This window comes from Corvus moneduloides, chromosome 3 (genome assembly GCF_009650955.1).
Source record: "Corvus moneduloides isolate bCorMon1 chromosome 3, bCorMon1.pri, whole genome shotgun sequence".
Taxonomy (NCBI): Eukaryota; Metazoa; Chordata; class Aves; order Passeriformes; family Corvidae; genus Corvus; species Corvus moneduloides.
In genome coordinates this window covers 51,971,721-52,081,020 of record NC_045478.1, presented here as the reverse complement: position 1 = coordinate 52,081,020, position 109,300 = coordinate 51,971,721, and the positions used below count along the sequence as shown (strand labels likewise).

At 40.6% G+C, this 109,300-nt stretch overlaps 2 protein-coding genes across 4 annotated transcripts; one reads left to right on the top strand and one right to left on the bottom strand.

The window, feature by feature from the left end:
- Positions 1–8,818: 8,818 nt before the first annotated feature.
- On the top strand, positions 8,819–35,995 carry GOPC (golgi associated PDZ and coiled-coil motif containing). 2 transcript variants are annotated; one of them, XM_032101551.1, is made up of 9 exons: positions 8,819–9,236; positions 22,057–22,221; positions 24,494–24,517; positions 27,761–27,936; positions 28,209–28,374; positions 29,598–29,693; positions 30,451–30,615; positions 31,294–31,474; positions 32,001–35,995. In XM_032101551.1, exons 1-9 carry the CDS (start codon positions 8,961–8,963, stop codon positions 32,117–32,119), a joined length of 1,368 nt encoding a protein of 455 aa, XP_031957442.1. In that variant the 5' UTR covers positions 8,819–8,960; the 3' UTR covers positions 32,120–35,995. The 2 variants fall into 2 exon arrangements, with proteins under 2 accessions (XP_031957442.1, XP_031957444.1); XM_032101553.1 differs by lacking the exon at positions 24,494–24,517 and having other exon boundaries at positions 8,925–9,236.
- An 8,441-nt stretch (positions 35,996–44,436) lies between these two features.
- Positions 44,437–91,704, bottom strand: DCBLD1 (discoidin, CUB and LCCL domain containing 1). Of its 2 annotated transcripts, none has more exons than XM_032101549.1 (15): positions 91,269–91,704; positions 75,885–76,097; positions 65,498–65,635; positions 64,883–64,934; positions 64,078–64,150; positions 62,275–62,408; positions 58,196–58,236; positions 56,717–56,932; positions 55,536–55,660; positions 53,824–53,971; positions 53,627–53,743; positions 52,061–52,151; positions 50,984–51,033; positions 49,337–49,456; positions 44,437–46,845 (listed from the first exon to the last, which is right to left on the bottom strand). In XM_032101549.1, the coding sequence occupies exons 1-15, from the start codon at positions 91,687–91,689 to the stop codon at positions 46,328–46,330; spliced, it is 2,457 nt and encodes an 818-aa protein (XP_031957440.1). In that variant the 5' UTR covers positions 91,690–91,704; the 3' UTR covers positions 44,437–46,327. The 2 variants fall into 2 exon arrangements, with proteins under 2 accessions (XP_031957440.1, XP_031957441.1); XM_032101550.1 differs by having other exon boundaries at positions 64,078–64,147.
- Positions 91,705–109,300: the final 17,596 nt, after the last annotated feature.

The window sequence follows — 109,300 nt, the reverse complement described above, 5'->3', positions numbered from 1 at the left end:
ACTTATGCCATAGTGATCATTTGAGCAAAAATGAGTGGGTGGGCAGCTTTAGCAACTGTGCATTAAAATAAGTGTTTCAATGTATCTCAATCAAGGGTGTGCTATCTGGCTTGTGGCTTGGACTTCTTTTTTCCCCTACGAGAGTCAAAGTGTTCAGACAAAAGTGTAAATCCTTTCTGCATACTGTCAGCTACTTGTGGTGTATTTCTTTGATTCCATCTTCCCACTGACTCAGGTTTAAATTCTGATGTAACTAAGACAGTAATGCTCAGCATTTTGTGTAGGAACTTGTCTTCCTTAAAAATGTCATCAAAAACAACTGCTCTCTGCTCCTGGAGGGTCAAAAGAAATGAAGATCCAACCCTATAGTTGCAGTTTAGAGCTCTAGAGTACTGCAGAGCCAGTCTGCAAATCCCTGTAAGAACCATAGATTGCACCCTTCCCTATTTTGTAAATTTTAGGTCAGTCAGCTGATGTCAGAATTCCCAGCTGTGGTTACAAGGTAATTGCCCCACAGTAAGGTGCAATATTCTTGGCTCTTGGCAATTTTGTGTAATGTCTCTATTCTTGGTCTTTTCAAACTAATGAAAGGAAACGTTATAGTTCATTTCCATTATATTAACAGCAATGATTTAATCGAGAATGATGTTACGTATCCATTAATTTCTCATCTATGTGTGCTTTTGGCAGCTAGGTAATTTAAAGTGATAACTATAAAAGATGATGTCCTATTAAACCTATTCTGTACAAATTTTCACACCGGAGCTGATGTCTTTGCTTTTGCATAAAATTATGACCTATGGGGGTTTTATTGACTTTAGGAGACCTGATGGTAACAGAACAGACAGAGTCCCAGGATAAATGTGCATAAGCAGGAAATTGTGAGCTACGCAACAATAAAAAAAACCAAAAAAACAAAACCACCTCCCCCCTCCAAAAAAAAAAAAACCAAAAAATTTATAAACATTCCAGAATCTCTGTACTGGACATACATGCTGACCCATGAGATGCACAGCTTTGCAGTGCGATGTTAAGAAGGTGAATCACTGTGGCCATTTCCTGCCAGCAGTTTTTATGTAAACTCTCCCTAGCATTTGGTGGGGATTCCTGTGCAGGACTAAAGGCATGATATACCATTCCATCACTTCTGTGTCAGAAAGAATGAGTGATAGCACCCAAACCTGCCCATGTGAGAAGTCCCAGGGGCAGGCTGTATGGTGTGTGCTTTAACCTAAGGTAAACACTTCCAATCAAAACCTGCTAAATCCCAAGTCTGTGTCAGACATAGTCTTGCTGGCATCTGATAAGGAGAGTGATTAAATATATTGGACAAATTTGGATAAAGCATAAGCTTGATTGGAAGTTAGATCTTTCAGGATTGCTGTTTTTATTTCAAATCTGAAGTAGGGCTCATAAAGGACTGTAAACTTTGGTGGTTTTTTTCCAAATATATCAGTTAGCCTAACAAAAATACTGTATTTTTGTACAAACCTTGCTTCACACAATATTTCAGCATTACTAGTGTGTGAGCCTTTTCTTTCTTCACCAAAGTCACAGGTTTGACAAAAGCACACATATTTATGTCAAGACATAATTTTTTAACCTAAGATTTAGAAAATAACATAAAAGTAAGATGACATTAAAATGGGAAGAATGAACCTGCAAAACCCTTGTTATGGAGTGTTTAGAAATGTCTGAAGAAAGCTCATAAAACCTCCAGGTGGATCCCTTGTAATGTACATGATGGCACAGACCATGCAAGGGAAGATGCCATTTTATCACAAAAGACATGGAGAAGCTGAGCTCTTGCAATTGGGGTGTCCCTTCCCTATGGAAAGGAAAAATTGCAGCAGAAGCCAGATTAGGGCTTGCACAGGGCTCAGATAGGAGCTTGATCCCTGAGGGATGTCACAAGCAGGAGTTTGGCAAGTAGGAACTGCTAAGTGATGGCGTATGCTCTAAAGAATCCTTGGCATATTTAGGTGCCATATGCTATCAAGAGCCTGCCACTGAGTACATGTGAATTTATAATTATTTTTTGCTGGAGGTTTTCCATTTGGATTTGGACCAGTTTTTCATAGGGACAGCAAATGGCATTTGTCTGCTGCAAAAGTTACCTCCAATCAAGCACTTCCCTCCAGACTGGATCAGGCTGGAAAGGGAAACAGTCATAACGTTGTTTTTCAAAGTGTTATGTGTCCCTTAATCATCTATTGAAATATCCTAAAATGCTTTACAGAAATGTTTCCTAAACAAAGAGCCTCAGTGGGTTACACTGAATCAAGGATGTCAGCTAATGGATTCTAGGCCAATTAATAAAACCTAATTAATATACAGAATATAAATTTATGAAAAATTATTTTGTGTTTTAATCCCACAAAGTAGAGTTTCACAACAACAATCAGAAATCTGTCTGGAAAAAAAAAATCTCAATTTTCTTAAGCCAAGAATTTCATAGAACTATTTTAATCCATTTTCATACTATGTAGAGAAGGTATGTTCTAACTCCAGGCAAGGTCATCTTCATATACTGGAAACAGCTGCTGGATGAGTTAAAGCAGATTTTTCTTCCACACAAAAAGGTAGGTTTCCTTTTCTTCCTCCAAGCTGGCAACGTAGAAGAGATGCAAGTGATAACCTCTTAGGAATTTCTTGCATTTCATTTGTCCAGGACACATTTGCCTTCCAGAGGAACTAGCACAGTGAAGCAGATTGAAAGGAATGATATTTTGTTAAACAGAAATTCACATATTGAGGAGTTTTAGTCATTGCCAGTTCTGTGAGCGCTAAGGCATTCTAACCCAGATCAGATGCATCTGGGACAGGCACCCCACAAAAAACAACCCACCTGGAGGAGGTCAATTTAAATAATTTTTGTACACATATGTCACTAATGATGCCATAACTGGCCTTCAAAGTATTGTAGGCAATGGCATCATGGAGGAATGTTTTTCCATTAATGGAGCCACTGAGAGCTCTGCCCATGAAACCAGAGATTAGGGTATGGTATAATGACAGTTTCCTATTAATGACATTACAAGTAATTCCCAAAAAGGGAATGAAGAGGGGGGAAATAAAGAGGGTAGATCTGATGGCTGAGTCTGTTCTCAGCCTAGAATTAAACACACAGGTCTTTTGTATGTGAACAGTTACATAAGATCTGTAATTCATGTATGTGAGATCATGTCTTGTGCAGTACCTCCTAAAAGTAAAGTTGCAGGGAAGGATTATCCAGTCAATGAGGGAACCAAATCATCAATGGAGCTTTGCTAGTCCTGTAGGAAGTAAGTTAGTTCTGGCCCTTCCATTTCCTGTAAATACCTTAAGCTTTTAAAGAGCCTGCTCATAACTGAGCATCCAACAGAATCAGAATGGAGCCTAAACTGCAAAAAATGTCTGCTGTTCAAACTTCAAGGCACAAAACTCTGAAACAGCAGTTTTCTAAATTATACACACTGTGTGCATGGAAAGAGGGTTTCTTGCATGCTGTAAAGCTGAACATTTTTGGCATGTGTTTTATTCATTTGTTAAAACAAAACAAAAATTCAGAACAAAAATAGCTAAGCATAAGTGTATACATAGAAATAAGCATGAGACTAAGATCACAATAGCGCTGTAAAAAAGAAAAGCTGGTCTGAAAAGTGACTTGTGAGACTAATAGGGAGTGGATGTTCAGAATAGTTGTCAGTACACTGTTGCACCCATGGACTCACCCATGGACTGTAAAATGCAGCGAACTATGAATTATGTCAGCCTGCAAGGCAGGAGTCACCTAAAATGTAAAAACTAAAATCCCTGGGGTTTGTTAGCAGAAATTTTCTGTAAGGAAAACTGAAAATGTATGGCCCTTCAAGTATCAGTGCAGATGGACAATTCCCTCCTCTCTTTCGGAAAGGAGTGTGCTTCAGAAAGGCACATTCTAATCATCTTCTCTAACTCCTTCTCTTAGGACATGAAAACCTTGCTTTACCATCTCTTATTTTCTCCCATACTTTGATACTGCAAGATTTACCTGTTTCCTCTCCATTTCCCCTTTGGTGCCCCTGCTTGTGACTGCACAACCGCCCACACAATCAAACCATGCAAGATGCTTCAGCACAAACCACACAGGAGGTGGCCTTGACATGTGCAGGCGCCGCAGCCTGGCACGCACAGCTGGGCAGCTGAAATTACAGAGGGTGAACTGACCCTCATGTGCAAACACATGTGTTTATATTGTAAATTCTTTGTGCAGAGGCTGGGGCTAACCAAAGGTTTGCAGAGTATCTCACACAACACTTTCCCAGTCTGGGCATGGACCCTAGATACCAAATCTACAGCAGTGGAGATGTCAATCCAAGTTATTTATTTTTAACTCTTGATTCAGGTATTACTTTGGAATTTTTTTGGATGAAAAGGTGTCCTCCTTATGCTTAAGGTCATTTATTCTTTAAGCTTGAAGTAAGTTTTCAGATGATTAATTAGGCACTGCAGTAATCAGTTAAAGTATGCAGGTTTAAATTTATGAAGGACTGTTTGTACTCAAATGTACTTAATAGAAGTGTAATGAGGAGATCTCATGTTCACTATATCTTGTCTAAAATAATTGAAATTATGTACATAAATTACATGTGGAGGAATTATCTGGTGATTAGCTTCACCGGCTCTATCACTTCATAGATAAGGTCAAAGGAGCAGATCACAAAACTTTCAGTGAAATTTCGGACATTAAAGGAAGCAAATCCAAATTCTTCTTGACATATGACTTGCTTCAACTATTTGATTGTTAGAAACGTCCCTTGTAGAAAGGATTCTTACTGCTAGACCAGCTGACTCAGACTACTGCTGTTCTTTAAATGTTCAGTTATTTTGTTGATGTTATCAGGGCGTATGCTATAGTTTACTCTAAATTGATATAATCTAATTGAAGGCTGAAACTACTAATCTTTCTTGGGTTCAATTCCATAATTACTGCACAGCTTCCTTACAGAACAGATCTATGGTTGCTCTGGGGGATTTTGGGAGGCATTTCAAGGGTAACTGGAATTGATCAGAATTTTCTAGGGGACCCGCAAGCATTGTTTTGAGATAACTAAATTATTCATGTTTTTACCCTTAAAAGCAAGAGATACTTGCTTTTACTTTCAACCCTTCTTTTACACAGTATTTTTGGTGAGGAATATAAATAGTAGCTAATGCTAGCTGCATTTACTGATTTTCTTTAAAATAGAAAGCGTTTCTTCTCATTTATCCATAAGCCGGCATGTATTAGATAGATAATGCTGCAGGTAAGCTTCTAAAAGGATTGTATTTGAGAAGCTAATCTTTGAGTGGAATAAGCAGAGACAAAACCTTGTTTGAGTGGTGAAATGTAAGGACATGCAAAACAAGGTAGCACTGATAAGGGATGAAAGAATTAAAAGTAATGACCACAGAACTTTGATACCACTGTAGATAAAGACAATTATAGATAAAGTGGGACTAACTCCTAAACTAAAGGAAAAGGATACTAAAAACTTGAGAATAACTGATTCTTTAAAAAGAAGCAGTCATACATAAATTACAAAATGTCTAAGTTTTTTAAGGAAGTACTTGCTATTGATATGTTAGATAGTAACTATGGGAAACTTCTTTGTCAAGATAAGGAGATACAGTTTGAAGGAATGATAGAGATATATGAGCAGAAACTGACAGTGTTTGGCTAAGTGAAACATTACTGTTCCATTAAAAAAAATGCAAAAAATGTAACATAATTCTATAGGTACTTCTCCAGTGCAGTATCTTCAAGACTCAAAGCCAAAGCTAACATAAAAACTGATAGTCCTGAAATAATTAATTCTCTTGTGTGGCTGAACTAATTTAAACAATAAAAACAGTTTAGCTTTTGATCCAGCAAATACTTTGATTTTCTGTTGGATGCTGTTGTGCAAAAAAGGCAGTTGATACAGCTGTGAAGAATTAAAATCAGGATGAAGGTCAGGCAAATGCTCTGTTGCACCTGGGCTCACTCCAAAGCACTTACACCCTGTTCTCAGCTCCTATTCTGAATGCACTGATTTACAGAGCCAGAATGCTTTCTGTAGGTGTATGTAAAGGTGTCTGTAGCTTTTGTTTTCACCATGGAATGGCTTAACAGTAAGAGAATCCCCCATTAGTTACCTGTTTTGTTACTACTTGCCTCCAATTGCAGTGCAGATGCTTTGAGTGGTGCGCTGGTTTTGTCTGGGGTAGAGTTAATTTTCCTCACAGTGGTTAGTGTGGGGCTGTGTTTTGGAGTTGTGCTGAACACGGAGTTGATAATGTAGAAATGTTTTTGTTATTGCTGAGCGGGGCTTGCACAGAGCCAAGGCCTTTTCTGCTTTTTGTACAGCCACGCTGGCAAGGGAAGTTAGGAGTACATGGGAAGCTGGGAGGAGACACAACCAGGACAGCTGGCCCCAACTGATCAAAGCAATATTCCAGACCATATGACATCATGCTCAGTATATAAAGTGGGGGCAAGAAGGAGGAAGTGGGGGATGTTTGGAGTGATGGTGTTTGTCTTCCCAAGTAACCATTATCTGTGATGAGGCCCTGCTCTTCTGGAGATGGCTGAACACCTGCCTGCCCATGCAAAACAGTGAATTAATTTTTTGTTTGCTTACTCAGCTTTTGCTTTCCCTATTAAACTGTCTTTGTCTCAACCCACGAGCTCTCTACCTTTTACCCTCCTGATTCTGTCCCCAGTCCCACTGGAGGGGCAGCGAGCGAGCGGCTGTGTGGGGCTGGGGTGAAACCACAACAAACAGTAAAGGGCAAGTGAACAGGTTTGTAACAACACTCTGTAAGCTCCTTGTCAAGCCTACAATAGCAGGTGCCAGAGACAACGTGATATCTGCTGCTAGTGGCGAAGTTTGCTTTTATCAAGCTCTTCTGAAAGCACAGATTGATGGAAGTACAATTCCTTCCTGCTCTGACATATCTCTTCACATTCCAGGTACTACTCTAAGCGCTGAGCTGTAAAGTGGTATCTTTCTGTCAGTCTGTGTTCCAATCAATTATTTATGCAAAGTGGAGCAAGGAAAGAAGCTCACCCCGGGATGCCCTTCAGCCTCAGGTCTGTGTGTGAGGAGTGCTGGTGCCCTCACCATCATCTTGGTATCCCCTCTGCTGACTGGGGGGTCCCTGTGCTCCCCCCTCTCTGGTGCTGGCAGAATAACTTGTGTAGGCAGGATTAGGGTCCTGGGCTGGGCTGGAGTGATCTGCTTTCTCTTTTGAGGTGGAATTACTACTTCAGTGCAATAAAAACAAGCTGCATGTGTTCTCCACAAGAGAAATAAAGTTAATAAAGCTCCCACTGAAATCAACATCAGAGTGGCAGTATTTCAAAGGAGATGAGCTGTAGCCAAGGAGAGTGCCTTGGAGAAAGTACCCATGTGCTTATTCCCTGAAATTTGTTTTCATTTCCAGAACCAGCATGAGCTAAAAAAAACCAAATACATTTTATATGGTTACAACTGCATTTACTGGTGCTTCTAGAGATGCAAAAGTGCTGGGGGCAGTCCACATGGGACTAGGTCAGATATTAAGGAATTCATTACTCTGGTTGGTGAGACACTGGAACAGGTTGCCCAGAGAAGTTGTGGATGCCCCACCCCTGGCAATGTTCAAGGCCCGGCAGGATAAGGCCTCGAGCAACCTGTTTTAGTGGGAGCTGTCCCTGCACATGGAAGGGGCGGTTAGGGCTAGATGATCTTTAAGGTCCCTTCCAACCCTTAATGTTCTATGTTTCTATGATTTTATACAATACTTGCAAACTCGCATCTTTTCTGAGATGCAATGGGTCTCAGAACTCGACAAGCAATGGATGTGTCCCTGCAAATCCTGCTGTGTGGTTTGCACGTGCTCATCACATTGGTGAATACAGCAGTGCAGACTCCTCTTTCCTCTCTTCCTCCCTTATACATATAAATTTAAAAATGTCCCAGCTTTCCAATTCAGCCTGGCTCCACTTTGAATGCTCACAACTGGACAATGTGTAAGTCATAGACATCTTTTACACCGATTTGCTCAAATGAAACTCTAATCTATATTGCAGAAATTGCTGCAATGATAGCTCAGAAAATGACAAAGCTTTTCCCAAAGCTAAACCCATTGTCATTACTTTATGTAGCTCCACCATCTCTCAGTGTGGCCCTCACCCCCCTGCAACTGCTTTCCCTGTCAGTAGTGAGAGGTTGATTCCTGTCACCGTGGTATGTAAGTCACCATCATCCCACATGCTGAAGTTTTCTCAGTTTCTGTGTGTTCCCCCTGATGCTTTAGATCTTCAGAGGTTGTAATATTGCCATCTTCTAGTGCCTCATTCAAGCAGTGATGCTTATGAGCAAACTTGTGGTTTTAGCATGGCATCTGTCTGCTTCCTGTTGTGCACTTCTATACAGATACCTCTGTATTTGTACTTCTCTGTTACGTTTATTCATCCTTTCCTTGATGTATTTATGTTGTGAGTTATTCAGGGCAAGGTCCGCGTTCTTCTTCTTTCCTACGTACACGTTCTTATTCTTTGCTATATACCAACTGAGCATAGTTCTGTATGCACTTTATGTCAGTCTAAAAATGGCCATAATTACAATAATGTGCCCGGGACGGGGACGCAGGAAGGACACAGGGAGGACACGGGGACAGTCCCCACCCCCCGCCCAGGACGAGCCCCTCGTACCCTCACACCCACCTCGTGCCGGCCCGCAGCGCCCCCTGCCGGCGCGGGCGGGGCGCTCGGTGGCTCGGCGCTCGGCCGGCGCTGCCTGCCACACCACCAGGCGGCCCCGCGGCCGCCGCGCACGCGCGTCCCCGCGCTCCCTGCGTGGCTGCCCCGGGAGCGGGGCCGGGAGCGGGGCCGGGGCCGCGTCCTGCGGGGCGGGAGCGGGGCCGGGAGCGGGAGCGGCGGGGGCAGTGCCAGTGCCAGTGCCAGTGCCGTGTGAGGGGCAGGGGGCGGCAGCATGTCGGCGGCGGGTGGTGGTCCCTGCGGTCCGGGCGCGGCCGGCCCAGCCTCGGCGGCGGCGGGCGGTGGCGTGTCCATGTTCCGCTGGCTGGAGGTGCTGGAGAAGGAGTTCGACAAGGCGTTCGTGGACGTGGACCTGCTGCTGGGCGAGATCGACCCCGACCAGGCCGACATCACATACGAGGGGCGGCAGAAGATGACGAGCCTGAGCTCGTGCTTCGCCCAGCTCTGCCACAAGGCTCAGACCGTGTCCCAGATCAACCACAAGCTGGAGGTGAGGGGTGGCACCGGGCGCGGCCGGGCCGGGAGCGCATCCCCGGACGTGCCAGGGTGGCGGCGGCGTGGACCGTGCCCTGCCCCGGGGGCAGCGAGAGCTCCTCCGGGTTTCTTCCTGCTCGTTTCCTGCTCCGAAGCAGCTGAGGAGGGTTCACCAGGCCTCGTGTTTTAGGATTCGGGCTTGACCGCGGCCATCCTCCCTCTGGGTTTGGTAATTCCAGCTCTGGCATGGAGCGGTGCGTGCCAGAGGAGTTCTCTGTGATGTTGAAAGCAGGAGCCTTGGCCAACAGATGCTGCTGACTGGTTTTCTCTTTGCAGTGAGTCAGGACGAGAGGACACAGTCTTAAGCTGGGCTGAGGGAGGTTTAGGTTGGACATTAGGAAGAAGTTCTTCACAGAAAGGCTGCTTAGACATTGAAATGTGCTGTGCAGAGTGGTGGTGGAGTCACCGTCCCTGGAGCTGTTTAAGGAAAGACTGGATGTGGCACCGAGTGCCCTAGTGTGGTTGCCATGGTTCCTGTGTTCGGTCACAGGTTGGACTTGATGATCCCAAGAGTTCTTTTCCAGCCTAATTGATTCCGAGATTCTGTGAATTTGGAAAACCTTTTAAAAGAAGGGACAAAGACAAGATCGAGGTGCTTAAAGCTTAGAGTCAGTAGTCAAAATGAGGACATTGTTCCTCCTTACAAGTAAAAGAAACAGAAAAGTGGATTGAGGATGGACTTTGACAGGTCCTGTTGTTCCTTCACACTTCAAAGCAGATCAAATAGCTCTCTGCCAAGCTTAGTGACTGAAAATAATAGCAGAGGTCGCGCATTCTGTGAGGAGAATAATAACTGGCCTTCCTGTTGGAAAGTTTTCTTCATGACTGATACAGAGTTTCAGTCAGGGTGGGAAGCAAACGTGGCTCTGGCTTCTGTCCTCCTTCTGATGCTGCATAGAGGCAGGGCTGCAGGTCCTTTGGCCTGTGAAAGAATTGGAGAGCTCTGGAAAGAGATTCCAGAGAACTTCGTGGTCATTTTATATTTGTCCAAGCTGAGCATCTTTGGTTTAGTAGGTGTTTTTTGTGGTGTCCTGTACAGGTGTGCATGTGAGCTGCCCTCTTGTCTTTTAGTTACAATTAGAAGGCTTTTGATGTTTCTTCCTCAGTTACCTTTCCCTGGGCTAAAGCCCTCCAGTTTCTTCAGTAGCTCTCGTAGACCATACTTTTTAGACTTTTATTGCTTGTTCTTTTAACTTGTAAGTATATAGGAGTAAGAGGGGAAATTCTGAGACACCGTGAAAATATGGGCTTTGTAAGTGCTTCAATAGACAGAATTCCCTTCTTTCAGTCCTTTTTGTTACACTCATTATAATAAAAGAATTTTAGAGTCTTCAAGCAGTAACCTGCTCTTCTGAAGGTGTGCCTTTCAGTAGGAAGTAAAGTAAGTAGATTGTCTTTGGTTTTAATCAGGTTTCTTCCTGGTATGAAGACATTGTTATGCAAAAGAACCCGTGGAATGTAACAGAGGAGCAGGATTTTTCAGAGTAGAACAAAGATCTCATTAAACTAGGAGGTTTTTTCATCCCAGTCTTTATTTCACTGGAATGCTTACTGTAGTGATGTTCCTCTATGTGTTTATGTTGATATGCTGTCTTACATGTTTCAGTACTGGGAAGATATATATATATATAGATATATAGATATATATACACATATACACACACATACAGTACCAACCTATACAGTAGGCTTCATGAAGTGTAAGTATAGTAAAATGAGATTTATGAGTTTATGGTAGATAACTAGAATTTATTTTATGGTGGGTTGTTGTGTACAGACATGTAAAACAGCTGAGTTTTCAGGTTGTTTTAAGAGAATGGATTTCTTTGAAAGGTTGTTTCAAGCTTAAATATTTTGAAAGGAAATGATGTAACTCAGATCCTGAAAGGTTTTTTATGTCTAATTAAAATCTTCAGGAACACTTGAAGAACTGAAGATCTGTGCCTAAATCTCTTACGAGTTGAAAAGCAAAGGAGCACAGTTAGCAGTTGTTAATAATTAGCATAATTATTGTGTATATCTATGTGCTTGAGGTAATTGCTTGATAAAAATGATACTGATAATCTAGAGTGAGTGCTTTGGAATTGAATAAAAAGTCTTTGTAAAGTATTTTTATTACTGTGAGTAGTATTAGGCCTCATGCATATAAAGGAGTTTTTATCTTTCAAATAGACCTTTAGAAGACTTTAGTGTTGCCTTGAAGGTTGTTAATTTTAGGACCTCATGTTTATTGGAGTCATAAACTTGAAATGAAAGCTGCCATTTAAAATCTCCAAAAGATGGAGCTGCTCTGTTGGAAATGAGTGTCTTGTCTTCTTATGTGCACAGATTTCTAGTCAAAAGCCCCAGTGACCAATATGAAGACCACAATTTCATAGTTTGAAAGAAATCACTAACATCAATACTGGCGTTTAGGATGTGATTGGTGGTTTTACTCCTTTTTTTGTAATGCGAGTTACTGTACTTCATGTAATTTTTAAGATTGCAATCATTTCTTAATAACTCACCATTGTAATTTTATAGTGCTTGTACATTTTAATACAAAGTTTTTGTCACATTCACAAAAATGACTTCAGTAATAGTTTACTTAGGTACACTTACTCAAGCCAATAAATTAGATCCATCTTGAGAAATACACCTTTATTTGGATTAAAATAATACTTGGGCTGAATCTAAGGTGACTAAGCTTACTCCTGCAGCTGCATTTGACTGGACTTGTCTTACCGGATAAGTGATATTATTTCATAAAACAACAAAAAGTTATGAATATCATTCTGTTGTTTGTGGATACCATTTCCTTCACCAAATTTGTTGAGTCTTATAACAAAGCAGGCAAGAATAAAGAAGTGCAGTTCAGGCTTTGATTTATCTACTTTATTAGCTTCATACACATTCTCTGATTGGCACAATTGCTTTCAAGAGGCACAGCTTGAGGTTTGGTGAATGGAAGCTCCTGCTGTAGGACTTCTCAAAAAAATTTTTGCTGTCTCGCTGTATACCTACTGCTAGAGAGAGGAATCTAGGTAAAATATTGTATGGAGGATGTTCCTGAATAGTGAAAAAAGCATTCCAGGAAAACAGTAGTTTCCAAAGAGGCAGCTATATGTTGGCAATTCTGGGCCAGGTTATTTTTAGAAGGAGCCTGAAGGTATTTCAGATGCACAGGAGATGTATGCAAATAAATTTACTTGTGCTTAAGGTCGTGAAAGTTTATGAACCTACTACTGTGCTAATAACATTTGCAGTCTTAAATTAAACTAATGATATGTTGGGGGGGGGGGGATTTGTTTTCATAACTTTCCTGCTGGTCACAGTAGGACAGAGTTGAATTAAATAGCTTATCAAAGAAGAGGAAATAAAGGTGTTTGGCAATACAAGCCACTGTCATTCCTGAGATCAGCCTCATTTTATTGTGAAAAAATGGAGAAGTGTGTCTTGTTAGTAGGATAGCAAGGACCTCAGTCTTTTAGAATTGGTGACAGACATTTTAAAGGAGATTTTTTGTGGTTCTCTGTTGGAAAGCCATATAAATCAGCAGATGCAGGCTGGTGGTCAGTGTGTGAGATTTTAGAAAATGTTTAACTGAGAAGCAGTTCATAGGTTTTGTTTTTCCTGTTTGACTGTCACTTGACTATGACATTGTCTAGATGTCCATTTCAAAAAATACAAGTTCTGTCTATCTGCAGTTCTGTAGAAATAAAAGAAGTAGGTCAATGTGCCAGTGAAAACTGAGCTTGACTTTAACTCTGGCACTTTGACTGCCAATCTGATTCTGCAGTTTTAAGTGAACAAGCTAGAAAGGAATGTTTGGTGGAGCACACCCTGTATCTTGGCAGATGTGTTAAGCCTGTGTATATGCTAAAGCTAGGGAAAACATGTATGTCTAAGAAGGTAAATGTAGTTTTATGTCCATGATTAAGTTGGAATCAGCAGGTTTAAAGGAACATGTTTCTATAAGCTCAATTCTTCTGTAAGTAACTTGTAACCCATTCAGTTAAAGCACATATAGAATGTTGTGGGTAATATGAAGATGTAATTATGAAAAAACTGTACTGCAGACTGGAAAAGCTAAATTTAGGTGGCTTTATATGTGTGACTTTCCATAAGCATGCGAGTCCATCTTACAGAACACACTACAGAGGTACAGTCCTGCTCTGTTGTTTGGCAGTACTTTAATCAAGGTAGGACCATACACCTTCTTAGGAAGGTCTGTTTGGATTTTTTTGCCTTCTCTCCTTTATTTTGTAGTGAGAAATGCTCTTGTTGAAGACCAAGATACTTTTTTTCCCTGTGTGAGGTATGTCTATACATACATATAGAATAGCTGCAATAACTTACTTTTTTCAAATGTCATTATAATAAAATGTTATTTTATTAATCGGACTTTTAGTACTTTTTCTCTTTTGGAATAGAAATCTGTTGGTACTAGATAGAGTGTGTTTTTTTGAAAAATCAGGTGAGTGAGATTTGGTCCAGCTAATTTGATATCCTAAAATGTGAGCATTTTTTGCATATTCAGGAAATGCAGATTTACATGCATTTTCCAATCAGCTTATATACTAAATTATCATTAGTTTAGTACATATAACTTCTATCAGAATAATTATGCCCTTTTAAACTGTGATTATGCCTCTACTTAATTAATATTTTCCTGTATCAGAAGCCTATATACGTCTATGCAAATTTAACTATCCTATTTAATTTTCATATTTTTGTATGGGATAAAGTGTTTTCCTTTCCTGTCTCACTTGTTGGGAGTTGCCAAAGAGGAAGTGAGAGAGAACCAGTATATTAGTTTGTATTTCTTAGTTTTCTTTACTGAGTTATGTTGCATAGCTAGTATGGATTTCAAAATAATGGCAATAATGAAACTATTGATATGACTTCTAAGAACAGATTTGTGTCCTCCTAATAAACAACTAGAAGCGTGAGGAACCTGACAAAAATAGTCATTGTGAGGCAGTCAGAAATTTGTCCCTGTCAGCAAGGCAATTAAAAAAAAAGTAATTTGTTCTTCTGTAAGTAGGTGTAAACAGAATGAGAGAGTCAAGCAAAAAGTAAAATACTAACAAGAAACAGTAGCAGGTATTTTAATGACAGAGGTGAAAAAGATCAGTCACAGGCATAAAAATGTTGGTGGATGTATCCGTTTATGTAAATGGAAACCAAATTTTTAACATGCTTTATTTAAGATGTGGTATCATTATTATGTTATCTTTTAGTTTTTGGGAGGAAAAGTGTGCAGATAATTACATGTCCAGAATGGTCTTCAGCAGAGAAGATAAAAAAGTAGAATGTTGCTTTGCATCCTTTTAATTTGCTGACCACTCTTCTGAATGTTTTGTCAGGACTAGAATAGAGCCTGAGAAATGGAGTAACTCATTTGTCTTATGCTTATGTCCTTTGTATTCTGTGTGGAATATAATAAAAGTGGGTGAAATTATTTTACGATTCATTTTTGTCTTCGGTATCATACACTACATTTTTACCAAGACTACTTACATAGTTCCACTACTGTAGTGTTTATTTAGGGAGTCAGTAGTCATAAATTTTGTTGCTCATGCTATTATTAGCCACATGATAAAGACTGTTTTGTTAAATTTAATGTTAGCTAAAATTCGAAGTTACATATGTCCTTTTTGGGGTCACAATAATAATGAAATAAAGGCTTTTAATATAATTTAAAAATTTGTCACTGCAGTCTTTTCAAATAATTTCTTGAAACATTTTTGTCATTGACAAGTTGTAAGCATTGTGGTGAAATTGGGGGGCGTTATCATAAGAAATGTTGGTTTCCAAGTGTACTGTCTGTTCAGAAACTCATTTTGTACAGTGCTGTCACATTGTTTAGTTTTGCAAGGAGCACTGTGAGATTAATAGGGCTCTGCTCTGTTTCATGGTTTCTCATTCAAAGCAGTCCATTAAACTTAATAGGGTTGTGTGAGAAATTGCAGCAAATGCTGCTTAGTACGCTGGAAGAATCAAATAGTCAAGACTGAGGAAGGGTAGAGTGTTCTTGTCTTTTGGAGAGCTGTAGGCAAGGTGATACTGGTGAGATAATGGAGACAAACCTTTCTTCTAGCAATTAGAGAAACGTAATAATTGAGAGCTCCGGCTACTTCACATCAAGGGGCTGATGCAAAGTTAGGGGTCCCCATGAAAACTTGGCAGTATGTGGGTTGTGCAGGCCAGGCTCTGTTGTTGCATATCTGGTGTCTGACTGTGTTTAGACTTCAGGCTGTAGGAGCTGCAGCTGTCACATCCTGTAAATTTGTTTTCTGTCCTGCACTTGTGTAATGTTATGGGAACACTTAAGAATAATGATTTCATTGTTTGTAAAGCGTAATTAAAGATTTTTTTTTTTAACCTGTTTTGCCTTTAAGTGACGTTTCTGTCTTTAAAAAAATGCCCCCAGAATGAAATGGGAAGCAGATATGACATGCTAGTTAAGCAAATGTACAAGATATGCTGGTGTCATATCTTGATATTTATAGTGCTTTTTTGTGCATATGCCAGGACAGAAGCCGCAGAGTAATTGCAGCATTGTAGTGTGTTTCATGATCCTGGGTCTTGCAGCCTCTAAATCAGAAGGTTAATAGTCCTGATCAGGAGTGAATGTTGAAATACATAAGTGCATATATTGATGAAGTTTATGGAGTCTAGTGTAAATTACATGAGGGCATGCTGCTGAGGAAGTAAAAGCACCTCATAAACTTGATTTGTCTGTGAATTTTGGTTTCATCCAGTAGCAAGATACCTAAGGACCTGTCCTTGAAAATTAGCTATTAAATATATGTATATATGTACACCAGAGGTGTTTTATTAGTAACGGAATCAATGGAGCTTGGAAATCTCATGATTTGTGGGAAATGGAAGTGTTGAGCACTTTCTCAATTCACCAAGACGTTCTGATTCAGGCACTCCCTGAATGATCTGGGAGTTTCCACATCACAGCATCCTTTCCTTTGCCTTTTCATCTCTACAATTTTTGGTTAGTTGGCTGGACACAAGACAGCAGCTCAGTCTCTAGCTCAGAACTGCACGTGTGCTGCCTGTACACTGGGCTGTCGTCTTCTGCCTCTGGGTGGATTAAACAAATTAGCTAAAGATCTGGCTCTTCCCACTTTCCCCTCTGAAAGAGCTCTAATCTGTCGCTCTTTCTTACTAGCAGCTGTTTAGGGTAAAAGTTGTATGTTGTAGGAACTTTAATCATACACACTTTTACTCCTTTTGTTTGAATCTTGAAAATTAGTTCAGTTCAAATCAACAGGGGAGGAAGGCAAAATAGGGAGAAATGTAGTCATACAGATAAATGATGGCACTAGAAAGTCTTGTTTAGGTAACTGGGAAATTCCGAAATGAACTCCTAGCTGCTGGCATTCAGAGATTATATGGTGGGGAAAAATCTTTTACTTTAGAAAAACAGTTTTCAGACCTTTATGAGTTTAGAAGGCTTGTCATGAGAATGAATCAGGTGTACTCTAAAGGCCTGAAATTAAATGAAAACTAAAGGCATTTGATGAGTGCTTGGTTTATGACTTTTAGTCACTTGTGGCTGGTAATGGATACTTTTGTATGTATCTAGCTTCCCTTTGCTGAAAAATCTGTGAGTTTTCTACTATGTTTGAATTATGCTTAGACTCTCTTTGAGCTAGGTATTCATATACCAAGACGTGCATTCATTACACTTTGAGGGAATTCAGGTCTTCCTCTCATTTTTATTTGGTGTGGTGAACAGTGGCACTGTCTTGCCCTAGTATGCAAGCCTATGGCCCAGCTTTCCAATTCAGCCTGGCTCCACTTTGAATGCTCACAACTGGACAATGTGTAAGTCATAGACATCTTTTACACCGATTTGCTCAAATGAAACTCTAATCTATATTGCAGAAATTGCTGCAATGATAGCTCAGAAAATGACAAAGCTTTTCCCAAAGCTAAACCCATTGTCATTACTTTATGTAGCTCCACCATCTCTCAGTGTGGCCCTCACCCCCCTGCAACTGCTTTCCCTGTCAGTAGTGAGAGGTTGATTCCTGTCACCGTGGTATGTAAGTCACCATCATCCCACATGCTGAAGTTTTCTCAGTTTCTGTGTGTTCCCCCTGATGCTTTAGATCTTCAGAGGTTGTAATATTGCCATCTTCTAGTGCCTCATTCAAGCAGTGATGCTTATGAGCAAACTTGTGGTTTTAGCATGGCATCTGTCTGCTTCCTGTTGTGCACTTCTATACAGATACCTCTGTATTTGTACTTCTCTGTTACGTTTATTCATCCTTTCCTTGATGTATTTATGTTGTGAGTTATTCAGGGCAAGGTCCGCATTCTTTTTCTTCACAATATATGAACTTAGTATAAGATCTTTGAGTATGTCTGAGATCTAATAGAAATAAGTTATTTTTGGTTATTTATTCTAACTATTCTATTAGAATAACTAATGGTCACTTTTCTATGAAAAATGTACAGATGAGAGTTCAGACCATCATATGAAAAATATTATATAAATTAATTGGAAGAGGCTTAAATGATGTCATTTTGTTCTGAGACTCCTGATGAAAAACACTACTTAAGACTTTAAGTACTCCATGACTAAAAATGCAATTAACCCCAGCATTTAAGATAGCATTTATTATATTGCCAATTTAAAATACATATTCAGTATAAGACAATTCGTAACAAGCTCAATTTTTTGATAATTCATAACTACTGGAACAGGAAATAGGGACTGTTGATTAAAAATAGGACATTGTCTGGACTCTTTTGCCTAGAGGGGTTTTTTTGTATTTTTTTTTTTTTTTTAATTTTTGAATTTTCCATGGAAGAAATATTAACTGCTTAATGCCATTATTTCTTTTCTTTTATCTCCTATGGGAATAAAAAGAGTAGTTTATAAATTCTTGAGTTATTTCAGTTGAAATTGGTGTTTAATTTTCATAGCTGTAAGACCTCTGAGAAAAAAAAAAATACCTTGGTAAATGGCAAAATATGCCCCAAAATTGACCAAATATTTAGTAAGCCTTTCAAAACTATTTTTCTCGTATCGTCTCTGTGTTAGATTGTTTGGAAGATAAATGCTGGGCTTTGCTATTTGATGAATTTGACCAAGAACTCCAGTTTACTTGAATTGTAGACTTTTATTTAGAAGTTAGAAGTAGCCTGTGTTGATAATCTGAAGCAGTAGCTTCATGTCCTGCCTGCTTGATTCAGGTAGGTCTAGGTGTAGATTTTCATGATTAAATCCTACTTCTGTGACCACAGTTTGGTTGTGCTGTTTGCTGTGCATTGGCTGGGGCAGGGACATGAATGAGGGAGCAGAGAGAAACTGAGGTGTAACCTTGCAGTGTGGTGCTTGCTAATGAGCGGTAATTGCTGATCTGCACAGTTGTATTCTGCCCAGAAGAGTTCCTTTTTCAGCCCAATCAGCAAGTTACAGTTAAAAGGATGTTACAAAATTAAACACACTACCTTCTCTTCAGCCTCTGCCCCTTACTGTTCCCCGGTGAAAGTTTCTGTTCTCTATTTGGTGTTTGGTGGCTCTTCCTGAGCTCACCTTACCATGAAGCTCAGTGGTCTCCTGTGAGTGGATGTTTGTAACTTCTGCCCCCAGCTGACTTCTCTGCAAGTTGTAGGGCAGTTGCAGGTGACGACCAAAATAAATGACATCTTTTTTTGACAGTCTTGTTGGAGAGTACCTCCAAATTGAAGGATTACTACAGTTGCTTCTGTAGCACTAGTTGATCCTTATGTTTATCCTGTTATGTTTATACAAATTGAAATACTATATTATCTGATACCATCTCTTTCTGTAGAACACTTGCCTAATGCAGTGAATGGTGCTCTGGGGAGGAATGGCCTTACTGACAGTGCTTGTTTGTGCTCATCATTTCCTCTGCTGTCTCTGCCCTGTCCCTGGTTTTTACTGAGTAGCTTCCAAAATTGAAGGTAGAGATGTTGAATTTCCAACAGTCCTTCCATATGTTTCCTTTATAACAAATTGGGGGAATTTGGATAAAAAACCAGTGCTAGTAAGAGTAATATAAAGGAAAATTAGGTGAGCTGGCCAAGCTGAGAATGGCAGGACTTCTGTGAAGTAGTGTAAATATTTGTCAGCCTTCATAGAAGTAGATCACAGGATTTGAAAGCAGCTTGCTGTGTTTGCATTTTGGTGTGACTCTTGTGCCTGCATCTGTTCCTGGGCATAAATTTATGACTTTTCATAATGTGTAAACAGATTAATTCCATGATATATGCTTATACCATTTCTCATTTTGCTTTTTTTATTTTGTGCTCTTTATTTATCCAGACCTTACAGTACCTGGAGGGAGGCTACAAGAAAGATGGGAGAGGGACTTTTTACAAGAGTATGTAGTGACAGAGCAAGGGGGAGTGTTTTCAAACTGAAAGAGAATAGGTTTAGATTAGATAATAGGAAAATATGCTTTATTGTGAGGGTGGTGACTCACTGGAACAGGTTGTCCAGAGTGCCCCATTCCTGGAAGTGTTTAAGGCCAGGTTGGATGGAACTCCAAGCAACCTGGTCTAGTGCAAGGTGTCCCTGTCCATGGCAGGGGGGTTGGAACCAGGTCTTTTGAAGGTCCCTTTTAACCCAGGGCATTCTGTGATTCAATGATTCTATGACTAAAACAGCAGGATATGAATTTAAATGGTAGGTTACATGCAGAGTACTGTTTTTAATTTTTATTGCGCGTTTGACAGTTTTTTTGTGATACTTTTGGGGCATCATTCACCCTGCAAAGCTGGTGGCCATCATTCTTGCTGCTTTGTAATTTGCACAGGGAAATAAATTTGTTTTTTCTTCCCACCAGAACTCCCAACTGCCCTTCTTTACTAGATGAGGCTGGACAATATTAAATTGGTCTATTTTAACTGTTCTGCCACTTTGCCATTCTACAGGTCTTTTGAATTAGAGTGGATGAGAGAGTATGTGTGTATATAAAAAAGCAATAAAAGTCAGTATGTTAGCTGTTAGAAAGGAGCAAGACAGATCTTATTTTTTTAAAAGTAGATCTAATAATACACAGTATGTAATAGTAACAAAATATTGTTACACATTATGTGAAATTGTGACTGGGTCAAACTGTGCCTTCTTTATTAAGGTCTCTGTTATCTGCTCTGTACTATGTCATCAGCTTTTGTGCTGGTGATATTTTCATTTGCTGTGTTAGTTCAGGTGTGTGTCTGCTTTTGTTAGAGGGTAGGTAAACCACAGCAGAGAGATTTTAACTATGGCTGGTCACTGGGGACAACAATGCAGCTTTGTAAGTAGCTCATTTCTCTGAAATTATTTGACTCTGTAGTATTTTAAATATCATCTTACTCTGTAAAAGGCAATTTCTGCTTTAGAGTTCTTCAAGGGTTTACAAATTTTTCAAGTTTTTTTGCAGTTCTGGCAGTTGGAAGGTGAAAATGCATGCAGCTCTGTTTCTTTGGCAAAAAGTAATTGCTGGCCTTATCTATTCAGGCTCCATGTCAAGGGACAGGGGGAGGTAGTTCTGCTCTGTTCAGTCTCAGAGATATGGACTAAAGGGCATAGCCAAGAGCCTGGAAGGGAGATTGTTCTTCTTGGCAGCCACATGCTGCCGGTTGGCTTGATCCATCTCATCAGTTGCACACTCTGGGTGCTCTGAATCACCTCTGGAAGTGCTTGCTTATCTCTGAATTACTTGAACCTTGAGGAGGCCGCCCATCTAAGTTATGTACCTGAAGCTAGACCCAGTAAATACTCCCCACTGACAGTCAAACCCTTCCTGCTTGTTTTTCATTAACAGATACAGACATTTTATAGCAAGTTGCCTTGCAACTTGAGATTCACTGTTAATTTGAATGTTAGTGTAATGTTGTTAAAATACCTAAAATACCCCGCTTTAATATGAGAGGGCTTTTTTAAAGAATTAGTCACTTCTTCATTTTGGTCTTTACTTCCAAATCTTTTGGATGCAAAAATATACTGTGGGAATTTACCTAAAAATCCCCCGACATCATATTCTGTTTGGTTTTTTTTTTTTTTTTTTTTTTTTTTGGCAAATAGTAGCCTTAAAGCTTATCTAAATCTAGCTTATCTTATAAAATGCTACTTGAACTTAAGGATAACAAGTAACTTGGTAAACATGTTAGTATTTGTTCTTTCATTCCAGGTATAAACCCTACATGAAAATTGTTTTTAAAATGTTTCAAAACCACTTTTTCAAGAGTTAATATTTATTTACAATTTTTTACATATGCATTTTAGGGGCATTAGTGGCTTCTGGTTTACCCAACTAATTTGCTATTTCAGTTAAACTGTGGATAATAGCTGTAAATAGGATTATTTGACTTCAGCATTGGGTAAATAATTGTCATTTTGCTTTGAGCAATTTTTTTTTCAGTAAGATTTAATAATTCTACAATTTAAAATTGTGTTTACATTGGTAAGGGTGTAAATCCTACATAGGTTTAATGTCATTGCCTTGTTTTGGAGTGGACATCAGCATCACATGTGGTTGTCTGTGTGAGGGAAAGCTCAGCTGTTGCTGCTTTTGGCAATGTGGTTGTTTGCTGCCTGTTCTGTGGGTGCATGAATTTTGGCAGCTGGGGAGAAAACCCTGCAAATGATCCAGAGTTAAAGCTGGGCTACAGAGGAATGTGTGACAGCAGGTACTCTGAACCTGTATTCCACCATGTACAGCATCCATGTACCAGCAAATGCAGTTATGTGTCACAGTTCTGGTGACCCCATTTAATCTTTGCTCTCATTACTATGATGGATTATATCTTCACAGGCACAGTTGGTTGATCTGAAGTCTGAACTGACAGAAACACAGGCAGAGAAAGCAGTATTGGAAAAGGAAGTGCACGATCAGCTTTTGCAGCTCCACGCTGTTCAGCTTCAGCTACATGCCAAGACTGGTCAGAATGTTGATTCTGGGGCTATTAAGGCAAAACTGGTGAGTATGGCAGCTTGAATGTGGGATTATATTATTCTTCTTCCTCTCCTGGCTGAAGTTCTTCCTTGGAAGGTGTAAATAAGCTGATTACAAATTATCATGTTAAAAATACTAACTTTTTTGCTTCTCAATAACATTTATAGTTGGTTTTTAGCAACCATTAAAAATAACATAAATAATATCAGAATAAAGAATAAGGATTTAAGAAGTTATTTTTAAAGAAACCATTTTTAGTTGTTTCTCAAAGTAAAAGAAGAAAATATTTTTGTGATTTATAAAGCTTTTAAGACTGAAGTTGCAAAAGATAATAGAAGTCTGTAATAGAAGAACTCAATAAACTGCACACTTTTTTAAAACTCAAACCTTTATAAAGCCCACCAAAAGTTAACAATAATTAATCTATGCTATTAATTGGCATTGACTGATAGCCAGAGCACAGACTGTCTTGTTACTAGCCACTCCACAGATTCAGGCTCTAATACTATGACTTTGTAAATTAAAAGACTAGTGTTGTATACATGTGGTTTCTAACTGTTGGCATGAATCAAAGTCTCTGATTTTCTAAAATTGCTTTGCAGTTTGGTTGCAAATACCTACTCCCAACATGTGTGAAACATTTGTCTATTCTGCTAATTTGTCCTGTTAATTAATGTGCAATAAGACACAGTAGTAGACTGTAAGTCTTAAAGGATGTCTAGGCTAATCACGGAACAACAGGAGTAACCCAAATTTTTTTGTGTTTCAGATTCAAAAGCTGTAATTGATTAGAGCTGTCTTTCTAGGGCTGCATGGCTGTATATTCAGTATAAGAGCAACATTTTCTGGATTGTCCACACATAATTTATTCTGTACTGAATTATAACTACAGTATGGTGAAGTTTATTTAGAGCTCTAAGTAATTCTCGTGATGCTTTTAAATAAGCATTAGTTAAATAACTCCAAAATTTTGTAAGTGTTAAACTGCAGGTTTACATGTAGCAAACTTTTTAAGTTAACACATCACTGTGAGTGATTCTGGTCCCCAAATTTTGTTAGTTAGGTTTAACTTCTGGCTAACACAGAGACTAATACTTTAAAGCTTTTTGTTTCTTCTTACCTTGTTATAAATGATTTCTAAAGATCTATTAAATTTCCATGCTACTGACAGCAGTCTTCCCACAGGTGACAATAAATACATTCTACATACATTGGTTCAGGTTTTATCTGTGTTGAAATTGAACTTTATTAACAGCTTAGACTGATATTCCCTGCTCAATTTCCTTTAGTTTTTCCTTTTTATAAATATGAGGACTAGCGATTTGAGTTTGTTTTACTTTGTTTTTAGGGAATTCAAAGCTTTAATGGACAGAAGCTCAACTTTCAACTCTTGTAGATAAAGAAAGCTGTGAAAGTGTGCAAAGCTAGAACAAGCAAAAGTTTTGAGGCCCCTTAAATGACCATAAAATGGGACCTCTGATGTTTGGGTAAATAAAAACTGTTGTGCTGACCTTCTGGCAGTCAGAAGGTCTCTGAGGGCAAAGAAGAACTGTGTCAACAGAATGTGCAATGGGGAAATAAAGCTCTGTACTAGTTGACTTCCTGCTTTCTTGAGGGACAGACACTCTTGTATGTAGACTCTTTAGACTCTTAGCATAAATGTATACTCTATAATCTCTAAAATTGTATATAGTGGTGAACTAGGACATTTTAAGATATTTAGATTGCTAAGAAATTGATAATTGTGTAGTTTAGGCCAAATCCACTTTTAGGAGTGGTGAATTTTCTTAGTGCACTCATAATAACTCTTCGTGAGAGTATGAAGTTGCCTAGTTGAAATTTTTTTTTTTTTTTGCATTTTTGCACTTGATGTCTTTTCTGATACTTTTGTCTGTTCTTTATGTCCCTCTTTTAACTCATATTATGTTGTCCTTTCTGAAAGGAAAAAATCTATCTGTGTAATGTTATGTTATAGAATGGATTTTTCTGTGGTTCTTTCATGTATATTATATTATCTTACTATTCTTTTTGGAGATTCTTGATATTTTAGGAGAAAGTATTGTTTTCAATACTACAGTAAGGTTAAGTTTTTAACAAGGTTTGTTAATAAATTCCACTGCAAAATAGCAAAACTGTTGCTAAATAAATTGTAGCAGTGTGCTTGTTCTTTATGCCATCTAATGAAATACACAGTGTGCTGGTGAAGTCCTTTTGGAGTAAGTAATTTATGTTGCATTTTCTCTAAGTTCCTATTGCCTGTTTCTCTAATTATGGAACTCTTTTCTTCTGTCTTAAGTCTGTCCTTTCTGTGGATGAAATGGTAAGTATGCTGATTGCTATTTTTTTTATGTTTAAGCAGTGCTTTTGTTTTGTGCAACAACTTATATATATGTTGGCCTCAGAAACTGGCAAAACAGATCTGGCTTGTTCCTTCTTCCCAACAGTTGGCAAGATGCTGTGTAAAGAATTTCCTTCCTTTGCATTTTGATTTTTCTTTTCTAGATGTGGTGCCCTCTTTCCTAAATCTGTATGTATTCTATTTATTATTGCTACAGCTAGTTTGGGGTGATATCTGGCAACCTGACATTCTGAAAGATTGTTCTGGCAGTATCTCAAAAAATGTTCAGGTGTTATACAATTTTGAAAGCATAAACACTGTACACATCTATGAGTGTAATATGAAGTATTCTGCATGTTGTATTTTTTAAAAATGCTTCACTTTTTCCTTTATTTCCCTTTTCTTATTTTTTCATGGGCATGATTTAACTGGCTGGTGTAACAGCCAAAAGTATATGAACACAATAATACGTAGATACAAAGAAAAAACAAAGCAAACTTGACTTTTATCTTTTCACAGTGATAGACTTGAAAGGTTTCTAAACAGCTTTTCTACTTCTATTATGTTATATGCTTCATTATTGTTACTCAGTATTTGGCTTTTTGAAGCCACAGGATAGCTGGTAACTAAGCTTTAGTCTTCAACCTTCCTGTGTTTGTTTTTTTTTTTAATATTACCAACAGAAAATACGTTTTCTGTTTTCAGAACCTATGCCATACTATGAACACTGGAGAGAATGAAACTTCTATAACTTAAGTTCCTTGATTTCTTTAAACATTTTTGAGACTTTTGTCAAGTCTTTTGACAGTCACTCAAAATAGTACATGCTCTTTCAGTACATCTTCAGAGATTCTGTATTGAAAACCTTTTAATTTTTTTTTTAATTCATGTGGTGATCAGTTGGAGACAGTCCATAGAAGATCAGCTTCTGGGTGTAATTTTCCACCTCAGTCACAGAACAGCAATCATAATAATGGAGAAAAAAGGAAGAAAAAACTTCTATGGGACTGCATTTGTCTTGTATTTTAGGTGTAACATTTAAAATGCATGACTAAAAGTGATTTTATTAGAAATGTAGCATTTGGCTTCCTTTTTAATTTAAATGGCAAACCAAATTCAGAGAAAATCAGTGGAAAATATGAGTCTGGAGGGCGTTTAAGATGGCTGCTTTGTACAAATACTGTAAAATGTGCTGCATGAAATTTGCTGGTGTAATCAAGAACCTTTGATCACTTCAGCAATTCACTTGTCTGAGGGAGGTTGGAATATGTCTGTCTTAAATTCTAGTCTTTGTCTTTTTATATTTGTCAAATAAAAGATGTTTGAAAAGTGAACAGACAGGGAGCCTGTACTGTTTAGAGCACATTAATGCATTAGTGACAATAGGAACAGAGCTAACAGGATCAGTGTATCTCTATATGGGCTTTGCAGCTACTGTAAAACAGGTGTTATGTCTGAGCTGTGACCCTTCCTACTCCTCAAGTGTGTGGCAAAGACAGCACAGCATGGTGGCACTCTTGAATTCTTGTAATTAAAATAGCCCAAGACCAAAATAATAATAGAAAGAATTGGTATAATCTTAGAAACTCCTATTCTTGAAATGTAGATTGGTCAAAATTCTTGGCTTAGTAGTGTTCCTGCAGTTCAGAAAGAGATTTGCTGCCATTCTCACAAGAGAGCCCCAACTCAAAGGCCAGAGACCAGAACTGGCTCTGTGTGACGTGTGTTCTAACATGCGTATGGGCCAGACTTGATCTGAAGGTGGGTCATCATGGGAAGGGCAGGAAGTGAAGTGCCAGGGATTTCAAGTAATCTTTGAGCTGCTCCTCCTGAGCACTGTGCTGGGCAATTCTTGACCAACATGTACATCGGTGTGTACTCTATTCTTCTAACTGATAGAAGTATTTAACAGATGAGGGAGATAGTAGAGTCTGTCAAATTCAGAGCTGACTTTCTGGCAAAGTCAATAAATACTTCCATATATCTATTGTGAAAATGACTCCATTTGGAAGGACCAGCCTTGTTTAATTTCTCAAATGTGGCAATATTGACCATATTAATGGTTTTATACCCAGGCTTGGAATAGTGACTAGCATATTCACAATTCGATAACAGATTTGTCTTGCCAGTTCTGTAAAATTTCCTATCTGTCCTGTTGCTTCTCTGGTAGCACTTCCTTTGTTTGTTTAACAATGTAATTGGTACAGGTAGAGAGAAAGAGTTTTTTTGGGTACTCCAGATATCTTCAAAAATGCATTATGGTGAACTTAGGTTTTTTTGCTGTTTCAGTTGACAGCCATTTTTGAAAGGAAACAGTATTAGACCATGTGTCTACTATTTTCCTGGTTTGTGGTGGGAGTTTTCCCCCACTTTGTAAAAGGGATGCAGAACAAGATATAAAAGATACAAGTAATCAAGCATGCTCTCCTTAAAGTAGATTTTGTAGATTAGCAGTCTAATTCCTTTTGCACCAGTACTGTGGGTATTAGAAAAGGTAATGACTATGCAGTTTCTGTACATTTGGGATGGAGCAATGTGGGACTAATTTAGAGTTCCATAATTCCATTTTCAGAGGGTAAGGCACAGGGAGATAGCTTGCCTAAAGTGTGGTTTTAGTGTGGGTTTTGTTTTTGTTTTGGTTGGTTGGTTGGTTGATTATTTTTTAACAGAGCTATTTTGCACTAATTTTCTTTTAGGTTTGTCAGGGTGGGCATCTTCATGTGTAGAATCCCTGGCTTTATTTATATGGTCTTCAGAATCTGGAAATGTCTCTGGCTGGACATTTCTTGGTTGTTTGCATGAAAATAATTGTCATTTTAAGGACATATGGACTTATGTTTCCATGTCATCATCATCATAATAGTTAAAGAATTTGGTTAAATTGAAATATTTAGTGTCTTCATAGTTCCTCTTCTGTTTTAAAAATAGTGTTGTTTAACTTTGAATCTCCCATTTGCAAGACAAGAAAATGTACGGATGATATTCAGGCTACTTAAATTTTGCCACCTTTGCATAGGATAGTATGCAAACCACTAGCTGTAGTGCCAGAGTCCCTGCTTTCTTTTTTGTTTCTTTCCTTGCATGCATGTCTTGTACACAGGAGGATAATTTCAGATTGTGTATGCAGAAACAGTAAGTGCTCTTTCATTTCTAACTCGGATAAAAGCTTTTTAACATTTTTTTCTTGTTTGGTTTTGTTTTGTTTTGTTTTTTGTCATTATAAAGGAGAGAGAACTTGAAGCTAACAAGAAGGAAAAAGTGAAAGAAGCTCAACTGGAAGCTGAGGTGAAGTTGCTGAGGAAGGAGAATGAAGCCCTCCGTAGACACATAGCTGTGCTTCAGGCTGAGGTTTATGGAGCAAGATTGGCAGCCAAGTATTTAGATAAGGAGCTAGCTGGAAGGTATGTGAAGTCAATCCATGTCCCTTAGCATGAGATGTTTGTTGTTGTTTCCTTCCTTTGCATCCCCAGAGGCAGGTTCAAGGTTAAGACTAAGTAGGAAAAGTCTCATGTTTCCAGTTAATTAACAAAAGGAAGAAGTAAAAATCCCTGGGGTTCTTGCACTGATTGCTGCATGACCATGTGCGGTAGCCACATGAAGTATATGAGTCTTAGAGTGCATTGCTCTTTCAGTTGTCATACAGCATTGTTTTACTCTCTTTGTCACTATGTAGGGTCCAGCAGATTCAGTTACTGGGCCGAGATATGAAAGGCCCTGCTCACGACAAGCTGTGGAATCAGCTGGAAGCAGAAATACACCTTCACCGTCACAAAACTGTTATTAGAGCTTGTCGAGGTCGGAATGACCTCAAACGACCAATGCAAGCACCACCAGGACATGTAAGTTGAAAAGATGAGCCATTCCTTCATGATTTCTAGACATGAGTTACTTCATCTTTGTGATTGTTTTCACTTCTGTACTGTGTTTTTTTCAAATGTCACTTATAAATATGTTTTTCCTTTATATGCTGAAGGACAATTCCATGCTGACTAGCAGATCCCTCTAAATGACCACAGAAGATGATACAATTCCTTTGACTTACCTAGGAAATTGAACCTCTGATATAAATATATATGTTTATGTGTACAAATACAACTTTAACAGCAGAATTTTGTAACCTAATGTGGATCTAGCTTATTTACAAAAACCAAGAATAAAGTTTTTAGGGTTAGCTTGAACTGAAATGGTTTTTAATTTCTTTTTTTAAAAGGCCATATAAATTGACACTCTGTAAAATAACTATTTGTAAGTTGTTTTCTTTTCCTCCTAAAGGTACTTCTTAGAACAAAACCTTTAAACAGCATTTCACTGTGAGTGTCTTTGGTAGAACTCACCAAACTTGGCACATGTCCTGTTAATCACCCCAATGTTCAGTGCATAAACCCAAACATTTTCAGTAAAGTGCTTTGCTTTGATCTGTTCTAAATACCTTAGTTGGTCAGATGGATCTTACTTCTTAGGTTGCTAATTGCATGTAAAACATTGGTGGACAAATATGTGTATTTGTGATTCTAAGGATATGCATAATGGCGTCAGTGAGTTAACACAAGGGAAAACAAGCCTTGATTTATTTAGCCTCTCTTTTAGATTTGTGTTCAATGGCTTTTGGTGTGGTTTATTTTTATTACAATAAAAATAAACTCGAGCAAGCAACCTCTTCCTTGGGAGTGTATTACATCATCTTCTGTCATTTGGTTACTTTTAAGATGCGTTTACATCATATTACATTTCAGCAGTGATCAGCACTTCTCATGTAGTCCCTTAATAGTTTTAATATGTGGCTGATTTTCTTCTTTTGAAGTTAAATTCTCTGTTGTGTATTAATCAGCACTGAAGTAAGTTAAATAATTATTCTCATCAGGGGTGCATAATGAGGAATCTTTTCTGATTTCATACATTTTCTGTAAAGGGGCACTGTAAGTTCGTCCTGCCTGGAGCTAGTCTAAAACTCTGTTACTCATAACACTGCCTGTATATAATTACAAAAACCCCAAATGCTGAAATGCATCAGTTTTGGTTCACACATTTATGTTTGTGCTATGTTTGTTTTTTATCAAACTAGGATCCTGATGCCTTAAAGAAGAGTCAAGGTGTTGGTCCAATCAGAAAAGTTTTGCTAGTTAAAGAAGACCATGAAGGACTAGGAATTTCAATCACAGTAAATATTTGCATTTATTTTCTATGACACAGTAGCAGCAAGTTTGTATTCCTACTTCTGTAAACTATGTGGATCAGTAAATGTGTTGTTAGAACACATGAAAAAAGCATACTGAAATCCATAACTATGGTCAGAGGGCTTCAAGACTCATTTTGATAGATTATGAAATAGATAATTGCTACTTTATGTTAAGCTTACGATTTTGACTTAAGTGTAGGGTATAGACACTTCAGCAGATTAACCAGTGGTAATTCCAGGTGTAAGTATTTAGAAGAGCAGAGACAGTCTGAGACCTGACCTCCAAAGATTATCTGTTGTGATTGTAACTTTTTTTTTAAGTATCTGTATTGGCAAGCTGTATAAACTTTTTACAACAAATTTGGAAAATTTTGACTATTATACTTTTATTCTAAATATGAATACTGTTTCTTACAAGTCAATATGGTGCCTGATATGCCTTTTTTAATGAGGTTTTCTACTTTTCATTAGTTTGTATATGATTTTATAGTTTTATTAGTATTCAGAATTGCCTTCTTTAACTCTAAGTACATACTTGAAATTTTCCATTCTTCTGTGGGGAGAAGAATTAAGGGAAGCAGCTCACACATTCTTAAACATTCTTTGTTTGAAGAATGATTTCTAATTTTCTAAAATAGAAGTTGAAATAAGCACTTTAGGAACTACTATCCAAATTTCAATTTTATGTTAAAAGGCATCTCAGTTAATGAAAATTTGCTTTTTTTTTTTTTTGTAATAGGGTGGGAAGGAGCATGGTGTTCCAATACTGATCTCTGAAATCCATCCTGGGCAGCCTGCTGATCGATGTGGAGGACTGCATGTTGGTGACGCTATTCTGGCAGTAAATGGAGTTAATCTAAGAGATGCCAAACATAAAGAAGCTGTAACTATTCTTTCCCAACAGGTCAGTTTGGACCTGTTATCCATAGGCACGTTTAGGTGCTCCCTGTGTTCTGCCTGTTGAATTACCTTGAATTTTAGTGTTTGCTGTTAAGTACAGTGTAACGCTAAGCTACAGTGATTCTTGAGGCTCTATCACCTTACACTTAATCCTCTTATGTTTTGCAACTTAAGGAGAAAAATGCTGGGTCAGTGGTGGTTCAGTTAAACACATGTATTGGCTAATCATTATTCAGTAATGCTGGCGGAAATAATTTTATTATATTGTCCCACAGAAATAACTATTTAGTGACATACACTTTACTCTTATGACGGAACAGCTCCAGCCAAACAATGTTTCTCAAGTGCTTTGTGGTCTAGAATCTTCTTCCTGCCTTGCTTCCCATTTTCAGACAGTTAAAAGCTGTGCTTAATTTATCAGGAAACTTCCTCTTTAGAAATCACTGTTTGAAATGTACTGGCATGTAAGAAATTCGGGCAGTTTTGGTAAAGCTTAGCTATAGAGCTGTACTACTTTAGTCAGTAAAAACTTAACTCAGATACCTATCCAAAATACTCAACACAGCTGTAAATGTGTTCACAACAGTAAAATGTAATTGTTTTAGTAACCTATCTCATCTTGGTAATCCTGCTGGGTAGCTGTGCAGCAGTAAGTAAATTTGTATTTACCACTGCATTTTAGAGAGGCGAAATCGAATTTGAAGTAGTGTACGTTGCTCCGGAAGTTGATTCAGATGATGAAAACGTAGAATATGAGGATGAGAGTGGACACCGTTACCGTTTATATCTTGATGAATTGGAAGAAGGTGCAAATTCAAGTTCTAATAGAAAAGATGCAAATGTGGATGTCAAACCCTCACAAGGTAAATCTTCTAAAATGTGTTACATGCAGTTTAATTCTGAAGTCTCAATATGCAAACCAGTTTCTGGAAAATACTGTTTTTATATTCATTGTAAAATTAATCTCTGCTGTCAGTTCAATTAACCTACTAATAGACTGTCAGTTCATCTGGTTGGTCCCTCACTGGTTGGCCTGGTTTACTTAGGTACAACTGAATTAACTGAATTAACTTACGAACTTTTTTCATGGTCATCTTTTCCCAAAGGTTGAAATTCAAATTTATTCTTACCTTTTCCAACCTCTGAACTGGGAGTTATTAATTCCCCTTAACACTTCATGTTGTTGGCTACTTCAGATACATTTTTTTAAATCAGAAAAGTAAAGAAACAGTTCCCTTTGTCCCGCAATACTATGTTCTGCTAAAAACCTGTTAGCTTTAATTTTAGTAGTGATTTCAGCAAACATTCCAGTTTTTGAAACAAGGATCACTGATCTGTCCTTCCCAAGATTGCTTTTTTCCTTAAATAATTTTTCTTTTTAACTTGCAGTGTTTGATAAGAAGCCAGGTATTGATGGACATGAAAATGGAGACCTGGGGAATTCAGTTGAAGCTTCATTAGAAGACACTGCACCCAAATTAGCCCGTTCTGCTGAGTCTTTATCCTAAAAACAAACAATCAAAAAATCCACAAACCTGGACAGATCCCATCTTTGGGAACAATTGATAATCAATATTGACTGCTTAAAGTTGCATATACTAGTGTAGGTTGTAAAAGGATGATTAAATGTCAAAAGGAACTGTATTACTGTTGCCTGGAAAAAAGGCGGTTACCTCAGGGCTTCGTTGTGAGCAATTCTAAATGTGGAAAACTGTCTTTTGCGTGACACACAGAAGTTATCTAACACACAGCATGTGAAATGAATTTCTTTTAATAATAAAAGAGTAATCCCACCAAAGCTTGGGATTTCTAAAATGGATAACCTCAGTACGTTCCACTTTTAATCTCATTGATGTCCCTAAGGAAGCAGAATAATTCGTGACCAGCCCAGTTTTGACCCTTGGATGTTTTAAAGTGACAACTGATGTTCAGTTTGGTGTGAAACATGCTTTAACCCTAGACAGATGGGGGGAAGACTTGTTCCATTGCATCCATGTGTTTTGTATTTAGGATTTTTAAACTGTAATTTAAAAAAACACTTTCTTTTTAAAATTTTTTTTCATTTTTAAAACTAAAAAATTGCAGTTTTAAAAAAACCTGTAGTTTTAAAAAAACACCAGAGCTTTTATTTGAGCAAAGACTATCAAACCCCACATAAGCAGTGGAGTGCTTGCTAATCATGATCCTTCAGCCCATGATAATCTCATGAGTGAGGTTTTTGGATTTTTTGTTTTTATTTAAATTCACCACCATTTGTTCCATTTAAAACTTGCTCCAAAAGTAGTTAAACAGAGTAGTATGGGGTTTTAAAAGTGAAATTAGTTGAAAAATTACTCACAGTTAATGTGGACCCTTTGGTATTTTTTTCTGAGCATCATCAGTTTTGTGTTTGTTTTTGAATGGATGTGGTTACTGCCAATGCAGAGTTGTTTGAGTTGGTCATCATTAGCTTGACCTTGTGAAATGATGAGTGCTTTTGATAGGTACTGAACATACTCATTTCACATTAAAATAATCCTTAAAGAAGTAGAAGTTGAGTGCACAGTACTTTACAGGAGGTTCTCAGAATCATACGGTGCCTGGCCCTGTCTGTGTTATGTTATGGCAGTCCTATTAACCTATAATTGTCTTACTGTTGAAGCAAAATGTTACTTCCTTTGTGAGAGCGGTGTATCTTCAAATAGTTTTTTATTGGTGTGCATCTAAAGGCCCCTGGCAGGGCTGCAGACGGGGGAGGTTGATGGTGTCTTGAGCAGTTTCTCATGCTCCATTTGTAGCTCTCTTGGTGAAGTGCAGCACACTCTACAGACAAGCTCTTCGTTGTCATCGCACTTGTTATTTCAGCATGCAGTGCCATCTTTTCTGTTCGCTGCTCTGCAGGCTGTTGAACTGTAATGTGAAATGGTTTTGTATATTGAAAGAGGACCTAATGTGAAAAGACATCTTTGCAAATGTTAACTGTGTAGGGTATAAATTCATAAGAAAAAACCTCAAAGGCCTTTAGAATAGCATCAATTAATCGTACGTTCTAAGTTGTGACGTAGAACACAGTTACTTTGTCTCTCCTAGGAGCACTATATATATATGTTTATAGAAAAAGCCTAAAAATGTATATACTTTATTCAAAAATTTTGCTATTTATAAATCCCTTAACTTCGCTACTTACATGATCATTTTGTGTGTGTGCGTGCGTGCATGAGTTCCACTTACTCAGTGGAGTAACATTATTTGGTTCATTTTTTATACTAGTGTTTGTCATACAGCATACTGTTGAAGGTTTTTAAAATAGTCAAGGCTGTACAGTTTTCACTGAACAGAAACTAGTATTTAAAAATAAAGCTGTGTGAAGAAGAAACAGGTCCCCAGGCATGTTTCTTTTTCCGAAGCTTCAGAAACTTGAGGACACATTGGCTGTGTGTTAGCAGATGAATCCAGTGCCAGAACTTTTGCATCCAGATTTGTGTTTTTCCCACAGCTACTCAAGCAGAGTGCACTCTGAAACTGTCTGTGGCCTGGAACACTCAATGTCCTCTCTGTCAGGAAGGGATAGTTGAAAGCTAGGTAGTGGTCGTCTTGTCTTTGAAAATCATCACCGTGTGAAATCTTTCTGCAGTTCTAAGAAGATAGACTTGTCCAACTAGTCTTGGAATTTTTTTAAAAGACATTCAATTTGCCTGTACAGTTTCCCTTTATTTGAGGGAAAAGTGAAAATTTTAATTTATTTGTTCTTCGTTACTTCTTGGCACACTGTGTTTTCTGTACAATGCATTTGATCAGTTTTAGCCTGAAGTGGAAGAATGTTTCTAGCATTATTTTCCTAACATTCCTCATCTGCCAGTTTCATGTGATGCTGTGCTCTTTTCTTCCTCTGCTGGACCTTTTCTCTGCTCTTATTTTTATCTCTGTATGAGATCAACAGAAGGAACAATTGCTGAGGAAAATGACTCGGAGTAGACATATCAGGTAGCAGTAAATTATCACCAGATTTCCTTCCCTGCAGTTTTTATAATCTTTGTTTAGGAAGCCCCGGATGGGAGGATTTTGCTCAGACACTACAGTCTGTCTCCACGTACTCTGTACTTCTTACCAGCTGATTTAACATACTGGTTTATTTGCAATCATACTGAAATGCTTAGAGATTAATATTTAAACTGAGAAAAGTTTTGCAAGTTGGGATTTCCAGATTCAATGGACAAATGTGTATTCTCCCCTTTGTCAGTAACTGGAAGACTCAGTCCTGCTGATTCCCAGAGGTTGAACGAGTTAGACTTGGAAGAATTTCTGAGGAAAGTCAGTGTTCAGACTTCATTTTTATTTTTTAAGGTGTAAAACAGTTTACTTGCAAGTGTATATATATTTTTACTTAAAAAAATAAAATAATATTCTAAAAGTAATTTTGCAATTTTTTTTTTTTTGGTATATAATTCCTTTCCTATTAAAATCTTCAGTAAGACAATTGTATTTTAAGCTAAAGGTGGGCAGTGTTTGTTGGCATCTGGGACCAATGTTAATTAAAAGCATGTAAGATAAGGAAAGTGCTTTATGGCAATAAATTTAACTGTGATCAAAGGTTGTATGTAGTATTTCCTTTGTAGAAGTGTATTCTTGGCAATGAAGAGGGTTTGTATCCGTCTAAATATATGTTAATCCACAGTTGTATCAAACAAAATTCAGATATTTATTGTATTTATCCAAACATAATTACATCATGGGTTACTCTCATTTCTGTAGTAGATAGAACATTTTGCAAAACATGCATTCACCTAGCTAAGCTGAATATAATATATTTTTATTAGCCTGTAAATAAATATACTCTTCTGCATTGCAGTGATTTCTGCACCTAATTGAGAGTTGTATTTCATTTTCTTCTGTTTTTATATGTAGAAGAGACCCAACCCTATGTGTGTCCTTTGTTAAGCATGTAGTCCACCCTGGCCAAAAAGGAAATAATACAGGGGAAACCAAACCAGTATAATGTGAAGTTTGACTCTAATCCAGTCTTGGCCAGCAATGGTTAAGAGCAAATTACATTTTTTGAAAGACACAGTTACAGAATATGTCTCAAATTTCATTGAGATGCATTTCCTGCTGAATGTTTTTCAGTTCAAAAAAAAAAAAAAAAAATTGCAGTGTCTGACTGTATAATAATACCATAAATATTCTGAAGCCGTTGACTAGGAAGAGCTGTAAGGACCCAGACCTGTCAAAGGGTTACGTCACTTGAGTAAAATTGGGGAAACTGCCCATTATCTCTTTTTTTTTGGTTGGTGTTTGTTTTCCATGCATTCTGAAATACTCTTACTTTTCCACTGAAGTTACAAAACACTTGCCTTTGTAAGTTAAAACTTTTAGTCCTGATATTAAAGTCTTTTTGTTCAGATTGAGCATCTGTTTTGTGTTTTAAATTGTATTTTAGAAGAAATCATCTCTCACCTATACTTGAGTGGTTGTCTTGCCCTAAAGCATCACGTTTCTCTGAATGAGCAGAGAGCTCAAGTGAAAGGCAGTGGTGTGGTAACTGGTAGTAGTATAATTATGGTAGTGCTTAAGGATTTATTGGGAGTGTGTAAGCAGAGGGCAGTAAACTGTGAGCGTAGGAACTGTCTCAATAGACACAGCTGAGTCATGTTGGATGAAAAGATGTAGAATGTACAATTGGTGAGGGCTGGAACTGTTAACTACTTATTTTTTAGCTCTAAAATTTTTAGGAGGGTTTAGATATGGGTGACTTCAGCAGATGGAAGGAAGAGGGAAAGGAGAGAGATCTTGCTTGAGTTGTTGTAAAACAAGCAGAGGAATAGAGGCAGCTATGAATGAAGATGATAGAAAGAGGAGAAACAAAATTATTTCTTTGTGTCACCTGAGGTCGAAGAAGATAATTCAAAATTTCTTTGTGTCCCAGTGTCCTGCTGAAGGAGCTCAGAGGCTGCTCCCAGTGACTGAGGTCACTGAATAGTCCTCTGCAGTTTTGTTTCCAGAGACCCACATGCGACAGAAGAGAAACGTGTCCTGACTTAGGATATGTGTAAGAAGTCTGGTTTTGCTGGTTAAACCTCAGCTCAATGGCCTGAAAAGAAAATGGCCTAACATATTTCAAGCTTGCCTTTATAAGCTTGAACTTACACTGCAGTAATTGGAAAATATTATCACCTTGTCTAGTGTGTCTTTTCCAACATGATGCAATTCCCAATTCTTTAGAAGTTTCACAGTTGGAAGGGAACCAGGGAGTTGAGAAGCGGAAAACTTGCTGACTTTGAAAGATAAATACTCAATTTCTTTGGATTTTCTTTTCTTGTGGAGGTAGCTGTTGCTTTTAATGCTTCAGAGTAGCCTTGTCTTAGCTACTCTGCCTGGTGTTCCCTTCCTACAGACCTACTTTGAAATCTGCTCCTGATGCCCACTCCTGTGCAGGACGTGATGCTTCTAAGCCAAAAGTTTGAAAAAGGCCAAGTAGTAGTTTTCAAGGATTTTCAATTCCTAGGTGAAAATTTAAGCCACTTGGGTAAATTTTCCACACTCCATACAAGTGTTTGATTCAATCAGCTGTCAAAATTATTCACTGTCTCTTTGTCAGCCTTCTGCCTTGTATGCTGAGACTTGTGTTTCCCAGCTGTACCTAGGTAAGCACTGGAACTGCCAATGTTTAGAAGGCTCTGCAGGAGTATGCTCTTCCAGTCCCCGGTGGGAGGTATGTTAGTAGTCCATCTATTGTTCCCAGGAGAACTGGTTACAGTTTTTCTTTGTAACTTTCTACTACAGATAGTGTCACAATTTCCTACAGCCTTTTTTGCACTATTTTTCCAAACTTCCTTTTTGAAATGCAAAAGCAATGCAGCCTTAGCCGGTCCCCCAGCTTCCCCTCTCTCAGTTGTGGGGCCATCAGCTCCCTGCTGCCTGGTTTTCAATGGCTGGGTCTCAATCAGGAGGTTAGGAAAATGTAAGTACAAGTAAAGTGAAAGTACAGGCATTCACAGATATGTTTTGATTGCCTGTAGTGCTGGAAGTCAGGGGTGCTTGGGAGACAGTTGCTGGGTAACTTCCCTGTTAAAACTGCAAGTCTTCAAATATATCAGTAAATCTCTGTAAATCCTGTTGATTAATCTTAATTTACCTATGAACTGTCTAAATATTTGCATAGACGTTACTTCTGTCAAATGAAATAAGTCAGATTCCCATGCAAATATTTTTTCTAATGTTACTTGCTGTTGTCCCAGTGCTTCTGTCTGTCATCCATTTCTTTAGGGGAATGGAAGCATTAACAGTCATGCTGCTGAACTGGAATAGTTACGTATTTGGCCCACTGGGCTTACACTGCTGGAAATGTCCTTGACTTGATTGCTTTCTCTTCCAATAAGAACTGGGGTGTCCCTGTTCAATCCCTACTGGAACAACCTATAGAGAGTTTGCCACTGTTGACTCTTCTTCAGCTAAAGGTAGGGGAAGAAGGTTGCTGTAGGTTGCCCATGCTGATCCTCTAGTAGAAGTGAAGCCTTTGAGTTATGTTCATAAATGCACTAGTTCCTCTTGGTTTAATTTATAATTTGCATGTTGTCTGTGGTTCTGTGAGAAGGGATTCCCCATGCGTGCTACGATTTAAACCCTGCCGTGTGTACCCTCAGCTTCTGAGGGTGGCGGGTTTGGGCTTGGAACTGAGAAATTGACTTTTTATATATGATAAATGTGAATTTATTTATAGCTGTCAATTGAGTGCTACTTCAGGCTTTTCTGTTTATTTGATACTCCTTTTTTATCCAGTGTGGCAGTTCAGGTGTTCTAATTCGTGAGAGATGTGGGGTGTTATAAGACAATTCGGAAAGCCAGCAGAATTAGGGTGCTCCTTTAAGTGTTAATTGAAGTGTTATTTTAAATCCAGGTCACATATTACTAACTTTTATCTTAAAATGAAAGACATGGCAATTCTATGTATTATGACCCCCACTTACTAAGTTAATGGGGTTGTCTTGAGTGGTCTGGGTAAGTAGGCAAGTGTACTTGGGGCTGTGTCAGTTTTATGTTGTTTTCCACACCCAAACTTGTCTATTACTCAGTAATTGCAATTTGTGACCCGAATCCTCTTTTTTTGGTGCAAAGTATTTGCATTTGTATGTAGTGCCAAGAGGGGGCAGCAGCTTCCTTCCAATCTTCAGCATTAACGAGCTTTGAGAAACGGAACCTATTGTTTTGTGGGTCGGTTGTTCGTTTTTTTGTGGTTTGGTTGGTTGCTTGGAGTTTTTAATTTAAAAGTATAGAATAACTTTATTCATTAGGACTATTTCTAGTAACATATAATCTTAAAATAATTAACATCCAGTCTAATTGACATCCTGTAGCAACTAGTTTGCAGATGGCACATCTTACAGTTAAAAATTGTGCTCTCTACATATCAGCGAAGCATATGTCCAAACACTCATAAACACAGACATGTATAATTTCATATAGCTCTGCATTCATGACTTGCTAAAAACCACTTGATTATCCCCATCAATTACTTAAAAAAATGAGTGCTCTGCTCTCTTACAAGCTCAGAGACGTGGAGTGAAATTTTTTATCTCTTGTTTGTGGATGGGTTAAGGCTTTCCAAAAGAAGGGACCAAATGCACTGATAAAACATGAAGTGAGATACCAGGTAGGTTCATAAATACTCCTGCCTGCACTTTGCCAGTGCCCTTCAATCATGATACAGAACCAGCCTTGTCCTGGAATATTTGCTGGAACAGAGACTGCCCATGGTCATGTCAAACTGGTGAGGAGAAGTGGGAAAAAAAAGGAGATGACAATTGCGTTTTGCTCTAGTCCAGTTTCAGACAGAATCCTCTTGGTTGGAGAAGGAGGAAGGTCAGTTCACATTGACCCACCATCATCTTTACTGCTACTCGTTTCCAGTGACCACCAGATGATAGTCCAGTCTCCAGACCTTGTTTTTTGTCATCAACCAGGTGATCAGTAGAATGTTCAGAGACATATTTATGTCCTTGGTGCTGGTCCTTGTACAGTGATGCGATTGTACTGTAAAGGGGGGAGGATGGACCATGACTTCATATGTTAAAAAGTTACTTATATACATGAAATACTTACCTTAAAGGAGTGTGAATGCCATCTGCAAGGCCCTTGTATGACAGTAGAGAATTTACTGCAGCATTGTTAATAAAAGCATGGCTCTCTTTGTCTTGTGGCATGTCAAAAAAGTCTTGTGCCTTTTTTGATGACACACTGGAAGCGCTTGGATAAGTGTGGAAGAGAAGGTGCATGAACCATCCACAACCTTTGCACATCCACGTATGACACCAGCATTTCCATATGACAGGCATGCTTTATCCAGGTCACCTTATTCAAATTTTATAAAACTGTCTGTCAGAACAGATGGTGTCACTTAAGGATAAAAAGCTTAGCCATAGATGTGAAGAAAAGCTGCCTCTTCAAGTGAGGTCTGCTAGCTCGTCTTAGTCTTTATCGCCCCTGTCTTTCCCCCCGTGACAGAGGACTTTTCACAGGTTTGTGGTTGGTGTTTTCAGAGGCCTTTACATTTTCAGATAGGTTTGATTTGTTGCTACAGCTCTGGACAGGTGGCAGTGTATCTGTCTATCTCAGTTCGCCCATCTGTGAAATGGGTGTATGCCTGGGCCAGAGAAATTAAGATGCACAAAACACATTTGTAAAGACCGGTCTCTAGTGAATGCTCAGGGGGTTAAGTCATTCATACCAGAGGTGGGGTGGTGGGTAGTTACTGTCTTTCTGAGTCTTTTCTCCCCTTGTTTTATGGCAAGCATCGCCATCTTCTCTGCTATCTGCCACTCCTCATGGAGGAGGTCTCCTGATAAGCTCCCTGTCACGGGGCAGGCATCAGCCATTGCTGTGTGTTTCTATACTGTTTGTTTTAAATTGTTCTTGGTGTTACTTTTAAGCCTAGAATTTTGGCTCCCTCCCTACCTTTTTGCCTGCCTTCTAGTAGGCAACGTACATGTGTTTTTAAAGTCTATTATTGTCTGTTGTCATCTGATCTGGCTGAGAGAATGTTACCAGCTTTGAATAATTTGTTATGTTTGTAAGTTTTCTCACTCTTTTTGGTAGCTCAGATTTTGTAGGAGGAAATGCTGAGTATTCAGGGTATTGTTCCTCTTCGGGTTAGCCAATAATGCAGATTATTAATGCATGAAGGGAGCTTTTCCTGTAAAGTCTGTTAAAAATTTTGTGTCTAGTCAAAATTATGGATTCTTGAGGTCTGTTCAGGGTGATTATTCAGGGCACAAAAGCCTTAGTAACACTATTATGTCGTATTTGTTGACTTATATGTTTTGCTATGGTGAAAAATTATGTTGTGCTTTAACTCGATTAAGTTGTCTCCTTCCTGGATTTCTCTTTTTTATACTTGTGACTGTACAAAAATAAACAGAATTGTAATCTCTTGGATGTCACATGGCAGAGCAGTAGCTGTGTTGTGAGTGTCTGAGTAAGTAATGAATTAACTCAGGCCAGGACAAGAGGTTACTGAATAACCTTTGCCTACTGTAAATGGCAAAGGTTTTTCAGGACTTAATAGCCGCTTAATGTGAGGCGAAGCCTAAACAAATCGGTGAAGTTTGAATGAAAAAGTCTCCAAATTCTCATGTCGAGACTATACAATGAGATAGCACAGAAAGTCAGATGTGAGGCATCCTCCTTATCACTGGTAGCATGAGTTTTCTCCAACTACGGATGTCTTCCCTCTTGTCTTTATCTAGTTTAGAAATATTTTATCTGACTCCTTGTCGCGCGTCCTTAATGGATTGTAGGACTGTACCGGGGGGAGCAGGGGGGCTTCAAAAAAAGGAAGCCCTCAGGAGAGGTTTCTATTTTAAGTTTGAAACTGATTGTGCAGAAATGGCACCTTCCTTTTAAATAAGGATGTTCTGTGAAACTCACTCTGTCTTCAATAAATCACGGGCATCGCAATGTTAGTCTCGTTAACCCCACGCAGCTATGGCAGGGTAATTTTCAGTGTAGGTATCAACAACACTGATGAGTTTCAAATGAAATGGTAAATTCTGCTTTCACACTGTGCTAGTCACAGTGGAGGTTGGAGGTCAGTACAAACTTACATCATAGCTGACATTGGAAAGAAAAGGTCAGTACACAATTTTTATTATGGAAAATAATAAGGAAAAAGGAATGCAACAACATAACCTTGTCATTCCTTGGGTCTGGCCTGATTACAGGCTGAGGAGCCTTTAAGATGTCCACTTGCTGAGCAAAGCTTACCTAGTTTTGGAGAGAGGGGGGACAGAAGAATACAGATGTGTTTCTACAAGTTTACTTTTCAGTGGGCATCTGATCCTGCAGGACTGCTGTGAGACCACAGACTCCCTTCTTAGAACTCTCTTCATTTTTTCATTTTTTGTTTTAATCATAGCGATCCACCAAACAGGTAAGCACAGTTAGGCATCTGCTCCTGTAATGGGACCTATAGCCTGATATTCATATCCTGTGTAGAGAATATTTTGTGCCTCAGACAGGGTGCCACTAAAATCTGCCCATGGAGTGAAGAACTGCCAGCTCTTTGGCAGTCAGTGGGAAAAATCTGAAGGATGTCTGTATTAAAAACTTCATCTTCCCAGGTTTTAGCCATGCCAATAATGCAGGCCAGCCACGGGATTCACAAGCTGCTTCTAATGATTGGAATCCAACCTCCTTTGGTTTTTTAAAATAAGGAGGCAGCGAGGGATCTGTCATTTACACACAGGTGTTGAGAGACACTGCTGTGACTGCTGCTGTTTTAGCTCAGTGCTCACAATACTCTCAGATGCCAGGGGTGCAGATCAGCCTCAGGGCTTTCCCTGCCTGCCCCCATCTCTGCAGACTGCTGAAATGAGTGGGCTACTAAGCTGGTTGAACCCATTCTGTGGTTGGTGTCTGGAGAGGGAGGTGAGGCCAGGCCGTTGATCCAGAGAAAGACCATAAAAGGAGAGCAGGTGATGCTCTAAGCAGGACACACCCTGAGCCAGGAAATCCTAATTCCAGTCTAGGGCTAATTTTAATTTATTGCCTGTTGGATGTAAAGATCGTGGTAGGTACTAGGGTAGGGTTTAATATCTGATGCTTATCAGCTAAAAGAAATACTCTAGAATTACAATTGATAGGAAAAAATGATTTTGTATTGAGCATTAGAAAGGTACTTGATAAAAGAAATAAGAATTTGCTATCTACTTGCCAGTCTAAGGAGGTGAGAGCAAAGAAAATTTGTGTTTTTCCTGTGGTATTTTTGGAACCTTTGTTGTAGTTGCTTTTTAAAATTTCAGTTTTAAATATAAGGCACCAGCTGGAAATGCATGCTGTCATTTTTTGGTTTCAGTTATAGGTAGCTGACACCATTTTTTACACTTTCTTACCTCAAGAGCCACCTCCTTCCTTTCCCTTGGTCAGACATATGCAGTTACAGTGCTGCCCCTGTTCCCAGCAAAGTCAGACTTGCTGTCAATAGCAATGGGACAGGCAGGTCCTTAGTTCCAGGAGCAGTTAATATTTAACTTTCCTATGGACTCTGACTTGGCTTTACTGTTCCAAACCACTGGGAGTGCCTGCTCAAGGAAGAAGTTTGGGACCAAAACACCACTGAAAGTCTCCATTGACCAGAGGATCAGACTCTGCTCTCACACAATCTCTTCGAGATGCTGGAGAGAGATCCAGAGCTAACAGGCCTTCTGAGCGTAGAAATAATCCAAAATGGTGCATACTCTAACCTTCACTGTGGAACAAATGTTTTTAAACCTGTGATGTTTTATAAGGCTGCTGGTGTTAAACCTGCATCTGGCTTTGTCAGTGAGGACAGGCTGATGTAGACAAGCTGGAGTTTGATGTATCAGTATGTAAAAAGCCATTCAGGGGATGGACATGAGGATGAGCACTAGCACTGGTAAGATTCAGGCAATCCTCTTTCATTCCTACACCAGTTCCTCTTTCATTTCTACCACATTAGGATACAGAGACGTAGGGTAGGAAGTTCCCTTGCATATCTGCTGCTAGGCCAAGGTGGAGAGGCTCGAAGCTTTTCATGTTAACCACGCTCAGCAATCACTAAGATGTGAACCATGAAGCACCATGGCAGTGACCAGGAGATGTGCTGCCTCAGTCCCTGTCAGCACCAAGGCATCGTGAAGGGAAGCTCAAGATGATCGTGGATATATTTTAAGCCACCTTTGCAGGTTTGTTGGGTTGTTTTTTTGAGGGGGGTGCGGGTGAAGGCAAGGTGCAAATTGAGACCAAACTTTCCATTAGGATAAATCAACTGTGTTAAGATGGGTTTGAATGACAGCAGAAATGGGCAGATGCTGCCAAGAAGCCTTTGACACTTGTACCATATTGCAGATGTGCCAAGCATGTGGCAGAAGTATGCAAAAAGTTCATTATAATATAAGTAGTGTCATCTGCTGCCTGGTCACCTTGCATTGCTGTGTTATTTAGCTGCCTCATTAGATGGGGAGTAGGCCTGATTACTGACTTGTTTGTCAAGTGACAAGTCAGGCTAATTAGTTGTGTGGGCAGAGGATTGGTTTCAGGCTCATCAGGAGGGCATCCTCATGCTTTCCTCAATCATATACATCCAGCAGCAGGGTTTGGCACAGGAGTTTGTTTGTGGGCTCTTCTCTGGAGCTTATGGACAGAAAATCTGGGCTAAATGAGGCACTGAGAGAATCTTTTTTTCTGAATCTGTCACACTGGGGCCATGAATTGCAGCAGCGCAACTGGCACTTTTGCAGGGCGTAAGGAACGCTTCCTTCTCACCCTGCAGGGTATGTGGCGAGAGTGGGCGTGCAGTGATGATCGAGTCACCGAGTGAAGTGGCAGGCCTGTGTGGCTGATTTACAAATACCAGTGTTCTTTATTTACACAGACATGTAAACAACAGAAGGTAAACAACACCGCCCAGCTCGGTCTAACAAACAGGCTGCTGCTGTTTCACTTCAGGACCTGAGGTGTTTTAGACATTTCACAGAAACTGTATTGACAGCAAACACAGGAAGGCTACGAGGTTACCTTGACTCTTTCTTCTTTGCACGGTAATCGCATGCATGGTGCGGCAGCGCTGGAGAATGGCACCACCTGAGGCCGCAAAACAAGGATATGCAAAGAACCCACTCAGAGCTTGCCTTAAGTTCGGGTATGGCTGGAGTGAGCAGTATTTGTGAGCAGTACCACTGCAGTCTGTCCTCTGACAGCACTTTGCACCCAGAGATCTGAGAGCACTCTGCAAACAGACTGATCAGTCTTCGTTGCATCCTTTGCAAATTATCCCTTGTTTATATACAAGGAAAAAAATGGAGGGCCTTCAAAGAGCGACTTTCCCAGAGCTCAGGTTTTACTGGTCTCGTTTCCCAACCTTGTGCTTTAACTATAGCACCATTCTTTCATCACAGAAGTATATAGCTTCTTGGCATTTTAGGACAAGCTTTTGAATTCAAAGAAATGCCCCAAGCACTGGAGGTAGAAGGGCAGTGGACGGTCCCAGTCACGACCAGAAGCTGTTCTGCTCCAAAGCTGCCTCTGCTGAAAGAGGAGCCAGCTGCTGTGCGATACATTGCACCCAATCCCAAGCTTTTTCAAGTTTGTCCGAAAACGGAACTAAGGGAAACATTAGCTGCAAAAGAAAAACTATTAGAAAACAACAGTGCTGATCTGCTGTCTTGCAAAATTAACTGCAACAGTAACCCATACACACACTGTGTTTTACTTAGTTGAAATACTTCTAACAGAAATGTTACACTAAATTTGTAAGACAGAAAAATGCCTAGTAGAGAAATGAAGAGTTCAGGAAGTATGCTGCTTTGTGCCAAGGAACAAATTTCCTTATAGTTTAGCAGCAAAAGAATCAGCTAGGGCTTGAACAGCCTTGAATTCTCAGCTGTAAATTCACATTTTGGTTACACACACACTTCCTAAGTAAAATAAAATTGAAGGAACTCCCCCAGGTTATCTGGTGTTGGATGTGTCATTTGGTTTCGTTTGGTTTTTTGGTTTGGTTTTTTTTTTGTGTTATAGAGTGATAACCATGGCTTGAACCCAAAACTAGTTTCAGCCTTTCTACCTTTTTTCTAACATGAATTGGAAGTTAGATGGGCTCAGCTTGTATGCTAGATCAAATTCAGGCGTGTGAGAATTGCTGCTAAAAAAGCAGCTGGGAAGTTGTGTTTGAGCACAGTATTTAAATACTCAGCTGCCTTGTCTCATGCACATTATGCAGCAAGTAGTTTAACTTCTATTCTCCCAGTAAGAACTACAGCCCTATCTTCAGTTATCACAGCAAAGGAGATGAATCAACACAACCGTAAGATACATCATTTACAGCTGCCAGTACAGCAGCAGGTAAGATAAAGACAGAAAAAGAGGACTGTTTTTCTTAAATAGGCATTTCTGCAATCCTTTCAAACCCCCAGGTGAAAAGGAAACTTAAGAAATTCTCCTTAAATAAAAGCTATGTACAAATTGCACACATTGCAAATGGAGCACTGAGATCAGTTACAGAAAATAAGATGTACAGTCTTCACTGATAACATCTCTCTTGCTATAAACAGTGATAAACAGCATATGCTTTCTTCAGATGTCAGAACCCAGCAAGACAGCAATATTATGTACACAGGGCTTGTTTGCCTTCTGCCTCCCACAGCAGAGTCCCTCCAAACTCTGTTTTCACTTCAGAAAGCTGTGCAGTGACGCTCCTGCGCACCGCGCCGCTCCTGCTCGGCAAATCACAAGAGAGCTGTCATTGCTGTCTGGCTTATGGGCTTTAGGCAGTCCCTGGGCGTGGAGTAACCCTCGCCCCCGAGAGCAGTTTGCTGGGGTTTCTGGTAGTCTGTGCTGTAGCTCACGGAGGTCAGAACACCATTAACTTTGGGTTTGTCGTAGTTTATGACACTCTGGGGTGTCTGATAGTCTCCGTTCCTGGTGTCGGTCTTACATGAAGTGGAGAAGCTGCCGGCAGTAAGGGAATGTATCTGAGATGAGGCGACAGGAACGTTGTAGCCGTTCTCAGAGGGGAAATTATTTTCTCTTGCTGTGTGCCGCTCTATGATGGGGGTGGCATACTCGGGCTCTTGGCTGGTCAGGGGCAGAGCATATTCGTGCCTGTTAGCTCTGTGAGGGCAGTGATAGTGATTTTCAAACTCAGAACTCCCCCTTCTTCCCTCCTCTTTGGTGTCCATGGGGCGAAAAGTAGATCCTTTACGTGTTACCGTCCCAGTCCCGATCATGAGAGGCTGCTGATAATCTAAAAAGAAGTATGAAATGTTCAGTAAGGCATAGTTTGGTTATGTATATAATACTTATGCATAGGTAGGTATTTTATGCTGAAAAACTACTCTGTTATTGCGTCAAATGTGTGGTTATTGGGGATGTGAGGAAACCTTTCCCCAACACCAATCCTGTAGCTTCCTTCAGCGAGTAAGAGTTGCAGAACATGGCAGAAGCTCTTCCATGGAGAAGCTCCAATCTGCCACCTCTTTTCCTACTCCCTCCCTCCCTTTCCCCACCTACCCTCCCAAATAAATCAACATTTCTGGAGAATAGTTTAAAGCCCTAAAAAAAGAGTGAGGTCAACAAAATATTAGCAACAAACTGGACAAAGGACATTGCATGAAGATCCACGAGCAAGAAGTTCTCCAAAATGAGTGTTCCACTTTTAGAATAATTAAAATGCCCAGAGGATTCTTAACGAGCCGGCTTTATTTAAAAGGCATCTCACAGTAGCTGACTGACAAGAAGGATGAAGTTAGGCAAAACGGCAGCCAAGAGAGTCAATGGAAGTGTGAAATGTGCTAAGCCAGCTCAGCACGGCTGTGGGCATGCCAGGGGGGATGAGCTTGCGGGGAGAAGTGGGAACAGTGCTGCCGCAGAAATTGGGCAGTCACCCGGTCAAGGGGGATGGCAGGGATAGACCTGGCCTAAGGCAAACGGCCTGAGCAGGAGCAAGGAGTGAGATGGAGGAAATAGGGCCTCAAGAAGTGCATGTTTGCACCTCTAGTTAAGGTAGATGCCAGGCTGCCATGTGAGGAGATCTGAACTAGAAGGTTTTCTGAAAAAACCAGTAATACTATTATGAGAAAAGTGAACGTTCTAACTTTCTCGCTTTGGCGCTGGTGACAATCTCTTACAGATACATACGGTGGCCTGAACAGCTCTAGTAAATGACACTGCTAAAGTATCGTGTTTTCATGCAGGCGTGAAGAAGTTAGCTCGGTTTCTGTTCTGGCATCGCGGTTCATCTGACATGAGCGTCGAATTCGATCCCATATGTCCTGTGAATCTTTTTGGCAGTTTCTGGCTGTGTCCCAAACTTCAGCATGTAGGGTGAAGGTGTTATGATATTTCACTAAGTAAGTGGTGCAGCTCTCCCCAGCATCGCTGCCGCCATCCCCAGAAATCTCTCTCGCTCAGGATGAAGCATCTCAACTTCCTCCTGGCTGCCTTTGGGAACCGGCAGGCAGCTGGGGGTCTGAAGTGAGGGAATTTCATGTAGCATGATAACCTATATGCAAATTGTGTGCTTTCTGCAATTAAGTTTTTAAACGGCACATTTCTAGGTTGCATTCGCATTTTTGTTTCATGCTTTTTGTTTTTAAGGAGACTGCAGGTGAAATGCTAAGGCTGGGAATGTGCCTCAGCCAGGCTGAGAGTTAAGACTTCCCACAAACACAGCAGGAGGGGATGGTGGAGAGAGTAAAGGCTTCCTAGATGTGGCCAGGGAACCAAATAACCATCACTTGTGAGCAATCTTTATTCATTCTCTTTCCTAAAAACTGCTTTATAGATCTCTGCATATTTATATTGAAAGTTTCTATAAAGGATTGAAACTGTCTTTGAAAGATATTGAGAGCAGCACCATATGGAATTACAGTAACCATCCATTTGTTTTTTAAATGTATTTCTCTGCCAAGCACAATGAAGAAATTCTAAGGAATTTCTAGTTCTGGAGGCTGGAAGCAGCAAACTAATCTTTCTTCAAGAGTGCTGATCACTGATCCCATGAAATAGCTGGTCTCACTAGCCATACCAGACAGACTAGACTAGGTGGGGATAAGATGTGCTAAGAGGGTGCATTAAAAAATCATCCCTTTGGGATGCAAATAGTACTGATGCAGGGATTTTCTCTATCCAAACAGTGACCTGGAGCCAAGGTAGCACAGGAGAGGAGCACTGTGGCTGGCTTTTTTCTTCTCTCTCATCTACCTGCTTCCACTTCAGGAGGCCTCATCTCCCAGATAGTTCAGGCACCAGGAAAGCTGCGCAGGGATCTCAGCACAACTTCCAGCTGTCCATGAAATCCCACCATAAACCGACTAAGTAATTTTTCTCTTTGATCAGCAGCAAGGAGCACCATATTTTGTTCCATTCCCAGAGACATTTGTGTTTAAATAGAAACACAAAAATTAGTCAACAAAAGGAACCAATCCTATCCTAGGCACATTCTTGCACTCCATCCACGCCTGAGTGCCTTCCATCATTACCTTCAGCTGTAACTATTTCAGAGTCAGGAAATTTTTCCAACAACTCCAAGAAAAAAATTCCACAATAGTGGGGCTTTCCCTGCCTAATATATTTAGCTGCTTCACTATACATCTGGGATGAACATGAATAAATCTATTTCTGGGCCCAGCTTGCATAAGAGCTGAAGCCTGTAACATCGCTGGGCCATCCCTCTCCCTGTTACCAGCTCTGCACACAGAGCAAAAGGAATGCATCTGAAGGGGAGCCACTGTTACCTGCCATGTCACTGGTGACCAGATCCAGCTTTTGTGGTGTCTCCTTCTCATTGTTATAGCTGATGGTAAATTCAGTTGACTGATGTCTGGTAAAGGGCTGCTTGATTTGTTTCCAACAACCTATGAAAAAGAAAGAAAAATAGAAGGCTTATCAGCAAGTTAAATGCTTAAAAGGCTTACCAGAAAGTTTAATTTTTGGTATACTCATTGCTGTCAATAGATTGAAATAGTTCAAAATATGACTAAAATGGGCTGTTTGTTTAAAAAAAGCCCCCTAAATATGGAGGGTGAAGGAAGAAGTGAATCATCAACTGGGATTTCCAAGTTTATATAAGATATTTTGGCAAGAAGGGCTCAAACTCTGTAGGTGCTTACAGTGATGCCTTAACAAAGTATATTGATAAAATACCAGCTTTAAGTCAGTTATGTTTTGGCATTGAATATCTGGCAAAAATAATGCTTAAAATTTCTCTTTTTTTCAGTAGATTAGTGTGGCTTCCATTTTGTTGGTATCGGAGCACCTGCACTCATCAATTAACTTGTTCTCACAACATCCTTGTAAGACAGAAAAGAAAAAAATCCACAGTGTCAGGGACTTGCTGGAGCCTGTGCCAGGAGGTCTGTGGAGAGGTGAGTTTGGCTCACAGCTTTCTAAGCCACAAGCCTGGTTCACAAGGGCTTAGGAGCTTGATTTATGAAGCAGACATGCAACAAATGAACTGACTGGGTAAGAGGCTATCTCCAATTTCTTGGGATTTGTCCTCATTAGCAAGTGAGACAGGATTATGATGTGACCTTGAAAAATCATATTAGCAAATATGATGTTAAGTACAAATTAATTTTCTAATGAGGGCAAGCTGCAGTGGGTAACAGCATTCCTTTCACTGACGTCAGCACCTGCTGAAGGATGAAATTTCGGAGCTGAGCTATTGCAACAGACTTTTCAAGAGACATATGAAATGCTTAGTGGTTTGGGGTTTTCATGGAAAGCTGAGTTTCAGAAGGATATTCCTCTACAGAATTGATTGGCCAGGAAAAACACCCCAACTGCCAAGCTGATGGGAACCCCATCTAGAAAATGTTATTGAGCAAGACAAAGAAAATACTGCATCAGGGTTTTGCAGTCATGTCCTAAAGCAGTATGCTCAAGCCAATCCTTCATTCAATACAGTTCAGTGTTGTTAGGCTTTATAAGTACAGTTTCAGCCAGGGAGGGCAGTGAGAAGAAAATATTAAAGCCATAAAAAATTATTATCCCTTGCTCTCTTGGAGAAAGGCAATCCCCTCTGCTGTGGGGAAAAGAAAAGAAAAGCAGCAATTTTCTGCAAAATAGGTATTTTGGAGGTGGGAAGGAAAAGGAGGGCACCTGGGAGCACTCTTACATGCTAATTTATGCACTCTGTATAATAGATCTTTTGTTAATTGCCTTTCTGTCATAGAAACCAAATTATATTGTTTCTCAGGGCACTGTGCTAGGATGACACAAGTGGGACTATCGTTTGCCGTTTCCCTTGTATGAAGACATGAATTTGAATGAGGAAATGTGGATGCTGCTTCACAAGCATTAAAAGCTTAGCTGCATAAACCCCTTCCTGCTAGCCCAGTGGACAGGACAGGACAGGACAAAGCGCATGATTCTCCACTCACCTGATTTCTGAGTACTGGATAATCCATATGAAAGTCCTTTGGCTTCTCGCCTGTGAGGAGAGAAAAGGATTTATAAACATCAATACTCACAGCATTTCAGCTTCATGCCTTAGCTCCAGCAGAGCCTTTTTATTTAGTGGCTGAGGACAAGGCTTCACTTCGAGTTCCTGGAGGTTGCTGTTTACTAGAACATCAGGCATGCAAACCAGCACTTTGACATTTTCTTTTTCTCCGTCTATGTGCAAGTTGTGAGTGCTGATGTTCAGATTTCTGGGGTGGCACTCATCAATTTGATGTGTCTCTGTTTATATGTGTCACTCCAGGCTATGTTTTGGTGTGCTCTGCTGAATTCTTTGGCTATTTTATAGATTTACTGGGAAACCAGGACAGACCTGAGTATTACTGGTGATGAAGCAGCATCACCAGAGCATTGCTTATACTTCCAAATCCCCATCTGCTGACAGAAGCATTTCCTGGCTCAGCATGCAAGTGCAGGTTCATAGGAATGGGCATCTAGCAGGAAGCACAGTTAGCAGTGCTCCTTCCAGTACTTGGACTTGTGAGATGAAACAGCTTAGTTTTAGCTGCTTACACCAGTGTATGTGTGCAACTCCAAGGAGCCCAGCTCTGCTTTCAGCCTGCTAGGTTAAGTGCTCTAACTTAAGGGACTGGGATACAGAAACACAACAGGAGGAAAGTAAAAGAAAATGGTCCAGATAGCTCAAATCTTCCCTTCACTGAATTTCTTATTTGGCTTTGGTGTGGAAAGTATCCTGTCTTCAACTGCTTTACACCTCAGTGTTTGTGGGTATATGTAGGGTGAAGAGAACAGCTGGTTACATTGGACTGGGTGCACAGTCCTTACCTGCTTTACCTTCATTTTTTTCTGACTAGGAGAGGCATACAGTAAGAAATACAATTTACAGAGACACAACATGAGTTCTACTTAAAAGAAAGGCTGAGAAAGAGGATCAATTCCCAGCTCCCTGGTAAAGAGGATCTGGAAAGTGGGCATGGAGTTGGACATGCTAGCTAGGTACCCACAAATGCCTCCTTTAACAAAAACCAGTATCTTACTTGCGTAGGGCTGCGCAGATACAAATTCCAGAGAACAAGAATAGACACAGCACGATGAGGATGGGGACAATTATAGCTGTAAGCTTTAAACCTGCATGAGAAAAAGAAAGGGATAAAAGTTTAAAAGGCAAATTACTCTGAAGCTGGTAATTTTTACTACAGCAAAAGGTAGATAAAGTTGCAGGAATGCTTCTTGAAGAGAACATGGAAATATACAACTATAAAACTAAAAGGCCACTCCTCAGCCACGTACCTATGTGGAACAGTGTTGAAACAAAAGAGTTGAATATACTTTCTCAAGGGTGACACTTGACTTGGCATCTGTATGCATCCTTACAAAGGGCAATTCTTTTTTATTACACACTAGATGACTTAAAAAGCCACTCATACACACTCGGTTTTCAGTTGCTTATAAATCTGCCAAAGGAGACTGCAACTTTATATGCCAAGTATCTGGCTCATGCTGAACTGGCTGAAACATTTCAGTCAAAATGGTTCAAAGATTTCCGTGAGGGAATCTAGGGAAAAACCTGTTTAGCCACTGTAAATTCTAACACAACATACTTTAGAGCAGGGATTTGAAAATTAGCAGTGGGGTGGTTCTTGTGTCAGGAGTGTGCTGTTCCCTGTTTCTACAGACACTTGCCAGCTGTGAGAATAAGGCAGTAGAAGCGTCCACAGAGTATTTGCAATTTAGCAGATGAAATCTCAGTAGATTTCATTTTCAGTGAACATGGATATGGTTTACTCATACCGCTGCACTGATGAACTGAGCTTGCTGGCTCTTGGCAAGCAGATTCAGAAATTTTTTTTTCTTCCAGTGATTGCTTCTTATAATCAGTTTTTTCACAGAGGCATTTCTACAACTATCAGCTACCTAATGGGTAGTAGCATTTGGTACAGTGGATCTGACAATTCCTGCGTGGCTATGAGCCCACCAAACAGTCAGTATAAGCACCAAATTTTGTTTGTTTCCTTTTTAAGGTCTAAGAAGTTAGCTCCACAACATTAAAGGATGAAGACTGCAAATTCAGGGAGAATTACGCAAATTAAGGTTGTCTGAGCCCCCATGAACACAGGCATTATGGAAGAATGTTTAATTACACAATCAAGCACAACTGTATGCTGCTTTCAGCTGGGAGCTCACTCTGGAAGGCATCATGGTTGTATGGAGAGAAGATAACACTTTTGTGAGACGACTACCTTGCATATTAAAAAATTACAAAATACAGGAAAAGAGTGAGAAAGAACTCTTTCAAAAATTGCTGCTGAGTGCTCACTGTATTCCCTTGAGCCACCCACCAAGCATGGCAGATCAACCAATATGACAGGGAAACCAAAGCCCAGTGTTTAACACATCAAGGAAAATTAAGGCTTTCAATCTCTTTCTGTGCCTTAAGGAAAAGAACCCATTGCTCCTCCCTCTTCTCTCTGTCATTAATAAAGTATGAAATAAAGTATGAAGGGAAAATAAAAGTTACGATTTGTGAGAAAGTTTAAAGTTTGCTCAGACTCGGCTGAAGACATGATGCATCCTAGAGAAAATGCGGCACTAGGTAGTGTTACCCAAGTTAGTTTCTTCGGATGGGATGGGCTCTGTAACAGTCCTGTCTTCTTTTCCAAGGGAGGTTTCTGTGCTCTGACTTGGTTTCTGCCACATTGAATGTGTAAATGAACTGTTAGCTGCAAGAGAGAAGGGGGCATCAGTGGCACTGGGGCAGCACAGTGGGCTTTAGAGGCACCATGCACTGCTTACCCCATACCTGGCATTATTCGACATCCCATCAGCTCCAGCTTCAGTGCTATTCTTTGGTTCCAGGTTTGAGGGATAATCCGCACATAACGGGCCACTATTGGAGGGATGAAGTTATTGCGCACTATGTCACCAGAGTTGGAGTTGCCTTGGAATACCTGCAATGAAATGTGCACACATTGTTTGCTCTGTTTTAAAAGTCTCTTTCTTCAAAGTGCTCCTGACATCCAACTTCAAAGATTTTCGTTATCCTAAAACTAATACCTTGATAACCTGGGATTCAGCCACAAGATTTTAGGAATTGAGAGTTCCGGAAAGAAATAATCTTTTTAGTTGTGCCAGATGATCACATTTTTCTGTTAGCTTGGAGGAGAAAGATTATTACCGTTTCAATATTGTATAATTTATAGTTAATATATGCTGGTATAATGCAATCATTTTTTATTTAAGAGTGCTGCAGCACACTTTCTTGGAAATATGGTATAGAAAGATAAAAGAAAAAAAACTGAGGTGAACTATTTCTAGGCATTTTAGTAAAATGGTCAGTTTTCTATATCAAGCTTGAAGAGTGACTATTAGCTACGCAGTTGTTACTGCACTGTATACTACTGTATACTGCTGTATACTACTTATACAGTGTTTCCCAGAATCAGCTCAGTCCCTTGTGCAGAACAGTAGTCCTTGCAATATTAGTTCTTGGACATGCTTCATCACGACCTAGGAAACCTTAAAAGCCTGATGAGATAGAGAAGTGAGCTCAGCATATCTTAAATAAAATGCCAGGCCACATGGGGTTCTGATGGGACAGGTTCTGTCATGTACCATAGCTGAAACTAAGACCGTATATACTACTTTCAAAGGATACTTGTATATAACAAGTCACTGTGGGAAACTGCAAGCCTGCACATTTTAAATAACTAGCCTTTGCAGTTCAGCCACTACTAGGCTGTGTCACTCTTTGGGCCAGCATCTCCTCAGTTTAACATTTAAAAAAATATCAACCCCATTAATGTTGGGCAGTGAAATTCCTTGCCATGCAAGCCAAGAAAATCAGAGCTAGCAGGAAATCTCTCTTCAGCTCTAACAAGTTTTCTTCAAAAACTGCCATCAGCCCTGAGGACCAGGTAGAGCCTTCTCCTGAGGCAAGCTGGGCTCCCTCAGGAATGATGAGTGAAGGTCTTACTGAACACTGTGGGGCCAGGGAGGAAGGCTTTTGGGATTTCTTTTGTTTGAAAGGAAACATGAGATTTTTGAGGGGAAAAGGTTCTCAGACAAACTCCTCCAGTAGCCCTGCCCTTCACCCGAGGGGTTGTTTCATTTGGCAGGGGGAGGTGGATTGACCATCCCCATGCACTTGGAGCTGACCCCTCAGCTTTGCTGATGCCGTACCAACAGCAGCCCTGGCATGGGCAAACACTGAGCTGAGCTAAGGACTTGCCCCAACAGCTGCTGTTGAGCTCCACAATTACACCACTTTTTTAAAAGAAGGGTGCAGACATACACATGCCTCCCTGTGTGTGTCCCACAGCTTCACCAGTCCCTGGATAACTTCACTGTTTCGACAAGCTCGCTATCTGCTCTGTAGCCATAAATTACACCTAGCCCAAGTCTAGACAAGTTTGAAACTCCAACCTTTCTTGACAGTGAAAGCCTGCCCTTCAATTTCAAGACAGCATACATGTTATTGGTTTGTGTTTTTCTACCCTTCCCACTTTCCTTTACCTTTTCTTCATTGCTCAGAATCCCTTTGTAAGTTCTCCATTTTGAGTTGTTATTTTTATAATTCATTGTAAATGTCTTCACATAAAAGTTGAAATTCATGGATCCAGAACCAGTAGTCTTAATCCCTTTCAAAAAATGCAAGAAACATTTTCATTTGCTATGTGACTGTTTTAAGGGAACATTTTCAAATGCAAACACAGAAGCCAAAACAATTCTGAAATCTTGGTCTTCAAGGTGTTAGTTTATTTTTCAAACTGTGTTGAAATTAAGTTTAAAAGCTGGGTGAAGAATGGAAATCCATTTTAAATTGTGAATTTAGAGCAGTGGATATTTTTAACAGAGCACAAAAGGCCTAGGGAGCTGGGCCTGTTCAGCCTTGAGGAGAGATGGCTGAGAGGGGACCTCATCAATGTCTGCCAGTATCTGAAGAGGAGTGCCAAGAGGATGGAGCCAGGCTCTGCTTGGTGGTGCCAAGCAATGGGACAAGAGGCAATGGGCAGAAACTGATGCACAGGAAGTTCCACCTGAACATGAGGAAGAACTTCTTTACTGTACAGGTGACCGAGCACAGGATCAGGTTGCCCAGAGAGGCTGTGGAGTCTCCCTCACTGGAGATATTCAAGAACTGTCCGAACACAATCCTGTGCTGTGTGCTGTAGCATGACCCTGCTTGAGCAGGGAGGTTGGACCAGATGACCCCCTGTGGTGCCTTTCAACTTTACTCATTCTGTGATTCTGTGATAATTGCTTTTTGGTACTATGGTCTGTATCAGCCATCTTTACATCTTTAGCAGCAACTGTAATTTACAACTAAACCAGGAGGTAAAAACAGGAATTTCTTTCACCTAGGCCTTATTTCAAAGGCTGTGACTTTCATGTTTCCTATTGATTCCAGATCATCCATCTAGACTCTACTGATCCCTCTGCAAGTATTTTGTTCTAGCAGCATGTTTACAGATCAGATATGCATGACAGTTGAGTTCAATCCTATATCCCCATGGGAAGACAAGTCTTGTAAGTAACGATGATGTTTTAAATAGGAAAATAATATTCATCAGCACAGAACATTTCATTATGTTTAACAAAAGAAATGTTGCATTAGTGCACTATCAGTTTTCCAGCTGCATTCAGTTTCTTCTCCAGCTGAAACACCCGTTTCTAATAACCAGAGAGCAACATACCTGTTATTCTCTTCTTCTCCCCCAGGTCTATCTCCAGCCATTCACGGCTGCTGCTGTGGTTAGAGGCCCAAGACCATCCCGGGACTTGAAGCCAAACCTTGTCGGGGGACCATAGGAGTAGTTGCCCAAACTCATTGGTCTCCTCCCAGTAGGAAGATGCAGTAACCTGGCTCTTGGAGAGGAATCCCTCTTCCAGACTGAGAGATTTGTTGCAGCCTAGGAGTCCCCACACAGACAGGCAGAAGGAGTTATTTTGCATTTTCACAGGATATTTTTATATTAGGCTAGCAACATTTGAAGACCACCCACAACAGCAAAGTCAGACATTGCTGAATCTAGTGCTAGCCTGATGCTCTCCATTAGCTGTGGTGTTTACCAGTCAATTTGTAGTGTATGATCCAGTACCAGAGTGCTGCAGTCCCAATGCTTTACCAGTCTAACTCCTACGTACATGACACCTTCTGACTACATCTGCTATTTTTGCCATTTAGTTTTTTAATCTCTGCACTTTTGTCTCATTCCTGTGAAGACATTTTTTATTTTAAAATTTTTCCTTCTGAAACATAATATTTATGTTTTGAGATTGGCACTAACTAATTCTGCTGTGCAAAACATTTCACAGATGAAGGCACTGTACTGAAAGGAATACTTTACTGTAAACATTTCATGATTCCCACCTGCAATTAGGGCTAGGAAAGTTACTCGTTAGAGAAGCTCCTTGATACTGCTGCCAAGATGTGATATCATGAAGATAATATCTGCAGGTAAGTATTACAAACTCCACCAAAGAACCCACAAAATTTCTGCACATCAAGGTTCTTCAGAGAAAACAGGCCAGTGGAATATGGTTCAATGAAGTTAAAAATAATTCCTTGGCAGGTTCAAAGGCCTATACATGCTCTACAGTTTCCAGTGGAATAGTAAATGACTTTATCTCAAATGAGTGGAATATAATTCAAATGAACGAATGCGAACTTTCCCCCCCTCTTTGCTGTGTTTTATGCAAATGAACATCTTGACAGATTAAAAGAGGGTTTTGCACCTTGGAAAGCCATAAACAAAAACTCCTTCTGTATCAGTGCAATATAAATATATTTTCATTTCTCCTATGTTTTCTTTCTCCGCTTTTATGATGAAGATGGAAATTATAAATGTCTGAGGAGAAACTGTTTTCATTTACTGTGGCCTAAAGTACATAAAAATGGGTTTATCTGATTGTCATTTTTCATATGCTGGCACCAGAAATGTAACAGCAGAATACTATTTCTGTTTCCCGTCTATGTGCGTATGACCGCACATATTCTGTGTTTTTTTTCTAGCTCACTTCACATCCCTTCAATTTTTTTATTTACTTGACAATTTTAAAAAACTGCTGTCCTAAAATATCCTTCCTAGACACAGCCTGACATTCTCCTGATTATTTTTTAAAACTTTTACAGAAAATATTTAAATAGCTAAAAACAAAGCAATTATTCTTACCATTCGAAGTAAATGTAAACCGCTTATCTGACAGAGAACCACTGTAAGAAAAGAAAAAGGTAACTCAGCCTTTCATGAGGTGGTCACAGGAGTGCTGAGGTTAAGCTTCAGAATCACTGTTTTTCCAGTAAAACATCTCTGGCCAGACAGCCACTTTCTCCGCTGGCCGGTTATCGACCCCCATAAGAGCACTCGAGCTCATCTCTTACTGTGACTGTACTTGGGTAATTTTTTTAATGGTTTTGAGCATTTTTTAAAGCTTTAAAGTGACTCCCTGTTGCACCACCCTGCTACTCCTGCTGCTTGTGAGAGTTACACTTGATGGAGACTAAACCACACCAGCTCTGGCCATTCCTACTTGGGCTACAGGTGTGTCATAGGATGAAAACTGGATGAAAACTACTCCTTATTTTAATCTGGGTGGGAACCAGTTCTGTTATAACCACGGTCAGCATCTCCCATCAAGAATGGTTCTTTGTGCTCCATTAACCACATCTATGGCTTCCTTTTTCTTCCTCCTTCTGACACAGACTGTTTTGCTCCAGGGGAAAAGCCATTTCTTGGGCCACTCCACACAGCCCTGCACAATGCAGGACAAGATAAAATCACCACTCTAAGGGAAAGCTGAGTTTTCCTTGGCCTTTCAGGGAGCCACTTTCTAATTCCCAAGGAGATGCCCCTGAGGTTTCATTCCAGAAGCAATGACTCCAACTGGCTGCCTAACAAAAAGAAAGGCCAGGGTTTTAACATGAAATTAGTTTGGATTTCTTGAAAATCTGCCCCCTCTGCTGTCACTTCGATTAGCTGCACGCATCACTGGCCCCTTTTGAAAAGCCTTGGCCAGCATGACTAAGCAGTAAAACAACTTCTGCACTAAGCATGGAGACAGTTCCCTTTCAGGCTGCCCTTTCTTTGTTGTTGGCCAGGAAAATTTCCCCTGAGGTACTGTCTGTGGCCTTACCATGGTGTGTAGGTCTATATGTTTTGAGAGCACTGCAAACAGGGAAGAGGAGAGTAGTCCCATGTCAAGGTCAATAAAAACACTGCCTTTTTTTGTCACTGAAAACTAATGACTACAGGCAAACGAAGCCCTTCAGAGCTCTGGGTGGGAGCTGATTTATTTGGGCATGTAGGTGGCTGAGTAGCTAGAAGGGGAAACACAAACCCTCCCTCCCACATCTTCCCCACAGGCAATCCTCAGGGGCGACCAGATGCACTCTGCTCACTTCAAACCACTTTGACATCACAGCCAAAACAGTTTTTGATTTCTTAGTGAATGCAAAGCAATCCATTTCAAGAGAAAAGTAGAATATAAATAACTATGTAATCAGTAAAGCCTACCCAAAACAGCAATCACAGTGCTCCTTGAAGACTGCTAAGGAAAAAAAGTCACCCAGAGCCCTTTCAAATAGAGGGCTGCAAATTTAGCAAATAGAGGAGGTTGGCATTCCTAAGGTCTACGAAGCTATGAAATCAAGCTGATAAATTTCTGCTGTAATTCACTAAAGAGAACAAGCTAATTCAGTAAGTGGTAATTCATCAGTTTCCTAATGTGACTGCTGGAATTTTTCACACAGGTTCCACTTTGTCCTTTAAGGGAGGGTATTGCTCCATGCTCCGCATTTGCCTGACAACCTTCAGAATCCTGCCTTTTATTTTTTTGCCAGAGCTGGTCTCAAGCAAGCTTTTCCTAAGCAGTGCAGGTTAACCCTGAATCTCATCTTTCACTATTGACAAGCATTTTGTCAATATGCAATCTTGCATTTTCAAAGGCAAATGATTCCACATGTGCAGATGTATAAGTCACAGGCCGGGCCATGTTACAACATCCTGTGTATTTGCACTGGGGTATCAGAACTGCTCAATAAATCCAGCCACTCAGGCTTCATTACAGCACCTGGGGGTGCAGGTCCGCACATGGATCATGGGAAGTGAAAACCTCAAAGATGCTGGAGTGTAAGAAGCACATTAAAAAATGGAGTGGGGAGGCCAAGGTCAGCTCTTGCAGGGTGGTGGGTGAGCGAGACATAACTCCACGTTAACAACACAGATACTTAACAGCTCAATGCACTCCAGCAGCAGCTTTTGATGAGGTCAATTTCAGCTCAAGTCACTAAATAATTTTAATCTTTAATACTGAAATCCACTACAAATGAGATTTTAAAAGCTTGTGCAAGCTCTTATTTAAGGGCATCTAAAAAGCTCTTAAGGCATTGGTGCTCAAGCACCAATTTTTTCTTGTGGGCACTGGCTCATCTGCAGGATTTTCTTTCAGCATGTAGGTACTGCAGAACAGGGAAGCCATGCAGCTTTGTAGATAGCTCCTATAAAAGCTTTTTTAAAGCACTAAATGCATTGGTTCTTTTTCTTAGTAAACAAGCCTACTGTTTCTAGGAACACTTTTTCATGTTTTGAAATAAAAGCATTTCCCTACATGCTCCAATTTCCTTCTCCTGGGCTCACACCAACAGTTCGTCTGTTCTAGAGACTGTCGCAGCTGCCAGGTGTGGCAGAAGCATCCTGGGAAGTGCTGTGCTGACACTCCCATTTTTCTTAAAGTACATGCCATCTAGTTTGTAGGCATACAGCCCAGTGTGAGCCTGTGGCTTCCTGCACAACCTGTAGAAAGCAAGGTTGTCTCCTCAGGGCAATTCCGTCCCTCGGAGATGTGCATCATGCTCAAGGAGTGCCTCCGTCTGCCCCTCTAGGCAGGAGAGCTACAGGGACTCTGCTCCTCCTTAGGGTGCTCTCTCAGGGCACCTCACATTAAATGGACTAAATCCCCCAGCACGTGTACACTTGCAGTCTTACACACTTCATTCTTTGCCCACTAGCTCTCGTACCATGAAAAAAAATACGAACGGGAATCACAACTCCCTTTCATTATGAAATTTTATGTGCCACTGTCCGAGTTACTCCACTGGGATTCTTGAGGGTCACAAGCATACGAATGTATGTGAACAGCTCTGTAACACCTTTAGATAAGGCACAAAATATTTAATTTAGGGTCTCACTAAGCTGGCATGTGTGATGGAAAGAATTTGTATTATTTGTTTTATGGAGGGGCTTGGTGCCTGAGCAGAGTTCTCAGTCTTGATTTGCTTTGAGACAAGTTTATATTAATTTTCTTTGGCAATTAACTTTCAAGAAAAATAGAAAATATTTAGGCTGTTCCATCCTTTGACTATGATCTACACACTACCCAGCTTTGTACACTCCAGTGCCATTGCACATAAAGCATTTCAGTCTGTGCTGAAGTTTAAGCACAGCAACAAAACACATGAATGCCTTTTTTTTTTCATGAATGAAACCATGATTGTAAAATTGTCAGGAAGGTGTGAGAAATCATGGAGAAAACAGGAAAATAGTATAAAAAATACATATTGCCTTAGCTCTCATAGGCTATGGGATGGAAATTTCCCTTCTTACAAAAGAAAAAAAAAGGCCTCATGTAAAATCCAGATAACATTTGAAAATTAAAAACTATAAACCAACTGGAATGACAGAAGCAGTTGCTGGAAGGGCTTACTGTGCTGGATAGAGATTAGAGGATTTATTTCTACTTCAACAACAGTACAATTAAAAGTCAGAAGATAAGCAATAAATATAATACCCTTGTTATAAATATTCTAAAAGAGAAAAACTCTGAACATGTCAAAAACACAATGTTTAAGAAGTTGTTCATTAAATCCCCTATGGCTCAATGGCATTTTTTACTTACTCATTTTTCCTAGCTTTTTTTAAACTTCAACATGAATTTACCATGATTTATTAGCACATCGATTAAAGCTGTTTGCTCCAGAGCATCGTACTCTCATGTATCTGCTAACAAAGTAATTTGCAAGTATGTTTTGGAAGGAATAGAAGGAAAAAGAAAATACCACCCTACATGGTATAGAGCCACTGAAAACTTGGAACCTCTTCCTATCTCCAACGCCAACACTATTTTAATAAAGCCCTAGACCCACACCTAACATCTTTTGCTCCCCAAAATGGTGTCCCCACCTGCTTGTGCTGATGTGGGCAGTGCCCTGTGTGCCGGGGTGTGCCCCGGTACCAGCCCCACCCGTGGTACTCACTCTAGTGAGGGGACACCGTTGGCGACGACGCCCTCGTAGCGGCTGATGCCCTTGTGCTGGGTGACGCTGATCTGGCCGCCCAGCTCGTCCGCCACCACACCAGCATGGATCGCAGATTTGCACAGCAGCGAGGTCTGAAAGGCAGGAGCCAAGGCTCAGGAAATCAATCTGACAAACTGCTAATGCTTTCCCTTCCAAGCCACCAGTATACAGGTGTTACAGCTCATAAAATCCAGCAAAAGCTCAAGAGGAATAAGAGTCAGGGAAGGGAGAAAGAGCAGTAATCTTTGACAAATACATGTTTCCCAAAGTAATTTTTCTTTTCAAATGAAAAAACAAATAACCTGCTTCTGAGAAGATGCTTTAAGATTGTCACTCCTCAGGAAAAAAGTCAAAGGCAAGGCAACACCTCTTTGGGAAGATAAATCAATAATTCCTTGGTGTTCTTACCTGAAGGCAGACCTATCTATCACTGCACCTTAGGGTTTGAGTCATGGTGTACATCGGGGATTTGTCTATGTGTTGCCTAGCTGCTTCTGGGTTTTAAGTGCAGCCCATTTCCCAGTATCTCAGGTGGGATACTGCTGAAAAATACAGGCAGGAGAACTTGTGTGCCAAGTAGGTAGAAATAACACACCACTGGGCTAGGGCAAAGCAGGAAAGGGACAGAGAAAGGTACAAAGGAGACTGTCCTAGGGGCTGCAGGCACAGGATGGTCAGGTTCACACTGGCCCAGTTTGGGCTGTGCTACTGGACAAGCTGGAGTGCTGGACTGTCTCCTCCAGGGAAGGGTGGGGAAAGTGGTGGCACAAAGGCAGCACATCTCCAGGGGAGCCCTGCAGGTTCTTCCCATCAGAAAATCCTCCTTAATGGTGGGGGGAGAATTTCTTTTGCAAATTCCTCAGTGCAGATAAAATCTGCATGAGGTCATGCCATGTGCTGCTTTTCTGCCCTAATCATTGGAACCAAGGGCAGAATAACTCCAACTAATGAGAATGTAATGCGGCATTTCTTTGTTTCTTCAGCTCTGCTGCTTTCCAGGCTGGAGCCAGCACACTTGAATAACTGGATGAACAGGTTAAACGTGAACACTGACTTTTTGGGAACTCAGCGACTGTGATAGGGTGGCATTTTTCTTCAGTGGTATGATTAGGCTTACTTCTCTTCGAGAAAGGTAAAGATTTCACAGGCATGACAGGAGAAGAGTCCAGGGCAAGGGGCACAGAGTGGGCAGAGCTCTGAGTGATATGAGCTGTGGATAAATGCAACCACTTCAACTTTTGAGTTTAAAGAACAAGAAGTTAAAACAACCCAAAAGGTTGGTAGTTATCGGTGGGATGTGATTAGGCAACGTGTAATATTTATTTCATTTCAGTGCAGATGCTAGGATAGTGCAGGCATAATCCTAAAGAAAACCCGCGTGTTACTGAAATATATTTTTTTCACATGTGGACACCAAACAAGTAAAAGCCAAAATCATAGGAATATTTCATGCATGGATGAGCATTGCCTCAAGAAGGACAAACACTAGGCATGCTTTTTCCAGAAAGCCAGAAACCACAGGTCAGTAGGTATATTTGGCAGTCAGTGGACTTTGTTCTCACACAATTGATTTGTCTGTTTGAAAAGCGTTTCTGTGTGCTTATATACTGATAACTTACTTATATACTGATAATAAAAGGTATAGCAAAACAGCCCAGAAGAATTACTGACAAAAGTCAAGCAGCAAAAGTTGAAACCAAGTTTTTCTATTCTTGTTTCTTTTGTCTTTATAAATTTCCCCTCTTTATCCTGTGTACTTACATCTCTGTATCCTTCTCCAATGTTCCCAGAAATGTCACCTGCTATGTCTCTGCAGCCAGCAGGACAGTATCTGCTGTAGTGAGAGAAGAAAGGCTTGTTTATGACATGAACTGTAGTGATAATACAAAAAAACTCCTGTAAAAGAAATGCCCTCAAACCAATAAATATTTTAGCCGTAATTTCTGGCTGATGCTCTGTGAGTCTAGGAGCTAAATAAATGGACCCTTGAGTTCATAGGTGGACTGAACACAGTAGCACACAAAGAACTAGAAAAGCAGTTTTTCAAGGGCATTTATTTCTGTTTATTTCTCTTGTTCTAGAAATGCTACCACACAGGTTTTCAGAGTAAGATAAGAAGCCTATATGCACATCCAGACAGCAGGCAGAAGAGCACGATTTATTACCATTTCAAACCTATCACAAAGTTCAAGGAACCGAGAAATTATAGCTTGTCCTCAGATAATCTTAGATCAGCTGGGACGTGATCTGCTCCCAGAGGAAGCACTGGAATGTGAGGCTACTTTGAATTTCAAAGTGGAAACTCTTTTTACATATACCATGTATATGTATGCTCTTAATGAGAATTGCTGAGAGCTCTGCAACTCCATTTCGTCATTTTTCTGGGCCACAGACTTCCATTCTACACTACTGCTTCTCACAACCAGGCGTTAGACCATTACAGCATTGGAACTCAAAAAAATTCACCTCTCCAGAAAAACAAGACTGTTTAACATTTTGTAGCAATTGAACCAGTTGACAGATACAGCAGAGCAAACCAGAATGCAGAGCTGCAAACCTTCTTTACCTGAATTCAGCCTTTGTGTAGTGGTTTGCTCGTTCCAAACAGGTGATTAGATCTGTGAAAAGTTTGCAAATGTCAATTCCCATTGTAGGATGTAAAAATACAGACAAATATTTGGAGAACATGAAATTACATTTAAGGACCTCTCTGTATAATACTTAAGCAATTTTACTGGACTGGAAGCAACAGCTATGGTTTTCTCTCATTCTTTCCAACTCCCTTTTCTACTCTTCTTATGCTTTACACCTTAAAAACTGAACAGACCTCCAGAACATTAAATGTGGGAATGAAAACTTTAATCTCTCCTACCCTTCCATTCTCTCACAGTGTGATGGATGCTGGAGCTCAAAACACAGCAGAGCTTCAAGGAGAAGGCACTGTTTTCCCCTCCATTGGGCCTGTATTCCAAATGGTCTAGGTAGGATTTCAGCAGCTATTATATCTGGTTAATGTTACAACTGTTTCTTGCACACGTACTATTAAAAATACCATGGCTCATGCTAATCTGGAAATATTTAGGAACAAACATTTAGGCTAAGGCTCTATGTGTGTAGAGATGATAATTAAATAGGGGGGATTATGCCACTAATCTTCTACTACTTTTGGATTTCACCTTACCTGGATGATCACTGCTGGCATAGGACAACAGAAAGCCTCGTCCTGACACGTGGGATCCACTCTCAAAGTGAATAGTCGCCTCATTGCTATCTAGAATGATTTCTTTGGGGACAGGCATCACGTTACCACAGTACGGCCCTACAGACAGAACAAAGAAGATTTCAAAAGTTTAGATGACATAATTAGGCTGGAATATTCTCATGATTAGCAAAGAATTTCATAACACACTCATTCTCTTTCAGTACCAATCCAAATGTTGACAAAAGGGTTTTGGCTTCAGTCCTTTATGGGTATGAGCTCTAAAGTTACCCTGACAAGGAATGGCCAGGATCCAATTGTCTCTCCATGGCAGCAATTCCAACATCCACGTTTCTCATTGCATAAGCCTTGAGAGAAAGATTAATGCCCTTTGACCCTTGAAGTATAGCATGCTTACAACTGCAGTAACTCATTAGAGAAAATGACACTACATTCAAAAGCAATCCAAGGGATCTAGGCAGGGTCCCCGAGATAAACCCTCCAAACACACACAGCTCATGCCATTGTGGCACAGCAGCCAGTCGGGAAGGATTAAGATCAGAAACAGAACACCTGGTTTTCAAGGACCTTCACTGCACAAGCCAAATTGTACTACAAGGCGGTAGCGCTTCCCTTAGAACATTTCTTAACCTTTTTCCGTTTAAAAACACCATTAGACCATAGAAGAGTACAGTTCAAGTCTCTAGAGTTTTTAACAAAAAAAAGGGAGAGAAAGGGGAAGAAGAAGGGAGTGGGACAGGGAGACAACAGCCTTGTGCTTACAGTGAATTAGATAAGGGTTTTATAGCTGCCAACTGCAGTATCTTGGAAAAGTCTTTGGGACACGCCTTTCTTGTGACAGCAGGCGCGCCCAGGACTCCTAGTAATTACATTTGCTTCCTCAGAAACTCAGTTCCCAAGGGGAGTGTTCCTTTGAGACTGCCACAGTCTTTGCGCTTGCCTTCTGTTACCGTACCTGGGTGCAAACACTTGTCCCTAGCTGCCCTCAGGCACAGATAATACAGAAAATTCAAAGCAGTTTGGATATACTTGTTCAAATTTATGAGCATGTTTACAATATCAACTGCAAAGAAGAGGTTTTTGTAAGATGGCAAACAGACTTTTTTCCCCAGAGGAAAAAAAAAAAACAAATAACCCTTTACAAGCCCTCAGCCCATCTGTTCTGTTGAGGTGAATGACAGCTTTTGTGTCCTAAAGCAAGTCTTTGGGATGAAAAATGATCACTTTGATTTTTCCTAGACAACCTCATCTTGGTGGTGGTGGCTACTTTAGGGCAACTTGGAACTGACTTCTGAGACACAAAAAATTACATTCACATCATGACACAGATTTGATGAGTGATACCCATCGTAACAGGCTCCTAAAAGCTTCTTCATTTTGCTTGATACTCTGGGTTAGGGAAGGGGCTCTTTTCCCAATACTTAATTTGCCCTATAACAGCTAAAAGGTCAGCCTATAGAGTAGCCCAATTGGAGCCAATGACAGCCAGCTGTCAGCAGAATGGGACAAACAAAAGGAAGAACTCTTGTCCTTTTGGCTCATAAAAATCATATGGTGAAGCCAGGCAGGCAGAGAAACAAGCGGCGAGTGTGACATTTCCCTGGAGTACTCATGTGTTGAAAAATGACTCACGACTTAGTCAGAGAAAACAATGTCTATAAAAAGGGTTAAACAAATTGCTTAGGAAATGAACTTATCAAAAAGACAGCATCTGACACTGTGTCATACCAGACAACTGCACGAGTGATTTATTTGAGAAGGTCTTTTGTGTCAGGTTGCAGTGGGAGAAATAAAGTGCTAACTTAGATTTTTTTTGAGAGAGAGAGAGAAGAGGGGGAAAAGACAGGGAGCATTGCACGTCTTCAAAACAGAACACCTGAGAAAGCTTTAGTCCTTTTCTTCTCTCAAGGATTGTCTCTACATATTTTCTCATAAGTGTTCTTTGGCTTTCTCCCTCGCAGCGATTGGCAGTGACCTATCTACTCTGGAGGTATAATTTAGATGGCTGATTCACTCAACCACACATCAGCTGGATCAGGGATGAGTGACTCCACCAGTAGCAAGTCTACATACGTTCCAGATAATTATACAAACAAATCATACTTCATGGGCAAAACCAATAAAATAAAATAAAATACAAAATAATCTAGACACATAGAGCTGTATAATCCAAATTAAAGCAGGAAATTCAGAAGCAATCAGCTTAAGAAACCAACATTCAATATCTCAAGACAAGTTTCTGCTATTAAGTAATAAATCCAAAAAGGTTACCAGGCTATGGTTATTTTCTGCCAAGAGCCGTTCTGGCGCACCAAGAGATTCCTATGGGTAGCTCAAAATAAAGGGAGCCTAGGATTAATTCCTTAAAGGATATAGAAGCAAGAAAGAGTATATACTCAAGGAAGGAATATTTTCCAAAAGTTTATAAGTCTTCTGCAAAGATTTGAAAGAAAAAAATAAGGTGTGTTGGGGGGTGGAATTCATTAATACTACAAAACATTCACTTGTTCTTTTGTTGCCGGCTGAGGAAGCCTTGCAAAACACTTCAATGTATTTCTTCTCAATAATTCAGGTAAGACCATATCAGCACTACACTGTCAGGTCCTCAGACTTGCCTGGGATCTAGCAGAGTTTATTTCCATGTTACCCAACAGAGAAATAAGTGCTGATAGGTAGGGTTCAGGAAAAAGTGTAAGCACTATCTCACCCCTATATTGCTGTTCTTAGGGAAACTGACCAGACACCAGTTTGACTCAGAGGTTCTTTACTCCCTGAAAGAATTAGAAATGTGTACAGTCTGGTTTTTAGGAAAAGGTGTTAATCCCCCCTTTCTGGTGCTTACTGTGTTTAAAATGACCAGTGTCAGTGACCCTCTGATTTGATTTACCTAATAATGTTGGGTTTGGTTAAGCAGCACCTCTCTCCATTTTGCCAAGTCGTTGCAGAGTGGCCTTTTTAACTTCAAATTACAGTTTCTCCCCTAATCAATTTATTTTACATTGACGGTCTTCCAGGAAACTCACTAAGGGGACAATTAGTAATGCTTAGAAAATAAAACTGATTCAGGGTCAAGACAATTCTTTGGGTTCAGTTTTGATAGATGAGAGAATTTTATGTTTTCATCTGTTTTTAAATTTTCTTTAGAAAAATCTTTGGGTTTATGTACTCTTTCCCCTGCACTTCCACACATCAGTCCTCTATTTCCTTTCATGTTGTAAATCCAGAGACAGGACAGTCTCCCAAGGTTTCTGCATTTTGGCTTGTGGGGTGCCTGATTAGATGCCCTTGCTACAGACACAGTAGTGCCTGGTAAGTTTGCTCTCCATTGACCCACTATTACCTCAAATACATATATTGTGAGAGTTTATAGACATAGAAGACTAAACCCAGTCAGCATCTGTGCACGTTAGACTTCATCTGAAAACTGTATTTAAACTTCTCAGTATTTTCCACTTGCAATTGAGGTGACAAAAATACTTTCATTGTTTGCTTTTAAAACTCATTCATATGTGCTCCCCATCTTGTCTGTCCATTCCACGTGGGATTTATTGATTTCCCTGGGCTGTCTATATGAATAGTGTACAACCAGAGTGAAGATGAGGGATGATGGAGAAAGCCCCCATACGAGAATAAGAAACTTGCTTATAAGGCTGTTAATTTTTACTGCAGCATTTGGACTTGACTCTGGATAAATATTTAATTCCTAAGCCTGGGACTTAGCCAGAAGTTTTTTAAGATCCCTTTTGAGAACTGCCAGATCACGTTATCAGTTTTTCATCTTCTAATGTTAGTTGTGAGGTGGGTTGTTTTGCATATTCGGCTTGAAAAACGAGTCATGAATGCTGATGTCTCTCAGCTTCCTGTTAAAGCGACTTGGCTGGAGCTCTGCTGGGGTAAGTAGTCAGGATTATTTGGTTTGTTTATAAGAACAAAGGAAAGAGTTTGATTTAATAAACAGATGTGTTACATGTGATGAAACTGAGTAGGTGTTCTCCATATTTCAACATCACTATATCTAGATGCCAGGGCCTTTTCTTCTTTCCCTGTCACAAGAAGTTGACCCAACTGTGGTTCTGTCTGTTCACTCCAGATTCCTTTTATATATATATATATATATATATAAAATACTGCAGGAGAAATATTAGGCATCTAAGGATTTCAAGTATACTAAATGTAATATTCTCCATAATTAAACTAACTTTTAATGCCTTTCATCCAGAACATTTTATCTGTTGGTATGGTTTAGGTGGCTTAAATAAAACGCTTTTATTTTGGAATCACTGTCTCCAAGCAGTATTAACATCCTGCAAGATAAAGATACACAGTAAATTGTCTCATGGATATCCTTTGGCTGGCCCCTCTGGAGACTAAAGAGACTATTTAACGTGTTGTTTATTTTTAAACGTTAGCAATGGCCTACTGCTTTTGTCTTTTCATAATAGTGTTGCTTTGCAAATCTGATGATCTTTACAGCATTGTCTGGTTTTATGAGGTCTAGTTTACTTCTACTGTCAACCAGGCTCTGGCACAGCTCCTGAGCTTTCTTTGTTGAATTACGTTCCATTATTTTTTCTACTTCCCTTAAGAAGTACTGTGCCCAGAGGACAGTTTTCTTTCACACCAGCTGGCAGTGCCTACATGCTGTTTGTTTCTCTAGTTCTTGATATTTTCTGCCTGTTCTATAAGGCTTTTTCTTCCTTTCAGAAGCAACTATTTCCCTCTTCAGCTGTTGAATGGCCAGTTCACTTGCTCATTCTGCTTTCAAATTCCTCAACTTTATTTGAAATCTGCAGCTTGACATTTGCAGAGATCTTGAAGAAACTTGGTTCCGATATTAAATCATGATGGCCTCTGTTCAACAGAGAATCTTCTCCCTTTTGTCAGTCTTTACTTGCAGAGTAAGCCATGGTTGGCAGGCAAGGTACAGCAACAATCCATGAATGTGCTTCTAAAGGATTATCATGTCTTAATGCATTTGTTTGGGGAAAACAATGTTTTAAATTGTAGCCTTTTCTCAAATAAATCAATCTGGAATTACCTCAGTATCTGGGGAAAGACAGGGGTATGATGAACACAGATTATGCTTGTTTCACTTCAGAGCTAAAAACTCATCCAGAGTGCAAGTCTTTCACAAACAGCTCACAAAACCAGCAAGGATCTGTTGTATGAAAACACCTGCACTCTCAAAATTCATCTCCATCCCACATTCACACAGGTACTTTGATGAGCAGTAACTATTCCTCTCCCCCTTACCAAGAGAGGTCCTCTTTGCTCCAACCCTGACATGCACATGTGCAGTGGGAACCAGCAGGACCCTGCAAGGACATGCCAGGAGACAAAAGGTGCTGCTCCTTCCTTGCAGGGTGCGGGGAAGGTGGAGTTTAATTCTTGGCAGATATGAGATGACAGAGTAGTCAGGATGAGACAGCCTGGTTATTCAACACTTAACTCTGTGCAACACAGTCTGACCTCAGGCTGAGTGGTAAGCACTTCTTGTTTCAGGAAAAACAAATATAACGTTCAGTTAACATTTCCAAAGGGTTGCAAAAGACTGCAATAAAGAAAAAGACGTCTGAGTTAGGCTGGGGAAGAAATCAGAGTTTTAAAATGGAGCATCTGGGTCACCTGCACAGGCTGTAGGTCTGCCTGCTTGACCTCAGATGAGATCCCCGCTTTTAACGCTGTTGTGGTTTTAGCCAAATCCAAAGACAGAAGCACAGCAACAACTAGGAATCATGAGTGAAGAACTGTAGTTTAACAAAAACCAGAGAATACACTGTATGCAGCTAACAGGAAAAAAGGTCAACTTGATAAAACAAAACGCTGACATTCTTTGTTACATCAATCCTTCCAAAGCTGAAAATTCAGGATACTGCAACCACTCAGGCGAAACCCAACTGCTAAAAGCGTTTTGACTGTTAAGAAACTGCTCAACTTGATCTTCAGCAAGAACTTGTCTGGGCATTTCTCTGGGTTTCCTGAAATACCAGAAACAATACAGTAATAACAAGTTTCCTTTGAGGGATGAAAAAGAAACCTGGACACACCCTTTATTCAAACAACATGTTTATTTCAATACATAATAAGGAGTGACTGGTTTGATGAATCCCCTCAAGTAATAATGACAGGTAGGAGGCATCGGAAGGTACTCTGTACCTTTAGTGATGGGGTGTGGGGAGGAGAAAGCATTTTCAGTAAATTCTCTATTTCACATTAGTTACTAGCTGTAAATTATGCAAGAACAAGTCAACTGCACTAACTCTCCAAATTATTACTAGTCACTCAGCAGCTCTGACATCCACCCCAGAGGAACACATCAACCTCCTACTGACTGCAAGTGAATGAGGAAGTAAGTAGGCACTTATCTCTTCTTTCGTCTTTCTCTCCAGTCAAGACTGATGATCATCTCACAAAATTAAGGGAAAAAATACTAAGCCATTAGATGGGGAAAGAGATAGAAAAAAGCAAGAAAAAGGGGTCAAAAGAGGTACAGAAATCTGATAGAGACATGAGAAGAAGCAGACTAAAAGCAGTTCCTGTTGAACTTTTAAAACATGATCCACCTTCATAAGTAGTGCAAATTCTGTTCTTGAGAACTACAGGGCTGACATGGTTAATCTTGTTTTCACATATCCCTTTAACTAATTAAAAAATCAGAAGCTCTACTTCAGAGCTCAGTATTTTTAATATGCTCAGATAATGCAATTAACTTGAGAAGAAAAGCATTTCAGTAAAGGCTGCACCTTGTCTACTCTGTGAGCTTATGTTCATATTAATTTTCTGTGGAACAAAAACGACCATATTTTAATCCAGTGAAAAACTGTGCCTTTGAAACAGAACGTGATCACCTATTTATTTCTCCTAGAGACAACACGTGCAAAGCTGTGCTAATATTAAAATGTTTGTCAGACAAAGGTGACTCAGTTTCACCAAAACGGGTGTTAGACTCCTTTTGCTGACTGATGATTAATATTTTCACGTCTACGTCTGGATACAGAGCTAACAGCTTGAAAGAAAAGGCTCGCTACAGGTTCTTTCCTCCAGTGAACACTAAAGAAAATAATTTGCAGAGTAATAACTCAGAGATACAGTGTTCAGATGCTTTATGACTCCAGTTTTAGAGCTCCATTAGGATTATTTAATTATCATCTTTAATTGCAATATTGGAGAAATCTAAATTCAACAGCTGCTATCACAGGTCCATCAAAGCTGAGAAGTGCCAAAGGTGAGAGGAACTGTAGTGTCACATTTGTGTCTTAGTTTAGACTCAGAAAGGTTTCAGTAGATCAGCATACACAATACTACATGCTTTTCTAGGAATGAATCGTACTCTTCTCCATCTACAGAATTCAAGGAATGTCCTGAACTTAAATAAAATTTGCATGTAAGTAGTCACCAACTAACAAAAGTAACATAAATCAATTAATCCGTTCATTTGTATTTAACAGCTTCCCTTTACTGCATGGAACATAAATACCCCACAGACAAATTGAGTTACCCCTTGCTGTATTGCAAGAATCCCTGCAGATGGTTATAATGATGAATGAATCACAGTTAAAAGCAAAGGCTGGAAGAAATCTGAAAGGAAAACAAAACTTTATCGTCTGGAGTCTTCTTCAGACTAATTTTCTATTTGTATGCATAATCTAGTATTTTGCCTCTGACCAATTTTCTAAGCTTCAGATGTAGTCCTCAACAGATGTTTGTACTCATACTGACATTCATGCTGTTGTCTTCTGTAGAGCTGAAGAGATCAGCATGATATTTAAAACATATTTCCCTTTGCACCTTATTGTCTTGTAATTGCAAACCTCCTAAATAAAAGCAAAGGCTGCTCAGCCTAATTTGAAACATGAGCAGTATTCACACTGCCAGCTTTCATGCTTTGCTTTTTAGGTTTCCCTTTTTAAATCCAGGTCAAATACAGAAAACACACAGAGATTAGTTTTTAATTGCTCGGGTGTTTTCAGTGCTTGCAAAATATTTTCAACTCTCCATCATCCCATGAGAAGAATTTTGATGGCTAAGGTCAGTACCTCCTTGGCCAGAGGGAAGATGTCGACCTGCCTGTAGATGTTCATGAAGAGGGAAGGGTTGCAAAGAGGAGATCTGCGTTCGGAAACAGCTGTCTAAAAGGACACTTAGCAGACTGAAGAGATGTAGCAGTGCTTATTCACAGGGTTTCTTTTGCTTGCATAAATGCATATTGAAACCCAAAGCTACAGCAAGACCGTTGAAAAAAATGACTTAGAGAAGATCTAATCTCATCTAAGAATTCATATGTCTTTTAAAACATAAGCAGCATCATGAATTTATGCCTATAGAACTATTTCCACATCCATTCTCCATGGATTTGCCTGAATGTAGAATAGAGACTCTGTAGGTATGCTGGTAGGAAAGTCTACAGTGAGCTGCAGACCACAAAAAATCATTACAGATGGTATGTCTGCCTAAACTATTAAACTGGTTTAATCAGATATGACCAAAATCTGCTAATTGTGCAGTTCATTACTGAGAATGCAAATTATAGTCCACATGCATCAGACATTACCAACCAGATCTGAAAATGGGTGTGGGAATACTCTAAAAAAATTAATTATGTGGACTTGATTGCATAATACACAGCTATTCTGTGCTTATAGGCTGAATAACTGCAGGATAAATGATGTGAAGATGCTTTCAGGCTGATCTGTGAGGAGTCAGAATTTCAATCAACATCCAAGCTTCATTTTTCACTTCAAAAACAATATATTGATTTATCCCTATTTCTGAGAAGATTCTTAGATGAGAAATGTCAAGACAGTATTGATAAAAATTATACAAAGATACATTAATGCATTATTAACCACCTATTTCTTACTGCCAAGTACAGACAGACTGCTTCAGGTGAACACAACTCATTACTTAGTTATGAAACTGATCACAGAATCATAGAATGGCTTTGGTTGTAAGGGATCTTAAAGAGCATCTAATTCCAACCCCCCCTGACATGGGCAGGGACCTTCCATTAGATTAGGCTGGTCAAGTCCCCATCCAACCTGGCCTTGAACATTTCCAGGGATGGTACACCCACAACTTCTCTGGGCAACCTCTTCCAGTGCCTCACCACTTTCAAAGTGAAGAAATAAATAAATAACATTAAAAAAATCCCAGCACACATGAACATGAAGCTCCTTATGCCTCAAATCAAGCTCTGTGCAGGCTTAGATATCAGCATGTCACTGCCCACTCTTAGTGAAGCTTGTCTCAAAACGTAATACTTCCCCCACGAGAACAATAATTACCTTTACCTCCCTTTGTGAGCAAGCCTTTAATACCTCACTTGATCTTCTCTTACCAGATGAGTGATAAGCCTATCATGCTGATAAATGAAAGGCAATCAACCCTCCTTACTACTAAGATATCCTATGAGATCTCATCTTTGGAGAACCACATACTTTTCTGAGCCAAGTGGTGAGGTGGAAAACCTGCAGAGGCTCTGTGCAGCTCATATCTTCATCACATTTTTCCCTTGAATCCATTCTGCTTGTTAAGTCCAGTACAGCACATTTAGCCTCAGCTGACTGAAGGGCTACAAAGCCCACTCCCAGGAGGCAAAATTTTATGAACTGTCAATTCAGGAGTTTATTCCTACATTGTAGAACTCCTTGCAGCTTTGAATTTAAATTGGACTTCTGAAAAAGGGCACACGACTTGAAAATCAGTTTGACTCTTCTAAAAAGTGCAGATCACAAGTTTCAGTGACAACTGGTTCAGAAAACCATTTTGAGGAAGACCTCAGGTTCTAATCCTGTTGCTGTTATGACTGTTTTAAGTGCACAGCTATAGCAGATTATTTACTTATCTTCCTGTGCAAATCTCTTACAAGAGTGCAGTCTGGCTGAATGCATTTAGTATCTGCAAGCATTAAAGCCTGTACATTAGTAAGGTGGCTAACAGCTAGCAATAGTAAAGGTTATCTCCTCTCTGAGCCATGGACTGCCTAGGAATAGAGACGCACAGGATCATCAACTCCAGTTTCTCATCTTTGTCTAGTTTGTGAGGAATATCTTTCCCTACACAAGAAGGGAACAGGGCTGATATAGATGTATAGACTTGCTGTACCAAAACGGTGATGGTCCAGCTCTGCAGGTCTGAAGGCAGAGCCCTCAGGATGGCTGTGCCAGAGCCCCAGCAGCCCCTCTGCAGCACAGCACAGCGGCAGAACTGCACACAGTGGGACAATGGCTTCCCACACAGAGAGCGACACAGTTGAATACAGAAAGGAGGAGGAGAGGACTGACATTTCTTGCATTTTGCTAAGCTGCCTTTTACTCACACTTTTACCATGGCCTTGTCTCTTACATACCATGTGATGTTGAAGAGCTCTCAATGGTAAGGTAGCTGGACTCGCACTTCTGTGATTCGATATCCAGGTCTCCAATTTTCAAGATCAGGCGTTTTCCTGGAGGCACTTGGATTTTCTTTTCACAAAGAGTGTAGTTTGGGTATGTCCCAGGATAGTTCTTGGATGCCAGCGTCCCACTGTCTTGATACATGACTGTGTGCCCACATCCGTCTCCTGCAGCAGGAGAACAAAAAGGAAGAGAAACAAAATGTATTCCTCAATAAAAAACATGTAAGAAAATACTGGCTACCTAATCATGTCTCATGCGCTTTTCCCTTTCAAGTAAGTATTTTTTAATACTCCACCTCAGTTCTGCTATTGTTGGAACACAGGTAACTGAAATAAATAGTCACATTTCTACTGCAAAGCAGTAGAAAGGAAGGTTGGAAACACTCATGAGCTAGGGTGTATTTGACAGCAATGTACAGACAGTACAGTGTCTCTCTGGCTTTCTGCTTTACAGCCAAACCCCACTGACTCCCTGATGATGCAATTCCACATGTAAAAAGCAGGATCCTTCCTTAAATAATTTTCTCCCAGTTATCAGTCAGCATTTTATTTCCATAGCAGTAGCCATCACAGAGGGTAACAGAGTCATACATGAAAACACAGACATGATTTTACTGTCAGAGACCTGACACATCTTATTTTCCTGTTGTTTTTCTTGTGCCCCTTGCACAATACAAACAGCACAGGGGACAAGGTGAAGACACAAGAGGGACTTCCAAAGTGGGGTGTGCACTGTTAATGGTACACAGGCCACTTTGCAGCAGCACGCCCAGAAATGCACATGCTGCTGCCTCCTAGCTCAAGAGCTGAGGGCAGGTGTCCTCAGAGTGTGTCTTCATGGCACTGTATAGGAGCCAGCTCGGCTTTGGAACCTTTCCTTGGTGGAGAGGCATCTGAGGAGCAGCTGCAGCAGATCAGAGGACAACAGGAAAAGGCACATGGAAATACATGGGCGGATGTGTGGACTGACATGGAAAACAGGAAGCATCCCCAGAGGGGGAAGGAAGCAGGTATCAGATAAAAGACCTTGACTACTAAAAGGAAGCAATTTTTACTGAACTACTTAAAAGCGTACTAGTAACTTAAATTTTCTATATTAAAGCTTAAGCCATTTTGTTCTGCTCAATCTTCCAAATAATGGAAACTTTTGTGATGGTGGACTAGTGTCATATACACATACATGTAACAGGCAGTCCTAATTTTCAGGTCAGTTAGGGCATAGGCACATTTTCCATAGGAGTCTTGTATACTGTTACCCTTTATCTTGGCAAAACTGAAGCTAATCCAAGAAGTGTTAACAAAATAAAGAATCCTGCAGAGCTGGGAATTCACAATGTTCACTTTAACTATCCAAAATTTTACTTCTGGGGATATTTTGGTTAAACTGTTTTGCTCTGTGCCATTTTAATTACTATCTGAATTTCCTTCCAAAATCATCAGTAACAAGAAATTTAAGGTTTGATAGGATTATTTAAAAATGAACAACTACAAATGAAGTGTTGAAAAAGAAATGTGGCATACCAAGGGTTGGGGGGGAAAGTGGCATGCTGTGCTAAGATAAGCTCCAAGCTATCAAACTTTGACTTGCTACCGTATAATTACACTGCCATTTCATCCAACTCACTCAACTGCTTTTTCACAAGCAACCACATTTATTTTGAAGCTTTGGCATTACTACTAGCTTTGTTGCCTGCTATTTATTTTTGTTGTAGGTTCATGCTGGGAATAGAGGTGAATAGGAGATATAGATCCAAAATCATATCACCATAAAACATATTTAATATGTTCTCTTCAGATCTCCTTTTCCATATGCTTTAAAAAACACCAGTTGTTCAAGTTTTTTAACCAAGCACTTTTGATTTTAGGATGCCTAGGAAAATACTCAAGATGAAAGGCAAGCTGGCATCATCAGCAAATCACCTTTTAATGGAAACTTTTGGCAATAGGAATGAAAATATAAAGAACATTATGGTAAATGAGCTGTCAACTTTCTGAACAGAGAGGGGTCCACAGAGGTCCAGGCAGTGTAAAACCAGATCACTTCCAGCAGGACACAGGACAGCCTTGATGCCTGTGTAGCCAACTGCTGTGCAGTAAAAAAAGAACTGCCCATGGCCTTTAATTTAAACTGCATGTTTCTAACTGTGAGCATTTATTTTAGCTGAGTATTGAGCTTGGTTTGCAACTTATCCTTATTAGGAAAGAAAAGGAAAAACAAAGGGAAAGTTACAGAACTACATGGGGATGAACTCCTTAAAATGGAAAGTCTAGTATTCACAGAGACTTCATCTTACTGGGCTATGTTCTGGCCTGTGTCACCTTTGTACAATGCCAAGGATCTTTTGTGGTGCAAAATGCTGCTCAAAAAACTGTAAAGACCCTGTTATCATGATAAGACCTTGATGACTGTCCAGGTCACAGAGCCTTATATTTCTGCAGAAAGTGTACAGGGAAAACTGTGCCTGAGACCTCAGCCTGCAATCCTCCTCCTTCAAGGTTATACAAGGTCTTGTTCCCAGGGAAACTCCTTTTTTTTTTTTTTTTTGTTAAATCTGTCTTTGAGCAAGAGCATTAACACCAGAACATCTTTTGGGCTAAGAAAGCATAAATGCTATTTTCTGACTTTTCACTGGTGGAGCATGGCCATCCAAACACTGCAGCTGGTGAGAGGAATGCTCAGCATCAGCCTACACCTATAACATCCCTTGCTGCCTTAGTTCTGCCTGCCTGCCACAAAGGAAAAACTAATGATAGAAGCTTGTTTGCGACAAGAACCAAAGTGATGTCCAAGAAGTCAGACCAAGTCCTAGTAACTATTGTTTCTTACAGAGAAGGCTGGCTGCAGCTCTGAATTCTGAGTTTCTCAGCAAGATTAAGATTTTTCTTTGCTCTGGTACACTGAAATTTGCTGGAAAACTTACCCTAGGGAAGGAGTCAGAAGGTATAGAGGGAAGGTAGAATAAAGCTCAGGATCTGACAATTCAAAGAGCAAATTAATGACTAAATGTTAGTAAAAAACTCACAAATATCACTATATAATGAGCTCAGAAATGGAGGCAACTTGTAAGGAATTCAAAGCATGTCCTTAGTCACATTTTCAAATGTAAAATGTGACCAATACTGCCATTAGTTTTGTTCTTATTATTTTCCATGGGAAAATTTGATTTTCAGTAGAAATGTGTTGGCCAAACTTCAAATACAGGGAGCTGAAAACACAACTCCTCATCCTTATGAAAACCGTGGTTTAAACACCTGATGTCACACTCTTTTCTATAGGCACAGATCTTCTGGATGGAAATATGTTTATTTAACCAGTCAGTTTGACGCAGAATTTATTGCTGACACTAAATTGTCACTTATCATTACTTCTGAGAACTGTTTTCTATCACCCCATTTGGCAAGAAGCTGGCAGCCTTGCCTCAGATATCCACGTTTCATCACTTCTCACTGGACAGAAGCAAAGCAACATATTTGAGCCCAAGGTACTCAACAACCAGAGAATCTAAACCTACTTAGATTTAATAAAATCTCTCCTCAGCATCAGGAGTTATTGAAAACACATCATACATGTTTTGTAGAACAAGTTCCCACGGGCATTTGAATCAAGACCAAGATCATGATCTCTGAATCATGGGTGACCACCTGTAGGCCTACATGCAGGTTATACCAAAGATCACACAGCACTGGAATTAAGGCTGTTTACCAGAGATAAAAATAATCTCTTATGGCAGACAATGGAAACAGCTCCCCAGGAAGCAAGAACCACAACTGGCACCTTCTGCCACAGCAGTGGGCACACTACTCACGCCTTGCCCTCTCTCACATGGTGCTCGCCAAGAGCAGTGCATGTTTGTAAACCCAGATCTGAGACCCCACCAGAAGACACCAGCACATGTGCCTGTGGAGAGGGCAAGGGGAGATACCTAGCAGCTGGCAGGTATTCCCATGCTCAGACACACGTGTGATGGATGCGTGTGGGACAAGGTGGAGAAGTATCCCTGTGTCTGGGCTGGGTCTGACCATGGCTGCTGGCACACAGGGAGGAGGGCCCCCTCCAGGATCTAACCTGCCCAGGAAAGACAGAGGTGATGAAATCAATGCCCACAAACAAGCTCTGGCCCCATCCTGTGAGCTGCCTGGGACACAGCCCCTGACAGATACTGGGACTTTAGCAAAATGGTGGTGGTGCCAGAAGCAGCGCAGAGATCCCTGAAAATGATGCTGGTTCCTTCAGGTACCCTACTGTCACCTAGAACCACCTGACTGGACCGACTCTGTCCTTCCATCCCTTCCTAGGCCCAGCACACAAGCTAGGCCATGGTGTCTCACTCCTCTGCTCCCTGGGCTTTTCCACCCCTTGGTTGCACACACATGTGGATGCATGCAGTGCCTTCATCCAACCACTCAGCATATTCCCTTCTGAGATAGGGAAAAGGCTACAGTTTTTGAAACAAGTAATATAAAAAGTTTCAGAAACATGTTGATTCGGCCAACTACAAAACAGTTACAGAGTATGACATCAAAGCAATTTCAAAAGCATTGCTACAATATCCTGGCAGCAAACAGCTGCCCTTTTCATCCTTCTGATTCACCCTCACGAAGCAATTCCTAACACCCTTGGACTCACTCCAGTGCTAAATACGTGTTATACCTAGGCACGATCACGCACTCGGCCTGTGGCTGGCTGCCCTCTTCCATTCCATTGGGTGAGGCCTGTGGGGCCCCAGCATTTCCCACTTGGTTTCCCTGGTTATAGAGTATTGCTACCTGATGTCCCTTGGCTGCCCACTCTTTCTGCTGGGATGAAGTCCCCCAAAGCACCCTTATTCTCCTCCCCGCCTCCTCTCTCCCAGTTTGACATCCCTTTGAAGGCCACCTTCATGGGGGTTCTTGGGACGAGGCAAGCTCCGCCTACTCCACATGCAGGACAGAAAGGAGAGCTGCTGGATGCTCGTGGCCTGTCCTTCCTTTCCATTCCTTCTTCTTTCGCAAGGAGAGAGCAGAAAACTGAGTTTGAATACCTAATTCTGAATTCAGCCCAAAAAATTAGCATTTTCTGAAGAGCCACTGCAGCAAATGGGCACAGTCAAAATGAACAAAATACCACTGAGTCAAGCCTATGGCTCTGAGAGCTCTGATGAGAAGCCCCACAAGAAGAAGAGATTTGTCTCATCTTCCACATCGCTTTCACTGAAGTAATAACTCCAGCTTATTAAAAGCTGCAATAATAACTGAGTCAAGGAGTTTTGCATCTGTGTTTGAAATAAGATTTGAGTTATGCATAAGAAAAGATATGTATCTAAAAAAGAAATCAACTCCTTCCAGTCAAACCTGTGCCCTCTCTGCTCATATGGGATAGGAGAAAAGACAGAGAAAACCCAAGTTTACTTGCCAGGTGCCATCCAAATCCACTGATGTGGTCTGAAAACACTTTAGGTTTTCATACAGCTCCTTTAACCTTCATCACTAACAGAATCATGCATGCTGCAAACAAAACTGGGCGGGGGGGGGGGGGGGGGGCTGTTCGTGCCTTCACTGCTTTCTGAGGTGATGGAGTAAAATGCAGAGTTAAGTGCTTCATCTGTAACCTCTCTGCTGCCAAACCTGGGTCAAGAGCATCAGCTCTTTACTGTGCCATTATAACAGAAGGGACACCTCCTTGCAACTGGAACATAAACCCATCACTTCCACAGAGAATGTCAGATGCCAGAACTTTGTGCTTTTCCTGCCAGTGAGCTCAAACAAAGGGCAATAGAACAGACCTGAGGCATTGCTGGGCAGGTGAGAACCCCCAGCCCTCCTCCCCAGCAGTGCTGGAGCCCAAAGCCACACGGGGAAGGCAGAGGGGGGAAATAACCATGCATTTGGGGATTTCACAAGCCACTGGATTCAGGGCAGAGGCCATTTACACCAGCCAAGTAACTGGCTGAGCCCCACTTCAAAAGTGTACAAATCCACAGCAGGATTTTTTCAGAAGTCCAGCTTTACGTCCTTCACAATATTTTGTGGATACAGAAAAAACTATTTTCAAATAATGAAAGAAACCATTAAAAATTAAGGCAAGTCTATAATCATCTGAAAAAAAAAAAAAAAAGCAGTAATTGTCATCTTCCATGGCCTTTAAGTTAGTATTAATATCTTTTTAAGGGAAGAAGTCCCCCACTTCACAGTATGCCCTATTGCAAAAGGGAAAACAAATAGTACATAAACATTTTGAGTTGTATTTTAATTTAACTCCATTAAGAAGTCAGGAAACATTTTATCCTCTGTGCTGCTGCAGTTCCTGAGGACACTTATTTTGTTGCCCAAGCTAACCAAGTGGTGTCTGGCAGGAGGTCCAAGAGCAGGAAGGGAAGGTAGAGCAGCAGAAGAAACAAAGGAACACTGTGGAGTGCTGATTTTGTTGCCCAAATTATTTACTTACCAACTTCAAAGGAATGCAAAAACAGAAGAAGGTCAAACAAATCACAGCATGTTTTTCCCTCCTCTTCACAGACATTATTTACTGTAATGTCCCTCTTAAAGTAGAAATGAGAAAGAAGCAAATGATCTCCAATTGGTTCTGCGGTGGTTCCATAAACCACAAATTCCCACCACATGCCCAGCTGCAATCACCCCCGCAGCCATTCAGGCTGTGGCTGGGAACTGGCTTTCCTCAGGGTGTCCCCTGCAGCCAGCCTCAGGAGATGCTCTGCCTCAAACATACGAAAAGTTATTTTGGTAACTAGTTGGATTGCCATCACCAAGTATAGAAAAAAACTCTGACAACCCTTCTGAATGTCTTATCTAGCAACGTAACTTACATCCATACTACCATTTCTCAAAGTTAGAGGTTTTTAGCCATTGCAGCACAACCATCTGGGAGTAGCCAGGGAAATCTTTCCAGCTGTGCTGACCTACATGGCAGTGACTTTGCAGGATTTCTACAACTGACCTGAGCAGCCTTTACTACCCCAGAAACCTCTCTCACCTTTGCAGAAGTTCACAAAGACAAAAACCTAAGAAGATCTGCGATTTTATTTATTTAGCTGCTAAAAGGTCAAGAGAAAGCAGAAATCTCCTTATAAGCAACTTCTTCTATCAACAGGAAGGCATGTCCACTAAGAGAGAACTTTGCACTCAGCATGCAGGTTTGAAACCTGAACAAGTAGTAAAGTCTTACTTACACTAACACAAATGTGAACCACCATCTAATTCCATTGCAATCTGTAAAAGACAGACAGTACCAGAGTACATGTCAAAAATAAGTATGTTTTAGTCACTGCTTCCAGGACTTAGGCAGTATACCCAAATGTAGCCTGCCAGAGAAGCAAGCTTCAGTACTGGAATTTGCTTTTCAGCACTCTAAATACAGCACTCTTGAGCTTGTGGGTGTGAGAAAACTTCTATGCCTTTTTAACTGCTGAAACAAAAGAGATTTGTAATTTCTTTATTTACTGCATAGCTGCATTTAAATATTTTTCAATGCTTTCCTTTCATGAAGGTGGCATATTGCTGTGATTGACCACCTCAACATCTTAATGTTGTGTGAGTTTGGACAGATATGAGAATGGAGCTACACACGTATGGAAATTCCAGAGGAATCTTAAACATAGAGTCCCATTTTTGCAAAAGAAAAACTGATTTTTTGTCGTCTAAATAAATAAATGATTACTATGAGATATTATGTCCATATTATGGACCTCAAGTGCAGAGAAGGCACCAAGTCCATTCCCAAGCACTTCTTGTAACTGCATGCTCAGAAGGAACCATGAAGGACTATAAATAAAGAGGAAGATAGTCACACTTGGGACCCTGGTGATGGTTCAGGGCTATGCAGGCTATGAGAAGCAAATATCCCACAGATAGCAGTTTCTTCCCTGCCCCTCTGCCTACAGCATCCCAGAAACATGTCAAAACACAGGGCTGGAGTAGAAGAGCTCCCTCCCACCCTGTGCTGGGCTGTCCCTGGGTTGAGGGGACATTTTGCCATTAGGGCATCTCCTCCAGTTCTGCTGATTTGAGGCAAACATGAAGTTGGATTTTTATTAAGGACTTTTCAGGCAAAGTAGGAAATGCTAATCTTAACTAAGAGTCATATCATATATATGCAAATTGTTTGCTCTACTTTCTCCATCTGTTTTCTTCCCAGGTTTTTCTCTTCGCTATGCTTTACTGGAGATTAACTTACAGTATATTGCACCAAATTTGGACTGTGTGGGAAACATATGCTGCAAGCTCAAGGCCAGACTCGAATATTGGGTTGCACAGGAATAGGAATATTCACAGCAGTGCTAAGGGCTGACAAACCCACAGGGACAGGAAATTCGGAGACACCAGGGTAAGGAGAGGCTGAAGCAGAGCTGTTCCAGTTACAGTAGCAGGTGGGAAGGCAAGATTTCAAAACAGTTTTAATTTGGGCAAAAGGAAATGGCTGAACATGATAGAATGAAACAACACACTCCCCTTATTTCAATATGCAATTACCTTGTTAGTGTGATAAAGTCAAGCAAGATAGACAGTTATCAATGATGGAGGATGGTCTTTTTTTCTAGAAATCAAACTTGTCCTGACTCGAAAAATCATGCATCCACCTTTTATGTCTGTACGCCTAGATGGAATATGTAATTTATTAATAAGAAAGGACAAGAGAAAGGATGCTACTTTTCTCAAAGTGAATTATACAAACACCCCATTATCCCCAAGGTGTAAATCAACAAATATCTCAAGAGAAAACAAATTTGTGAGGGAAACAATAATTGTCATTTGTCAGCACAACAAATTTTTTTAATGTCTTTTGACTCAGTGAACTCAGTGTCTAAGAAACTATTTCCTCCATGGTTATTGCAAACTAACAACAAATGGTTTCTTGCAACTCTGGTAGAAATGGAAGCAAAATTTAACTGAACTAAGATGAAGAAAAAATCAAAGAACTTCTCTGACCTAATGCACTGAAAGCAAGAAATGCCTTTTGTCAGTATTGTCACACAGCCAGCCTGCTTGATACTCATCCTCAAAGTACTAACCAAAAAGGTACAGAAGCTCCATAAACTTTTGTGATCTTCCCAGTTCATTGTGGTTACATATTGTTGCTGTGAAAGAGGAAAGGAAAGGAAAGGAAAGGAAAGGAAAGGAAAGGAAAGGAAAGGAAAGGAAAGGAAAGGAAAGGAAAGGAAAGGAAAGGAAAGGAAAGGAAAGGAAAGGAAAGGAAAGGAAAGGAAAGGAAAGGAAAGGAAAGGAAAGGAGCTACATCATTACTTAAGTACTACAGTGTTGGCTGTGGCACCGCATGTGACCCACAGCATCATTTCTGTGACATGTTAACGAGACATATAAAAGGTGCTTGCTGATGGATGTGGAAAACAGCAGAGAAGAGTATATTTTATGCCACCCTGTGTATACCACTTCATTAATTAAACTCCATGATTCCATTTTGACCAGATTTTTTTGATTAGCAGTAGTATTAAGCAATCATATTCTCAACTTTTGAAACAGGATACAGCAGAAAGGTCTGAACAGTTTTTCACTCAACCCAAGAGTGAGTCCCTCAGTGTAACTGCTTGGTTTACTTTGATACAGTTTCATTTTGCTTTCCACCTACAAAACACAGCAACTAAGTTTCATCTAAAAAAAATTAGTGGATTAATTTTCAAAACACAAGCATTAGCAAGGACCATGAGTTTAACCATGTCTCTTCTGTCTGTGCTAAAATACTACAAGATCAGTAAGTGCTGACTCCTTGGGTTTGAAAGTGCTAGCACTTACGACCACCCAAAAAGCCTTCAGTAGCTCAGAGGCACTTGAACTTCACTTCCCCAGTAGCATGCTGACACAAAAAACATGGGATAATGCAAACCCCTGCCTTTAGGAGAAAGCTGAGACAACAGGGAAGGCAACAGCTCGAATGTGAGCCATGGACCTCGCTGCTAAAGCATCCCAGCAGAGGGAGACCCACAGGATACCTGAATTTATTTTACAAGTTAAAATATATTTTTGCATACCTGGAGGACAAAGCGGGGACTTTTTTTGTTGTTTTTATGAGTTCATTTTACAAGTGAGGCACTGCTGACTATTGAGTCAAAACAACACACCAACACAGAACTGGTATGGCACCAGAGCAAAATACAAGAAGTTTCAGGCAGAAGCCACACATCTCCCTTCTGCACTGTTAGTGCAGCTGCAACAACAAGGCTCAGGCATGTAACAAAGCCATTCTGTTCGGGTGAGTGAAGAAATCCACCTATGTTTCCAGCTTTTTGAAGTCTCTGCTGCTACTCCATGAAGAAAAGTTTTGTTTGATTTCTGACAGGACACACACAGGCCTTTGTATAGCATGAGGGATCGCATCCAGAATCCCCCATGTGTTTTTGTAATTTGAAATAAAACAAACAAACAAAATTTTTATTCAGAGGACATGAGCATCTGGAAGATGACATCAACATGACTTCAACTGTAATGTCAAAGCATTAGACTGAAATCCAATATTGTTGAACAATTTGTGGTGGAAATGCCAGATGCTTGAACATTATGGAATAAAATTGTGATGGATATGAGGTTTCTGCAGCAACTGAGGGAAGAAACAATGTTTTAGAACTTAACTAAATGCCTGATGAACAGTAATATAATTACAGAAGTGTCTTGGGCTGAAATGCGTGATACTAAATATAAAAATTAACACCCTGGTAGTGTAGGAGGCCTGGAGACTGGGTTTCTAGCCTTGCCCTGCTCTTCTTTCCCCATTTATTCTCCTGTCCCTCATCATGGTGCTTGAAAACACCTTTACTGAAGCTGTTTGGAGATGGGCAAATACTGCTCAGCATGGGTGCACTTATCCTTCTCTGTGCCTATGGGCAGGAGCAGAATGGAGCTGCCACCAGACAGCAATCCTGTCCCCTCAGGAGACAGGAAATAATGAATGTGCTCACACTGGGATTGGAAATCTTGCTTGAAGAGGGTGAGAACACCACCACCACCAAACTTAGCCTTCATGACTTGGGAGGAAAATCCTGAGAGGCAAGTCCTGGCTCTGTCAAAAGAAGAGACAGGGAGAGAGGCAACAAAAGACCAAAATGCTTCCTCTCCTCAAAACACTCAGCTCCCAGGCTTAATTATACAGGATCAACAACCCTAACCAAAACTACTGGCAGCCTCTCTCTAAGTACAAGCATACAGCCAACCTCAAAAATGTGGCTTTAGCACTCACACAATTTTCACAGACAAAAATCAGTTTAATTAAATAGTTTGTAATTTATTTTGAAAGCAGAAATGAAGGTATCTGTATACTCTTAAAACTAGTCAAACCACTATCCTTTTTTATTTAAACATCATTATTAGCTTGTCCCAGTTTGAAGTTTCCCATTCCCAGCTGTAACACTAATTAAACCTTTTGGGGAAGTTGTGTGCTCATTCTTATGCATTGCTATTAATATTTTTTATTGCAGTTAGTTGGGATCCAACACCATTCCACTGAATCCACTCAGAAGGATTTTATTTTGATTTTGTCTGGCTTGTTTTATTCTTAGCAGATGGTGCAAACCCATATGTTGATGAGTACATGCCACAGGAGAGCATCTGATCCAATGCAGCCAGCCCCGAACTATAGTGATGTCTATGCTGAGGACTTCAGTGCCTGCCACCACACAGGACCACACTTCTTGGCACGGTGTGAGAGCTCAGATGGGTTTTCAAAACTATACTAGTCCTGGTAGCTAAGCTACTTTTGAAAAGGTACCTTAGGCATCACTATACAGTAGTATGACCGTCCTCAAAGTTGGTATTTTTTCCAACTAATTTTTACTGTACTACCTATGTAACTTAGGTGGACTAAAGGTGACAAAGTTTTGATAAATATAAATGAATATATTTTTGCATATGCAAATCAACAAATAATTTTCATGAAATATGATTCAACAGCCATGCAGGTAACAACTTTGCCAAAGCGTTTTTTCTCCCTGCATTGTCAGTGAGACTCCTGCTGGCCTCCCCATCTTTGATTTCGTTTGAAATACATCCCCTGATAACCTAAAGAGAAGTACTTATGAAGAGCTTAGAGCTATTTATAGCAAAGTCTGTGTGACTGAAAACATTGCAGTTTTCTTGTGGTGGGTACACGCATTGCTTATGAGCTGCAACTGGAAAACTGTTGCCTCCCTCTTTAGCAATTCTAGTCAGCATTCCCAAGGCAAGAGAGAGGGAGCCAAGGAAGGAAACAGACATAAGGACAAAACGCAAACAAACTGAAAATTTACCAATCACTTATATTCAGAAACTGAAGCGGGGGGTGGGGGGTTTGGGTACAAGAAAGATTAATCTTGATCTGCATTTCAAACTGCTGGAAATGGGCATACAAACTGGATTAGCATGATCACACCAGTGTTCTTCAGCAAGGGTTTTGTGCAAGCCCCTGAGAGCAGGCATAATCTCTCATAATTACTGGATACACTGTTGCCACATTGAATAACAGCCTTTCCTCAAAACATATAAAAGTCTACTCCCCATCGATTCTTCCAACTGGGCATTGGGTGAAACTGTCAACAGATCCAGGAATACAGCAAGCAAAGCTCACTCCTGGATGCTGATCTGCAAATCCCACATGAACTAGTTTCATAGCTGTGTTTTATTGGAAGTGAAAATAAATGAGGTAGAGCAAGAGCAGTGGCTTAAGTCTTGTACTTAATAGATTAAAATCCCCATTCCTCTTATGCTGTTCTACAAACAAACCACCTTCGGGTCAGTTTTAAGTCCTACTGGCCAGAAATCTGATAGAAAATGAGTCAAAACCCTGAAAGACGCAGATTCAACTCTGATTTCTGCTGCCCACAACTACATGGTTCAAGGTCTTGCTCAACAACACCAGAATGGAAATCAGGGAATAGTGAAAGGCAAAGATAATGCATTCTGGTTTGCCTTCTTTCTGCCTTGGGTTCTAACTGCTGGAGGAGGTTTTTAGAAGAGATACCAGGATATGGGTTGGCTGTGTGACTCTGGCAGACAGGGAACAAGGTATATTTTGTAGTTGTCAGCAAAGACCTGGCAACTGAAACCCCAAGAGATCAGTGCAGAGCAGAATAAAAAGAGAAAAGAACTACCTTTTATTATAAATCCCAAGGCTATATATTACTCATGGACAGTCATAGATGTAGCATTTGTTTCCAGGTGAGACCTACTAAGCCTATAAATATTTTTTAATTAAAATAGTTTCCCTTAATGCTCAGCTTTTCTTATTATCATTTTATGGACAATAAAAATTCCATTTTCATAGAGGCCTCAGACAACACACCCATTTAACATATTTTCAAGAACAGAAAGAGTGCTGATACCTGGACGTAACACCCTCACACTCAGATACGAGCCATTCTCTGAAATAACCGAGCTACAGTGAAAAAAGGGGTCTTTCCTTAATTCGGAACTGAAGTAAAATAACAGAAGCTATAACAGCTGCTTCATCCCTGTTCTGTAGCACCCCTCAAGAAAAAGTTAAGAGGAAGGTAAAGGCTGCATGTTGTGCAGTCAGCTCACGAGAAGTCAGAAAAATGTAATGCTTCATTTTTTAAAATAGATATTTTCAAATCAATATACTTAAACCAGTACATCTTTCTTTGAACCAGCTGGTGGGAAACACCAGTGGTGACACAGAATTATCTGAAACTCGAGCCTGATTCACTCTGGCACTTCTCCTGCTCCATTACAACTTTTAAATCAAGTCAAGAAGCTTGTGTAACAGGAAGTTTGTATCCACTTATCCTTATCTCCTTTCTCCTCTGGTGTGACTTTAGAACACTTAGCCCCTAATTTATAGGGTAACAGTAATAAACAAACACAGAACATCCCCCGTGGAGAAATGAAAGGCATCAACATCTTTTCTTCTCTCTAGACACTGGACAAATTATCTTGTAAATCTGATTTTGGTCCAAAGAGAACCAGAAAAAAAAAAAAAAAAAATATATATATATCTCCATTATGTTGATGTGATAGTAGAAACATTTTTAACATGAATACAACAAATGGGCTTTTACTAATTAATTTGGGAATACAGACAAGAAGGGATGTTCATACTTACTACTACTGTGTTACTGTATTCACCAAAACCCCCCAAAATCCCCAGCGGACTTACTATTACTCATTCCCCAAATGACTTTCTTCTCCCTGATGTCCTTGAGTGAGGGACAAACATTGGTGAAAGAGAAATCAAACAAAAACCCCTCAAAATACCGATGAAAAGAGGGGATTAAGGGAATGTTTTTTCTTTGATACATATGTTTCCTGGAACACATCAAATTGGAATCCCAGCACATTGAGGACAGAACAGCAAAGCTACCATGAAGCTGGCAAGTGGCAACACGACCCATACCAGCTTCTCCCTTTTGTGGAGATGCTTATCAGAAATCTCTGTTAATAGGAGGTTATGCGAAGAACAGGCATAAATCAGCCGAAGTACTTTCTGCCAATGCATGTATACAATGCTAATGCACAGCACTGGGTTCTGGGATTTGCAGCCAAGTCGGAACATTAATACGGGACTTTTAAGTTATCTGAATGCATTGTCAAGCTCATTATGATACTTAGTTTCCAGTATTAACTATTTTATCTGTAGCTGCTAGTGAAGTCTTCTAAGACGGATGCATCAGGCCATGCAATGCAACAGCCAAGAGGTTGCAACTCCGCGGTCGGAGATGTCAGCTGTACTGGTAATTTACACAGGAAGCTTAAAAACACAGGGTAAAGAGAATAGTACCCGCGCCCTAATTGCAACAAACTGCACTATCACAAAAAGGCTCGTAACATTTCCTTGAGATTCCTACGAAACTTTGGCAAGGCACGAGCATGGGCATTTCACTTTCTCACCGAGGCAGTAGAAGAGCAGAGCTGCCTGTACGCAGCAGTGGGACAGGGGCTGCCGGCCCAGCCCCAGCCCTGGCCGGAGCAGACGCGGTGCTGCCGGTGACCGAGCGCCTCCCGCCGCACCCGGGGCTCCCGCCGGGGCTGACGAGGCGCGGCCGCAGCCGGGCGCCCAGGTGGCCTCTCCCTGACTGCTGCACGCAACTTGCCGGAGACTTTTTCGCCGCTTAACTGACTTATTAATTAAAAAAAAAAAAAAAAATCCTATTTAACAAAGATCAAGAAAGTCATAGAATACATTTGCCGTAAGGCTGGTTACCACTTTAATCTCGCAGCTACTCAGACACAGGGATAAACCCGGCGAGGATTAACCAGGTCAGCTATATACAGTCCTCAGAGCAGCTCAGGCTACGCTCGCGAGGCCGGCGGGGTCAGCCCGCAGCACCCCTCGGCTCGTCCCCAGCGTGGGGAGCCTCCGGGGCCGCACTGCCGACCCTCCCCGCCCGGCTCCGGACTCACCCAGCGTCTCCGCCCGCAGCCAGAGCGGGGCCGAGGCTCCAAGCAGCAGCGAGAGCAGCAGCGAGGGGGCGGCCCGCGCCCTCCCGGCGGGGCCCATGGCTCCAGCTCTCGGCGGGGAGGGCAAGGCACAACTTCCCCACTTCCCTCCTGCTCCTTTCTCTTCCTCTCCTCTTCCTCCTCCTCCTTCTCGTTGGGGCGGCTCCGGAGCCAGCCCGCGCTCCCGCGGAGGGGGGCGGCCACCTCCCGGCATCCTTCCCCCCGCAGGTGTTTCTGCGGAGGCGGAGAAGGGGCCGTGCGGGGCTGCCTCTGGCCCCGTGCCCCGCCGGTGGCCGGGCTGCAGCGCTGCTGCCTCCCGCCTCCCCGGCCTGGGGCTGGGGGTGGAGAGAGGAAACGGGAGAAGGGGAAGCGCCACTATTCCCATTGGGCTGCCGCTCGGGGTATCTCCTCCTCCTGCCGTGGACCGAGGGGCCGGCGCGGCCCCGCCGCCCCCTCTCCTCGCCGAGTGCTGCTTCTCTCACCCACCGCCGCTCTGGAGTGCTGCACCGGGGTCGTGGGATTTCCCCGAACCCATGCAGCCCCCAGCATCGCCTGCGAGCCCCCGAAGTTGTCAAGGCGTGTACATGCGCACATATATAGATATACACACTCGTATATACGTGTATGTTCTCGAGGATTATTTTCCCGTTTGCAGGCTAATTCCCCGGCGTCGCTCCTGCTGCCACAGCGGGAAGGGGCGCGGGGACGCCGCAGGGTGTCTGCGCGGGGGCGGACACGAGTGGGGCCGGGCACTCCCGCTTGACCCGTCCAGCCCCTTCAGCACAGCTGGGGTCATGATTGGGCTTCTCGGTCCTGTAACCCGCTTCTGAGGGGGTATCTCCAAGCAGGGTTGCAAACCACATGGTTAACCTGTGCCAGCTTTTGTGTGTTACAATTATGGGCTGAATTAAACAGGACTTTTCTAAAGTATGCTGTGGGCATCTCTCTGTCTGGGTGGGTCCTTGACTGTCCGGCTCTGAAGAAACTTGTGCCACAGGGAGGGTCGCAGACGCACGGTAGGGAAACAGTGCCAGCAGCCGCAGGAGACCTGCATGTTAAGCAGGCCCCAATGATTTGCCTTTTAAAAGTATGCCGTAGAATTGAAGGTGGCCTGTCTAACTCTGTACAGTCTTTTTGGGGATGGGTTGCTGTGAGGCAGGTGGATTCACACTGCTAGCAGGTCAGGAACACTGTGCTGCTATGCTAAAATGAAGTACAGAATTAACTTGGATGTCAGAGACAACACTGTTAGATTTTATATTATGTTAGAAAAAGTCGAGTTTAGTAAACCTTTATTTTAATTGAGCTCTTGTTTTGTAAGTGTTAATGTCTGTTTTTTAACTTTTCAGACACCATATGTGATCAGGCATATTTTTTGCCATGTACCCAGTACATTATATTCTTGGTATATGTATTTAACACACGTTGTTAGTATTTGAGACTTACCCTTCTTTTCAAAGAAGAGTTTGAAATCCAGACTAGAATGTTAGATCTGGTGTAAGGCAGAGAGAGTGCTTGTTAGTGCAGCAGTTTGGTGGTCAGACTGATCCTTGCTGGATTTTGCCAACAAATGCCAACATCCTTCTGGTTGAAGGAGGCTGAAATTGGTTCACTCTTGTCAAGGCTCTGAAGGCTAAGAGGCTTTTAAAGAGGAGTGTGGAATGTGTCCATGTGAATAAAAGTGGCCTGTTTCTGTACTTGTCTCACAGACTCTCAGGAACAAATCCATACAAATTAGGGTGATTATGGAGACAAAGAAGCCAGAAAGTCAAATATTGCAACAGCCTCAAGACTGGATTTAAAGACACCACAGAATTGGTGAAAATATTGTGGTCACAGAATACAGTTTTTCCAATACCAAATTCTGGTTCAAAACCTACAAATGAGACTCAACATAAATGGAAACATGAGGGAGAGAAATGAATAGGACAATACATATGTTGCAAAACATGTATCATCTTTGAAAGAGTAGTAGTTGTTGAAAAGCAATATAACAACGTATGAGTGTGCATTGTTGTCTATTAGTCTCAGCAGGCAATCAAAACCGGTCCGTTGGTACTGGGAATTATACTGGTATTCCATCACCTGAGATCTAGAATATATTCTCTAGTAATAGTGCGAGGCTCTAGATGTATTTGTTAACTGTTATCATAAGTATTGACAGAACAGTCCTGCAGGTCAATCCCAACTAATCTTAGGGATGTAGTGCTGCAATAAACTGGCTTTGGTAACCTTGGGCAATTTAATATGCAAAACACTTTGCCAGGGACCTTGCAGATCATGTCACTAGTGCTGAGCTCTCTGCAGAACTTGGGTGGCTGGTAATTGGTAGAGGCAAGTTAGCAGCCTTGGAAGGCCAAAACGGTTTTTGCCTGTCACACACCTCTAGGAGGCTCAAAACGAGAGGGAAGGTAGGTTGGCAGATACCATGAAAGGAGGCTTTCTTCATCTCCTGGGTGCTGGAGGCTCGGCAGTGCCCTCTGGGACAGAGATAATGATTCCATTCACAGTTATTTTTATTTCAATGATTTGTAATGAAATGATAAGTCACACCCTTGAGACTGGGGCTGTAAAACGTCTGAGAGTGGTATTTGTTTTCCATTCATGGCTGGTACACGAGAGTACTGGTGGAGGGAAGGGTGTGCAGGCTGCCTTTTCAATCTTCTCACCACCCTGGGTTCAGCCTGGTCGCTTGTCCAAGGCCACGTGTTTCCTGTTGCAAACGTGTAGTGCTCAGGGGGAAGCCCTGCTCCCCTTGCAGGTGTTGGGAGCACAGCTTTTCTATTGACTTCAACAGGATAATAATAATGCAATCAGTGGAGTAGCTTCTGTATTATTTATTTTGCTATTAAATTCTCATTACTATGCCCTCTCTCTGTCAGTTTTCAATATGCTGTAGGCAAAGAACTTACTGTCAGCTTCCAAGATTAAATAATCATTTAGATGAATGAAGTAGTTTATAGCTCTCAAAGTTGTTATTCACAAGGAGGACTTGTGTAACCCTTGTCACGTTGCTACACTGGTTCATGTGTACTTTTCCAAATTTACCTTTATAAGGAGGAGAGTTAAAACCAGCTTTTCAACAAATATAGTCTTAAAGGCAAGTGCTTTAAGGCGAAAGATTAGTTCAGAAAGAAGGCATACATTGAGCCTGACCAATAAATTGTCACACAGTGGGAGCTTCACAACAGGAAAACTCCCTGCCAAACCACTTCTGACAGCTTAATGCAGCTGATTTTGGTCACTAACACTGACTTAATTTTGAAGAGACCTGATTCATCCAAACACATAGCTACTTTTTAGCATAAGCATGTGCCTTTCCTTTACAGGTAGTTTTCCAAGGGTATGAGTTAGGAGTATTTCGTGTGTGTATTGCAAATGGTATTAACTGAGTCACCTACAGCTAGACAATGTGTCTCATCATTCATTGTATGGATACCTTTACTGTGCAGCACCTGCAAATGAGCGATTGAGTTGTTGCTCCATAGATCTTTGATCTCAGGATGAACAAATAGTGAGAGAGGACTTCAGGACAAAATCAGCTCAATACACTTTAGAAAGTGCAGGGTCAGTATGGGGACATACCCAGGTTTCATTTGTAGTCTTGTACAGTCTCTAGCTTCATGGATTTACTTTCTTGACGTGTACTTTTTTATATACTGTTGCATAATTGTATATAACACACACAGAAAGAGCTGCTTCTAAGCAGACATAAATCATCTGATGGGTCCTTGTGTTCCTAATGTGATATTAAACTGGTAGTTTGTCTGGGGTAAGGGGCAGAGGAGGAAGGAAAAACACATCACAGAGTTCACCTAAGCTTATCTTGCAAGCTTGACACTGTATACATTCTTCCTTCCAGAAGCATCTTGTTCTGTACGGGTCCTAGGATAAAAAAAGTAGAAACCAAAAATTTAATTTATACAAAGAGGTTTAAGTTTCATCTTAATGGAGCAGTCTTGCTTTGTGCAGCTAACAGGAAAGTCCCCGTTCTTAGTAAGTGGAAAGCTTTTTCTTTGCATAGAAGAAGGGGGAGGAATTGAAAACACAATGAGGTGGAGAGGACCCGAGGTTACAAATTGCAAAACGCAAGAACAATTCTAGACATTGAGAGGTATGTTAATCTCTTCATTAGCAGAAGGATAGCTTGCAAATTGAGAGGCCTTTTAGCAGTCTTTATACATGGGCCAGGTTTTGCATTTTCACTAGGACAAAAGCAAATGGTATAGTGGATTTACAGGATAAAGCTGAGAACAAAGCTCTCTGGTTGCTGATCTCTGTGTATTCAGAGACTGTGTTCTGCCAGAAGGGTATGTGTTGATTATATAAAAAATTCAGAAAATAAAACATATAAAGTAAAAGCCTGAGGTGTGTCTAGATGCAACATTTGTGTATGCTATGTGAGGAGTTCTCTTTGTTAAAACTGATTAGACTACAGCAAAGTCAGTGCTGCTGCAAGGCTGTGGCATGGCTGAGGAAGTTTAGCAAATTCCTTGAGTACACATTAATTATTCTGTGTTGTAGAGTATTTTATGGATACAGTGCTGTATGCTTTGTTTTTATCATTGGAATCTAAGGCCTTGCCCATGGAGCAGCAAAGACATGTCAGCCTGTATAACACCCCCCTCCACTAAAGTCTGCATACCATTAAACCGGCAGGAGACGGACTGACCTCCAGGACTCCTCTGGATATTCACCTAACTACTGTTGCAAAAAAGACCTTACCCATTTGTAGTAGATTGTGGGACTCTGCTCTCCTACTCAGAGCCAGCCTGGGTTCTGGTGAAGTTCATATTAGCAGTTTCCCTTCGTGCTTAATGTAAGCATCCCTCTCCAGGTGTGAAAATGCCCAGGAGGGAAGGAGTCAATAAAATAACTTTTCCAGTTTTCAAGTAGTTCTGAGCAAGTAGCTGAGAGGCTACCATGACCGAGTGTTTCCTTAGTACTTTAAGATAAACATGAGGCAAGTATTGGGCAGAAAAAAATCTTCTGATAGAAGAAACAGTTTAACTTGCACTAGCACAGGTCACCGCCCGCACCCATATGGATGAGTCGGAACCATAGAGTGTCATTATGCAATTACACTGGTAACAAAAATCCCCAGGGGGGAGAGACCATAAATAGTCTTGGACTTTAAGAACATGGAAGAAGAAATTACAGGCAATAAATTCTGGGAGAGAAAACTAAACTGCAGCAGGCTTCAAGACTTTGTCTTTTCAGTAGCAGAGAACTGTAGGTCTTGTCTGGGTGGGAGTGATAGCAGGTCTCTTGCCGGCACTGGTAGGGAATGTCTATGGGATAATTGGATGCTAAGAGATAGGCAGCCTCATTCACAGCAACAACAGCAGTTAGGTGTAACTCTAATGAGAGTCATATAGGGGATGAATGTGCACTTTTCATCACTTTAATTGCTGTAACCTATCCAATCATGTCGCCTATTATGATGTAATTATGAGATCAAGTTGAAGACTAATCATTTGTCCCACTGCCACCTATTTTGCAATTTCTCACAGCTGCTTGGTAGTCTTAGGTCATAATTTTTCATACTTTCAAGGAGAAAGAAATAAAGTTGCTAATCATCTAGATTTTGAAGACAATCCACCAAACATGCTATGCTACTGTCAAGAAATACAGGGCAGAATGTTCCTTTTCATTTAAACATATTGTCTTAGGGTTGCCTTGAAAAATATTATGATCTAGAGATTCATGACACTCTTTGTCAAAACAGAGCCTACTGTTTTATAACTTACTAGTTGGCAGCATCCCTGATCATTGTCAGTGACAAAGCTCTCATTGTTTTTTGTGTGTTTTAAAGAGTTTTTATGTTTCTGCAAGGTATTAGTCTTCATACTTTTAAAAAATTTCAAAATTTGTCCATTAATACATAGGTAGTATGTAATTTTTAACAGTAGCATGTTTGGGATTTTCAAGAGGGAGTTCACAGCTCAATTTGCACAATCTGCTTTTTTTTTCCCTTGGGAAACAAGTAGTCTTAATTATTTACTCATGTTTTTGAGGTTGCATCCAAGTAGGAGCTAAGAACTTACATGTGCAAAATATGAAGCAATCCAGTGGTCACTTCCAGGAATAACCAATTATGTTTGAATACATGTCTTTTAAATAAAGTTAGCAATTGATCTAGTTATATTCTTTCCCAAAAGGTGTGGAGTAATGGAAGATGAATGCAAGTAAGCAGGGCTTGATCATTTCTGATATAGACAGTGTGGTACTTACATACACTGGAGAGGGCAGTTTATGTGCTGGTTTATTGATCATTATATCCCTGGCTGTATAAGTAAGAAAGCTGAAAGCAAATATAAGCATGAGCTGAGCGACTGCTTGATCTAAAAGAAAGCTTCCAGTTTGCTCCAGATCTAGCTCATCTTCCTAATTTCAAGTGTTCATGGCAGGCTGCAGTTTTCTTGCAGGGTATGATATGAACTCAGGCTGAAAGTCTCAGGAGTTGAAAAGTAAGACCTCCTTTCTCTTCAGTTCATTTGTTTCAAGAGAGAGGGATGGGAATCATGCTTATTAATTTAGCAATTATGCTGTGTGGGACTGTGCTTCCTCCCCCCTCCCTGTGCTCTGTTCAGGCCCTGTGGAAGTCTGCACAGACGTAAGCCAGTTATGCATAGTGGAAGCATAGCTCATAAATCTGCAATAATCGCTGTGTATGGAGAAAAAGCTTCTTGTGCAACTTTTCTTCATAGCATTGGGTCACTACACCAATGAATCACAAGGTCAAATTCTTGTAATTCATAACTGTCACAGCTGTGGATTACAACTGTATATATAGTTTAAGGATTCACAATGAACTGCTTTTGAAGCCAGGCTATTTATTAAATGTAAAAGCCCGATCAAATGTAATCTGTCTTTGTAAAAACCTTTTTGCCTTTTTTTTTTTTTTTTTGCAAATAATTTAAATAAAAAGTGGGGTTGAGTGAATATTTTATCATATTTCAATTACTTTAATTACATTAATTTTAATGTACTATTGTTCCTGTTTACGAAATACAAAAAATTAGAGCCTGCTTTAGGGTCCTTGTCAAAGATAACTGCAGAACAGAAAGTAAATAGAGCATGTTGGTGAACACTCAAATCAATATTGAATATTCCTTCCTCATAAGACAATAAAAGATCAATAATTGAGATTTATTATCACCTAAAGTTAGGTTTGTATGGACGGTATAATTTCCCAGATATTCCTTCCCAAAGCAAGAACTTTTAGCTTTCTTCTGTCTACTTCTTTTCATTAAAGATATTGTATTCTTAGTTATGTCAGACATGCATACTGGTAGTTGTTCATGGCCCTGGGCTTCATAAATGGTCCTAAAGTCCTTTTTCCAGATATTATATATATGTAGTTGATCTTGAGTTAAGTCTGCCTCCAAGACTTAAATTCAGCCTGTATTTTAATTTTTTGCTCTATATCCTGTATGGCAGCTTTTCACCAAAATCAGGTGTTCTTTGCCCTCCTTCCCTTGAGCATGATGATGCTTTTGGTGCAGGGTGGCATCAGCTGTCCATGCGGATTCAGCCCAGGCATTCACCTCCTGTGGCCTGCTCACCATCACAGGTGAGAGATGTTAGGGCCAGGGCCAGCATTCGCTGTGTGAGCAGCTCTGCTGCCTAACCTTAGATTTTAGCTCCTGCTGCCTGGGCATGTTGAGTTCCCACACTGTGTTATCTACTTCATACACATTTGTCTGCAATAGCTTAAAAAGTGTGAGTGACCCCTTCATGGCTTCATTCTCCAGTGGATGAACAGCCCTGCACATCTTGGAACAAGAAAACCTTCATCTGGCACAACCAACCATGGCAGAGAACGCCTGTTTGTGGCCAAAGTTCCTGTAACAATCCCCAGCACCCAGCCACAGTTCCTCATGTGCCCAGAGAAACAAACAGCCTCACAGAGGAGATGCCTTGGGACAGTTCAGATTATTTTGACACAAAAGGATGCAGGATGCACACCCAGAATGCCAGATGGTGAGCACAGTAATGGTGCAGTCAGCCACAGCTAAGACTGTTGGCTGCTCCAACCAGGCCAAAACTAACCCTGGTGATAATTACCTGCTCTAGTTCTGCAGTTACCTCTTCTCTTGAGAGAAGACCTGAGTCCCTGTAGTTTCTGATTTTCTCATGCAGCACCCTGCTCATGAGAGATTTACGAGGACTCCGCATCTCTTCAGGGGTTACCATAATCTTTGAGGCTCAGACTTCTGCTGTCCACATTTGAATACTGTACCATCTAGGCATTTATAGGTATTTGACTTATTGTTTCAATAAAGATGAACATGGTATATTAATCAATCATCAGGATTTGTGTTAGCATGTACAACTGCCTTCTGGCTGACTGTAGCTTTTACATGGAAAAGAGAGCTATCTCATGGATTTTGATTCATTCTCATGGCATTATCTGATTCCTCTCCCACACTCCCACCAATATGCTCCTGTTACTAGGGGTCTAGAGAGGTAAATCCTATTCTCTAAACAAGCAGGAGTGGGAAGCCTGGCTGCTCTTCAGCCTCCTCTCAGTTACAAACCACTCTGGAGCACATGTAGGTAATTTCACATTGGCTTCTGCTGGTTGCAGCCTGGATTGGGTGGACCGTGAACTTTCACTTACTTTCTTGCATCTTACACATAGTATTTTTTCTTGATGTTCCTTGTTCTGTGTTACTGTCCGAGGATTTTTTTGTTGTTGTTGTTACTTTGATCTGTGGAATTACATTAATGCAATAAAATAGCAAACACTGAAGCAAAGGAAACAAAAACAACACGACAGAGATACCTCAGAAAATAATGATAGCATTTGAACATTTGCAGACAGCCCTTCTACCAAGTGAAGGTTAACCTGTTAATACATAAAGGAAATATTTATAACTGTTTTGTTTTACTAGTTTTATAAAAACACAATTATAGACAATTTCTCATATGTATTATATTTATCTGAAGAACTTGTGTGAAAAATGCAATAAACTGACATTGAAGTACATCTCTGAAGTACACTCTTTGTGCACCTGGAAACTCCACTAAATGAAACATTACTGCTTAGTAGTCCTTCTTGGGCAGAGTCTCTTCAGATTAGTTCTTGGGCCTAAAGTACCTTGAATTTACTGGGGAAGCCTGTGTTGACAGCAGGGCCAAGTGCTCCTTTGGGTCCATGCTTTCTAGATTCTGATGCCGTAATATTTCAAGATACTGATGTATCCATAGCTCTTCAGTCTCCTCAACTTCTGCAGCTTTCAGAGCAATGGAAGAAAGCATGTGTCTGCACCTCAGCTGTTCAAACTTCATTTAAATTGCTGTTAGGATGGGTATCCACCAGTACACTGGACTGAGAACACAAATGCCCAGGGAGGTTGAAGGATACAGTCTTTACTTAATCTGTGGATTACTGCAAAAGTGCACATTAACCTTTGTTCAGAGAATAGTCTTTCTCTGGTTTGTAATTTAGTAGAAATACAAAATATGGCTGGAAAATAAATTTTTCAAAATACAAACAAACAAAAACCCCAGCCAAGACAGAAAAATTTCTCAGAAATCATTGCTTTAGTTATTGTTTTAAAATTAATTCTCTTATATCCATTTTGATATAGAGGTTTCCTCTTTTTAGTGCATCCCTTTCTTCTCTGAGCTCCACTGAGTCCTTTCAGCCTTAGAAAAGGCGTATTTGTGTTTGTGCATGTAAGTTATACTGGAAATAACAATGTACTTTTCATAAACCAATTTATATCTTTAATCTTGGGAGCATAAGCATATGAACCTGTATGACATCCCTTGTTTAATGTTTTTCCTGTCTTAGCCTGGTTTACATTGAGGTAGAGTTTGTCATTACAGCTTAAGCATGTCATTGTTCTGTAAATCTTTTAGGAGTCCAGATGCGCTCAAAATTAAAGGCTACCTCTTACTATTTGTGTTATCATAATGCAGAGAGAGGTCACTGCTCTGTTGTGCAAGATCACATTCAAACGTGTCATGAGCAGCAGACCCCGCTCCCCAGGCTTCCCTCTATTAAGGGACAATGATGTATCACACCTAAATTTAGTTAACAATAGCAGCTGTTAGAGTGAAGGCTCGAACCAGCTGGGTCAAAGGTTTCTTTTCTTTGCCTTACTTCCCCTCTTCGTGGAGCTCACCTGATGTGTTGAGCTAATTCAATTTGCTGAGGTAGCAGAACATTCTCTTGACAACAATGTGAATGGCTTTCTGTTGTGCTGGGGACCTGAATTAGCTCAGTAGAGGATCAAAACAGCACTGGAGCTGGTGCAAGGGGGAGTGACCCCACTGTTAGGACAGGGCAGGAAAACAGGTCTGGGAACATGACAGGGAATGTCAGGGCTGATGTCCTTCACAGGTGATAAATCCTCTTGGCATCGGGGTGCACCCTCACTGGTAGTGTGCAGGTGTATCTCTGCGTGCCTGTCCCCTCCTTGCTCTGGCATCTGCCTGACTTCTCGGTGAAGAAAACTTCCTCAGGAAGGAAACTTCCCTCAGCTGCAAGGAAATTTCCTCAGCAAAAGAAAATGAAAAGCTGGTTTAACACCCAAACCATCACCTTGCTGTGAATCTGACAGCATGTCTGTGCCAGCTCGAGGGTCGGCACATATGGCTGTGGGCACACAATACTTAGGCTGTTTAAAAGCATTGCAATTAATTTAAAATCAATACATCTAAATTCAAGTGACTGCTGCTGCAGTCAGTGGAGTTGGCAGACTCAGTTCAGTGGCGTTTTGAGATGCTTGGATGATCCCTCTGGCTCTCAGCTACTGGTCCAGAAGGGCAGGAGCTCTCTTGCTCCGGGGTGACACCTGCCAGATGGGCCCTGAGGACATGCCTGGGATTGGCTGTCTCTGCCCAGCCCCACTGGGCTCCCCCATCCACCCGGGGACCAGGGTCCCATGCCAGCCCCTGAAGACATCAGCCCCTGCCCCAGTGGTGCAACATCAGGGCCACTCTCTAGCCCTGGGCCCACATCCCAAACTTGGCTTTTCTGTCCCCAGGAAGGTGCCTGGTGATGGCCCTGACTGCCCTGCTCTTGCCTGGGGGTGGGATGGGGGCTGCCCTGGGAGCCCCCTGCCATGGTGCCTAAACACTGCCAGCCCCAGGTGAACATGTGGGGCACCCTGAAACAGGCAGGGTATCACTAGGGACCTGCATTTAGGGAATGGGACCAAGACCCAGGTTCCCCAGAACAGGGGACTGGGCACACGGTTGAGGAGCTCAGCAGAGGCTGGCCCTCATCAGGTTGATCTGAATCTGGGGGCTAGGAAGCTGTGCTCAGGATGGGAATTTCTGGGAGAGAAGGACTATAACTCTAGATACCTACCAAAAGGTTAACGAGCAGTACAGCAGTCCAGCAACACACTTTGCCAGGCTGGTGATTGAAATGGTCAAACCCAGTCCCTGTTAATTCCTGTCTCCATAGTGGGCACTGTAGCTTCTTAATCTGTAAGAAACTCCATGCAGATGGGCTCTCTTCTGGATTGCTGGATAAGCAATTTCTTTTTATGGAACTACTGGGAGATGAAATGTTCAGGTATTTGGAAATGCCATGGAAACCAGGAGGTGTTAGAGGTAGAGACTTACAGGAGATGTTTATGCAAACTGAACACCTGACTGTTCTGAAGATCTTTGCCAAGATTGTGTAACCTGCGCTATTGTTTCTGCCCCTTTTGTCTTTTTCTCCTAATCTTGATGTAATATCTTCTTATACACTGATCTACATGCTCAGAACAATAAGTCATTCCCTCTGTGGTATGCAATCTTCTTTCCTTCCGTTTCTCTCTAAAACCCTTTGCACATCTTTTTCATGTAATCCTCTTCAGACATCCTGCATCAGGCCATTTTATGCTTACACTGTTGCACTGCCTGCTACTTGTGTATGTTAAAATTTAGTTTTCTTCATATTTCAGACAGCACATTTGATTAGTAATAATCAGGAGATATCTAATAGATAACACAGTTGAACAAATCACTAAAAGGCTTTGCAAATACCTTGCTAACTTATCCTCTTTAAAGCAATACAAAAAAAAGTACAAATTTACATACTTAACAGCAAAGTGTTTATTGTCATTTTGTGCTCGGTCTCTCCTAATGTTGTGTATGATGATTACACAAACATAGTTTAATAAGCCCTAATATATTATTTTTCTTTTGAATTTGAATCTTTTATCAATGTATTTATAGATCCATGTTACCCTTTAGCATTCCTTATATTTTCCATCCTGGCCTAGCTTTTACATCTCTTCCTGTTAATCTCCACAGCTCAAATTTGCCTGGTCTGAAATCCATCATTGTACATCGTTTAATGAGACATTTCTCCAGTCATCATTACTGCAGATCAATAGAAGCAAATCCCTGTCTCCTGACAGGTTCAGCTAAGTATCTCACGCATGACTGTCTTTCCAATTTGATCCAGTTTAACAGTCTGTTTCTCCCCCCTCCCCAACCCCACTTCTCTAATCTGCAGAGATAGATATAAATCTTGAGCCAGACTCTGGGGGCTTTCTCTTGTGTGGCCTTCCCTCTGTGCACAGAACTCCCTGACCGACTGGATGCTATTGCCAGACAAACAGCTGTCTTAGCAGTTGCACTAACAAAATAAAGGGGAAGGAGGGAGGCCAGGGCAGTGGAGGGAAGCTTTTTGCCCTTAGGGTCCTTGTTCACTTACTTTACTAAGAAATTCAAAATCCAATGGGGGCCCATTGCTGCAGGAAAAATGAGAATAATCTATGATCTTTGGAAAAAAGTGAAAATCCATCATCACTAGTGAGTGATTCACATCAGCATATCTTTTCAAGATGACCTCCCCAAAACAAAGGAGGTAGAAACTGATAAGTAAAAGCTGAGATTTTCCTTTTCATTGCTCTGCCCTGTAGGCTGGTTGAGGGATTGACAGTCTCTCTTTTCTCACCTCTCCCAACTTTCCTTCCTGTCAAGATAAGACTCATGAACGGTGGTCTATCTTCAAGGAATTTTAGTGCTCTGTAACCGGGACAAAACCAGCCCAGATTAGACACAAACATATGGGCTTTGGGTGTTCCCCTGCCTGCCTCCTCAGACATCCCGTGTTCAGTTTTCATTGTCTTGCTGATTCCTGCTGTGTGCTGTTTTGTGCAACTGTGCACAGATGTGTTTAAGTGGCAGCATGTAGACAATTGTTTCATTTGATGAGATTTTAGGTGCCTGACTCGAACGTGGGAGGAGATTAAAATTAGATTGCTGGCCTACCTTTGTGATGGAGGTTGCTGCCACAAGGGCAGGGATGATGGCATGCCCCCAGGTCGGGGTCAGCTGGGAGCTGATCATTCGAGAGCTTTTGTCCTGTACTATTAAAATAAGCTGAAGTCGCCATCAGTTTATGTTAATGTGTTGGGCTGTAACCTTTTGGCAGCCCAGAAGGTATTTCCCAGCTGATCTTTCTGGCTGTATGTGCAACAGCCTGTGTCTGTGCACTAGGGTGAATGGTAGAGGAGGCTGCCAACTCACCTTGAGCCAATAATTTTAATCTTCTGCTGTAAGTGCAGCAAAGCACTAAAGCTCTGTGTCTTCCATCCTCAGTCTGTTTATATTATACCTTTAATATATACATATGCACAGTCGTGTGCATGTTCACACACAGGAAAGGTTTATCTTTATGGACGATGATAATTTCAGGTATAAAGAAGGTGTTGGTTACTTGCTTTACTGGCAGTAATAATGTCTATGCTTCTCTTCAAGGTATGTCTGTACACAGTTCTATTTCTCTTAAAAGTGACTCAAACTTGAAAGATGAATCCATAGTTTGTAAAGAGCTCTGATATATACCGCTGTTCAGGTAGGGAATTGTGATCAAGTTTTCTTTTCTCTATTTTTCTCCTCATTCACAGTCTTCTCCCTTGCAGATATGCTGGTCTGCAGGCACATCTTCCTTGTGCTGGTCTTTGGGATAAAGGAAATGATATTCTGTAAGGAGATCTGTATTATAAAGGACAAAGTTTATTAATGATATCTCACAAAATTTGGATCCCTGGTTCTGTGTCAGGATGCAGTGTTATGGAAGGGATACACTTAAAAATTACACTTAATGATTTGTCATTATTATCAATACAGATAATGCAAACAGTCCTTTTAAAGTTCGGCTTCTAAAGCCCATAAGTACTCTCTTCATGTAGAATCCTAAAATTCAGGTTAAAAATACAAAGACTTAAGTGACTGTTAGTATTTGTTCTCCCAATGTGTTCTAAGGAAGGTGAACAAGAAAGGAGATATTTCAGTGCTTTTTTTCTTTGAAAGTCGTGGTTTATGGGATGTTACAGTGACACCTGGTGGAAAGCAGTGCTGGAAGTTTAAGAAAAATTTCTGGACCGTTTGAGTAGTTCGTTCGAACAGCGTCTTTAACGTTACTATTTTATTAACTGATTGTAATAGTCAGAGCCCATTTGTGCGAGGCATGTGTGCACAACCCTTATACGAGCGTGCAAATGCTCACTGACAAGAATTATCCTCATCAGTAATAGCCAAGCTTTCCAGTTACGCAGGGTTCATTATGTGTATTTGATAGCAACCAAATTTCCTTGTCCAAAAAAAAAGCCAATACTGTTACGTTATTGTTATGGTGCTGTGGAATTTTTCTTCAGACTTTAAGATGCACCTTGATTACATTCCTCACCACGTTCTTAACCTAGTAGAGTCACTGTCCCTGGAAGCGTTCAAGAAACCACAGGACATGGCATTCAGTGCTATGGTTTAGTTGGCATGGTGGGTGGTGTGTGGTCAAAGGTTGAACTCAGTGATCTTGGAAGTCTTTTCCAGCTATAATGATTCTATGATTCTGTGTTTCTCATCTCCCAGTGCTCCCCATACATCCTCAAAAAAGACCCTAGACATCCTAACAAACAAACAGTCCCTAAAAAAAACCCCAAAACAAATTTAAAAAAATGTTGGCTATTAAAATGCCATTAAAAGATTTTTTTACAAAAAGTTTGAATTGAGGCATATTTTTTTACCTGCAGTACATCTACGTTAGTAATTTAAATCCATGACAGCCAGCATTCTTAATCCAGAGTGACCACATAGATCAATGGTTGAACTCTGTCTGATTTTGATCCACATCAGCACTAGCACAAACAGTACCCAGGAACAGTTTGGGATATGGTAAATCTAAGAGTCATTACCCATAGGTATTTCAGCTGTGCCTATCCTCTCTTGGATTATGAGAGATTTTAAAGTGTGGATGTGGGTTATCCCGCACCACTTGCTTGGGTATAGGGGTGAGAACATTGAATTTAGTAGTATAGACCTAATAGTACTAGAGACCAAATCCCAAAGGTCCTAAATGTCTTAACTATCCAAAGCCAAAGTTCTTTGCCTCAGGAAGAAATTACAGCCTTCATCTGCTTGTCACCAGCTTCCTCTTCAGTGTTGCTGGTCATGTGAGCTCTGATGTAACTTCTTCAGCCAAGATGAGCTGGATTAGCAGAGAGCTACTATTTAAGCAGTCAGACTAAACCGGTTTATTTTGGCTGGACCTAAGGAGCTCCCTCTTAAGCAGCTTTGCTCATGGGCTGGAGTGGGGGCAGCATTCCTCTGGAGGTGAGAAGTGACAAGCAAACTGGGCAGTAATTCCCCCACACCTGTGTAGCTGAAAGCCCTTAGTTGAAAGAAAATCTTATCCTAGATGAGCCTTACTCTCATCTGGGTTGTTCCTTGAGTAGTGGTAAGGAGACTGAGATCATGCACAAAGAAACACCCAAATGCTTCCCAGGGCAGCTGGAAGAAAAGGAAAGAACCTGGTCCTAAAAGCGTTTTCCTTCCTCGGACCACCTTTGAGCCGTATGCATCCCAATATTCATTGTCTGTCTCCAGCCTGGCTTTCCCTTTCTTCCTGCCTTAGTGCATTTACTCCTTTCACTGAATGGACAGAACAGCACGGGGGATGGTACTAGTGCCTGAGCCAGAAAAAACCAGCATCAGGTTAACGCCAACCATTCACTTCTGCTGTTGCTGGGTTAGTGCTAAGCAGGTTCTCAGCCTCTTTTACTGCATGACTGCAGAAATATTACCTTGACAAATGAATGGGGCTTGGAAACGTATGGTGGAAAAGCAGATACCCTTTCTAAGTAGCAATAACAGGATGTGCCAGCCTCAACTGATCATCAAAATACTATATTATTTATTAAGTAGCACACTGGATTTATAAAAAGTAATACACATGCACAAAATGCCATAACATTTGTTTATATATACATATATGTGTATGTGTGTGTAAGCTGGATTGATTTTCTACTGTGGAATTACTCTTTGGATGGCTGTGCTGGTACAGCACAGATGTGCCACAGACCAGGACCTGGATGTGTCTTAAGCTTGACTTTCCACGACCTCTTTAATGTGAGTCTTCAACTTTATGTAAGACTCTTCACCACTCTTTAAATCAGACACATGATTTATCTATCAGCTTCATTTTTCTTCCATGATATGGGTACAAACTTACTAGTACAATTGTGCCTCCTCATCTAGAGAGCCCCTAGCAGGGTTATTCATCATCACCAACAAATTTTCTTAGTTGCATCTGTCAGCGTTTTCAGTGAGCAAATGGGACGGGGAGCCTGGACAGGGGTTCCAGGAGACTTTTATTATTTTATTCCATTATCAGTCTCACATACAGAGTTGAGACAGAGATGGTACAAAGCTCATGCCGTCACAGGTATCCAAAGACTTCCTTGTTACAAAGCATTCTTGAAAGCTTTTTAGCCAATAGCATGCTTCTAAAATTTACAGACAACTGTTTTAACCAATCTTCAGTAATGCATGTACATCTGTTGTACACAATACTTGCTTGTTATGCCTTATATAATAATGCACAATATTCCATTATTAGGCTTAAACTTATCTGTCTTGCTAAGCATATTTTTTGCAGCTTCAAAACCTATCTCAGCCAAACCTGGAAACTCTAATCATTGTGTCAATGTCCTTGCTTGCTATATAATTGTATCTTCTTCTATCTTCAAGTTTTCACAGCTAGAGCTGATTCCTAAATTCTTTTGCTTTATTTCTGAAACCTGCTTTTTTCTCACACCTAAGAGCTTTTTCACCTTTTTGTGTTTCCCACAAATTCCCCCTCTCAGTACAACCATAAAGAAACTCTCTTAACTTTGTCGCTTATCGACTGCCTTGTGTTTCATAGCTCTTCTACATCAGGGCACTTCTTCTGCTTGCTCTAAGCAGTGCTATTTTACACCACAGCGATTTTAATGCTGTGAAAGGTCGGGTCTATTTCAAGAATAAAGGTCAAATCCAGCGTTAGTTGTTTTGTACCATTCAAATAAGTCTCGTCTGTTCCAAGGCCTTAATTCAAAGCCTTCATCTATAGCTGCCTGGGTAAGATTCTGAGAACTTTCTGTGATCCTTTTTCCTACATCATTCTCTTATTTGACAAAAACTTCCTTAACAATTTTGGCTATCATTTGTCGCACACACTGAAGTATACAAGGCACAACTATCAATATCACCACTACAATCACCAACACATATAAACCTGCCTTGCAAAGCTCCTTTAGCCAAGGTGCAGAGCTCCATCCCTCAAACAAACTGTCTAGCCATGATCCACTGACTTTTTGAATTTGAAACGTTAGATCTTTCAGCTTTTGTATACTTTTGTGGATGGATTCAGAGTGGTCAGACAAGTTCATACAGCACCATCTTTCAAATTCTTCACAGCCATGTCCATGTGACAGTAAAAGGAAATCAATTGCTGCTCTATTTTGAAGGGTAGCATGTCTAACACTGTTGACATTAGCCAGCATATCACTGATTGCAATGGATGTGGCATTAGTTTGTTTACTCAGCCAACATCCTACCTGATCCAATTGCTTCAATGCCATTGCTGAGGCATTTCTTTATTTTTAAAACCTGCTTTTTTCTCACACCTAAGAGCCTTTTCACCTTTCTATGTTTCCCACAGCATCCATGTAAAAATATTTAGAAATAGCTTAATCTAGTCAAAATTAACATTA

Coding starts and splice junctions, on each gene's coding strand:
- GOPC (XM_032101551.1), top strand. CDS start 8,961: ATGTCGGCGGCGGGTGGTGGTCCCTGCGGTCCGGGCGCGGCCGGCCCA. Junction 9,237..22,056: donor AGATCAACCACAAGCTGGAG/GTGAGGGGTGGC, acceptor ATATCTTCACAG/GCACAGTTGGTTGATCTGAA. Junction 30,616..31,293: donor TAACTATTCTTTCCCAACAG/GTCAGTTTGGAC, acceptor ACTGCATTTTAG/AGAGGCGAAATCGAATTTGA.
- DCBLD1 (XM_032101549.1), bottom strand. CDS start 91,689: ATGGGAATAGTGGCGCTTCCCCTTCTCCCGTTTCCTCTCTCCACCCCC. Junction 49,457..50,983: donor ATCCAGTACTCAGAAATCAG/GTGAGTGGAGAA, acceptor TCTTTTTCATAG/GTTGTTGGAAACAAATCAAG. Junction 46,846..49,336: donor GGTCACCAGTGACATGGCAG/GTAACAGTGGCT, acceptor ACTTCTTTTTAG/ATTATCAGCAGCCTCTCATG.